Raw genomic sequence first — 144179 nt, 5'->3', positions numbered from 1 at the left:
ACTGACTGGTTACCTCTGAGTTCCAGCAGCCTGTGCTTTGTCACATGGTTTAGGAATTGGCTTATTGCTAATTTGTTTCTTCCCACACACTGTAAACTCATTGAGAACAGCAACATCTTGCTCATCTTCATAGCCCCAGTGCCTCAAGGCATTCAATATGTGTTTGAATGAATTTGGGGGAGTAAATGCTAAGATTGCATACATAGGGGAATAGGGTTTAATGGCCAGGGAGAGGAATTTGGATAATTACAAATAAGGAACCACTGTTGCTTGTGCAAGGGAATGACATGACAAAATGGACTGGGAGAGAGAGAGGCTGGAGGGGGAGAGATTAGATAGTCAGATGTTGGGAGCAATTTGGGTATAAAGAGATGAGGACTAAGATTAGAGCTGTGGCCCTGGGATGGGTAGGGAAAGCCTAAGAGGAAACTGGTTTGGGGAGAAGGAGAGTTTATAGGCAGAAACAGGCAATAATAGTAATAGCTACCATTTGTTGAACATCTGTACCATGTACATGCTAAGTGTTTTACAGGCCTGGGTGGACCTTGAGCTTTTGCTGAGAGTTTAACAATGCCCCTCCCCCAGTGCATCTATTTGCTTTTGGGGTTTGATTGCTGTGGTTGGTGGATTCTGGTGGAATCCCTTGTATCTTTCTGCAGCCATGAATTTATTTAGAAACTAATCCATCCCACGAAACAGAGGGAACAGGAACTCTGACCCCACTGAGATTTAAGGTTACAAAACCATGACTGATGGGGCTTCCCTTGTGGTGCAGTGGTTAAGAACCTGCCTGCCAATGCAGGTGACACAGGTTCGATCCCTGGTTCGGGAAGATCCCACGTGCCGCGGAGAAACTATGCCCATGCACCACAACTACTGAGCCCATGTGCTGCAGCTACTGAAGCCCGCATGCCTAGAGCCTGTGCTCCACAACAAGTGAAGCCACTGCAATAAGAAGCCCGCGCACTGCAACGAAGAGTAGCCGCCGCTCGCCGCAACTAGAGAAAGCCCGCGTGCAGCAACGAAGACCCAAGGCAGCCAAAAAATAAATAAATAAAATTAAAATAAATAAATAAATAAACTTAAACAAACAAAAACAGCATGACTGATTAATGGGGAAGGCCCAGGCAAAGTAAGTTTTCAGGAAAGGACAATCAGATTCCTAACAGGAAAATCCCTACAGGGTAAAATGGACTTGGGCCAGTGACCTAAATTCAATTCAAAGGTCTAAAGGGGAGTCCCTTTGACAGTGTACTGAGTGGTGGTGACTCCGGAGGAGTGTATGAATGTGAATTGAATGAGCTTACCACTTGCAGAGCCAGGCAGTTTTGCCTTGGGTTTAGTTGAAATGGAGTATGTTCCCTCCCATTTCACTAAAGTTGTGCTGTCTGTGGAAACCTAGAGAGGTCTAAACTAAGGCCTTTAGGAGTCAGTAGACTAGGGTTTTATTCCTTCAGGATTTCTGGGGTTTAAGCCAAGAAACTGATAGCAGTGCCGTTGATGGATTTCTAGCTCTACTGAGTGGTGGATCTGTGGTTCCATTATTAGCAGTGGCAGCAGGTGCCTGGCTGCCCACGCTGGGGCAGAGGCCAGAGGGCATGAATGACTTGGTCAGAGTGGTGTCTATGAGGGGTGGTTAGAGACCAGAAATTGGGCCCAGCTCAAAGTGTATTTTAGTCTCCTTTTCACCAATGGGCTGCAGTAACAAGCAGTAACCAGGCCTATTTATGGACATATAGGCATCATGGGCATTCTCAAAAGCAGGAGCAGAAAGTAACCCCTGGAAAAGGCTGTAGCTTCTTATTTGTCAAACAGGTAGAGACTCAGCAATACCTGGAGTGTTGTTAGGAGTACAATTCTCAGACCTACTGAATCAGAAAAACTGTATTTTAACAAGCCCTCCAGGTGATTCAAATAAATATTAAAGTTTGAGAATCACTGATAGAACATCACTGCAAACGTAAAATCATTTAGACTGAGAAAGACAAACACTGTGTTAACTGAAAAAAAAATTGCACAACCTAAAAGTTGAGAATTATGTTTTATTTGGCAGACCTACTGAGGACTTAAACCTGGAATACAGCCTCTCAGATAGCTCTGAGGGACTGTTCCAAGGAGGAAAGAGAGGAGCCAGTATATATAGGAGTTTTTGCTGGAAAAAAAAACCCCATGTATTCAAACATCAAAAGATTACTGACATCTCAAGCAATGATTTTAGTACCTTTCTATGTATAGGAAGATGCAAGAGTCTGGGCTCATTGAAATTATTCTTTTGATATGCATTTTAACTATCTAGGGCCAGTATCCTGTTTTTCTCCATCCTGAATTCCCCTCAGGTTGCACCATCAGGGGCTGCTGCAGTAGCCGATGGCTTTATGGCTGCAACATCCTTTGTTTACTGAAATGGCAGGCGACATTCTTTGTCCACGGTGTGTGATATCACTTATATGTGGAATCAAAAAAATAAAAGAAACTAGTGATTATAACAAAAAAGAAACAGACTCACAGATGTTGAGAACAAACTAGTGGGGAGAGGGAAAGGGGGAGGAGCAAGATAGGGGAAGGGGACTAAGAGGTACCAACTACTATGTATAAAATAAATAAGCTACAAGGATAAATAGTACAACACAGGGAATATAGCCAATACTTTATAATAACTATAAATGGAATATAACATTTAAAAATTGTGAATCACTATGTTGTACACCTGAAACTTATATAATATTGTACATCAACTATACCTCAATTAAAAAAAAGTAAAATCATTTGAACTCAGGCTAATGACATCTTAGATATAGACTTTCTATAATCTATAATCCTCAGAACAACCCATTTTACTGACAGAGAAACTGAAGTCACTATGAGCTCTATGTTGGCAAATCCAAAGAACATCTCCATGCCCCTTCTCACTTAACCTCTCAGCATCGTTGGCCATGGATGACCACTCCTTCTTGGGAACACTCTCTTCACATGGCTTCTATGACAACATACTCTCATAGTCTTCCTCCTATAGCATCAGGCAATCAGTCTCTTTTCCTGGCTCTTTTCTCCAACTTTCAAATGATGGAGCTCCAAAACTGGGACTTGCATCTCCTTCTTTCCTCTATCCTGATTCTCTCCCTAGGGGACCACTTCCCCTTCCATGGCTTTAAATACTGTCTACGGGCTTGTGCCTCCCTAAACTCCAAACTTTCATCTAATTACCTACTTCACATCTCTACTCGGCTCTCTAAAATATATCAAACAAACATAATATATTCAAAGCAGAGCTCTTAATTCCCCACTCCGAAACTTGTTTCTCCTCAGTCTTCCCCACCACAGCAAATGACATACCATCTACTCATCATCTATTTGCTTAGGCCCCAAACCCAGGAGTCATCCCTGATATCCTCTAAGACTAGTATAACTGTTGAGAATATAGACTCTGCCAAAGGCAAAGGTTTCCTGAAGAACTTTGCATCGAAGGTGGAGCCTTTTCCCACAATTAAGAGATCAAGGATTTTTGGTAAAAAGAATGGTAAAAAATTTGCCCCAAGTGTTGGCTGTCAACTTGCATATTAGCTCAAGCAGATTTTTCAACTGTGAGGTAGCCCAGGGCCATCCAAGGCCCCACAAATTGGCATCCAGATAAGTCTTTGCCTATGAAACAAGATAATATTTGTGAAAGTGCCTACTACAGTGCTTCAGGAAGTGTGATGGTGAAGAGGGCTTGGGACTGCTCAGACATACCCCAAGACTGCAGGACACATCTACCAGCAGTTGGTTTTCTAAGCCCTCAGACCCATCCATGTATTGCCAAAGTGTCATGTGAGACAGTGAGCATCAGATGACTTATTCAGTGTTGATGGGGTCTGCTGATTGAATTTGATGGACTGACTGATACATGAAGAGTCTTCTCTTCCCCCATCATCCAGACCTGAACACAGGCTAACTGTGCAAAGAGTAACTGTGCAAAGGCATAAAACAGGCTCTCTTCCTTACATGGGCTTCTGGGAGTCGATTAAGGGTTAATTAATTAATTATTTTTGTTTGTTTGTTTTAAGAACTGCTTGGTATCCCTGGGCACACAGACAATACAACCTAATAGGGCTTAAGATATATAAAAAAGAACCAAACAAAAAATTTTAATTCTCTAATTAATTAAGAGGCTAAGCCTGTTGAGAATAGCATTAAAAAAAATCAACACTGGCCCAAACCCTAGTGAGGTGGCCAGCTGAATGTGTTTATGCTGACCTTTGGCTAACAGAGTGGCTGTAACTAACTGAAGATGAACCATAGCTTGTCAGCTCAGTGGTTCTCAACCTTTTTATGTAACATCCCAACCATCACATTTCAACGAATATTATCAAACCTGCTTTAATCCTGGGAGAAACTATATCTGACAGAAGATACAAGAGACTGCAGAATGAACTCTGTATCAGACTGAATAAGCCAGAACATTTTTTTTTAAATCAAATAACTCAAACATAAAAAATAATAAAGGTGAAGCTTCTGGTTCTTTCCAAGATGGAATAAGACCACTACATCCTCCGTCTCCTATGGATTCAGCTAATAACTCTGGACACAACATGAAAAGCAACTACATGAGGATCTGGAAAGTAAACAAAAGAAGACAAATTGTCAAGAGAAGTCAAAACTTAGAGAAATGAGGCATACAGATGTGAATTTTTTGTTTTTTAAAAAATTTCCTCCTTTTTCTCATAGCTTTGACCGGAGGGCAGGTACCAGTTATAAAACTGTGTGGTGGTGGCAGAAGAGGCTAAACTTGTAGTAGAAACCCCATCTTTCTAAAAAGAAGAAACAGGAAAAGAGGATTGAAGAGAGTATGTGTATGTGATCCTCATTTTTTTCCTCTCTTACCTTTTCTTTGAAATGGGGCCCTAGTTGTGGAAATGGGGCCCAAAGCTGTACTTTGATGGTAATGTAGGCAATTAAAATTCCAGTTAAAACCCTATCTGGTCAGAGGAACTGGAAAAGGTGGCCCTGAGGGCCTGAGAGTGTGAGAGGACTCATGAGGAGGAGAGAACTGGAGAAGGGATCACTTAATTCTGTGTATGAACCTATACATGTCATGGGCTGATGTTGAAGTGTGCTTGCATGGGACAGACTGAAATCAGTACAGCAAAGGCTTTGAGAACTGAACTGAGATTGAAACTACTGCCCACAGAAGGTGAAGCAGAACTAGCAGTCTGACCCTAACTAGGTTGATTGTCTGCTATAATGAAAAAAAATCAACATTCTTAAGAGGATTTTAACTGGACCCAGACCTTATACAGCATAATATTAAAAATGTCTAGCATATAATCTAAAATTACTTTACATAAAAAGAAAAGGTAAGTGTGACCAGTTCTCAAGGGACAATTAACAAATGTCAACCACAAGATGACCCAGATGTTGGAATTATCACACAGACTTTAAAGCAGCTATGGTAACCATGCTTCATGAGCTAAAGGTAAACATACCTGAAGTGAATAGAAAAATAGAAGTTCTTGGAAGAGAAATAAAAACTGTAAAAAAGAACCAAACAGAAAATTTTTTAAACTGAAAAAATATAGCACATGAAATTTAAAAATTCATTTGATGGGCTAACAGCAGAATGGAGATTATAAAAGAGAGAATCAAGGAACCTGAAAATAGATCAATAGAATGTATTCAATCTGGAGAACAAAGAGAAAAACAGTTGGGATGAAAAATGAACAGTATCTCAGGTTTCTGTGGAATAAAAAAAATAAAAAAAATTGTAACATTTATGACATTGGAGTTCCAAAGAAGAGGAAAGACAGATTGATGCAGAAATATGTTAGAAGAAATAATAGGTTAAAACTTCCCAAATTTAATGAAAGATATAAATTTGCAGATTCAAGAAGCTCGGTGAACCCCAAACAGGAAAAACTAAAACAACAACAACAACAAAAAAAACAAAACCCCAAAACCCCTAACCGCACACATGAAGACACATCATAATTAAACTGCTAAAAACAAAATATAAAGAAAATTCTTCAAAGCAGCTAGAGAAAAATGAAATATAGCGGACACAGAGATGAACAACTATTTGAATTACAGCAGATATCTCATCAGAAATGTTACTGAGTCCAACCTTGTACTGCTTGTTGCACAACAGGCCAGTAAATCAAGAGATGATGTGTTGGGGCAAAGAATAACAATTTAATTCAGTAAGCCAGCAGACAAAGAATATGGTGGACTAGTGTCCCAAAGAACCATCTTACCTGAGTTAGAATTCAGGCTTCTTTTATACTAAAAGGGGAGGGAGTGAAGTTGGTTGCTGCAAACTTCTTGGTGCTGGAACCCTTGTTCTTGCAGCTGTCCACGTAAGTCTGGTCAAAATGTTCCTATAAACCTCCAACAAGACAAATGTTATTCTCTGTTCTGCAACTTTTTAAAGGAAAAGTGTTACACCTTTAAAGGTCAGAGCCTTGAGAATGGACTATCCTGTATATTTCAGACTATAGGCAACAGTCTTTTGCAAAAGGTGCAAAGCCAGCATGACTAAGCACAGGCAACAGAGCACAAAGGTTAGAGCATATTGAATAGATACAATATGGAGTCAGGTTTGTTCATCTCTGTTACAGAAACTGTGGAGGCTAGAAAACAGTGGAACAAAATCTTTAAAGTACTAAAATATCTGTCAACCCAGAGTCCTACATTCAACAAAAATATTCTTCAGTAATGAAGGCTAAATAAAGACATTTTTGGGAATTCCCTGATGGTCCAGTGGTTAGGACTTGGTGGTTTCACTGCCATGGCCCAGGTTCAACCCCTGATCAGGGAACTAAGATCCTGCAAGCTGTGCGGCACAGCCAAAAAAAAAAAAAAAAAAGACATTTTCAAATGAAAGAAAACTAAGAAAATTTGTCATCAACGGACTTATTCTAAAAGAACAGGAAGAAAGGAAGTTCTTGAAGCTTAAGGGAAACAATGCTAGAGGGAAACTTGGAAATTTAAGAAGAAAGAAAGACCAACAGGAGTGGTTAATAGCTAGGTAAATATAAAAGTCTATTTTTTGTCTCTCATGTTTCTTTAATATATATGACTGAGTGAAAGCAAAAACTATATCATTGTCTGTTGGAGTTTTCAAATGTTCCTATAATACATATGACAGCTATAGTATAAAGGAGAAAGGGTAAAGAGGCCTATATGGTTAAAAGCTTCTACATATTATTTGAGGTAGTAAAATATTTACTCTGAGTAACTGTGAAAAGTTAGATATATATACTGAATTTCCTAGAGCAACCCCTAGAATAAAAATCCAAAACAATACAGCCAAAAGGCCAATAGATAAAGTAAAATAATAAAAAATATTCAAATAATCAAAAAGAAAGCAGAGCAGTGGGGGACAAAAACAGAAAAAGAAGTAGAAAGGAAAAGCAGAAAACAAATAATAAAATGGTAACCCTAAATCCAATCATATTAATAATTATATTACATGTAAATTGTCTAAATATACCAATTAAAAGGCAGAGATTGTCAGACTGTATTTTAAAAAGACCACATCATGGTTGCACAACATTGTAAATTGTAAATTGTACTAAATATCACTGAATTATTCACTTTAAAAGTGTTAATTTTATATTATTATATTTCATTTCAATAAGTGATTTCTTAAAATTACCACAACATAGGCTACATACAAATACAGTTGACTTTTGAACAATGAGGAGGTTGATCCTTATATAACTTAGAGTTGGCCCTGAGTATCCATGGATTCAACCAACCACAGACCATGTATTTACTATTGAAAATTATCTGCATATAAGTGGACTCATGCAGTTCAAACACACATTGTTCAAGGGTCAACTGTAACCCACTTTAAATATAAAGACACAGATAAGTTGAAAGTAAAAGTACAGAAAGGGATATAATCTGCAAACACTAATCGAAAAGAAAGCTGGTAGGAGAAAAGGAATGGCTCACCCTTACAGATAAATGCCAGTTAATAATTGTAGAGGGAATGAAGGAAATAGAAAATTATCATTATGAGATGACTGTATTAATTGTCACTGACAAGATTCACCAATAGATGCTAAAATTAATGCGAGAAAAATTGAGGAGAAATTAGGTATGAGAATAGTTTCAGTGTATCTTCCCCCAGATATTTATTTATTACAAAGCCGAAAACAGTCAATTTTCAGTGGAGAAATCTTGCAGACACCACCTAAATCAAGTGATCAAGTTAGACATCACCAGTAATAAGACATATTGACATCATGTACCTGCAGATATAATGTACTGAGAAGGGCACATCATGCTGAAAGATGTAAAACCTCAATCTAATGATGAGAAAACATCAAACACAAATCAAGGAATATTTTGCAAAATAACTGACAGGTACTGTTCATTTAAAGTGTCAAAATCATGAAAGACAAGGCAAGAATGATGAACTTCCACAGACTGGAGAAGCCTAAGAAGATATACAATTAAATGTTCTGTGGGATCCTGGAATGGATCCTGGAACAGAAAAAGGACATTGGCCAAAAGCTAATAAAAGTCAAATAAAGTGTACAGCTTAGTCAGTAATATTGTATCAAGGTTAACTTCTCAGTTTTTATCGTCATATCACAGTTATGCAAGATGTTAATATTAGGGAATGTTGGATGAAGGATATGTGGGAAATCTCTGTATTATTTTTGGAATTTTCCTGTAAGTCTAAAATTACTTCAAAATAAAAAGGGTTAAACATTTTTTAAGTGAAAGAAAGGAAAGAAAGAACGAAGGAAGGGTAGAAGGAAGGAAGGAAGGAAGGGGGGTAGGTAGTGGCTATATTAATGTCAGATAAAGTAGACTTCAGAACAAGGAATATTACCAGCAATAAAGAGGGACATTAAATAATGACAAGAGTCAATTCACTAAGAAGACATAACAGGGGCTTCCCTGGTGGTGCGGTGGTTAAGAATCCGCCTGCCAATGCAGGGGACATGGGTTCGAGCCCTGCTCCGGGAAGATCCCACATGCCGCGGAGCAACTAAGCCTGTGCACCACAACTACTGAGCCTGCACTCTAGAACCCTCGAGCCACAACTACTAAGCACACGCACCACAACTACTGAAGCCCTCACACCTAGAGCCTGTGCTCTGCAACAAGAGAAGCCACTGCAATGAGAAGCCTGCGCACCACAACGAAGAGTAGCCCCCACTCGCTGCAACTAGAGAAAGCCTGTGCGCAGTAATGAAGACCCACAGCAGCCAAAAATAAATAAATAAAAATAAATTAAAAAACAAGAAGACATAACAATCCTAAACATGCATGCAACTAACAATAGAGCTTCAAAATACATGAAGACAAAATGGGTAGAACTGAAAGGATAGATAGAGAAATCCACAATTACATTTGAAGATTTCAACACTCTTCTCTGAGTAGTTGATAGAACCAGTAGAAGGAAAATCAATAAGGATATGTATGACCTGAACAACACTATCAACCAATTTGACATAACTGGCATTTTCAGAGCACTCCACTCAGCAGCAGATGAATACGTATTTTTTGTGTGAGAGATTCTGCAAAATTAGAACACACTTAGAGACTTATGTCTTGATCTGAGATTATCAAGAACACATACCTCTTATAGGGAATCAGGGTTAGCCAGCACACCTGTGACAAACCCAAGCTTTTTGTCAGAGATTCTAAGCATCTAAGTGTAAGCTACTCAGGGATTTTTTAATAAATTTAGCCAACTGGAGACCTCCCCTGATGTGTCTGCCTGGTATCTCCCAGGGCATTGGTGGCTCTACGTGGTTGCTTTCTGCTTTGATGTTTGCTGTGACTTCCAGGAAAGGAAGCACCTCCACTAAATTAATACCCTATCTGGTACATAATCTAAATCAGTTTATCAAGAAACCAGCAAATGTGCCAGGCCTAGCAGCCATCTTCCTACTCTCAGTTTTTCTTTTAAAACCCAGATGTGTGTGTATGCCTATGTGTGCACATATCATTTTACTTTTCTGAATCTTATAACAGAGTTTCAGATGCTATCAGCTTCATCTATCATCAGATATGTTAATCTGTTACGTAGTTGTGGTAGACAAAATAATGTCCCTCCCAAAGATGGTCATGTCTCAATCCTTGGTATTTGTGAATATGTTACCCCACGTGGTAAAAAGGACTATGTGATGTGACTAAGTTAATAATTTTCAGATGGGGAAATTATCCTGGATTATCTGAGTGGGCCCAATGTAATCACAAGCGTCCTTATAAGAGGGAGACAAGAGACAAGAGAGGTGAGAATCAGAAAAGGAGGTGTAGGGAATTTCCCAGTGGTCCAGTGGTTAGGCACTTTCACTGCCTGGGCCTGGATTCAATGTCTGGTCGGGGAACTAAGATCCCGCAAGCTGCGTGGCACCGCCAAAAAAAAGGAGATACAACAACAGAAACAGGGTTGGAGTGTGTGCTCTGAAGATGAAGGAAAAAGGCCATGAGCCATGGAATGCAGTCAGTCTCTAGAAGCTGAAAAAGGCAAGGAGCCTCCTGAAGGAATATAGTTCTGCTGATACCTTGATTTTAGTCCTGTGAGACTCATTTCAGACATCTGACTTCCAGAACTGTAATATAATAAATTTATGTTGTTTTAAGCCACTAAGTTTATGGCCTCAGAAAACTAATACAGTAGTCAAATTTATCAGTCTTTCTCTTTATAGCTTTCTAAGTTTGGGTTCATGTTTAGAAAGACCTTTGCCACTCTGAGATTATAAACCTTTTCCCCATGTCTCATTTGAAACTTACATGGTTTTAGATTTTATTACTTTAATAGATTGACTAATTAAAGGAACCAGCCAGAGGTCTGTATCTTGTACTGATATAATAGAAAAAGGAAACATAGATGGAAGAGTCTTTATCTGTTTGACCTTTGGACTAGGCCTGTCTTTCTCTATAGGAATCTACTAGCATAGGTAGGGATGGTCATTTATTGTCTGTCCAGCTGACACTGAAGCCTGCAAAACCTAGGCTTGGGGCATAGAGTGCTGGGGAGAGTGAAGGACTGAGGGAGCCAGAGCTCTCTTTGTGAGAAAGGATGTGTTTCTTGAGGTAAAGAGGTAAAGGATGTAAAGGATGTGTTTCTTGAGGTAAAGGATGTGCTTCTTGAGGTAAAGGAGGTAAAGGATGTGTTTCTTGGGGTAAAGAGACTCAGTACTTTGTTTGGGCGTGGCAAATTATGCTCAGAGACTGAGATTGTTCTTGTTAAATATTTTATTTAACACAGGTTCACTGTGGGAATTACAATGATTTCACAAGCCAATAGCATACAGGAGAGTGTCTCTTAATAAGCCAGTAAAGAAACAACATACTGGGCTTCCCTGGTGGCGCAGTGGTTGAGAGTCTGCCTGCCAATGCAGGGGACACGGGTTCAAGGCCTGGTCTGGGAAGATCCCACATGCCGCAGAGCAACTAGGCCCGTGAGCCACAACTACTGAGCCTGCGCGTCTGGAGCCTGTGCTCCGCAACAAGAGAGGCCGCGATAGTGAGAGGCCCGCGCACCGCGATGAAGAGTGGCCCCCGCTTGCCGCAACTAGAGAAAGCCCTCACACAGAAACAAAGACCCAACACAGCCAAAAATAAATAAATTAATAAAAAAAAAAAAAAAAAGAAAGAAAGAAACAACATACTCCAAACCAATGATAGATTGCTCCAGGCAAGGGGAGATGAAAAAAATAAAGTCCAAATTTAGTTGAGGGAATACCTTTTCTATGAGTTTTGATTTCTTGGAAGAGTTGACATCCGACGCCAGCGCAAAAATAAAAGTCCCTGGTTGCTAAAGCACGTTGCTAGGGAACGATGGTGGTTGTGTTGGCAGGCTGGCTGGTCTCCCAGCAGTTGGTCACCACTGCCAATAAAGAAGTTGCCTTTACCAAAGCAGGGGCCAATGCCCCAAGGTCTTTGGAGAACTAGGTTAATAAAGAGTAGCTCTGCCCAGACAAAAATCTCGGTACTCATAGTCTAAATGTTCCCTGGCCATAGTTCCTTCTCCACATGTTCTATGGAAAAGCCCCCTTCCGGATCCTTCAGCCATTAAGCTACTGACTGCTTATCAACAACAGATGAGATGATGACATCCTGACACAGCTTACTTCATTCTCATATCAAAACAACTTTACTTCTAAAAACAACATTTTTTGTCTTAGTCATAAACAAGTAGATTAAAACAACTTCACTTAGGTCATAAACACCTGGATTTGAAATCATATCAAACCAATACACAACACTGGATTTGAAATCATATCAAACCAATACACAACACTGGGGCAAGCACATAAACTGGAGGACAGGGAAAGAAGGTCCCTGGGAACAGGGCCACATAGATAACTCGTGAGGCCCAATGCAAAATGAAAAAGTGGGACCCCTTATTCAAAAATCAGGAAAAAAAAGTGTTGTCAGAGGTGCTAAAATAGAAAACTTTTTCCTTTCTTCTAGTCCCTTGACTTGTGTTTTTTCACTTACTACTTAATGTCATTCTAAGTAAAGCTTGAATTTTAAATTGTTAACATAATTTTACCATTCAACTTTATATTGTACAAATGCCAGTTTTAAATGTAAACATATCAGCATTTAACTAACTCATCAGTGGAATCACCAAAATTACACAACTTTTATTTTGTAATTTGTACATGCATACACATAGTTGATCCTCACTATTTTTAGATTGTGTGTTTGTGAATTTGCCTACTAGCTAAAATTTATTTGTAACCTCAAAATCAATACTCTCAGCACTTTTGGTCATTCATGGACATGTGCATGCACAGTTTGGGAAAAACTGGAATTGGACAACATGCATATTCCCTCCCAAGGTTTGTTGACCTAAAACAAATAGACTGCCAGATATTTCTCCAGCAAAGATGGGTTTATTCGGAAACAGCAGAGAATTGCAATTCGAGGTCTGTGAACATGGTGTGCCATGTGCAAGTCCCCACATGGCAATGGAAGGGTACTTGACAAGGAGGAAAAGGAAATTGGGAGGGCTGTAGCAAACAAAGAGTCCATGGCTTTTCATTGGCTCCTTGCTGAGAAAGATGAGGAGTCTTCCTTTTTCCTTTTGGGCTCTGCTATCATCCCAGGGGTGAGAGCTTCCCCTTCTCGTCCCCCACTCTATTCAACTGAGGTTTCTGTTTATTTTTTTACAGGTTGAAAGAGGTGAAGTTCTGCTTTCTTGTTTTAGGTCTCAAACTGTAAACAAGTGTCTTTTTTGTGGTCTATTTAGTGCCACATTTTTTGCATTTTTGTGTTTTTTGTTCATGATTTCACTGTTTCAAATGACCCCCAAGTGTAGTGCTGAAGTGCTGTCTAGGGTTCAAAGGGCAAGAAAGCTGTGATGTGCCTTATGGAGAAAATATGTGTGCTAGGTAAGCCTCCTTTAGGCATGAGTTAGTGCAGTTGACTGTGAGTTCAAATGTTAATGAATCAATACTGTATGTTAAATAAAGTGTCTTTAAAGAGAAACACACATAAAAGAAGGTTATGTATTGATCAGTTGACGAAAATGTGATCAGAAGCTTGCAGGAACCGAACTCTGTATTTCCCTTGGGAGCACTGTGGTTCAGTATTCACCAATTCAGTGTTTGTGGTAACTTTCTAGACCATAACTACTGTGAATAACAAGAATCAATTGTATTTTGTTCTTACCAGAGCAGTGGAGACACTGTACAAAACTAACGCAACTGTTTTAACTCCTGTGATATAGTGACCTATAATAAGAAATATATATTTGGTCTTTGTCCCCATTTCTGGTACAGAGATCTTAAAACTCTTAGAATTTCCTAAGTGATGAGAATGACAGATACCTTTTGTTATGTTAATGAGGTGACTACTGGACCCCACCTAAGGAAGGGGGCTGATTGTCAGGAGAACAAACCATGTGATTAGAGGGAAGGAAAGGACAAGGAGGGAAGGGAAGGGAGGGAAAGAGGAGCTAGAGGTTGAATCAATCGCCAGTCATCAATGATTTGATCAATCTGCTTGTGAAACAAAACCTCCATAAAGCCCCAGAAGGACAGAGTTTGGAGAGCTTTCAGGTTGATGAACCAGAGTGCTTCCACCATGATAATAGAAGCTCCTTTGTTTGGGATGGCACCCTGTGTATTGATGTCTGTCAACTGAAAAAAAAATGCACAATGTAAAAGCTGTGAGTTGAGTTTATTCAGTGTCTTACTGACAACTAGAGCCTGGGAGACAGCCTCTCAGATAGCTCTGAGAAACTGTTCAAAAGGTAAGGGGGGAGGTCAGTATGTATGTGATTTTGGCAAAGGGTGTAGGTGATTTTGGCGAAGGGTATAGGTGCAATCAAGCACACATCTCAGTAGAAGGTTGCTGCTAGTCATAAGGAACTTAGATAGCTGAGATAGCTTAGTTAACAGTTTAGTTGCAGGAAGGGGGACCCCCTTCCAGGGCCCCAGAGTGGGCTCTTGTCTAACACTCAGAAACGAATTATTTGAGGAGACACACGTGCTGACAAAGCAAGAGACTTTATTGGGAAGGGGCACCGGGCAGAGAGCAGGAGGGTAAGGGAACCCAGGAGGACTGCTCTGCCATGTTGTTCGCAGTCTCGGGTTTTATGGTGATGGGGTTAGTTTCCAGTTGTCTCTGGCTAATCATTCTGACTCAGGGTCCTTCCTGGTGGTGTGTGCATTGCTCAGCCAAGATGGATTCCAGTGAGAAGGATTCTGGGAGGTTGGTAGGATATCTTCACTTGCGTCTCCTCTCTCCTTTTGACCTTTCTTAAATTCTTCCAGTTGGTGGTAGCTTGTTAGTTCTGCGTTCCTTACCAGGACCTCCTGTTGTAAGATAACTTGTGCAAACAGCTACTATCTTGTCTGGCCAGGGTGGGCGGTTTTGGTCAGTGTTTCCCCTAACAGTTTTAGTGACTTTCTAAGAATGGGAAGATGCAAGACTGCAGATTCATAACAAATTTCTCCTGAAAATATCTAACTATCTGAAGGCCTGTTTTGCCAGTTTTTCCAGAGCACAGAATGCCTAATTCCTGATCTCCACCCTGAATTCCTTACAGGGTGTGTTGAAGGTCAGTGACTGAGAGGCTAATGACTTAATTCTTATAGAACTGATGCTGAAAACTGGGCCTCTGTGCACCAGTGCCATACTGAATCTTGGAGACAGAGTTTTGGGTGACGTAGAAAAGAATAGCTTTATTGTTTTGCCAGGCAAAGGGGGACACAGCAGGCTCATGCCCTCAAAACTATGTGTCCCAACCCAGGGGGGATTTGGTGAGGAGTTTTATAGCAGTGGTTCAAGGGCAGGGTTGCTGATAAGGATCAGGGTGTGTGCAGGGCCTCCATTCCTTTAATCTGGCCTCAGGTGGTCTCCTGATGAGGTCCTGTGATTCTCAAGGTTATCAAACTGTGCCCTTCTCTCTGGAATGAAGAATGCTTCGTCAAGTAGTTAACATCTTCCAACTGTTGGGGGTTTCAGTTCTGCAGAAGAGCTCAAAGATATTGTTATGTGTATCCCTTGAGGCGGAACCAGGACTCTGCCCCAAGGCTGCACTATATTTTCTTGATTCCTCCTTCCTTGTCTCTGCATCCCCTCCCTTCCCTGATTAGCAACTGTTTGAACCTGCCTTTTGGTACTCAGGGAAGTTTATGGAGGCTGAAGGGTATTCCCTACAAACAAGAAATGGGGGACACAGAAAGGCTTCTGTGCCCAGGAGCGCCACAGGGTCCTGCTCGGTTTCAGAACCAGATGGTGAGTAACTTCTTTAGTTGGCATATCTCTTCATCTGGTTATTGAGTCATATCCTTTAATACCCTTTGTAAGAAACTGGTAATCTAGTGAGTTAACTAGTTTCTTGAGTCCTGTGAGCTGCTCTAGCAAACTAATTGAACCCAAGAAGGCAGTTGTGAGAAACTCTGATTTATAACCAGAAGCACGGGTAACAACCAGGACTTGCAGTTGGCATTGGAAATGGAAGGCGGTCTTGTAGGACTGAACCCTTAACCTGTGGGAACTGATGTTATCTCAGGGTAGATAGTGTCAGAAGTGAATTGAACTGTAGGATACCAAGCTCTGTTGGAGAATTGCCTGGTGTGCAGAAACTCCCCACATGCCGTAATTGGTGATTAGAACTGTTAACTCCAGATTTCCCTAGTGGCGCAGTGGTTAAGAATCCGCCTGCCAATTCATGGGACATGCAATCGATCCCTGGTTCGGGAAGATCCCACATGCCACAGAGAAACTAAGCCCATGTGCCATAACTACTGAACCCGTGCTCTAGAGTCTGCAAGCCACAACTACTGAGCCTGTATGCCACAACTACTGAATCCCGTGCGCCTAGAACCCATGCTCCACAACAAGAGAAGCCACCGCAATGAGAAACCCGTGCACCACAACGAAGAGCAGCCCCTGCTCCCTGCAACTAGAGAAAACCCATGCACAGCAACGAAGACCCAATGCAGGGATGTAGAGTCAAGATGGCGTACTAGGAGGATGTGGAATTCGCATCTCTTCACAACTAGGGTATCTACCAGGCACCGGTGGGGGACCATGGACACCTAAGGGGACAGGAGGAACCCCCAGCAACCGGGTAGGACGTGCAGCGTGGGGGGAGTGAAGGGGGAGGAGAAGTGGAGGTGAGATGGGTCTGGCGCCCCTGAGGGGCAGCTGGGGGAGGGGAAGGGATCCCACGCCAAAAGGGGTAAATTGGGGAACCATTGGGAGGGCAGAGGATCAAAAGGGAGCATGGCCAGGGTTCCCCTGCCCACTTGGGCTCCCAGGAACCTGCTGAGATCCCGGGCCTGATCCTCTGCCCACCGAGGAGCCCTCCAGCTATGCTGGTCCTGAGGGAGTGGGAGGGGAGGAAGGGGGAGCAAAAGTAAAGGCCGGACTCCCAGGAATGGCACCCCTGAGGGGTGGCTGGGGGAGGGGAGGTGTTCCTACACCCAGCGGGACCCACAAATGGTTAGGGGTCCACTGGCGATGGGGGAGACCCTGGGGGAGACAGTGGGGGAGGGGCGCAAAGGAACGGAAGGGAACACGGCCAGTGCGTTCCCTGTCCACTTAGGCACTGGGGACCCTGCTGGGCTCCAGGGCCTAATCCTCTGTCCTCGGAGCCTCCCTCCTGCAGTGCAGAACCCAAGCCCCACCCCTACACCCCCACCCAGGGCCCCACCTCTACACTCGGAGACGCCCTCTGAGACCCCCTCTAACGGCACTGGGCCTAAACCCCACCGACACACCCTCACTCAGGGCCCTACCTCCAAACTCCAGAACTCCACACTCCAGACGCCCTCCATTCATCGTGCCGCCTCTCTCCTTCCGCTCAGGTCCTAAGCAGAGGCCCTGCCCCAAGCTTGAACGTTGCCCCGCCTAGGCCCCGCCTCCAGGGCTTTTTCCAGCTACATGGGTCCAGAACCTAGGCCCCGCCCCACGCTCAAACGTCACCCTCACCCACCCGCCTAGGTCCTGGCCCACCCTAAACCCCACCCCTGCCTAAGTTCCACCCCCGCCTAAACTCCGCCCCCCTAGCCAAGGCTTTTTTTTTTTTTTTTTCTTTTTTCCTCTTTTAGATTGGGGTTCTGTTTTACCTTGTTGATTCACTGTTGTTGATTCTTTTATATTTTTATTCTTCCTAACAAATCTTTTATTTTTCTAATTTTATCTTATTCTTTATACTTTGTTATTGTTCTCTCCTTTTGGCTTGTTTCCCCCCCCCCCTTTCTTTTCCTTTTTCTATTGTGGTTTCATTTTACCTGTTGCAGCTGTTTCAATTATAGTTTTATTTTTCCTAATATATTTTTTATCTTTCTAATTTTATTTTGTTTTTTATTCTTTGATATTGTACTGCTCCTTTTTTTCTTTCTTTCTTCCTTTTTTTTTCTTTTTAACCACACGACGAAACTTGTGGGATCTTGGGCCCAGGCCAGAGGTCAGGCCCAAGCTCCTGTGGTGGGAACTCTGAGTCCAAACCGCTGGACTAACAGAGAACCTCAGACCCCAGGGAATATCAATCGAAGTGAGGACTCCCAGAGGTCCTCATCTCAGCACCAAGACCCAGCTCTATCCAACAGCCTGAAAACTCCAGTGCTGGATGTCGCAGGCCAAACAACCAGTGAGAGAGGGATACAGCACCACTCATCTAAAAAATAAATAAATAAACGACAAAAACTATGTTACAGATGAAGGAGCAAGGTAAAAACCTACAAGACCAAATAAATGAAGATGAAATAGGCAACCTACCTGAAAAAGAATTCAGAGTAATGATGGCAAAAATGATCCAAAATCTCAGAAACAGAATGGAGGAAATACAAGAAACATTTAACAAGTATCTAGAAGAACTAAAGAGCAAACAAACAGTGCTGAACAACACAATTACTGAAATTAAAAATACTCTAGAAGGAATCAATAACAGAATAACTGAGGCAGAAGAACAGAAGATAAAATGGTGGAAATAACTGCCAGGGAACAAAATAAAGAAAAAAGAATGAAAAGAATTGAGAACAGTCTCAGAGACCTCTGGGACAATATTAAATGCACCAACATTCGAATTATAGGGGTCCCAGAAGAAGAAGAGAAAAAGAAAGGGTCTGAGAAAATATTTGAAGAAATTATAGTTGAAAACTTCCCTAACATGGGAAAGGAAATAGTCAATCAACTCCAGGAAGTACAGAGAGTACCATACAGGATAAACCCAAAGAGAAACATACCGAGACACATGTTAATCAAACTATCAAAAATTAAATACAAAGAAAAAATATTAAAAGCAGCAAGGGAAAAGCAACAAATAAAATACAAGGGAATCCCCATAAGGTTAAGAGCTGATTTTTCAGCAGAAACTCTGCAAGCCAGAAGGGAGTGGCAGGACATATTTAAAGTGATGAAAGGGGAAAACCTACAACCAAGAGTACTCTACCCAGCAAGGCTCTCATTCAGATTCAATGGAGAAATTAAACCTTTACAGATAAGCAAAAGTTAACAGAATTCAGCACCACCAAACCAGCTTTACAAAAAAATGCTAAAGGAACTTCTCTAGGCAGGAAACAAAAGAGAAGGAAAAGACCTACAAGAACAAAAAAAGACCTACAAAAACAAACCCAAAACAATGTAGAAAATGGTAATAGGAACATACATATCGATAATTACCTTAAATGTAAATGGATTAAATGCTCCAACCAAAAGACATAGACTAGCTGAATGGATACAAGACCCATACATATGCTGTCTACAAGAGACCCACTTGAGACCTAGGGACACATACAGACTGAAAGGAAGGGGATGGAAACAGTTATTCCATGCAAATGGAAATCAAAAGAAAGCTGGAGTAGCAATATTCATATCAGATAAAATAGACTTTAAAATAAAGAATGTTACAAGAGAAAAGGAAGGACACTACATAATGATAAAGGGATCAATCCAAGAAGAAGATATAACATTTTTTTTGAATTTTTGAATTTTATTTTTTTATACAGCAGGTTCTTATTAGTTATCCATTTGAAGATATAACAATTGTAAATATTTATGCACCCAACATAGGAGCACCTCAATACATAAGGCAAATGTTACCAGCCATAAAAGGGGAAATCGACAGTAACACAATCATAGTAGGGGACTTTAACACCCCACTTTCAACAATAGACAGATCATCCAAAATGAAAATAAATAAGGAAACACAAGCTCTAAATGACACATTAAACAAGATGGACTTAATTGATATTTATAGGACATTCCATCCCAAAACAACAGAATACACTTTCAAGTGCTCATGGAACATTCTCTAGGATAGACCATATCTTGGGTCACAAATCAAGCCTTGGTAAATTTAAGAAAATTGAAATCATATCAGATATCTTTTCTGACCACAATGCTATGAGACTAGATATCAATTACAGGAAAAAAACTGTAAAAAATACAAACACATGGAGGCTAAACAATACACTACTAAATAACCAAGAGATCACTGAAGAAATCAAAGAGGAAATCAGAAAATACCCAGAAACAAATAACAATGAAAACACAATGACCCAAAACCTATGGGAGGCAGCAAAAGCAGTTCTAGGAGGGAAGTTTACAGCAATACAATCCTACCTCAAGAAACAAGAAAAATCTCAAATAAACAACCTAACCTTACACCTAAAGCAATTAGAGAAAGAAGAACAAAAAAAACCCCCAAAGTTAGCAGAAGGAAAGAAATCATGAAGATCAGATCAGAAATAAATGAAAAAGAAATGAAAGAAACAACAGCAAAGATCAATAAAACTAAAAGCTAGTTCTTTGAGAAGATAAACAAAATTGATAAACCATTAGCCAGACTCATCAAGAAAAAAAGGGAGAAGACTCAAATCAACAGAATTAGAAATGAAAAAGGAGAAGTAACAACTGACACTGCAGAAATACAAAGGATCATGAGAGATTACTACAAGCAACTCTATGCCAATAAAATGGACAATGTGGAAGAAATGGAAAGATTCTTAGAAAAGCACAACCTTCTGAGCCTGAACCAGGAAGAAATAGAAAATATAAACAGACAAATCAGAAACACTGAAATTGAAACTGTGATTAAAAATCTTCCAACAAATAAAAGCCTTGGACCAGATGGCTTCACATGCGAATTCTATCAAACATTTAGAGAAGAGCTAACATCTATCCTTCACAAAAACTTCCAAAATATAGCAGAGGGAGGAAAACTCCCAAACTCATTCTATGAGGCCACCATCACCCTGATACCAAAACCAGACAAAGATGTCACAAAAAAAGAAAACTACAGGCCAATATCTCTGATGAACATAGATGCAAAAATCTTCAACAAAATACTAGCAAACAGAATCCAACAGCACATTAAAAGGATCATACACCATGATCAAGTGGGGTTTATCTCAGGAATGCAAGGATTCTTCAATATATGCAAATCAATCAATGTGATACACCATATTAACAAACTGAAGGAGAAAAACCATATGATAATCTCAATAGATGCAGAAAAATCTTTCGACAGAATTCAACACTAATTTATGATAAAAACTTTCCAGAAAGTAGGCATGGAGGGAACCTACCTCAACATAATAAAGGCCATATATGACAAACCCACAGCCAACATCGTTCTCAGTGGTGAAAAACTGAAACCATTTCCTGTAAGATCAGGAATAAGACAAGGTTGCCCACTCTCACCACTATTATTCAATATAGTTTTGGAAGTTTTAGCCACAGCAATCAGAGAAGAAAAAGAAATAAAAGGAATCCAAATTGGAAAAGAAGATGTAAAACTGTCACTGTTCGCAGATGACATGATAGTATACCTAGAGAATACTAAAGATTCTACCAGATAACTACTAGAGCTAATCAATGAATTTGGTAGCGTAGCAGGATACAAAATTAATGCACAGAAATCTCTTGCATTCCTATACACTAATGATGAAAAATCTGAAAGTGAAATTAAGGAAACACTCCCATTTACCATTGCAGCAAAAAGAATAAAATACCAAGGAATAAACCTACCTAATGAGACAAAAGACCTGTATGCAGAAAACTATAAGGCACTGATGAAAGAAATTAAAGATGATGCAAACAGATGGAGAGATACACCATGTTCTTGGATTGGAAGAATCAACATTGTGAAAATGAGTATACTAGCCAAAGCAATCTACAGATTCAGTGCAATCCCTATCAAACTACCAATGGCATTTCTCACAGAACTAGAACAAAAAATTTCACAATTTGTATGGAAACACAAAAGACCCTGAATAGCCAAAGCAATCTTGAGAAAGAAAAACGGAGCTGGAGGAATCAGGCTCCCAGATTCAGACTATACTACAAAGCTACAGTAATCAAGACAGTGTGGTACTGGCACAAAAACAGAAATATAGATCAATGGAACAGGATAGAAAGCCCAGAGATAAACCCACACACATATGGTCACCTTATCTTTGATAAAGGAGGCAAGCATATACAGTGGAGAAAAGACAGCCTCCTCAATAAGTGGTGCTGGGAAAACTGGACAGCTACATGTAAAAGAATGAAATTAGAACACTCCCTAATACCTTACACAAAAATGAACTCAAAACGGATTAAAGACCTAAATGTAAGGCCAGACACTATAAAACTCTTAGAGGAAAACATAGGCAGAACACTCTATGACATAAATCACAGCAAGATCCTTTTTGACCCACCTCCTAGAGAAATGGAAATAAAAACAAAAATAAACAAATGGGACCTAATGAAACTTAAAAGCTTTTGCAAAGCAAACGAAACCATAAAAAAAGATGAAAAGACAACCCTCAGAATGGGAGAAAATATTTGCAAACGAAGCAACTGACAAAGGATTAATCTCCAACATATACAAGCAGCTCATGCAGCTCAATATCAAAAAAACAAACAACCCAATCCAAAAATGGGCAGAAGACCTAAATACACATTTCCCCAAAGATTTACAGATTGCCAACAAACACATGAAAAGATGCTCAGCATCACTAATCATTAGAGAAATGCAAATCAAAACTATAATGAGGTATCACCTCACACCAGTCAGAATGGCCATCATCAAAAAATCGACAAACAATAAATGCTGGAGAGGGTGTGGAGAAAAGGAACGCTCTTGCACTGTTGGTGGGAATGTAAATTGATACAGCCACTATGGAGAACAGTATGGAGGTTCTTTAAAAAACTATAAATAGAACTACCATATGACCCAGCAATCCCACTACTAGGCATATACCCTGAGAAAAACATAATTCAAAAACAGGCATGTACCACAGTGTTCATTGCAGCACTATTTACAATAGCCAGAACATGGACGCAATCTAAGTGTCCATTGACAGATGAATGTTTAAAGATGTGGCACATATATACAATGGAATATTACTCAGCCATAAAAAGAAACAAAATTGAGTTATTTGTAGTGAGGTGGATGGACCTAGAGTCTGTCATACAGAGTGAAGTAAGTCAGAAAGAGAAAAACAAATACCGTATGCTAACACATATATATGGAATCTAAAAAAAAAAATGGTTCTGATGAACCTAGGGGCAGGACAGGAATAAAGATGCAGATGTAGAGAATGGACTTGAGGACACGGGTAGGGGGAAGGGTAAGCTGGGACGAAGTGAGAGAGTAATATTGACATATATACACTACCAAATGTAAAATAGATAGCTAGTGGGAAGCAGCTGCATAGCACAGGGAAATCAGCTTGGTGCTTTGTGACCACCTAGAGGGGTGGTAGGGAGACACATAGCTGATTCATTTGTTATACAGCAGAAACTAACACAACAGTGTAAAGCAATTATACTCCAATAAAGACGTTAAAAAAAAAAGACCCAATGCAGCCAAAAATAAATAAATAAATTATATTAAAAAAATTAACTCCACTGCTGGATAGACGTGCATTCTATCAACACTCTCCAATTTTGACTTGATGAGTAAGGGCAGACAGAAGAAAAAAATACGGATTCCCCTATTTTTCCCTTTCTTGATAATGTAATTTTTTCAGTGGGGGCAGGGAGGGAGATTTTCCTTCTCCCCTTCTAAGTTTCTTGGCTGGCCTAACTGACGTAAGACAGATTAACAGAAGAAAAAAATCACAAAAGTTTAATAACATGTATACTTGGGACAGACCTAGGAAAAGTGAGTAACTCTCCAAAATGGTGGAAAAGGGCACCTTAAATACCATCTTCAGCTAAAGACAAAGGACATGGTGATGGGGAGTCAGTTATGGGCGATCACCAGGAAAAGCACAGTAAACAAGGGTAAGGTTGTTATGCAGATTTAAGTTGCTGCCTTCTCCAATGATAAGAGTTTCTAAAGATTTAGTCATCCCCCTCTTCCTGGTACAGTGAGGGAGACACCCTTCCATTGGAGATTTCCCTTATAAATGTCAATGTCTCTTACAATGGGGTAAATTTTTCTCAGTTTTCAGAGCTTCTCCTGTGTCTGCAGTTTCTTTAAAATAACCAGTTTAAAATAATCCTTATGACAAAAGGGCATATTTTGCGGTGGCAAAATTCTGCTCCCCTACAAACATAAGTGGTTAACCAATACAAGGAAATAATGTACATAGATAGGGTAGGGGGTCCCAGGAGGAAAAGAACCAGATATAGCTTTTTGACATAAGAAAAGCCATTTTGGCCAAAGCCATTTTGTGATATAAGCCTGGCCATAATTCTTGTCCTTGAACAAATCTCAGTAATGAATGATCTTAACGGAACACAGGAAAAGCAGCCAAGAAACAATAGTTCAGTGATAAAACAGAGTTATATAAAAACAGTTCCTCCTCATGGAACTGTTTTTATATAACAAATACACATCTTTGAGTTGTTCTACAAGAACTAAGGCTCCCAGCCAGGTGGAGGATGGTAAATCTTGCTAAGACCCCAAAATGGCTGGAACCTAAAGAATGATGATATTGACCTTTTCTGGCCCTCGTGACTTCAATCAACTAAGTCTTGGACTCTAACCTTTTCCCAATTCAAAACTTCCCCTGGGCCTCCCTGGTGGTGCAGTGGTTAAGAATCCACCTGCCAATGCAGGGAACACGGGTTCGAGCCCCGGTCTGGGAAGATCCCACATGCCATGGAGCAACTAAGCCCATGCGCCACTACTACTGAGCCTGTGCTCCAGAGCCCGTGAGCCACAACTACTGAGCCCGTGTGCCACAACTACTGAACCCCTGCACCTAGAGCCCATGCTCCACAACAAGAGAAGCCACCTCAATGAGAAGCCCGCGCACCGCAACAAAGAACAGCCTCCACTCGCCACAGCTAGAGAAAAGCCCGCGCACAGCAACGAAAACCCAATGCAGCCAAAAATAAATAAATAAACAAAATAGATACAACATTAAAGAAATAAAAAATGTTAAAAAAACAAAAACAAAAAAAAAAACTTCCCCACTTTTGCTGTTTGAGGAGACACTGCTTTGGGAAAGATCCCCAGTGTTTTCCTTACTTGCTGTAAGTAATAAATCCTTCCTTCTCCTGCTCCTTGGCTTGGTTGAGTCTTTTGGCTTGACACCCACAAAGAGGTGAAGCCAGTATTTGGGTAATAGTAACAGAAGTAAGAATAGCTATGATAGATTTCCTTGGTTGTTTGTGCTTCCTAGAACACCATTGCCTTCTTTCTGTGACACCAGCTTATTGACTCATTTAAGACTGAGAGTTTCTGGAAGTATTTGCAAGTTCATACAGGCTCTCAGCCCAACGGAAAACCAGAAGTGACGATAAAGCACCGTGACACTAATGGAGTGTTCAGGAAGGAGACATGCCAGAGGGAATGTCCTCTGCTCACCATTAGAGGGTGAATGATAGAGACAGAAGGAGGAGACATAGCCAGCTTCTGTATTTGATACTAAACAGTACTCTGAAGGAAGTCACAATCTATATGCTACAAGTTTGAATAATTAACTTACTATATTTAACTAATTAAGGACTCATAATGAATAAGTTATTTTTATATCTACTTTCTCATCCTGATCTTGAAAAAATTTCTTCATATTTAGCATTATCAGGCATATGAGATGGGACAATTACTGCAGCTGAAACTGCACAACTCAGATGGGACATGAACCCATGTGCCAGGACTCAAGCCCAGCCAGAATTCAGATTGGGGCTTGAAACCACGGTCTTTTAATTGAAATCACACACCTGGTCTCAGGACTTAAGGAAGCTCAGGTTCTTTAAGTTTCATTGCAGAAAGAATTCAGTGAGAGACACAGTGATAGGTAAGAATGGATTTAATTAAAGAGATACACATTCCATAGACAGAATGTGATCCATCTCAAAAGGTGAGAGTGACCTTGGGAGAAATACACTCAACAGACAGAATGTGGGCCATCAGAAGGCAAGAGGCCTCGAAATACGGGGTGGTTAGTTTTTATGGGCTGGGTAATTTCATAGGCTAACGAGTGGGAGGATTATTCCAAATATTTTGGGGGAAGGGGTGGGGATTTCCAGGAATTGGGCCACCACCCACTTTTTGGCCTTTTATGATTAGCTTCAGAACTGTCATGGTGCTGATGGGTGTGTCATTTAGCATGCTAATGTATTACAATAAGTGTATAATGAGGCTCATGATCTACTGGAAGTCGAATCTTCCACCATCTTGGACCTAGTTGGTTCTAACCAGCTTTTGTCATGTCCTATGGCTATGTCATTCTTTTAAAGATTGTGCCCTCCCCCCTTCGCTCCTGTTTCACAACTGGGCATTCAATGTAACTCAAAATTTCCTGGCAACTAATGTGAGAAAATAAAACTGTTGGGGAGGGCTTCCCTGGTGGCGCAGTGGTTGAGAATCCGCCTGCCAATGCAGGGGACACAGGTTCGAGCCCTGGTCCGGGAAGATCCCACATGCTGCGGAGCAACTAAGCCCGCGCACCACAACTACTGAAGCCTGTGCACCTAGAGCCCGTGCTCCACAACAAGAGAAGCCACTACAATGAGAAGCCCGCTTGCTGCAACTAGAGAAAGCCTGTGTGCAGCAATGAAGACCCAACACACCCAAAAATAAAATAAATAAAATAAAATAAACAAAACAAACAAAAAAAACTGTTGGGGAAACACTGACTGAAACCGCCCACCCTGGCCAGCACCACAGTAACCATTTGCATGAGTTATTTTATGATAGGAGATCCTGGTAAGGAACACAGAACTAGCAAGCCACCACCAACCGGAAGAATTTGGGAAAGGTCAAAAGGAGATGCCAGTCCATCCTACCAACCTCCCAGCATCCTTCTCGCTGGAATCCGTCTTGGCTGAGCAATGCACGCGCCACCAGGAAGGATCCTGAGTCAGAATGATTAGCCAGGGACAACCCGGAAACTAATCCCATCACCATAAAACCCGAGACTGTGAGTCAGGTGGCAAAGCAGTCCTTACCCTCCTGCTCTCCTCCCAGGTGCCCCTTCCCAATAAAGTCTCTTGCTCTGTCAGCACGTGTGCCTCCTTGGATAATTCATTTCCGAGTGTTAGACAAGAGCCCACTCTCGGGCCATGGAAGGGGTCCCCCTTCCTGCAACAAAACTGTAAGGGGAAAGAATTATAATAAAGTCTTTCATCCATTCATTTGTAAAAATTCTCAGAACAAGAAATAAACAGAAAGGTTACCTATCTGAGAAAATAATTTATTAATTATTCTCAATTTGGGAGAATGTATATAAGGGTAACTGATATTTAAAAAAACAAAATTCAGCCAAGTAAATTTGAGATCTAATTAGCTTTATTGGGCGATTCAAGAATCAGGCAGCATCCCATCTAGCATTCCAGGAGTGGTACAAAATGGAAAGCTTTTATAGAAAGCAGGGTGGGACAAGAAAGCTATTAGCAAAAGAAAAAGGTTACTTTGGGCCAGGTCCTCTTCTTTTTGAGGGGAAGGGAATAGCAAGGATCTTTATCATGCAGATTACCTCACTTGTACTGATCAGGAAATTTCATATTGTTTTACAGGTCACATTTCTGGGCAGAACTGACACTGCAATTAAGCCGTGGTTTGATGTAGTGGAGGGCAAATGACTCCATTTGGGGCTTGTTTTTTCTTTTTTATTGAGGTGTCCAGCTCATTGGGGTATAAGCATGAGCTGGCTTTCTTTTTTCTGGGACCTGCCACCCAAGTTGTAGGTTGAACCTCCCTTTCTTACTGGGTGGTAGCTCTCTTAACAACTCATTTTGATCCCATAATTTTTCATCTCATAACTGAAACTGAAACAGGAGGGAAGGGGGGCAGGGCACAACCTTTAAAAGAATGACAAAGCCATAGGACATGACATAAACTGGTTAGAACCAACTAGGTCCAAGATGGCAGACAAGACTTCAGCTAGACCTTGAGCCTCAGTATATGCTCATTGTAACACATCAACAAGTTAAATGACACACACACAGGCGCCATGACAGTTCCAAGGCTGACCATAAAAGGTCAACAAGTAGGTGGTGGCCAAGTTCCTGGAAATCCCTGCCCCTTCCCCAAAATAACTAGAATACTCCTCCCACTCATTAGCCTATGAAATTACCCACCCCTATAAAAACTGGCAACCTCATACCCTGGTGCCGCTCTCGCCTTCTGAGATGGTCCACACTCTGTGGAGTGTGTTTCTCTCTAAATAAATCCACTTCTTACCTATCACTTTGTCTCTCACTAAATTCTTTCTGTGATGAGACATTAAGAACCTGAGCTCCGTTAAGTCCTGAGACCAGGTGTGTGATCTCAATTAAAAGACTGTGGGTTCAGACTTCCCTGGTGGCACAGTGGTTAAGAATCCGCCTGCCAATGCAGGGGACATGGGTTTGAGCCCTGGTCCGGGAAGTTCCCACATGCCATGGAGCAACTAAGCCTGTGTGCCACAACTACTGAAGCCTGCATGACTAGAGCCCGTGCTCTGCAACAAGAGAAGCCACCGCAAAGAGAAGTCCGCGCACTGCAACAAAGAGTAGCCCCTACTCTCTGCAACTAGAGAAAGCCTGTGAGCAGTACAAGGACCCAATGCAGCCAAAAATAAACAAACAAACAAACAAATAAATAAATTCATTTATTTAAAAACAGACAAAAAAAAAAAGAGACCCTAGGTTCAAGTCCCATCTAGGTTTTGGCTGGGTTTGAGTCCCCCTAAAACTGAGTTCCTCTGCTGAGTTTATGATTAACCTCTCTATCCAAAACTTTATTCCTTTTCTTGTCCCGCCCCTGTTCCCCTCAAGATTGAGGAGTATCAAAGAAAAGCGAGGATTGACACCGAGCAGGATCCTGTGGGGCCCTCCCAGGTACAAAAGATAACCCCCCACTTCTTGTTTATAGAAGAAGGCTTTAGTAGTCTCCTAGGCCTTCCCTGAGTTCCAAAGAACAGATTCAAATTCAAGCAGTTACTAATTAAAGAATGCAGAAACACAGGAAAAGCAGTCAAGAAACAATAATTCAGTGATAGAAGAGTCCTAGTTCTGCCTCAGGGAATACACATAACAATCTGATACATATTTTCGAGTTGTTCTGCAGGAACTAAGACCCCCATCCGGTTGGAGGATGGTAAATACATGCTGAGACGCCAGACTGGTGAGAACCAGAAGGTTGATGATTGAGATTCCTGGAACACCACCCTGTTTACCTCACCACCAACTAGTCCGAAGAAAGTTGTACACCCTGCAGCCCTCACCCCAAATATTGCCTTTAAAAACTCTTCCTTGGGAATTCCCTGGCGGTCCAGTGGTTAGGACTCAGCGCTTTCACTGCTGTGGCCTAGGTTCAGTCCCTGGTTGGGGAACTAAGATCCTGTAAGCCAAGCGGTGCAGCCAAAACAAAACAAAACAAAACAAAACAACTCTTCCCTGAAAACCACTGGGGAGTTCAGGTCTTCCGAGCATGAACCACCCATTCTCCGTGCATGGCCCTTGCGATAAACCTTTTTCTGCTCCAAACGCTGACATTTCAGTTTGTTTGGCCTCACTGTATGTCGGGCACATGGACTTGGGTTCAACTACATAACTGTCTCTTGGTTATGAGAATCCTTACATGCCAGTGTTTTTCAGTTCTGTCTGAATCTTCATCTCACATCTGACATAAATCTCTCCTTACTTGACTGAGTGAGGTTGCCATCCTCCCTCTGTGGTTATTGTTGCTTCCCAGGCCAACCTTTACTGGCCATCAATATCAGACTGATGTGGTGCCCTCTGTGTGGCAGGAATTTAAATGCTGGTCACATGTAGAGTGAATCTGAGAGCAATGAAGAAATCTACCCAAAATATAGCCACCAGGTATGAGAGAGCTAGCTCCTGTAAAAATCTGTCTTTATCCCACCGTCTTGGTCTGCTTGGGCTGCTATGACAACAATACCATAGACTGGGTGACTTAAACAGCAAACATTTATTTCTCACAGTTCTGGAGGCTGGGAAGTCCAAGATCAAAGTACTCACAGATTTGGTGTCTGGTGAGAGCCTGACACCTGCTTCATAGGCAGCCATCTTCTTGCTGTGTCCTCACAGGGAGGAAGGGGTGAGGGAGCTCCCTTAGGCCTCTTTTACAAGGGCACTAATCCCATTCACGAGAGCTCAACCGTCATGACCTAATCACTTCCAAAGGCCCCACCTTCTACTACTCTCACAATGGGGATTAGGTTTCAACATATGAATTTTGGGGGCACACAAATGTTCAGTCTATAGCACCTACCCAAGTGTTTGTGAAGCCACCTCAGATGGTCTATACCTCACAGATTTATCCTAGAGGCCCCTTGCCTTGGCACCCTGTTGAGGTGGTGCCAACAAAATGACCCAGGTCCAGATACCTTCCTCTGGTGACACTTTTATTGTTGCCATGGCCAACGGTGGGTGGCCAGCTGCTCCACAGCCCTTTCTCTCAATTCTGGCAACACACTGCTCTTTCTCCCTTTCCTGGGGCATCAGGTACTCTGCAGAAGAGATGGTTAGCATCCCTGGGGATGGGGGCAGTGAAGGAGGAAAGAAACTCTTCCTGACCAGCATGTCCTCAAAAGCTAACCGCAGTCACATCTCAGTCCTCTCCTGTGGAGCAGGGATGCGATGTGGTGGAGAGCAGTACATGGTAGGACTAATTTCCTACTCTCAGTAAGCCTTGAGTGGTGTTGGCAGACCCCTAACAGCTGGTGGTGCTCTGAACTCAGAATGTGGGATGTTTTTATACCTTGGGTACTTAGCTTTAAGCCTTAGTCTCCATTCCTGAACCACAGAAAAACCTCACTCAACATTTTATAAAGACATGCACTGAAACCACATCATCAACTGTCACATCGATAACCTGACTTTATCTTGGGCCTTGTGCCAAGAACTAGGGTGAATACAAAGGATTTAATTATATTTTCCTACAGGCAAAGTGATTTCAGTCTGATAGGAGAGACTGAGTACATACATTAACAGAACAATGCAGAAAACAGACAAATATCCAGAACAATTACAGTAGCATATGCTTGATATTATGTCCATTCTGCAGAAAAAGGAACAAAGGCACATTTACTTAAGTGGAATGAGCCTAGATGTCTTCACTTCCAGCTTTGTCCATGTTTTAAAATTATTTTTTGTTTTGACATAACTTACAGGAGAGTTGCAAAGATAGTACAGAGAGTTCCTGTATACCCTTCACCCAGCTTCCCCTAATGTTAATTATATAACCATGGTACATTTATCAAAACTAAGAAATTAACATTGATACAATACTATTAACTAAAATATGGACTTTCTTTTTTTTCATTTCACCATTTTTTCCACTAATGCCCTTTTCCTGTACTATGATCCAATCCAAGGCATCATGTTATATTTTAGTCGTCATGTCTTCTTAGTCTCTGCCAGTCTGACAGTTTCTCCAGTCTTCCCTTGTCTTTCATGACTTTAACACTTTTAAGTTCCAGTCAGGTATTTGTAGAACGTCTTTCAATTTGAGTTTTCTGATGTTTCTCATGATAAGACTGGGGTTGTGGATTTTGGGGAAGAATACCACGGAGGTGAAGTACCCTTCTCCTTGATCATATAGCAATATAACTTATTACTGGTGAGTTGACCTTGATCACATGGTTAAGGTGGTGTCTACCAAGTTTAGAAACCAAGGTCTGAGAGCTAAGTGCATTCACTGCTACTGGACCATGATTGCTTCTAGACACTCCAGTGGACAGTTAGGAAATATATATGTATACTAGCCTATGTATATACACGTCTATATTTCCTTTTCTACTTGCTTATTTGTCACTTCTTTCTCTGACAGTAAGAAACCTGCCTCTCCCTACCTGTAATATATTTACTTATTTGTTCAAGTATGCCCTACAAATTTACCAACTAGACTGCAGTGTTTGTTTTCAGTTCTTTGTGTCTTTATCTTACAGTTTCAAGCAAAACATTGTTTTCCAAAGTTACTTAGGCCCGTTCATTTCTTCCCCCACTCCCTTCAGTCAGATTATGTCATACATTTGTGAAGCAGTTAGATTCATTTTTTACAATCTGAATTTTATTGTGGGTTCCCCTGACAGCCTGGTGAATTTTTTTAAAATTTGCATATAATAAAAGTCACCCTTTGTGCTATACAGCTTTTTTTGTGTGTGTTTTGACAAATGAATACAATCATGTATCCATCACCATAGTACAATACAGAACAATTATCCTAAAAATTCCCTTGTACAGCTCCTTTGTTGTAAACCCCTTCCCTCTCCCCAAACCTGCCAACCACTGATCTGTTTTCCACCCCTATAGTTTTGCCTTTTTCAGAATGTCATATAAATGGAACCATACAATATGTAGATTTTTAGGTCTAGCTTCTATCACTTAGCAAAATACGTTTAATATTTGTCCATGTTATTGCATGAACCTACTTCACTCCTTTTTACTGTTGAGTGTGGATAAACTCATTGTGTGGATATAGGACACTTGTTTATCCATTCACCTGTTGAAAGACATTTGGGTTATTTCTAGGTTTTGGCAATTATGAATAAAGCTGCTATAAACAGTCATGTATGGGTTTTTTTGTGAATACAAATTTCACACTTGGATAAATACCTAATAGTGGAATGACTGGGTTGTATAATAGGTTTATGTTTATAAGAAACTGCCAAACAGTTTTCCAGAGTGAATGTTATGCCTTGCAATCCCTTCAGCAATGAGCGAGAGTTCCTATTGTTCTGCATTTTCTCCAGCGTTTGGTTGTCCACACTCATTTGAGAGCGGCAACTGTCCCCCCACCCCAACCCAACTTCCTCGTTCCTTTTGGCCTCTGCCTGGATTACCAAATAATCTGTATTCCTGCTTTGCAGCCTGCTGGTATTAGTGAAGGTAATGATTTTAGACTACTTCATGTTTCCACTGTCTACTAAAGTACTCTTCCATTTTTAACCTCCTCACAGTCCTATAAGGCAGTTTCAGCATTCTTAAGTTGGTATGAGAGATAACAGCACCCTGCCTGAGAAGAATTTCTTTCTGACTTTTTCAAACCTCTGCTTTTGTGAGCCTCTTAGCTCCTTACTCATTTCAGCTTCTTTTTAGCGTAACCAAATGAATCCACTGAAATACAAGGGTGGTCAAGGGTCTTCACTAGACCCTATAATGGCTATGGATCTGGCAGGATAGACCGCTCCATGTGGCTTTCCAGCTGGGTGGCTGGGTCTTAATTCATCAGGAAGGAGCCATGTGTCAGGCCCCTGCTCAAAGTCCCTACCTCCTACCTTGGCAGCTCACACATTCTTGTAGTCACGAGAGTCTTCATTTGACATCTCTTCTCCATGTTTCATCTGACTGTTCTCACTCTGTGCAGATGACTGATAGGTCACATAATCCTTTAAGGCCAGGAAACTCCCTGACTGCATGACAGGTTGGATGTGGGTTTCGGGACCATCTGTCCTGCCCTCTACATGGTCTGTGTTTGAGGATGTCGCTTCCTTCTCCTCCTGCTGCTGGTTTACACTGGGATCTGGTGGTACATTTTCATAATCTCTGCAGCACTGAAAAGTTCCCCAGGGCTGCTTCCCTTGAATGGTCTCGAGATCCAGCACTGCCATGTTGACATAATCATTTGAGGTCTGAGAAGACCCTTCCCCATCGTTGAGTGGATCACTGCTCTCAGTTCCTGGAGACCCCAAACTGGTGCAGTCACTGGCGTTCCCACAGCCCTCATCTATTTCTTCAGTCAACTCCAGCACCTTAGTACTTGGGAGGATGAAGAGGTTCCCAGGAGGGCTGTTGGTAGAAGCTAAAGTCTCAGCAATCTCCTTTGCTGTGGGGATATTGACATAATCTCTTGAATCCTCTGAAGAAGTGCTTGGGCAATCTCTTGAAGCTCTGACATTGACATAGTGCGCTGAGGGAGTGAGGTTTCCACACATCTGGGGCCCCATGGCATTGTCATAGATGCCCACTGCATACCCCATGGCATGAGTATGGGCTCTGTGCACATGGAGGGCATCACCTGCTTGGGAGGGCTATGAGTAAGAAGAGAAAGCCAGTGACAGGATAGAAGTAGAAACACGGACAAAACCTTTCTTCTTCCCCGCCCAGTACTACTACATCTAATGGTTCTTTCTCTCAGTTCTTCACTTTGGAGAAAAGGTCTGAATCAGGGGTCTCAAACCTCAAGGCTTCAGATGCTAGGTAGGAATAAGTGAAGTAGGCTGAGTTTAAGGAAAGCAGCAGTGTAAATTTGACAATAAATTGCAACTGTTTTTTGGCCACACTGTGGGGTTTCAATGGGGAGTGGGGGAAGTATTATGAATTGGAGAGAGCCTGCCACCCCAGAGCACACTGAGAGGTGCGGCATAGTGGTTAAAGGTAGAGGCTTAGGCTCAGACTGAGGGTGCAAGTCCCAGGCCTCACCACGCTGTGCTGAGTTTGGGAAAGTCACCTAATCTCACTGTGCCTTAGTTTCCTAACTTATAAAATGGGTATAATCATAATAATATCTACACCATGAGGGTTTTGTGAGGAGTAAATGGATTACTGACCGTAAAGTGTTTAGAATAACTCCTGGAACAAGAAAACACTAAAAAATGCTTGTTGTTATGTTAGTATAGGGGCAGCTGACACGAAGATCAGCTGATTATGGCCAATTAGAGATGCTAGTCTGTTGTTTCCAGAACTTCTGATTTTCAAGAAAAGCTGGACATCTGGACTTTAATGTGAAATCATTTGGGTTTTTAAATGTTGCCAACTGGTTCAAAATGTCCTTCAAACGCTACAGAGTACAATCCAAACATGTTTGTGGGCTTAAGCCAGTTTGAGATCTAAACTCTAGATGCAAAATTCCCTCAGGGCCCACCTGAGTCCTAGAAGTAGCTTTAGCAATGGAGTTTCCTCTGCTCTTCCTTTTATCAGCCACTTAGACTTTCTGCCCCAGGAAGTCTTAGAAGCAGGAGCAGAGCCCAAGGATGGGACATGCAAGAGGAAGAGGAAGCAAAGGTGGCGACATGGAGTGGCTGCATGGTAATCAACCTAAGCCCCTGAGTAAAGAAAGGCTGGGTAACAACCGAATTAGCAGCAGCTGCAGCATGGCTGTACTTACCCAAGGACGGTCACAAAACCAAAGGAACTGATTCTTTTCACAAGCTAATGAGAACTTATCTATGGAAATAAGCACCCTGATCTTCAAAACAGTCCCTCTACTGTCCCTGGTGTGACTCCTCCTGGGGAGCTGCCTTCAGAGCCAGACTACAAGACACACGGGATTATTGTTATTAATTGCAATAGTCCCCTTGTAACCTCAAAGGTATCCCCGACGTGCTCAGTGCTTTCTACACCAGTTACAGTGCTGAGTGAACTTACGAGTATTTCTGCTATGGAGGAGGATTGAAACAATTTGACATAGGCTCAGAAGTAATTGCCAAAGTAGGACTTTAAGAGTATTTTGAGCACGAACAGCACTGCTGGAATATTTAGGTACCCTCCCAAGGTGATGACTTTGAAGGGGACAACACTCATTTGGAAAACACATTTCAGCTCTAACATTGTGTCCTTGAATACATGTGCCCTGGTGCCTTTCCTAAAATCCCAAGTGCTTGCTCCTCTCTTTCTAAGTTTTTTGCCTTGGTTGGGAGGGAAGTCCTGAGGCTAGTCGTCCCAATTTATTAATAGGGCCTCGAGGGCGGGGGGCAGGGGGAGAGTGTGTGTGCCAAAGGACATGCTATTTGCAGTGAAACAAGAGCCAAGACCTAGAACTCTTGCACTTCAGCTCTTCTGCCAGAGACATATCATTTCTCCCAAACGGGTTGTCATTTCTCTTGACTCTTACCACATGTTCAGAGGGAGGGCTGTCAGAATTTCTGGAGAGGAGGCTCTCAGTACTGAAAATACGAATACTTCTTGACGGATGTCTTCCTGAAAGGACAGAGAACAAACCCTGAACATAGTCAGCCAGTCCTCCGAGTGCTTCAGCCTGTACAATCCCTGCATCTTGGGTGAAGTGGGTTTGTGTGATGTCTGGTGTTTGGGGCCTGGCGTTCTGTGGGGAGAGGGTCAGGGCTACAGGGATGATGTGCTAGGGGACCCGGAACCCTCCTCAGCTAGCTGAGGACAAAAGGACACTAGCACAGGAATTGAGGAGGCTGGGAAGGAGGCTCCTGGGGCGAACCCTCCCTGCCTTGAGGCTGGAGGCCATTTTCTCCTTCTGTATGTCTTTCCCGATGCTAGACATACCCAGCTGTCGCCTGCTTACGTCTTAACTTACGTCAAGAAAAACCAAAGCTGCTGTCTATGTAATCAAACCATCATGCTGTACTCCATAAACTTATACGGTGATGTATGTCCATTTTTTATCAGTGAAATCGGAAAAAGAAACAAACAAAACCCCCAACCCAGATGACCCCCCGCTCCCTTCTTCGAGCTCTCCAAGCCCCCACTGGAGTTGCATCTTGCAGTCTATCTATCCCATTCTCTCTCATGCTCCCTGAAGGGCAGAAAGGTCTGCAACTTTAGAGAAAGTTGCTTCCAGGTGAGAGGTACATTCCGGGGGTAGAAGTTCTGTAGGTCTGGACTCCAGGGATTAGAAAGAAAAACCTACCCAGCTCTTCTTGTCTTCGGGGCAAGAGGTCATAAATATTTTTGGTTCCTTGTCTGGGTCGAGGCAGAGTCAGCAAGGGCATGACGGTGACTCGGAAGTAAGGAACTTGCCCTGCAAGGCAATGAGAGACATGGAGGTCATGGCTGGGCCCAGCTGCACAGAATGCGGGGCCCCCTGGGGATGAGATGGTCCCTGAAAATATTGCCCACCCTCACCATGTATCATGAAAAATATGTTTTCAGACTTGACCAATTCCCTTTGAGCTAGAAGCATAAGGGACTCAGTGGACAGAAGCAGGGCACAGGGATACCAGGGCAATGACTTTCAAAATGGAACTCCACTCAGCACTGAGCCTTATGGAGCCACAGCTTCGGATCCCAAGGGAGACCATGACCCGTGTGTCAGGTAAGAACAGAGGACTACCCAGCCCAACAGTTTATCTCTGGAGGGTAAACTGGGCTTTAAATACCAGGCTAGTTGATTGATCTTAGTGTGTCTCAACTTTGGACAAACAAGGGACTCACGCTTCTTCCATTTACTCCAGTTCCACAGGATGCAGAAAACTGCGACAACCAGGAGGATGGCAAGGAGTCCTGCAAACCCAGAAAAGATGCTGCTGTAGTGGTCTTCAGCTCTGCGAGGAAAACCAAGTGCCATGACCCAGCCATAGGAGGGTGGGAAGTTGGAGAAGATGCTTCCTTTAGGAGGTAGGGCTCGAGGATTTGGAATGAGAGCCCGGTGAAGGAACGCTGAGGTGGGATGGACTGGGTGGTGGAAGAGAGGGTCATCTTCCCTTGGAGAGAGGGAAATAGGACATGGGAGAAGGAATCTATCCCTTTTGAATGCCTACTGGATGCCAGTGTTTTGCACGTGAACCTTATTTAATCTGTACAACAATCCCATTTCTCTTTGTGACCAAGGAATCCGAGAATTAGACTCAGAAAGGTAGAGTAACATGTCAAAGATCACATAGGTAGGAAAGAGCATGATGGAACGTGAGTCTAGGTCTGTTTGGGCCCAAAGACTGTTCTTTCTATGGCTTCACGCTGTCTTCCAAACTTGTAATGTCAAGTCCACCTGCTCCTGCTTCCCCCATTCCCTGCTCCTGGGCTTTCTGTCTTGCTCGAAGGAGAAGATTACCCAACTTACAAGTAGGGAGCAGCTCTGGGACAAGAGTCCAGGTTGCCTGCACTTGAATAACCCCTGTAGCACCAACTTGTGGAGCTGGTCTCTAAGCAACACTCAGGTGTTCTGCGGAATTTAACCAATGCAAATGCATGGAGCAAGTTCTGGGTTACATGCAATTCCCAGGCAGGCACGGAGTTACTGCTCTGCTTTGCCTATAAGAAGCAGCCAATTGAGGTTACAGAAGGACTCACTAGCAGACCTGCTCCCCCAATTACTAGAAACCAGGTCATCTATCAGGGAAGATTTTTGTCCTCCTGAGTTCTAGGCTTGTTTACTCAACTCTGTATTGGACATTTCCAAAAGGTTGCCTAATAGACATTTCAAACCAAAAATGTCTGAAGCAGAACTCCTGTTCTCCCCCCACAAACCTGCTCCTCTGGTGTTTCCCATCATCTAATGACTCGGCCAAAAACCTTGGAGCCATCCTTGAATGTTTTCTTTCTTTCACACCCCACTTCTAGTTAACCAGCAGATTCTGTCTGCTCTTCCCTGGGCATCTATCCAAACCAGTCACCTCTTGCTCCTCCATTACCACCACCCTGGTCCGAACCACCGTGCATTCCAAGTGGACCTTTGCAAGAACCTCTCTAATGGGTCTCCTTGCTTTCACTCTTGGCCCCAACACACTATCTTCACACACGGGCCAGAGTGATCCTCTAAACGGTAAATCAGATCACGTCCCTCCTCTGCTTGCTATGATACCCTCCATGACTTCCTATCACACTTGGGATAACATCCATAGTCCCTACCCAGTGAAGACTTCATGGCCTCTTCTATTCTGGCCTCTGCCTGCCTCTGACCTCATTTCCTACCACTTTCCCTCTGACCTTGACCGCCAGGACTCCGTGCTGTTCCTGGCAAAGCAGTCTGGTCTCTCAGACCTGCTGCTCCCTCTCCCATAGCTCAGTCCCTCATTTCATTCAGGTCTCTTCTGAAATGTCACCTCCTCAGACAGGTCCTCCCTGGCCACAGCCTCCCTGATACTCTCAATCCCCTTACTCTGCCTTGGTTTTTCCTCATAGCACTTATGACTGACTGACATTATGTTATCCATGCATTTGTTCATCTGTTTCTATCTGACTCTCCCACTTGACTGTAAGCTCCAGGAGGTTATGAACTTGTCTGTCCGGTTCACCTGGTGCCTGGTACTCAGTAGGGGCCTGATGAATATTTGTTAAATTAATGAATGAGTAAATTATCAAACAAATGAATGAATATAGAAATAGGATTTTTTTGCCGGGGGAGCTGCAGGGTTCTGACACTTTACGAATTCATTCTCCATCAAGGCCTCTGTCCACCTGCAAGTGACATGTATTTGTTTGTCATGGTAATGATATTTACCTCCCCAAACTACAGTGATTTAAAATTTATTATTTTGAGCTGTGCTGTTATGATAGCACTGAAATGTATACCTCCCACTGTCAAAGTTTCAACGGCTGATGAATTTTTTATTTAATATAATATTGAAGCTTTTAGCTGTAAAATTCATATCTACGATTAGTTCTGTGGGGTTTTATGTTCTAAGGATATATCTTTATCATATCTATGATTCCATTTTTATTCATGGCAAGTTTTTAGGGCCTAAAACAAATGAAAAAAGTGGGCTTTTTGTTTCCATCAGAGTGGGAACTAGTTTTTGTTTTTGTTTCTTTGAGGAGTGATTGGTGGGACCTGAGACAGAAATGATCGAGGACAGCAATCAGGGCCTCTGAGCGTGAGAAATCCAACCAGGGCAGGCAGACAGCTCTAAGGAAATGCAGTGTTATCATATTTCGTCTCCTCCTATCAACTCCTTTTTCTCCTCAATACCCATTTCTTTCCTCCAAGCAGTTCTGGGTAAACTTCTCTGAGCCTAGAGTTTATTGGTCTCAGGGGACCACTCTGGTGAGGGGTGGCAATACTGCTGGGGTAGAAGCCTCCCAGGGTAGACCAGGGCCCTCTGTCTAAATCAGGGGAGGGGAGAGCTCACCACCCGGGCCACTTACCTGTCTGGGCTGCTGAGGGTTCCCTGCAGAGTGCTGGGCTGTGAGGTCCTCCCTCTGATTTCTGAGCGGGTCGGTATGGTGACATCCATTATCCCAGGACCGTCTCTGGCTTCAGCTCCTCCTTCTAAGCCTTCTCTTAATCGTCATCTGCTTGCCAGCCTGTCTGCCACTTTCCCTGGCTCTTCCTAAATTGCTGACTCCTAGGAGAAAAGGCAGAATTGGTTTGTGTTTTACATATAATCCTGTGTGGTATAACCACTTTTTGTAGTAGATAAGAATGACAGAACTCCTCCTGGTCTCCATGTCTTCCGAACATTCCCTAACATACAACTTTTTACTCTCAAAATTCATCTTCTTAAATCTTTATTTACCAAAGTCCCTCACAAATAAAGTCTATTGGTTTTTATTTCTTTCTTTCTAAAGTTTCCCATCTATCTTTCTAGAACTTTCTACCGCCCAATCAACTCCCTACCTTGCCTCTGTCCCTTAAATGTCAGGCTGACTTGACCCAAAATATGAAACAACAGGTTTGGTTCTACCTGGATGTAGCTGCGATGCCGACTGCAGGAGGGGCAAGCTCGTCTGGGTGTGGTGCTCCACAGAGAGGCTCAGGGGGAAGCCAGGGTCTCTGCCTTGTTGCGGGGATGTGAGGAGCACTGATGGGGAAGCTGCCAAGAAGGCAGAGACAGGATCCGTGAGAAGCTCATCTTCCCCCAACCCCCAAAGCAGAGAGAGGAGAGCAAACACTTTGCCAGAATGGAAACAGAGAGTCAGCTACAGGAAGCAACACCGCCAACGTGCTAATGAAGCACGGGGCCCAGGAAATGCTGCTCAGCTCTTGATAAGGTAGAAGCAATCATGTCTGCACCCCGTTCCCTGGGCTGGCCGGCGCGCTGTGTTCTGGGCGGAGCGTGATTCAAGATGGGGCAATGTGGTGAGGGATCTGTGATTGTTCGCCCTGGGTTTCTGAGACACTGAGTTTTATAAGCCTCCAGATTTACCATGTTTGTTTCAGCAGACCTAAAGAGCACTGGGGAGGTGCTTTTTAGAAACAAATGCAGATCCCTGGCACCCGCTGCTGATCCGTGGGCGGAGGGTGCAGAGGGGGACCGGTGGTTTTCATAAACACTTCCCAGGTGATTTTGACAGAACTGGTCTGTGTTTCACATTTTGAGGACCTCTGCTCTGGGTACGAGCCCCAGAATGAAGCCCCAGAATGAAGCCGGATTGACATGGCCCCGGGGGCCTGGCCCCGGGGGCCTGCCCTCGGGGCCCCCGGCTGCTGGCTAGCTTGCTTACAGGGCTCTTCAAGAGAAGATCCATCCCAGTCTGGCCTGTTGTGCACCTGTCTCAGAAGCTGGAAGATTCACTCCCCGTGTCTACCCAGTGTCCCAAACATCAAAGCTTTTTTAAAATAAATTTATTATTTATTTATTTATTTATTTTTGGCTGCGTTGGGTCTTCGTTGCTGCACGCGGGCTTTCTCTAGTTGTGGCGAGAGGGGGCTGCTCTTCGTTGTGGTGCACGGGCTTCTCATTGCAGTGGCTTCTCTTGTTGCGGGGCACGGGCTCTAGGCGCGTGGGCTTCAGTAGTTGTGGCTCGCGGGCTCTAGAGCGTGGGCTTAGTACTTGTGGCTCACGGGCTTAGTTGCTCTGCGGCACGTGGGATCTTCCCCCACCAGGGATCGAACCTGTGTCCCCTGCATTGGCAGGTGGATTCTTTTTTTTAACATCTTTATTGGAGTATAATTGCTTTACAATGGTGTGTTAGTTTCCGCTTTATAACAAAGTGAATCAGCTATACATATACATATATCCCTATATCTCCTCCCTCTTGCGTCTCCCTCCCACCCTCCCTATCCCACCCCTCTAGGTGGTCACAATGCACTGAGTTGATCTCCCTGTGCTATGCGGCTGCTTCCCACTAGCTATCTATTTTACATTTGGTAGTGTATATACGTGCATGCCACTCTCTCACTTCGTCCCAGCTTACCCTTCCCACTCCCTGTGTCCTCAAGTCCATTCTCTACATCTGCATCTTTATTCCTATCCTGCCCCTAGGTTCTTCAGAACCATTTCTTTTTTTGTTAAGATTGGCAGGCGGATTCTTAACCACTGTGCCACAAGGGAAGTCCCTTCAAAGATTGTTCTAAGCTTTTTTTCTAGCTTTCTCCCCCTCTTCCTTTTACGCATTTCCTGACACTCTTTCGTCTTGGACGTCTTTCGTCTTTCGTCCAAGGAAAAGGGGCCACTAAGACTACTAGTGAAGAAGAGCCTCTGATGTCACTTTCCACAAGGAAATGGATTCCCAGCTGGATGGCAGGGAAGCCAGCCAGTGCCTCATCACATGCTTCTCTCTTATGTCATCCCAGTGGACACTGAGGCCTCAGCTTCCCTGAGGTGTCGGTGCCTGCCCGGTGTCCAGGCTCCCAGAGGGCTCCCAGGGGAAAGGCCTGCAGGTTGGCCCTGGCCAGCTCTCCCCTGGGCTCTGCCAGTGCAGGTCTTCGCTGCCTTCCCTCCAAGTAGCCTTACCTGGCAGGAAGCAGAGATGACTCAGAGGCAGCTGGTTCTGGAGCTGGAACCTGGGTCTCTGTCCACCTCTCCTTTGGATGGGTCTGAGTAAGAACTAGGACTCCTCACAGGGGAAGAAGATCCATTGCTGCATCACACTTGTGGCTGGGACCGAAGGAAGAGAGATGGCTCTACAGGCCTGTCCGGAGCCATTGGTGCCAATAGGGGAATGGTGTGTGAACTGGGAACTTGGAAGATGGTACATGGGAAGTGCAGATAGAACCAAACCTCAGCACACTGACAGCTACTTAAAAAAAAATTTTTTTTTCAAGCACTTCCCCCTGCCTGTGATCATCTCAAGGTCTTATCATGTTATCTTATCTACCCAGTCGGCTTGAGTCAGACTAATCTCTCCGGTCTTATGATTTTCTCCTGCCCCCGCGCTTGAGTGAGACAGCCTCCACATAGAAAGTTCCCAGGCTTCACAGTGAGCTCTGGGTTTCCAGGCCCTGGCTGCGCCACTTTCCCCTGCTCTCCTTTCCCTCCCCATGGTACGTAAACCAATCAAACCCACCACTCAAAACACAAAACAGATACCTGAAGTTATTCATCGTGACAGTGGAAGAAAACTACTCACTCCTGGGTGACAGGTTATGTGTTTTAAACCTGATTGCTCTAGTGGTGGCTTTTAATCACTCTTAATGACTTGAGGGGTTGAATGTGACATATGATTCTAAAGTGTTAAGACTGGTTTTAAATAGACAGAACTTACGTGTCCAAGCAAGCAAAGCCCTTTGAGGGGGCGGGGCTACACGCTAAGCGTTGTTGCTAATACCAAAAATCTTTCAGAATCCTCTCAGGAAAGACAGAGCACTGGGTTAAGAGTATCAGATCTTAAATTACTACCTGGGTGATGTCGGGCAGGTCCTCTAATCTTTTTGGCTGTTTCCTTGGATGCAAAATGACGATAAAAATAGTGTTTAGGTAATGCTGTTGTGAGAATTAATTGGTCGAACAATGAAAAATGCTTGGCTTATGCAACAGCTCATTAAATGGGGCTGCTATTATCATGTCATCTCCTGATGCATGAGACTCATTTCTTTACACTTAATGGACTGCTCTCTCAGGCCTTTCTTCCTCTCTCGATGCTTAGTCTGCCTACCTTCTGCGTGGTCCTTTATTCTTTAAGCACATATCTCTGGGACATCTCCCACCGCACAGTACCAGGCACTGGCTTTGCACATAAAACAGAAGCGGTCCCGGCTCTCCTGCCGTGGTCAGTCTCGGATGGCCACCCCCTTGCAGGCACTCTGCACTCCAAGCAGACCCAGCTCATTGTTACTTTCGGACTCTAGGCCTTTGCACTAGTTCCTTCATTTTACCAGCAGATTCTTTTTGTCTTGTAGAATTCCAATAAAATCTCATTTTAAGAGTTCATACTGGTTATTTCTGGGATGTGGGGCTTGAGGTATTTTGTTATTTTCTTTCTCAGACCCATTGTTTGAATTATTGCAAAGATCAAGTGTCATTTTTATAAAAAACAAAATTGTTATTTTAAAAAATGTGCCCTAAGCATCACCACTTCTGTGAAGCCCTTTGCACCTGGAACTGGATTCTTGGTCTTCTGTGTCCCCGTGGCACCGTGTGTAACAGCACCTCTCAATTGTTGGGATTAGTTGTTTAAATGTGTGTCTCCCCAAGTAGACTTTGAACCCTCTCAGGGCAGAGACTGTGTTTTAATTTATTATATCTCTGGCATTTGGCACGGTGCCTGACTGGAGAAGTTCTCTCAGGCGCTTATCGCTGCTGTGAATTTATGACTTAAGTGTGTAACAGGGTGAGATATTGAGAAAGAAATGAGTGTCCTTGTCTTTTTCCTGCTGTGCACTAATGGGCCAAAGGACAAAGCCATCTCTGCACTGCTCTCCCTGCACCTCACAGGAAGGGCAACCTGAGGTCCTGTGTTGGGTCTCCTTTGTCCTAGGAAGGGGTTAACGGTGGCTTTTGTATTTCTGGGCCCCCCAGAATGCCCAAATTGCCCTGTGTGAAAGACAACTGCAGTCAGGCTTTGTTTTTGAAGGTCTGGGGGCTGGGACAGTGGAGCAGGATGACAGCTGGAGCCTTAATGGCAGCAATCCCACCCCTCTATGCTCATTTGCTCGTGTCCTGGAGGCCTTCTCCAGTCCAGGCATGTCTGAAACAGAACAAAGGCAGAGAATACCTTCCTTTTAAGTTAACGTTGTGAGAAAGCAGGATTAGGACAAAACGATTTAGAAAGTACAGAAATATTTCTTTCACCTCTCTTCTCCCTGCCCCCACTCAACCAAAGGTCCTTGGGAAGAGTGAGGAGAATTTGGAAGCAAGGAGTGTGACCAGACTAGGGGACAGCTTCTGTCCCCTCCGCTAAGCCCCAGTGGAGGAGGTGGGTTGGCACTGCCGACAGGTAAGCGAGCCCTTTCCTTAAGCCTGGTGTCCTGAGAGAAGGCCGACCTCGGCCAGCTTGGTCCTTCTGGAGTTCTTCGTTTGGCAGCCTCCCCCTGAGTCCTGGCAGCTGGAGAGCCACGGAGCATAGATAGCTGTGAGGCTGACAGCCCGGTCTTCCCTCAGCCCCAGAGCTGTGAGAGAGCTGGCCTCCATCCCCTGAGCCCATACAGGCAGAGAGGCTGTGGCAGGAGGGTGATGACTCCTCAGCAGAGGGAGCAGGGTGGGTAGTCACATCAAGAATCAGATTAGAGCACAGCGCAGGTCAGAGGAGGCGCTGAGAGCAGAGGGCCTGCCTGGGGACCAGGCAGCAGCATGACAACAGGACTGGGAAGCTGGAATGGGGAAGGCACAGGTCAAGATGGTTTTCTTTGTTTCCTTCTTGTGTGAGTGAATAAAATATTATTTCAATCATTTCATTAACTAGGACGTCCTGAACAAGCTGGGGTGGCAAGTTTTTCTGAACAAGCATTTTCTTTTCACTATTTTGTGTGTCATAGGACAACAGCATGACAGTGGGGCTTGAATTTACCTGTATCCCTTAGTATTAGCCTAGGCCCATGTGTGGCATGTGTGCTAGCTAAAGCTGCATTACTGTCCTTCCATTTTCCCTTGACTGCAGCCACACAATAGCCAAAGTGATCCCCTTAAACTGTAAGATAGATCATTGGAATCCTCAGTTAAAACCCTCCAATGAATTCCTGTTTCATGAAAGCCAACCTTATACTGGCTTATATGTTCTTGCGTCCACTTCCAGCCCTCCATCTCCGAACTTATCTCTTCACTTTCCCACTTGGTCACTCAGTGCCAATCCCTGGCTTCCCTGCATGTCCTCAAACAAAGCAAGAGCACCTGCCTCAGGGCCTTTGCACTTGCTATGCCCTTTGTTTTGAATCTCTTTCCTCTCCATATTTACCTAGCTCACCCTTTCACTTCCTTCGCTTCTCTTCACAGTCTTCTTTGTCAGAGAGGGCTTCCCTGACCACTCTACAAAAGAGCAACCCTCTTGCCCTGTGCTCCCTATTTTCCTTACACCACTTTACTTTTCTCCTTGGTCCTTGTTACCATTCCACATGCTCTGTATTTACTTGTTTGTTTTGGCTCTCTCCACAAGACTAAATTCAAAAAGGTCAGGGTCTTTGTTTTGTTCCCTGTTGTATCCCCAGTGCATACATTGGTGTCTGGCATAATAAAAACTTGATGAATGAATGAGTGGACCAATATTCAAGTGGAGGAGATGAGACCATAAAAAATGACTAGCAGAGGCCGCTCACAGGCCTTGGCCAGTGCTAGCTAGTTTGGTGCTAGATTTGACTTGATTTAGAAAAGAAGAGAAACAGATTTCTTGTACTTTAGGGGCTATGGAACAATTTGTCTTTGTTGCAGGTGTGAGTGGCTGAGCCCCAAGTGAAGCCTGCAGGTACTGTCCCAGTATGCGGTAGTGCTCAATGCACACACAGTGCCGCATTTCAGGGAAGATAAAGCAATGGAGAAACACCATCTAGACGTTCTCTTATGGTTATTAATAGCAATTTTAGACACCAGAGCAAGAAAGAGTGTCAGAGTTGGAGAGACCCTTAGGTCACACAGCAAATTAGCAGCAGGGTTGGGATTATAACACAGGCCTTCTAATTCCCAGGCCAGCTCTTTCCACCAAAGCTCAAATGAGCCACTTTGCTTCTCTAATTTTATGCCATTCCATTGGGTTAGATCTCTGGATTCCCGAACTACTGTTCTTCTTCACAGCAAATTCCAAAGCAGAACAGCCAGATAACAATCTCTGCAGAATGGACTGTAATCACTAAGTTTTACTCTATATTATTTATGCTTACGTTGATAATTATAATGGGAGACGATGAAGACAGGAACCCAATTACGCTTGCTTGTGTGTTTAATCACACAACTTGTGACATTGTCACCTAAGTTTGGATCATTTCAGCACTGATTATTTGATTTGTTAATTAGAACCTTAGCATTCCAGAGCCGGGGGACCTTAGAGATAACTAGTTCATAGTGCTTTTAAGTCATTTTTTAAAGCTACAGCTGACCTGGAAGCCAAACACTTAAAAAAAAGAAAAAATGAACACCGTGGGCTCTGAATCATTGCTGAGGAATCCCTTTCAGGTCTTCAAAGTATAACTGGAAAATGATTGATGTAGTTCCACTTTCTCATTGTAGAGATGGAAAATCAAGCCAGTCAAGAGCAGACTTCACATCAGGATTTTACTCTATCTAATTTTTCTGTTTAAGCTCCTCCACCAAAGGGTGAGCAGAAGAACATTCCAACCCCTTTTCTCTCCTACCTGATTAGCAGCAGTTTCAATTCAAAGGTTTAATGCAAAAGGTGCAGGAATGCTTGACTCAAATGAAGGGTTTGGATAACCGTGGCTGAAGACAATCACTAGTTTCCAGACCTTCCCTCCTCACCTTCACGTTCTCTTTCAAAAGTTTTCATATATATTTACTTTATTTTTATTTTTTTTTAAACATCTTTATTGAAGTATAATTGCCTTACAATAGTGTGTTAGCTTCTGCTTTATAACAAAGTGAATCAGTTATACATATACAATATGTTCCCATTTCTCTTCCCTCTTGCATCTCCCTCCCTCCCACCCTCCCCATCCCACCCCTCTAGGTGGCCACAAAGCACCGAGCTGATCTCCCTGTGCTATGCGGCTGCTTCCCACTAGCTTTCTATTTTACATTTGGTAGTGTATATATGTCCATGACACTCTCTCACCCTGTCACATCTCACCCCACCCCCTCCCCATATCCTCAAGTCCATTCTCTAGTAGGTCTGTGTCTTTATTCCCGTCTTGCCACTAGGTTCTTCATGGCCTTTTTTTTTTTTTTTTCCCTTAGATTCCGTATATATGTGTTAGCATACTGTATTTGTTTTTCTCTTTCTGACTTACTTCACTCTGTATGACGGACTCTAACTCCATCCACCTCATTACAAATACCTCCATTTCATTTCTTTTTATGGCTGAGTAATATTCCATTGTATATATGTGCCACATCTTCTTTATCCATTCATCCGTCGATGGACATTTAGGTTGCTTCCAGGTCCTGGCTATTGTAAATAGAGCTGCAATGAACATTTTGGTACATGACTCTTTTTGACCTATGGTTTTCTCAGGGTATATGCCCAGTAGTGGGATTGCTGGGTCGTATGGTAGTTCTATTTGTAGTTTTTTAAGGAACCTCCATACTGTTCTCCATAGTGGCTGTATCAATTTACATTCCCACCAACAGTGCAAGAGTGTTCCCTTTCCTCCACACCCTCTCCAGCATTTATTGTTTCTAGATTTTTTGATGATGGCCATTCTGACCGGTGTGAGATGATATCTCATTGTTTTACTTTATTTTTTTAATTTAATTGTTTTGCCCACGCCAAGCGGCTTGTGAGATCTTAGTTCCCCGACCAGGGACTGAACCCATGCCCTCGGCAGTGAAAGCATGGAGTCTTCACCACTAGACTGCCAGGGAATTCCCTATATTTGCTTTAAATAAGGCCAGGATATGAAGATCTGGAATTAAAACAAGAAACTTAACCTAATCAACTGTGCTGTTTGGAGGATGGTCTGCATGGCCATTAGTACAGGGGACATCAGAGAAACCAAGTGGGGCCTGAGCCTGAACTCAGGGGCCAGGTCTAGCCGAGTAGGGACGGTGCAACTGGCTCTGAATGTGATGGCGCCAGCCACTCAGACAGCTCAAGTACTTCATGAGCATCAGTTAAACTTCTGATTCTAATTTGGGCTTCCAAATACGTGGGTCATTTAAATTCTCATTGTAAGTAAGTGTGAAGTGGCATTTTGGTTTTGACACCAGCCTCCCAGGAGGTGACACTGGGAGGACATTCCCAAGAGACCACTCCCTTCTATGTGTGTATTTACTGAGGATTGGGAGGTGTTCTTTGAAATAAATTTCAGAGAAGATTTACAATTAGTTCCAACAAGATATGGGCAAGCCCAGAACCCAGAAGTCACTGCCTAAAAGGCTAAGAGTCAAGGCTAAAAGTATTCTGGTCTATGAATCTAGCTAGTTATTACTTCTCGGGGCTTAGGTGCATGTTGGGGACAACTGGATATTAACAACATAACACAGAGATAGTAATAGGTGTGTTTTATTTACAACAGGGTTTCAAAGTTTGCTGGTAAAGGACATAGCATTTTTATCCTGCTTGCAGTGACATGGACCCAGGTCAGGGGGTTGGTAACCAGCATACTGGTTGGTAACCAGCTTACTCACTCAAATCCAGTGAGTAATCCTTGGATTTGCGCAGAGTTCAAGTCAGGGAGTTCCTAGTAGTGTGTATATACTTGGGGGCGGGGGAAATCAGTCAGTCTTGATGGAGAGTTTCAAACAAACCCGATGGCCACAGGGAGAGGATATGGTAGCTGAGAAAGAGGAGATTCACAAGCCATTATTAAAGATGGAGGGCAAAGAAACTACTTTTTTTAGAAGCAGGGGTAGGGAAAAGATGGAAGGAAAGAGCATGCTTTTTTTCCATATGGTAATATAGGCCTAAGGAGCTGAGCTGGCTTTACACCCCATGAAACCAATGTCTTAGGAAACACTGGTCTCTGCCAGAAAGCTACTTTGTAGCTCTTCTTCATGCCTCACCACACACTGGGGTTAGGAGGTATGGATCCTTAAGATCCTGTCTGGCGGACTTCTCTGGTGGCGCAGTGGTTAAGAATCTGCCTGCCAATGCAGGGGACACGGGTTCGAGCCCTGGCCCGGGAAGATCCCACATGCCGTGGAGCAACTAAGTCCGTGAGCCACAACTACTGAGCCTGCGCTCTAGAGCCCGTGAGCCACAACTACTGAGCCCGCGTGCCAAAACTACTGAAGCCCATGCGCCTAGAGCCCGTGCTGCACAACAAGAGAAGCCACCGCAATGAGAAGCCCGTGCACCGCAATGAAGAGTAGCCCCCGCTCACCACAACTAGAGAAAGCCCGCGCGCAGCAATGAAGACCCAATGCAGCCAAAAAATAAATTAAAAAAAAAAAAATCCTGTTTGGCGTAGCAGAGAGGCACAGTTCTAGAGCCCAACGAAGACAAGGTGAGAGTAAGAGGGGAAATATAGGGCCAAGCTTTAGAAAGGACTCTAGTTTTGTGTGTGTGTGTGTGTGTGTATTTTGCACCCCTTTTAAGCAAGGGTATTTGGGATGGAAGCTACAGTGGAAAGAAAGAGACTTTAGTTCTGTTTTGTGAATGATTTGTTATCAAATAAGTCCCAGCCCGTTTGTTTGGTTGGTTATTAATTATTTTCTCCCCAACATGTTTCAAAGAAACTAAGGCAGTGTGGCTGTGCCTGTGGAGAGCAACCTGGGACAGGCAGGAAAAGTGGGGATAAGGCCTCTCACTACAGAAGACTCTTTCAAGGGCTCGTTCCTCCTTCGGAACCAGCCTGTTCAAACAGCCAGGAGAGTTGGGCTATTCTTCAACATCATACTTTTCCTAAAATACCTTGGGGAGCCAACAAAGTCCTTTCCTTCCTTGCTGTTCTATTTATTTATTTTATTTAAAAAAAATTTATTTATTTTTAAATTTATTTTTGGTTGCGTTGGGTCTTTGTTGCGGCGCGTGGGCTTATTGTGGTAGCTTCTCTTTGTTGCGGAGCACGGGCTCTAGAGTGCAGGCTCAGTAGTTGTGGCACGTGGGCTCAGCAGTTGTGGCTTGCAGGCTCTAGAGCGCAGGCTCAGTAGTTGTGGTGCATGGGCTTAGTTGCTCCGCAGCATGTGGGATCTTCCCGGACCAGGGGTTGAACCCGTGTCCCCTGCACCGGCAGGCGGATTCTTAACCACTGCACCACCAGGGAAATCCTCCTTGCTGTTTTAAAAGAGAGAAGGGGACTTGATTGTGTGCCTGGATGAGAGTTGCTGGAAGGAGTTCTGTCTTCTCAGATATGAGAGCTCAGAACTTAAATGACCTGCCAGGAAGCTGTTTTGACCTGAAACTAAGGCCTACTATTAGTCATGCTAGAGACCCAGTGAATGGAACAGCTAAAACAAACAACAAACAAACTCCCAACCTCTCCAAAAACCTTTGGGAAGGTGGGAACTGGAGAACCCCAGAAGGAAGACAGGGAATAGCTGCTATACGGGAAACTAATTTTCCCGATAGGCGTTTTGTTAAAAACAAAAAAAATAAAACAAAGAAAAGAAAGAAAGGACTGCCAAGCCTGACTCTTTTTCATCCTTCCAAATTCATCCTTTCTTCAAAAGCTTCAGCTTCACAGTTCTCTGACTGCAGATTCTAACCAAGGTGGGCAGAGCAAACCTTGTACTCCAAGGGAATGAAAGTGGCAACCAGGGCTGCGAGTCACCAGAGGCAAGCGTTGGCAGAGAAGCATGTCAGGGTCCAGTGACAGGCTAAGTTCTGGGCTTGCACAGGTAAGCTCTCCATGTAGCCGTGGCAGACCCCTTCTCAACTTTGACAACCACTGACATTACCCAAAAGTGGATACACATTGAGCACAGCACAGTCTCAAGTGGGCATGGGTTTTTATTCTCAGTGCACAACAGTTTGGTTTCTGCTCGTCAGCAACAGCTTTATTGGTTCCAAGAAAATTATCCTTTTTTTCCCCTTCTTTTAAAACTCCCCTTCTATTCTTCCTTTCTCAATGGAACAACATATTTGAATTTCAGATTTGCCAGTTTATAGCATTTTTTTCTAAGAACCCTATAAATAAATGCAAAACATTGTACAGAGAGCTTAAATAATATCAAAATGCAAATACAGATTGGGTGCACAGTTTAGCTGAACTGCAGATTACGGCAACACACACTGGGGTACACGTTGCTTTGATATCACCATTTGTTTGTTTATGTCATGCAGATCACAATAGTCAATCTTTTGTTTTGTTTTTTTTCCTTTTATACAAAAATACCAGTGCCTGTTATACTAGTTACTGAAGAAAAAAAAAAAAAAAAAAAAGAAGAAACTCAAAATTCCTATCTGCTGATTTGAAAAGAACAACACAGATAGATTTGTTGGCACATATATATGGCATATTCACATATGGCATATATACATACGGGGAGAAACATGAACGAAAGGCCAATTCAGCCATGGGGAGCTCACTTCCCTCCATCTCTCCTAATCAGGAGGAAAGGGGACAGCAGGCCCAACAGCAGGGCTGGGAAGGCAAAGGACAGCACTGAGCTAAATGGAAGGGTGTCTGGTCTTTTCTGAGGAAGAGCCTGGAATGGCTTAAGAAGAGCAGACATTTATAAGTGCCCCACCCCCACCACAGTAGTGGGGTGGTCCTCAGATACGGAGAGTGAGGAAGAGTGAGGAAGTACGCACTTCGTGATGGCATCATGGGCTGCTTCAATCACTAGGCAGGGAAAGGAGGAAAGAAAGGAAGTGACGTGTTCAGAGGTTTCAGGGCACATGTGAGCTTGCCACACCCCTCTGGTTTTTGGCAGTAAGGTCATCACTCAGATTTAAGTGTGCAGACTCCCCCCTCTGCAGCTCAACGGGAAGAAGGAACGCAAACTCTAAGGAACTCACAAGTGCTGGCGGGATTTCTCAGTGGTCTCTCTACAACCTTTAGAGTTGGAGAGTCATTTCAGAGGGCAGAGGGCACCTGTGGGAAGGATCTAGTCAAGACTGTCACCCAGGCTAGAACCAGCCTTTATTTTTCCACTTAGAGCTCTACCTCCCAACTAATATATTACGTGAAACTTTTCTAGGGCAGGGAAGGAAGTCTCAAATCAAATCCTTGCACAAAAAGTCGCTAATGGAAAACTCCAGGGGAAACAGGAGGTGAAAAGAACCATAAAAAATGCAAACCCCAAATCAGAGAGAGTATCCTTGCAGCCCAGTGTCTTGGGTACCACTCTGCCAGCTGTTCTTCAAGAAATATAAATCTATCTGAGGTCCCTGATCCTGATCACGAGTTCCTGGTACCCATTTCCATGGGGGTGCACACTCATTTCCTGCTGGCTGTCCCTTCTTCCTGGATGCCTTCCTTCCCATCCGTAATCCACTGCCCATTCTTCTAGGTTTATCAAGAGAGGAATCTAGGAAAATATTTCCCCCTTTTCCCCATCAGACCCTTTTCAAATCCAAAGCACCGTTTTTGGGGAAAGCTTTATTAACTTATGCCATATTTATTCACTGCCAGTTGGATCACTGAAACTGAACAGGAAAAAAAAATTTATATAAAAAATATATGCACATAAACACTTAAACTTAATTCCACATCAACAAATTTATATTAAAAACATTCTAGAACCCAACAAATTTTTTTCCCCTAAGTATAAAGATGGCTGTTTGGAGAAAGGAAGTTTGGTGCACTGGTTTTAAAACCAATTGCAAATATACTATAAGTCACCTGCCATGTCTAACAGCTGGTTATGTGCTCCCTTCCACAGGGTTACATGACAGCACTTTATTTTAAATCCTTTAAACAAAATACATATGGCTGACTCAAAAAATATCAGTTTCTCATCTAAAGAAAACTATATTTTTTTGCATAATATGTCTATATTTTCTCTCCTACTATGGAAACTAGAATACACACAAAATCCCCATTGACTTTAAACAAGTAGACACAAGCCCTCACAAGTAACCTGTCAGGCACCATGAGAGTCTTTTGGGAGCAGGAATGATAAAATAGCCTCCAAAGTTTGTTTTAAAAACTGATCTGAGGTAATAAAAAGACTCGACAGAACTAAATCTTCCACTGTACTTAATAAATATATATGTGAACACCTAACGCCTCGGGTGAGCTATTTTTTCCCCCATTAGTATTGAAGACAGAGAAAAGATCACTGAAACGTGTAACCTTTACAAAACCAAAATCAGATCGGTAGCTGATGTAGTAATAGGGATGTGCAGGGGAAACTGTTTCTTTATTCTTCCTTCCTAGGGCAGCTCAGGTGAAAGGGTGAAGGAGGAGGGATCCAGAAGAAAAGGCCGGAGAGGAGAGGTTCGGGTCACCTGACTCCCAAATGGAAATTTGGCAGTTCCTAACAGCCTCAAGCCCCTTCTCCCTACTCCCATCACTCTAGAAAGAGGGGGTAGGCTTCATTTACCCAGTGGGAGATGGGAATTGGCAGACATGAGCTGACCCCTACACGGAAGAGCTTACAGCAGCATGGTAGGGATAGAAATGGAGATCCTGCAAACGCGGCTCCACCCTGTTGCATTAAGGAACACTTAACAAATCTCCTAGCCAAGTCCCTGGCTCCTGAGAGACTGGTGGGAAGGGGACGCTTTGGGCAGTGTTCAGGGAGAGAAGGCACAGGGCTTAACAGTGCAGCATTGAGCACATTCTGGAGGGGGCTTGAGTGGGGTGTGCAAGAGGGAGGGTGGAAGGAGGCGAGCTTTTCAGGGTGGGTCTTTTGCTCCTTTAAGTCGGCAAAGCGTCACTGAAGCCTCCCACTTTGGATACATGTTTTCAAAATCAGAATATTTGAGAAAGGCTGGGGCCTTTTCAGAGACTGATGTTAGCGGACATGGCAAAGAGTAGAATTAGAAAACTAAAGGGCATGTCAAAGCTGGTCCCCAGCCGTCTAAGCTCAAGGTTTCTGGTTTCTGAGAGGAAGGTTTGCTCAGATGCTGCTGGAATGGCACTTTGGTCTCTCCCAAGGCTGCTCAGTACTCACTCTCCCAACAATCAGGTCCTGCCCTGGAAGAGCCTTGGTGGATGGCTTTGAAAGCAGTAGTGGTCACCCTGAGGAGGACTCCACAGAGTTGACTTTGATGGTCTGTTTTCCAAGTCCAGTTAGGAGGCAAGGTCATTCTTAATTCATTCCTTTGCCACCACTTTAGGAACAGGAGAAAGCTCAGGCTTCAGGTAAAAACTACAAACCGCATATATGCAAGCTTCACATCAATGCTGATCTCCCTGGCACTTAGAAACCACACACACCTGACAAGATGGCAGTTTAGAAGTAGATAACCTGGCAACAACAGGAATATATTTTTACCAGCTCTCAATTGCTTCCAAAGGACCCTGTTAGCAAAGAAACTTATCTGCCTCTAGAACTAAATCAAGGGCTCCACTGGGGCCAGAAGGGAGAATGGTCAAAGTCGACTTAACTCATCCATGTCCTTTCCATTTTCTAATCATCACAACTTAAAAAAAAAAAAATAGTGAAGCTAAGGAAGACAATGGTCACAAAAGACCAAGAGACCATGGGGAGGCTTGACTGGAAGGGCAGAAAGAGGTAAAGGGCTTTAGGTATAAGTTTTCAAAATGGAAAAATTGTTTTAAAACAATCACTCTATAGGCTGATTCTATACCTTCCATTCTTACCTCAACACATTTCATTTGAGGATATTTGTCACTCTGAACTTTTCACTGAGCTTGTAAACAGCACAGACTCATAGGGTAAAAATCCAGAAATGAGGATATGGATGACACAGGTATGAATACTGGTGAGAATTTGGGTTGGGGTAAATGCCAAAAGGATTCTTGTCATTTCTTTAAAAATGACAACTGATACAGGCAAGGAGTAGATCTACCATTCATTACTTGCCTGGGGTCTAACTGGGTCCTGCTACAAACCCCAACTCAGGTTTCAGCTGAAGTCCTTGTAGGTCTGTGCTCTTGCCTCTTCATGGCCAGGTGGGGGTTCACACATACTTGGGAGCAGCTGACATGACAGTGAAAAGTCCCATCATCCCTTTAGTGACGGGGTAGATGAAAAGGGAAATAAGGAAGGCAGGAATGGGAGTCAGAGAATGAAGTTCAAACTGATGTCTCCAGGCTGTGTAGAGGGCTGTCTGAGTGGCAGGCAACAATTTGCACTTGGCAGCAATCCACTGCATTGTTGTTTTTGTTGGCTTGTGGAGTGACCTCACCATCCAACGGAAGCATCCTAGTCCCAGGCTTAGAGACCTTTTCAAAATTTTCCTCTTCTTGCTCATCCAGGAGTGGTGTTCGTGGCCCCTCCTCATCTATGGCAAATTCAGGGTGGGTCATGAAGTTGTGGATGGAGTTTTGGTTCTTGGGTTTCTGAATGCTTTCGTGGAGGGAACTATGGAATGCTTTGACCACTTTGATCTACACCAGGGGAAGGAAAAGGAGGATGAGAAAATACGGAGGCAAGAATTGGTTAGTAGAACAAGGAACTGGGGGGTTTGAGGACAGAAACAAAACCCAAACTACAAAACACTATTGCTCAACAACCAAAACCAAACATATGAGAGGAGATCATGAAACACTAGAAACATCACGTGGCTCAAATTTCAAGCATTGAGGTGGGGTGGGGAGAGTGAGTAATGGCAAACAACTGGAATATTTCAAAAGCTGCATAAAAAAAAAGAAGAAAACCCAAAGCAAAGTTAGCATTCCCAAACAATCCACTCTTAAAATGAAACAGGAAACAAAAAGATTCATTAGTTCTTCTGGATGGAGGGCAAGGACGTTGGAACTAGGTGCAAATTAATAGCCGAACTTAAAAGATAATTCAGACATGTGGATTTTTGTGTTGAAGCCAAACATTTTGTGAATGTGGAATGAAAAATTACACACTGAAGTTTAGTTATCTGTTTAAAACCCTCAAAGAGCCAAACACATATCAATTCACACACAGTACACTTTGGGTGATAAGTGACCATGAATACCATTCAGCAAGGCAGACAAACCAATCTTCATTTGTGTCAGCAGCATGCAAGAAATGAAAACTCTTATACTCTACAATTTAATAATTGCTCTTTCAGTCAGGAAACATGCATATATTTATATTCCACAGCCTCCACCATGTCCTCTTCCCCCAAAGAAAGTAGAACTCCATTCCTTCAGTCCCTCCCCTGGAAGAGGTGAATGAATACAGGCATCAAAAGATGCCTCCCCCTGACGCTGACAGAAGGCCCGCTCTCTCAGCTCAGATGAGGCCGGACACACATGGCCATGTCTCTGACACACAGCAGCTGTGTCCAGTCATGCAGCTTTCTCCAGCTGTTTGTAAGTTATGAAGAGGAATGTGACCTTATGTGGAGAAGGGAAAGGATGGGACCAGGACAGAAAACACCCCATCCAGGAGGCAGTGCTACAAACAAGAGGCTTTTCTGATGGGGTGGACCAAGAGGATGGGGGAAAGGAAACAATTTGCAGTTTGACTGGGCAAAGGGAAATGCACTGCCCTATAAGTGTCAAAGTCTTTGTTCTACTGCACAACAAAGGAAGGGATTCAGTTTAGAGAAGAGGAAAAATCGACAATAATTGATCCCTGGGCCTAGCCTTCACCTTATCCACAGGGAGGGAGCAGCTCCTTTGGCAGCTGCTTTTCTGAACTGGGGGCCTCGCTGAGGGATGCTTTGCAACTTGGGTTGGTAGAATTGGAGGAGGGGAGAAGGTTGGATCCTGAGAGTTTGGAGAGAGAGGCCAGGGGAAAAGAAAGTGGTCCTAGGACAGTTTTAGTTGTTGGGAGGTGGCTGATCCTAGTCTTGTCCCAAAGTTCTTTCCTCAGAAAAGAAATGGAAGTAATGCAGGAGAAATTGTTGAGGTGGGGAGGGGGATAAGGAGAAATGATGAGGGTTGGGGTAGGGCACATCTTTCGTTACTCTGCTCTTTAAGCAAAGAATATGTTCCTGGAAAAGAGGCAAGAATATGGAGACATCAGAGCACCCAAAGAGGCAGGCAAATAAACTGGTTGGATTGCTTGTCTCAATGTTTCCTATCACTGTACAGAACCTTCAAAAGTAATGCACAAAGAAGGTTCATTAAAGTTGTGTCTCCGCCGGCTAAGGTTTTCCTTACCTTGCCTCACTCCACAACAGACTGGCAGACTCACCCAGGATGGAGGGTGCTCAGAGCTCAGAAGGCAAAGGACTCTGTCACTCAATGGAATCCACTCAACGCTTCAGCCAAGAAGAATCAAGGAACCTGGGCACACATTCACCATGCTGCACAGAGAGTTAGGACCTACATTTCCATCTTTAGGTGAGATCAGATGGAATATAGGTTTCATCTGGCTTTCAGGAAATCCCAAGTTTTAATGGATCTATGTCAAACATCTTAGAGCAAGGCAACTTGGATTAAGCGAGTCCAAACCCAGTGCCTTCTCCCCTGGCCCTAGTCAAGAAATGGGCTCAAAGCCATACCACCCCCTGTAGGAGTGATAATATAGCCCATACTTTTCACTCACTCTTCAGATCTCAACATTTCTAACAAGTGCTACAGGAGAACAGGTACCTTTATACCATGAGTTGATCATCTTCAATATCAGTGATTTCCAAACTTCCTGCTTCTATTTTTTTTTTTTTTGAAGCAATTGAATACAGGTACCTTTATACCATGAGTTGATCATCTTCAATATCAGTGATTTCCAAACTTCCTGCTTCTATTTTTTTTTGAAGCAATTGAATACTTTGTTAAAATAATTATATGTGAAGTCCTATCTAGAAAACAGATTTTTAAAAATAGGAGTTGGAATGGGGGTCTGGAGCCCTGTTTGCTGGCTTTTCCTCTCACCTGTTGGGGTGATCAATCACTGTTACAGGTAAACAATAAGGGAGATAAGAGTGAATTGGGGATGGGTAGATGGAAAAGATAGGGACAATTTCTCTTTTGGGGGAGCAAGGAACAGTCATCCAGCTAGATAACAGGACTTCTGGAATCTAAAGGGAAAGCAGCCACCTGTAAGGGAAGCTCAAGAGAAGAGGAGTCAGAGAGCTAGGAAGCACCATCTTGTGGCCTGGCAGGTGGAGAGAAGGGGGGGGCTGCGCCAGAATGCTCCTCAACTCCAACACTGGCCTCAGAGACTATATAGTACGTGCCGATGAACAATCACACAGCTGCATCATCACCAATCCACCCCAAGTGGTGGCATCTTCCTTTCTTGATGCATGGTGCCTCGTGCATGAGCAGTGTATGGGGAATAAGACACAGATAGTGAGGCGGGTGCTGTGAAAGCTTCAGGTCCTCTCCACTCGGTCAATCAACCCTTCCTTCCCCAGTCATCATCTCTCAAAGTCTCTGGGAAATGTCTCTTCTGTGGCCCCTATCCTACAGGTGAAAGTGGATGACTGAAGGACAACCCTTTCTCATGGCTCAGAAGCCCAAACCAGGCTGGACCTTAGGTTAGGTATGAGCACTAAAGACCACTCTCTGGAGCTCAATGAATGGGCAGATGAAGACTCCATTTCCTCAGCTGGTATTCTGTAGGTTTCTGCTCCTTTGTCAGAAACCAGGGGAAGAGAAGGGATTAGGACCTTCTTACAGAGAGAAATCTTAGAGGTTTATCTACCTGAAGGTTAGATAAATAAATGAATTCATTTGGAACTCTGGAATGGGAAATGGGTTTTAAAATGCATGACTATAACTTCTAGGCCCTTCAATAGGAAGGTACAGCTGGAGAAAGAGCAGGTGCGGCCTGACTCTCCTGAGTTTCTAGTCTTTGAGGGTTTGCACCATATCCTCCACCAGCAACTCTACTACATGAGCCCAGTGGGCTCTGTCTTTTCCTTAGTCTCCTTCTACCTTCAAGTTACCAGGGCAGCTGACACTACCCTTCCTAACAGAGAGGCATGATTTAAGAAAGAACAGTAACTAGTTAGAAGGACATGACAAAACTAGAAGAAAAAAGGAAATGAGAGGAATATGGAAGGACTAGAATGAGAGGCTCTTGCATATTTGTAGGGTAAGACTTACTTAGTTCTTTGACTGCCTTTGAGCCTAAAGAATATGCATCTATAGAAATCTCCTCTCCCCCTGCCCCTCATATCTCACACGAGAACACTTAGAGTTGGCTAGAAAGAAAACAGATAAGCTAAGTCTGATCAGCCTACACACTCACAATCAAGTGAACCACAGATAGTGCAATTGTTCTTTCTTTTTTTTTTTTTTTTTTTTTTTTTTTTTTTTTTTTAATTAATTCATTTATTTTTGGCTGTGTTGGGTCTTCGTTTCTGTGCGAGGGCTTTCTCTAGTTGTGGCAAGTGGGGGCCACTCCTCATCGCGGTGCGCGGGCCTCTCACTATCGTGGCCTCTCTTGTTGCGGAGCACAGGCTCCAGACGCGCAGGCTCAGTAATTGTGGCTCACGGGCGGGGCCCGTTACTCCGTGGCATGTGGGATCTTCCCAGACCAGGGCTCAAACCCATGTCCCCTGCATTGGCAGGCAGACTCTCAACCACTGCGCCACCAGGGAAGCCCCGCAATTGTTCTTTCTTTATCCCCCATCCCAGGGTTACGGTGGTGGTGATTGGGAGTGGGGGAGGAAGAAACAGACTAAACACTCAGATATTCGAAGCCCACAATATACTTAACACAGAGAGACTCCTTCCCCACCAAATACCTTAATAGCATTATCAGCAAAGAGCTTTCCATTTCCTCTCTGTGTCCCACTTGGGGAAGGTAAAAAGATCAGGAATAGGAAGGCATAAGCATTAGCAAGAATCCAATAATCTACCAATAATCCACCAGATCTTAGGTTGAGCCTTCACAGCTTTCCGGTTGATAGGCTGGCTGAGAAAGGGGTTCCTAAAACTTTACAAGCAAAATAAGATATGAAGTGCTGGCTATAAGTAAAACAAACTAGAGGAAAGGAGAAGGAAAAAAAAAAAAGTTTGCTCTTCAGAAATTCCTAAAAGAAAACAAAAGACTTCCTGAGTCTTCATTTGGCTTAACCTTACACCTAACCTTGGGAGATAGAGTTGAGACTCAAAGGAGCAGAAGGAGAGAAGAGGAACAACAACATAATCAAACAAAGCAACAAACAAACAAAGTAAAGTAAAACAAACAAACAAAACTCAAGGAAGGACCAGGCAATGCAGAGGAACAATCAGAAAACAGGATTACTGTCTTTAAAATGGTTACGGTTTAATAGCTTTTCAACATTAAAAAAAAATAATAAAATTAAATAAAATGGCACACAGTTCGGTTCTGGAGTGGAATTTTTGCCCCGCTTTTCTTCCCTTAAGTCAAAGATCAAAGGGAAAAACCAAAAGGAAAAGATAACCACAGCTGGTTAAAGTGAATGCCACGTGCTCTCTTGTGGTCATTTTAGCAAATCATGCATCATAATAGACCATCACTCACTGCCCAGAGTAGGAGATGAAACAGCAGCAGCAACAGAAGTGGTGGGGGGAGATTTGACTGGTGCAACTGTTACATAGGATGAGCTAGGAACATGTTTTACATCAAGGTGTTGACCCATGGTCTGGCGCTTTAGGACTCCCTTAAAAGAGGCTCCCGTCTGGAATGTGTTAATTACGTCGATCTGCAAAGAATCAGAAAGTGAGACAGCTTTGCTCCACAGTCAGAAACAAGCGAAGAAAGAGGAAGGGAGGGTCCAAGAGGGTTAGGGAGGGGGATGGAAAGAGCTGGGAAAAGGGGACAGGAGACGGGAGAGCAAGAGAGAGAGTCCCTTACACACAAAACAATGGTGAAGAGAAGGGGGAAAAACATTAATTGCACATCACACTTCATTTAAGGAACAATTTGTCATGGAGTCTAAATACCTAGCCAGAATCCAGTCTTCTCTTCCCTTTTAGCCTATGATGGACATTTTAGGTGTGCTGGTATCCAAAAGTATCTAAAAATTTAAATGGACTTTCCCACTCATGATTCCTGACAGAGAGTGACAGCTTATTCATTGCTCTGACATGTACTGTCTTCTTTTTTTTGACCTGTACTCTTAAGAAAATAAGGCATGCAATTTAAGATAGTAGGCAAAGTGTATATATTACTGAATTTTGAGGTTCAGGAACCTCTAAACCAATTAAATTGACTACCTATTTTTGCAGATTTTCCAGGAAAACAACTCATGTGTTTAAACAGAGGCATGTAGTAGTCCATACACAGGTGCCATGGTGGAAAGGCTCCTGGACCATGAGTTGCTGGGCTCACCCTCTTCTGGGTTCTTCTCTGAGACTCCCTGTCCTTGGGCAGAAGTGGACAAGGCCCCTGAAAGTGGAGCTCAGGAACCCAGTGGCCAGGCTCTGTGGAGAGAATGCCACTAGCAGCATTCGCACACTGGAGACCCTGAGAGGCTGGCACAAGTGCAGATGAGAACTCAGCAGTTAGACGGGGTGGGGGGAGGAAGAGTTGGTTGGCGGTGGTGGCAGTGGTCAGCAGCTGCAAGTCCAGCCCCATACAAGTTGTCTCTGGTTTTCAGTGTCCTACTCCTCAGAGACAGAGGCAATGAATGCCATTTGTTTTCCGACAGCGGTCTTGATCTAGGGCCTCAGTCAAACCTACCATCCTCATCCCTGACCTCTGCCTGACCAAGGGCCAGTTGACCAGGGATGTAGGAAAGGTGCTGATTTCACTCATCTAACTTTACTTCCCCAGGTGAGAAGGTGGGAAAGCAGGTACCTTGTGAGTCAGATAGTTGTTCTTACTTATAAAGCTTCCTGAGAAGCCATGAAATGTTTAGGGCTAGTTTCTGGACTCAGATCAAGTATGAGCTAAAATACCACTCTTCATCACATGATACAGTTTTCAGTTCCAGGGGACCGAGGAGCCTGATGCTATAAGAGGAAAAGGTCTGCATGTGGGGAGGGTTCAGCCACACGGAAGAAGGGGCTGGAGAGTCACCTTCTTCAGTGCTTATTAGGGTCACAAGGTCCCAACCTCCACAATGAAACTGGACCCTAGATTTACCTTCCCAAGATTCTAGACCTCAAGTTTCCCAACCTTCTGCTTTCTAGTGCTTTTAGCTCTCCCAAAGCTAAAGGGACCAGGATGGGACAATAGCCTGGCAACACTTCCCACCCATAAGTGTTGCAAGAATGACAACAAGGAACAACAATCGGATGGCAGGGAATTTCGTTAGAACCCTTTTGAGGTGAAGAGTTGATGCCAGGAGAGAGCTTTAGGATCCAGGATGCAGGTTAGCACCGTCATCTGCTTATGCAGTCAGGTGGGATGGCATAGATATGCTCATCATGGCATCTTTAACAGGTTGCCTTTGCTGCCTAAGTTTAGGCTTTAACGTCATTCTGGTCCAACCGCCTTTTGCTCCAACAGAGAAAGGTAGTATACCTAAAGCTATGTAGACAGCGAAACCAGAGAGGTATACAGTCGAGGGAATGGAAATTGGTAGTGGAGGGGAAGGAAGATCCATGAATCTCAGCCCCGGGAGAGAAGATTGGGAAGGAGCCAGGAGACACTGGAACGAGGGCATTCTGGCTAGGAAAAAAATTACATAGTAGAAGAGGAGGCAGATGATCCTGAAGGGAAGAAAAGCAGACAGGTTATTCTGAAAAGAGCAGACCTACAGGGAAGCACCGAGGCCTTAGAGACATGAGCCAAAGATGCCAAGTTCTCTGGGCACGTGAGGCCCTTGCTCGTGATGGACTTGGCAGCCTGGAGGGTGGAGTGTGTGTGGAAACTCTGCACATGCTGAGGTAGTGTTTGCAGGTCCCATGTGATTTCCCTCTCTGGGAGGGGGAACTCAAGAGAGGGGAAAGGAGCCCCAGTGCTTCCCTCCCTAGCCCTGCTTTCCCATTTCCATCTGTTGTCTTGTCTATAGGAGACAAATTCCCAGCTGCTACAGTAGTCCTCCCTTATCCATGGGGGATATGTTCCGAGACCCGCAGTGGATGCTTGAAACTGCAGATAGTGCTGAACCCTGTATATACTATGTTTTGTCCTAGAGTAATGGGTGGGTAGTGTATACAGCGAGGATGTGATAGGCAATGGGATGACTTATGTCCAGGGCAGGACAGAGTGGGGGGCATGAGATTTCATCAGCTACTCAGACGGCATGCAATTTAAAACTTAAGAGTTATTTATTTCTGGAATTTTTCATTTAATATTTTCAGACTGTGGTTTACCACGGGTAACTAAAACCAAGGAAAGCAAAGCCACGGATAAGTGGGGTACTACTGTATTTAGCTTAGACTATTCATTTCACCTCTTCCCTAGGAAGTGGTGGGCTCCACTAGGGAACTTTTGAAACCATCTGCAAGGCTAATTTTAGAGAGTGAAATTTACTTCTGGGATCTCTAGCCAATTAGCAAAGAGGGATAGGCCTGTTCTCTGGTGAACACCTTTGAGAACTTGGAGATTTACAATTCCTTGAGATGGGAAATCTCAGGACTAACACAATAGAGGTATGTGGGGTAAGAACAGGGAAAGTGATAGGATTATCAATGTCTAGACCAGCCCATTTACCCAGGAGAAGGTAGTTACAGTTGCTGCGCAGGAAGTGGGGAAAAAAAGTTACTGTAGGGCTATAGGAGGGGACTTAATAGCAGCAGGAGCAGCTTCTATCCCATTTTAGAAATTGCAGGAAGGGAAAAGGTTTGAAGAAATTATAGCTTCTTCCTTTCTGGGAAGCAAGTCTGAATCCTGTAAAAGATACTCAGGCACTTAGAGACTATTGTCGTTTATATACACTTAGCTATCAGATTCCCCATCATGGCCTTAAATTTTGAGTGGGGAAGACATAAGAGAGCGAGTTTCTTTTACAAAGATCAATCCAGATAACACCTACATTCCCCTAATAGCAGCTTGAGGATATACAGTAAATGTCTGCTGGGGATGCTGGCATAGAGATATTGTCTAAATCCTTCCCTCTGCAGGGTCAGGAAAGACTCTGAACATTTCCCACCCTGAGGTTAGGCCTAGTGCTTACAAGAGACCTTATGCAGGAAGATGGCCCACCTGACAGAGGGTGGGAAGTGGGCTTCAGACGAACCTAAAGCTAGAGGATGATGCTAGCACTTAGTGTCCCGTGTTTTCGGCCCTCCATGATCACTCTTCTCTCAGAGGAGCCCATACCACTGCCTCTGCCTGTCTGTCCTGAAGCAAGGGAGCTCGGGCCGCCCACCAGTGAGAGGGCCTGAGGAAGGGGAGAGACGTTGGCCAGCAAGAACTGCTGCCCTCCCAACACCTCTCAAGAAAGATGGTGGAGATTCCTTCTCCCAGGGCGAGGATAGGCCACTATCACAGTACCTGAGTCTGGATACGGTTCAGGCCCCGGAACCAGAGGATCTGGCCTCGGCGCAGCTCCATCTCTGCATGGTCAATCTCGTCCAGCCCCTCAGCATCCTTGGTGATCTCCTCTTTGGTGGTGCCATGCCCAGCCTCCTTTAGGAACTTCAGGGATTGGGTAGGTATTGTGGAGATGACCTGAGAACAGGTGCAGCAAAAGGGTAGACACCAGAATCACGGCGAGAAGAGCTGTCACTCAACTTTATGGGTCAGGCCCTTGGGTAGGTCACTCTTTGCCCTATCAACCTTTCCACTGGGAAAGCAGTGGGAAAAGTGCCAACCCATTCAGGCAAGCGTTTGCCAAGTGCCTACCAGCTGTCAGGCCCTCAGGAAGATTTTCTGTATTTGTGGACGTACAAAGGAGAACTTATATTCTAGTATTTGACCAGCCATCTGCCTTGTTATATACTTCATTCTCTTCCTCCTGTCTCAGTTCTTTCTTTGCATTTTGCCATCTGTCTCTTAAAGGAAGTAGAACCATAATGCATGATACACAGTAGGAAGAGACAGAGACAAGGACCTGGGAGAAAACAAGTCTGGAGACAGGATGGTCAAAATGTATGTGTGTGGGCAAGGGGAAAAGAAGGGTGTTGGAGGGGAATGACCCTCTTCTTAGTTACCATATGCTAAGTAATTCCTCTTTTATAAAACTATAGTGAGAGGATACTAAAAGTTTTCTTGGGCTTGGGGTGAGGAACTGGGTGGGATAGCCCATAGAAGAAGGGACATATGAGTATTATCAGAAGACATGGAGCAGTAGGTTGGGACTTGCAATTCAAAATAAATCACTCTATAAGCTGTCAGTCAGTTCTCCTTTACAAATAAGACAAGGGCTCAGCTGGGAAAGGGGGACTGTGTGAGCAGTCCAACATGGAGTCAAGTGTTTGAAATAGAAAGAATGTCCACGTTCTGCTTTTAGATGTTAGAAGGAGCTGTTGTGATACAGAAGGAAGGCTGTTGTTACCTGGCATCAAGGCCACATGGCCACATGTGAGACTAGACCCAGGTGAGAGTTTCAAACAGTACGTGAAATAATCAAGCTCCACCCAAGTGTAGAAGTGCTTTAGGGACCCACTGGTAAATAAACTTCAGCAAACAGAGCAGGGTGGAAGGACCTGTTAGGAACGGGGATAGGGATTAATCAGGGAGGCATCTAGGAGCTATGAAAGAAACAACTAGCAGGTCTATGGGGGAAAGCCTGCAGCTCTAGGGAGGGATCTTTGGGGCCAGTTAGAGCAAAGCCTCCATTACCCAGGTGGCTGGGCACCAATCAGTAGAGACCTGGGGTCTGCAAGCAGAGGTAAAGGCCAGGTCAGAGCTGAGGATGAGAGGGACTCGCAAAGTGGTATGAGGGAAGGAATGAAACTCTTATCAAACCTGATTATATTATTATAATATTAATAGCTAACATTTATTGAGTACTTACAGGGTACTAGACATTGTTCTAAGTCATTTCTGTATTGAAACTGATTTGCTGATTAACAATGATTCACAATGATCCTGTTATCCGGAGTTGAGGAAACTGAGGCAGAGTTGCTAATAAACTTGCTCACTATGATGCAGCTTGTAAAAAGAAGAACCGGGATTCAAAGTCCGTGCTTTGAACCATACGCTATACTGCTTCTCTAGAGACCTTGTGAGTCCGGATTTATCTTAGATGACAGTCAGGCACCCATCCTGGATAAGGCGATGGTGAGAAACAGAAGAGGCAAGGGAGCCCTACATTATGACAGCACAGCAGCTCACGGCCAGACTGTGGCTTCATTGAAGACATATGCTTTGCAAACTCTTCTACTTCTAAGACCCTTAATTTTTTTTTAGCAAAATTCCATTGAAAATTTCCACTTCCATCTCAGAGAAGCTAAGGGATTTGTCTGTCTCCAGGCATGATTAGAGAAGAGATCAGAAGCCTCTGAAGTGGTGGGCACTGATCATTCTGCTTTGGGATCCTACAAGATGGAAAGAACTTGCAAACCTGGTGGTAGAGAGAAGAGGGAAGAAGAATATGAAGGCGAGGAGCTGGGCGTCTCCACAGTTGCTCGTTCCATCTCATCTAGGGGAGGGGGGGTCTGCCGGCCATGTGACTGCACGGGGAGGGTGTGCCCGTACTCACCTGGCCCCACAGCAATTCTCCAATACCGATGAAGAGACACCAGAACCACTGGGACAGGGTGAGGTTCGTACAGCTGAAGGGTTTCCCCCCAAATTCCACAATGATAATCTAGAACAGAGAGAGAGGCAGCCCATCATTGGGAGGTAACAGGTAGCCAGCCCTCCAGTCAAGGTCATCAAAGCCACGTCAGCCCCCTCCCCCAGGATCCCTGTGGTGTAAACCCTGATCTGCTTGTTGGGAAAGGAGAGAGAAGATATCCAGGTGGGGAGAAGGGAAGACAGACACAGTCTTTATAGAGCACTCTGATGGGGAGACAGATACAGCTACTATGAACATTATTAATGCAAAGGCTGGGGGATCAAGGGGAGCTGGAGGCTTCTTGTGACTAAAGCCAGTAGGTGACAAAGAGAAGGCACAGTGATAGAGAAGAGGAATTTAGGAGCGGGCAAATAAGAGTGAGGCAGGAGCTCTTTTGTTACAGGGCAGGCTCATAATCTCTTGTATTGGCAGATGTCTTAGTGTACCTCTGACTGGGGCAAGAAGGAAGGGGCTCAATCCTTTCACCACCAGGGCAGCCATGCCCTTGACCCCACTTCCCACAGAAGGAGCCTACGTCAGGCTTATCTGTCAACTACATATGGCAACATTCCATGTCCTCTCCTTTTCTCTGAATTGCGTACCATTATCTACCATGAGCCCTTTCAGAACAAAGGGGCAAGGAGGGACAGGGAGAGATCCCATATAGCACTTGCATGCACATTTCAAGTATGCTGGCAGGAGGCATGGAAAGGGGTTAGAAGACAGTGATCTTCCTCCTGGTCACTATGTGAAATTGCTGTGTTTTAGAAAGATAAGGAAAGGATTCCACAAATTTTATTTTATTCACTACCAACATGCTGCCTTGCACTGGAGCACTTGACACAGCAGGATCCAATTCTAGAGCAATGAACAAACAGAAGCATTTGGGAACCCCAAAGTGTTCAACCCACAGCCTGAGTCCCCATCACTCCCTCACTCCTTTCCCCGGGCGCTCAGGGAATCCTGGCCCCCAGCTTCTGGCCTTTATCCTCCCAGACCTCCTATCCCAACTCCAGCTAGAATCCCACCTGGCTGACGAATGTGCCCAAGACCACAGAGCAGAAGATGAGGTTGCGGAAGATGCCCGAAAAGACATTCCTCTCTCCATGGATCTTGCGGGAGTTGATTTCATTGAAGAGCTGCATCAGCACGAAGGTGTTGAAAATAATGGTGTAGTGCTGGCTGGGTGGTGAATGCAGAGGTGCTCTCCTCCCACTATCAATGTCAAAGAATTTCTCACCTAGTTGGGAGAAGGGATGCATCGGAGGATAAGTATGCTCTCAAGGAGGGTTCAGGTTGAGTCAGAACACTTGAGTATGACCTCACTGGTTGCTTATGACTGGTGTCCATTCTAACTGGTCAGTATCCGAACCACAACAGTCATCAAATATTTTCAGTGTTAGCCCTGGTCTCAACATTTCTTTTTTTTTTTTTAATAAATTTATTTTATTTATTTATTTATTTTTGGCTGCGTTGGGTCTTTGTTGTTGTGCGTGGGCCTTCTCTAGTTGTGTTGAGCTGGGGCTACGCTTCGTTGTGGTCCGTGGGCTTCTCATTGTGGTGGCTTCTCTTGCTGCGGAGCACACGCTCTAGGCACGCGGGCTTCAGTAGTTGTGGCGCATGGGCTTAGTTGCTCTGCGGCATGGGGGATCTTCCCAGACCAGGGCTCGAACCCGTGTCCCCTGCATTGGCAGGCGGATTCTTAACCACTGTGCCACCAGGGAAGCCCCCCCCCGCCCTTTTTAAAAAATTTTTTTGGCTGTGCCATGTGGCATGTGGGATCCTAGTTCCCCGACCAGGGATCGAACCTGTGCCCCCTGTATTAGAAGGTGGATTCTTACCCACTGGACCACCAGGGAAGTCCCTCAACATTTCTGACCCTCTCTCTCAGTTTGCTCCATCACTATTTGCCTTCTCGTAGTGTGCATTGCGGTAGAACTATGTGCACGAGAGTCTGGAAGACATAGGTCTGAATCTTCGTGCCACTATTTACTCAATATGTGACTTAAGCTTCAGTTTTATGATCTAAAACAAAGGTAACATAAAGCCACCCTTTGGAGATTCTTAAAAGGAGTAATAAAATGGCACAATGCACCACATAGCGGGAACAGAGGATGCACTCAGTAAGCGAAGCTGCTATCATTCCCGTCTTGTGCTCAGCTTGCTCCCTGCTACTTTCTTTCCTTGGGCTGCTGTCTGCCCCCATCTCCCTCTAGCACTCCAAACGCCGCCGCCCACCCACCCCTTGGCTCACCGGCAAAGACAAGGAAAAAGATGACAGTGAGCTGATAGACTGCGTGACCCAAGATGTTCTTCATCATAGTGCGTGAGATCAGAGGCTTATTTCGGCCATAGGGGCGACGCTTCAACAGAGAGTCTGTAGGAGGCTCTGTGGCCAGGGCCAATGAGGCAAAAGTGTCCATGATGAGATTAACCCACAACATCTGCACGGCTTTCAGTGGGGAATCCTGGTGGGAAGAAGAACCACTCCTTTTAGCTTTCCTTGGAGACCACCCCCCACCTCACTCATCAGCCTCATCTTTGCCCTTGAAATGGCCTACCTCCTGCTATCCACCATTTATTAGCTGAGTGACATTGAGAAACTTATTTAACCTCTTTGAGCCTTGGGTTCTTCACCTGTAAAATGGGGACAATACCTACTTTGCAAGGTTGTTTTTGAAGAACAGAGAAACTACATATAAGTGCTCATCACACTGGCTAACATGTAAGTGCTACATTAATGGTAGATAAATTATCATCATCCCACATGAGCAGATGGAGACCTAGTAGAGCTAATTCCTGCCCCAACACCCCTTCAGAAACTCTGGTCCTTACTCCTCAGTCGACATACTGTACCCCGCACCCCCTGTTCCTTAGCCCCAGCCTCATCCCTCCCATCTCAGCTCACCCCACATTCCCTTCACCTGGGTGATACAGGCTCCAGTGAAGGCCACAATCACAGCCACCACGTTGACAGTGAGCTGGAACTGCAGGAACTTGGAGATGCTATCGTAGACGTTTCGTCCCCACATCACTGCCTTCACGATGCTGGTGAAGTTGTCATCTGTTAGGATGATGTCAGAGGCCTCCTTTGCCACATCTGTGCCTGCAATACCCTGAGGTAAGAAGGGGAAGGAAAACAGTGAGGAACTGGACAAAATTCATGTACGTTCTGAACTCATATCTTGACCTCCAAGCTTCAGAACTCAGCATAAACACTAGAGGGCACACTAGCCACACAAATCCTACAGACTAAGCCACCATATTTTGAGCGGTCTTCTCTCCCAAAGAAAATAAAGGGAAAATGTGTCACTGTCACTCTGTGGGAAAGGGGACTGGGCCATGATGCCACCACCTTACTCCTGAACTCAGACTGGAAATTACAGTTATCTCTGATATTCCTTTCTCCCGTCCCTCCTGCTTCCCCATCTTAGAAAATAATTAGAAGATAGGGAAAAAGTCCTATCTGTTCTACCTCTAAATTTTAAAATTTCTTTTGCCACTGCCAATACCTAATTTAAATCCTTATCTCCCCCGCACCTTGAAGTTACTCTACATTTTTTCCCAGGAGGAGCAGTCTGGCAGTACAGTTCAGATGTCCTGTCCTTATTCAAAATCCTGTCACTGGGGAACCACTAAAGGTTTCTAAATAGACAGATCAGTGGTTGAAAGCGGTGTTTTAGAAACAATAAACTTTCTAGTCTGGTAGTCAAAGCCCTCAACAAGTGAACTCTGGTTCATTTCCCAACCTGCTATATCTTTCTGCTCAAAACCTACTGCTTTATTCACAATTCCCTGAATCTCTCATTCACTTCTAGAGTCCAGTCTTCTACTTACACCCTTTTCTCCAAGCCTGGAACATCCTCTTTCCCCATCTATTTAAATCCTATCTGTCCTTAAGGTTCCATTAAATTAATTAAGCCCTGCTTGCTTGGCAAAGCTGTCCCTAACATCCCCAGCCTATTCTTCTATTCCATGTCTTACCACCCCTATAACCTACAGAGGGGCTTGTTTGTGAATCTGACCTGCACTAGTAGATTATTTGTACTGTTTACCTGGTAGTATTATTTTCCTATCCAGATTGCAACAAATGAGTATCTGTCAGATAGACTATACAATTCAATTTCCCCATCAAAAAGTTCTCTAACACAGCCACACAATGCTGTACCATGCACTGTAAAGAGAAAGGACGGAAAGAAAGAAAGAAAAAAAGAAAGAAAGAAAGAGTATCTTTATATATGTACTACTGCAGAATAATCTCTAAGTTAGGTTGTTAAATGAAAAGAAGCAAGGTGGAAAAAAGAGTATATGGTGTGTATATAGATAAATATAGATAAGTATCACTTATCTAAGAGAGTGGGATATAAATAAACTACACATTTGATTGTATTTTAAAGGAGCAAACAGAAAGATAAACCAAAAATCAAAGAAGTAAGTTATCTGTGGGATTAAGAAGGAGGCAACAGGGTAGAGGTGATAGGGATAGAAGCTAGACTTCTATGAATAGACCTTGTTGGTATATTTTACTTTAGAATTATGTAACTACTTTATACAAGTATAAAACAAAATTAAGTTTAAAAGAAGCAATCTCAAAAATGGAAGAAAAAAAAAACCCATGATATAAATGAACTGGTATATAACCAGTTGGTAGCACAACCATACCAAGGGAAAAGTTCCAAATGACTTTTTTTTTTTTTTTTTTTCCAAATGACTTTTTGAAAAACACAGTAACTTGATGTTAGGATACAGTAGGATATACCTACAGGATAAAAAGAACTACAAGAAAAATCTTTAACTGTTTTTAGTAGAGTAATTGTATTATTATTGCTATTTTGAGACTATTACATATATTTTAGGATAAAGCAAATAATAATTATGTTAATGCCGTTAGGAATCAAACTTTTCAGCTTAAGAGATAAATATAAAATCAGGGAAGTAAAATAGGAAGTTAGAGTTCTAGAATTCTAAATTTGAATTGGAAATGCCAATATGAATTCATGAAGTATTTATCTTTAAAACAAAGAAACACAAAAACAAAAAGAGACATAAAAGACATATTTCCTAGCTTTGTCCACTGAAAAGTTCTAGAAACAATAATTTACTCAGAAGTGAGGAACATCCTGACATTCAGATTGTGTTCTCTAAATATCATTTCTCACTGAAATGAAGCAGAACTCCTTTGAGAAGTGGATGATTCTAGATCTAGGACAAGAAATATGCATGATGAATCTGGAACATCTTATCATACAAGAGACCAAGAAAGCTATTAAAGACAGACAGCTGAGGTTGTACCCAAAGTACTTAGCAGTGTTGAAGAGGCTAATGATGGGTCAGTAAAAACATCAAAATAATAATAAGGGCAATGGATCAAAACATATCACATATACTTAAAACCATGAGCTCATAATGATACTTTAAAAAAATAGACAATTAACTTTTAGTAGAGTAGTTTAGTAAATTTAAAAAAGTGAACAATTCATTGGTCACCTTTGGAGGATCCTAAAAAGTCAACTCATTATTTTGAAAACTGGTAAATAAAGGGAAAAAAATCAAGCATTTAACCTGTCTTTCATGTAGGAACTGAACCACACGGTAACCAAATAGTCGACGAGGGCAAATTTCTTTTTACAGAAGTATTCAAGTTAATAAATAAAGAAAATCAGAAAATTGTCATTTTGCAGCCCCTAATGAAAGATGGAATGTAGAATCTGATTGCTCATAGAACTAAGTACTAGTTTATAGGAAATACAAGGGCTAAAAGAACAGGTTAAAGGACACTATAGGGATACAATCAACAAAATCCCTGCCATGGTATATTCTATGTAGAAAAACAACCTTATTCCTTCAAAACTAAGTAGCTAGAAAAAAAGATGGAAAGGGATTGTGCAGAAAAGAGTTAACATAGCAGGCCTGAGACTGCTTTCTTGAGAAAGTCCTGTTTGCAAGGTTGGCCCTCGGCTAGCACCTGGAAACTTGGCCCTCAGTCAACAATTAACTGAAAATTAATTAGTGATTCACTGTGCCTAGACTGTGCCCAAACATATGGTTTCCACTGAAAACCTGCTTCCTTCTGGAAGTCTGGAATCTTAGCACGTGCTAGGCAGAAGGTGCCTATACGACCAACCCCAATAAAAACCTATGACACCAAGTCTCTGGTGGGTTTCTCTGGGCAGAAACATCACATGTATTGCTGCATTTTCATTGCTGGGGGAAGAAGGTGCTCTCTGTGACCCCTCACGGGAAGAAGAGATCGTAAGGGACCTTGTGTGTGGATTCCAGACTCTACCTGTGACTTTCTGCCTTACTAGATTCTTACTGTACCAATGGACTAAATCTTAACCATGAGGACAACTATATGCTGAGTCCCCTGAGTCCTTCCAGTGAATGCACAAATGTAAACGGTGGTCTTGGGGACCCCTAACACATAGATCCTATAGGGTCAGTGGCTGCCGAACTTTAGGATGTGTCAGAATCACCCAGAGGGACTGTTAAAACATGGACTGCTGGGCCCCACACTCCAAGCTTTTCTGATTCAGTAGATCTGGGGTGAGGCCTGAGAATCTGCATTTCTATAGGTTTCCAGGTAGAGTTGGCAGGAAGAGCACATTTCAGGAAATACTGTTATAGATTAACAGATTCAAGAGATATATCAACCAATTGCAATGTATGGATCTTGTTTGCATTCTGATTTAGACAAATCTATAAAAACAACATTTATGAAGCATTTGGGGAAATGTGAACACTGGCTAGGTATCTGATGATAGTAAGGAATCAATTTTGTTGTGAGACAATGGTACTATGATTCGTTTAGATATATTTTATTGATACATATTTATTTTTCAGAGACACATACTGGATGAAATGACATAATATCTTGGATATGCTTCAGAGTAATTCAGGTGGAGATGGGGAAATGTGTATGTGTGGGCCAAGATTGGCCAAGTGTTGATATTTGACGCTGGGTGACAGATACATGAGGATTCAATAAACTATTCTATTTTTGTATATTCTTGAAATTTCCTAGAGTAAAAACTTTTTAAATTTATCTTTTGGTAAAAGAGAGCACCCTAAAGACAGATTTCTTCTTGAATCTTCTTCCCCTGCTTAAAAATCACCAACAGCTCAATGTGTATGGGAAGCTTACAATCATAAGTTACTTGAGTGTGAGAATGTACTTTGCAATCCGGGGACTTCTAAATGTTCCTGAGCATTAGAATCAATAAGTGTGCCTGTTCAGAAAATCCAAACACTTCCGGGACCCAGCTCAGATGCTACTGAATCAAGATAGCCGACTGTGGACCTTGGAGTATATGATTTTAAATGAACTTTCCAAGTGACTCTGATGCTCCGGGACTCACAAGTGAAAAGCAGAGTGACGAACAGTGCTAACTATAGAGTGCACATTTTCCATATAGAATGTGAATTTTCTAGTGTGCCTAGGCAGACAATATCATCATGTTCATGGGCAAGTTTCAGTTGGTCTTGCTTTGCTGGGTAACGATACCTCATGATTTCCCTGCCTTTATACTTGATGGGTCCCTCATTATACATATTATTATTGGCCAGGTAGGTAGGCGAGATGGAGTTAGAGAAAGAGCACAAAGGGGGATGTGAAGGTACAGGAAGCATCAGGTTACCAGGAGCCTGTCCTGGCTTCCCACTGGAGGAGGCAGCTTGCAGCAGAGAGAGACACTACGCTGAGCCGCTTACCATGGCAAAACCAACATCTGCTTTCTTCAGAGCCGGCCCATCATTTGTGCCATCCCCAGTGACAGCCACCACCTGCCGCTGTTCCCCAACAGTGCTGTCGATGATGCCTGGGAAAGACAGACACACTACAGTGAGTTCCACATGTGCCATCTGAGGCCATTTCCCCATGAAAGGCAGTTTTTTGGTCTTGCTCTCCGGTCCCTGCCACCACCTCCTTTTCTACGCTCTTTCCTTCTTTTTTTCCCTATGCTACAGGTTCTATAGTGTCACCCGATGGCAGTAAATTGTTTCACGGGTAGCACTCTAAGCTAAGAAAGTCTGACCTTGTCGAATATCCTGTCCAGTGCCCCAAGGCAGCTATTATGTGGTGGAAAAAGCACTGGATGATTTGAAGGCAGAGACCCAGGGATTGAATGGTAACACTTCGACTTACCAGTTGGGCAATTTGGATAGGTTACTTGTTGTCTCAGCCTCAAACTTCCTTATTTGCAAAATGGGACTAGCTTAACCTGTACTGCTTAATTCACAGTACTATCAACAAACAAGATAGGATAATGTTTAAAAACAACTTTATTATATTATATACCTTATACTCACCAGGGCCTCATATGTTTGCTAAACTGTCCCATGAGCGGGGAAGCTCTCCCAGGACCCCCCTACTCAGGACGGGAGAGTTGCTTTGGTTGATGGCTCTTATCTGTGCTCATCCCGGCCTGCCTTCCTCTATCCTAGGCACCTACTCAGGAACCAACCTCACCTTTCACCAGTGTGTGCTTGTCAGTGGGGGAAGATCGCGCCAGCACCCGGAGCTTAGGCCAGATCTTGTCCAGCTTTTCTTGCTCTACCTGTCAACACCAGACCACACCTGGGTCAGTCAAGCTCAGAACAGCCATCTGGGAAAATCTTACTTCTTTACCCATGCTGAGCTTCTGGGAGAGCTGGTACTCCATGGCCCCCGGGGGAGTGTTATCCTGGCCTCCAGTGGAGGTGAAGCAGCCAACTCAGGCTCCAGGGCGGATTCATGGATGGTGACCATTCAGGCCCTGCTTGTCTTCTTTTTCCTACCAATTCCCTACCTGGGAGCCAATTCCGTATTTCTTAGACCCTTGACAGAGGTGGGCCAGGGTTAGCTGTTGGCTCAGGTGGCTAAAGTAGTGCTTCTGAGGTCTTAGGTTCAATTTCTACATTGACTAGGAAGCTTTGGCCTGCTCCACACCCAGACCATGTCCTCTTACCAACCTGTGCCACTGTCAGTCACAAGGCAGTGACATAGGAGGGGTGAGGTAGAAGGAAATCAGTACAAAATCATCCCACAATTGAAAAAAATGGAAAGACATGAAAAGTTAGTGACACTGTCTCAAAAGATAGCTTGTGAATGAAGATAGAAGAAAAAAATCCAATTTTACTGTCTGAACAGCTTTGGTAAAAGGGACCTCTCACTATGAATAGATTTTAGTTTAAAAACCACCCACTTTCTCCCACCTGTCCCAGATGCCTTACACATGAACCAGCCCTCCGCTAATAAAAGAGGCCCTGATTCCTCCCACCCAAGACCCACCTCGCCCTTCTCGTTTCGGATGAGTCGATTGAATTCTTTGCCTTCTAAGCACAGAAAGTCATCCCCAGGTGTCACAATGCCACATTTGGTGGCGATGGCCCGGGCTGTGTTGATGTTGTCACCTGTCACCATTCTGACAGTAATGCCAGCTCGTTTGCATTTGGCAATAGCTTCCGGTACCTGTGGAGAATGAGGCAAGAGGAATGGAGGAGGTGGGGGTGGTGAGGCCTGGTAAGCTGCTCCTGTTCAGTTGTCCCTTCATTGTGGACAGGGGAGAGGCACCCTGAAAGCAGAACCATGGGGCATGGGCTAAGTCTGGTCATTTTTATATTGCTTGGTGCCACCTCGCTTCTGTCCTATCCATGATACTCACATTTGAATTTGCCTTATTGTACCATGAGTTGAAGGGGAAATTTGCTTCAGGAGCCAGGTGTAAAAGCTTACTCTCCCACTTACAATCTAGATTTCTTAGCAGGGCACGCCTGGCCTTTTGAGATTTTGCTACTGCCTTCCTTTCTAGCAGAAGTTTTAACCACCTTCCACCCCCCTGGCACATACTCCAACAATATCAATTCTTTTAAGTTTCCCAAATGCATGACACACTGTCATGCCTCTGGGTCTTGATGGTTGATAGTCCATTGGTCTGAACTCCTTAGAAGCAGAGACTCTTTCAATGCCCTAGAATTGAGAGTAACGCGCAGCTATTCTAGGGGTGCTCGACAAGAATGTGTTGCTTGAAAGAAGGTGGCTAGAGACAAAGTTGGTGTTCCAGTTAATTCCATCTCCTGATGATTCTTGAGTACCAAACAATAAGCCCAGTAAAACCTATGCTTCTTACCCGTCAGACAGCATGAACTGTAGGAACGCCACTTTCTATTAGTTCAGTACTCTACAGCAGTTCTGTGAAGCAGGAAGCACAGAAACATCTATCCCAGCAAATGAGAAACAGTTAGGTAACTTGCCTAAGTTTCCTAAGTTACAACTAGAAATGGAGCTAGTACCCCAGTTCCTGCGACTCCTGGGTGGCCTCGCATTAGGTCACACTGGGCTGGCGCATGGACCGGGGCCACTGGAAGACTTCCATTCATGTTTCCTAGCCCTTTTTTCAAGTCAAAGCCTCACCTCTGGGCGCACAGGATCCTCAATGCCCACCACTGCGATACAGGTCAGTTCAGTGAGGATTTCGCTCTCGTTGTCCCATGGGGGCTCTCCGTCATTGAAATCCCGGTAAGCTATGCAGATAGTCCGGAGTCCCTCACTGGCCATGGGCTCGATGACGGTGTGGACCATCTCATCTCGGTCCTTATTCTTGAATGGCACTGCTTCCCCTTTCTTGTCCAGGATTCGATTACACCTGGCAGGGCACACAGTCAGAAAGCAGCATCCCCCCTATGTGCTTGCATAGTCATTTACAGACATTCTGGCCACTCTGCATTACTCCTAAAGACACTGTTCTGTGGCCATAAATCTCCACTCATAACCCAAAGCTGAGCCCCTTTTTCCAAGGTGGGGTGGCCAGTAGGTGGGTAATGTCTAGGTGGGCACAGCATTTGATTCTCCCATGTTGTCTGCTCCTACTCATACGTGAATACAATATTAAGGCTCATTTGTGGATCGCCTGCTCTTTTGAGCTTCGCAAAGGTGGAGACACTTCCTCAGTCCTCAGTATCTAGAGTGCTCAGTGCAGAGGGTGTTCTCAACAAGAACGTGTCACTCGAAAGGGGGTGGCGAAAGCCAAGCTGGGGCACTGGTTTTTAGCTACTGGCCCTATATCCATGTAGGTGATCCACGTAGGTCACCTTTTAATGACCTATGGACCATCTAGCCACTTTGATTATGCAACTTCCTGTGATCAGAATTGAGAATAAAAAGGAAAAGGGAACACAGAACTAACATTTCTAGTATCAATACTTGCTATGTGCAAGGCATTTTACATACATTGAATCATTTAATCAGAGTAACCCTGTGAGATGTGTGGGTGTTATTATCTCTTTTCAGAATAGGAAATGGAAGTTTGGATTGCCTAGGTCTGAACCGTGGCTGTGCCACTAAGAGCTGTATCACTTCCAGCAAGTTACTGAACTTCCCAGCACCTCTGAATTCTCATCCGTAAAACAGGGATAATGACAGCATCTACCTCGCTGAGCTGTGAAGAGTAAGTACAGTATCCAAAGTACTTAACAGCGAGGCTTGGCCTGAACCAAGCTCAGATGTTAGTCACGATGTCACCGCCTGGAAGGAGGGTTTGCTCATCATCCAGGTGGATTCAGCGTGAGGCCTGGCACCCTGACCTCCCTGAGGGGAGGATCCTGAAGGGAGGAAGAAGCAGGGGAGGGGCGCTCACTTGCGCAAGATGATCTCAGAAGCACCCTTGCTGTACATGCGGTAGCCACTGCGGGGCTTCTCGATGACGGTGCTCATGGACTTGCGCACCGAGTTGAAGGTGTACACCTTGTAGAGCTTCTCCTCGGGTACCTCACTGCGCACGGCGTGGTAATCCTGCTTCAGGTCCGAGACGAAGCCCAGCAGGGCGCACTCGGTCTTGTTGCCCACCTGCCGCGGCAGGCCGCCCTCCTTCTCTGGAGGCTGAGAGGAAAAACACACGTGGGAGTGTTGGATGAGGTGCCGAAGCTGGGGAGAGAACCTAGGAAGGGAAGGACTCCGCTCGAGGCTTTCACACATGTACCCAGGGCCCGTGGGGGTGCTGACTGTGGTCCCTGACCCACCCAGGGCTTGGGGATTTTTTAGTTGCCCTGGGGCTGGTGCTGGTGTCTCACCCTGTGTGGGTCTTATTCTAACACTCTCTCTTAGTTTCTAGAAACTGAGTCATTTACTCCTGACCAGCATGAGGTCTCTTTTTATTTATTTATTTTTTAAAAGATTTTTTGATGTGGACCATTTTAAAAGTCTTTATTGAATTTGTTACAATATTGATTCTGTTTTTTGTTTTGGTTTTTGGGCCCTGAGGCATGTGGGCGGGATCTTAGCTCCCCAACCAGGGATTGAACACACACCCCCTTCATTGGAAGGCGAAGTCTTGACCAGTGGATCGCCAGAGAAGTCCCAAGATCTTTTTAGAGATACTGCCTTTACCTGGTGATTGGAGGTCATTTCATAGCTATAGATTCCTACCTGCCTCCCCCTTTCCCTCCCATCTCCCAATCTACTCCCACGGATTATTTCCTAGTTTCACCCCAAACATGTTCACTGGGGAGTGGGAAATGGGATGTGGGATGGCAATTCAGGCAGAATAAACAAGAAAAAATTAATGGTTCCCTCCACCTACCCATTTTAAGTGTCCTGGCAAAGGAAACGCTTACCAGAACCTTGGAGGTGTAGGCACTGTTGATAGAAATACCATTGACAATAAGGTCCAGGACCTTGGGCACAAGGACATCAGGGCTTGGGATTTGATGGTAATGGGTTTCTCCGATATAAGCCTGCACCACAGTCATGCGGTTCATGGTCAACGTGCCTGTCTTATCAGAGCAGATGGCTGTGGCATTGCCCATTGTTTCACAAGCATCCAAGTGCCGTACCAGGTTATTGTCTTTCATCATTTTCTACAAAGGAGAAGAGAAAAGACTTCCCAAATACAGGTCAAAGGCCATTTCCTAGCCAGCATCTCTCCACATTTCATTCTCTGGTCCCACACAAAAATGCAGGATACCATTTTTGTAAATACTCTTAAGATTCTACTGGGTTACTTAAACGTTGATGCAACTGATCCAGACGGTCCTTCCAAAGTGCCAGTGGCTTCTGCTCCTGAAGGCATCACCCAGAGTTTATGAAGACAGAGTGGCCCATCCTTTCACCAGAGGCTACACGGTACCCTCCCCTCCGGTCTCTGTTCTGAAAGAAGACACAGTTTCATTCCAGTCTCACCTTCACAGAGTAAGCCAATGAAATGGTGACTGCCAGTGGCAGCCCCTCTGGCACAGCCACCACCAGCACAGTGATGCCAATGATGAAGAACTTGACAAAGTACTGGACGTAGATGGGAGTACACTCAGCCAGCCATGGTCTGCGCTGTATCACAAAGTTGTCGATCACAAAGTACAGAATCAGGATGAGAACTGTGATTGCAGACATGATCAGACCTGTCCAGGAAACAAGTCAAATGAACCCAGGCTTCAGGGTATTCCTAGGGCCCTAGCCAGAGATGGATTGGCATAAATTGTAGCCTTTGCTATCCATTTTTAAAGTGACTATCTAAGTCATACCCAAAGCCCCTATCCATTCTCTGGTGCTTATACATTACAGTGTAGGGGAAAGAGGTGGCTTTGCATTCTAAAGACATGGGTGCTATTCTCAGCACTGCACCAACTTGACTCGTGGCTTTGGACTGGTCTTGACCCTCTCTGGGCCTATTTCCTCATTCATAAATAAGAGGATTGGTCTAGTTTTCTAAAATAGTATTCTATGATTCTATCTCAGACCTACTCTCTTCCTACAAATCATAATGTAGTGACTACAGGTGCCTATTTCCTAGTAGTTTATCAATTTTAACTTCTTCCCTAGTAGCCTGAGGATGTCAGGCAATTCACAACTTGTTCACAGTGTTGCCCCTATGGTGTTAGCACATCACCTACATAACTATCCCTTAGAGTGGTGCTTCCCAACCTTTCTCCTGACATGGCATAGACAGAAGATGACAATAATAACAACTACTAATATAGTGCTTACTATGAGTCAGGCAAGCACTTCACAGGTATTAACTCATTTAATCCTCACAACAATCCTGTGAGATGTTACTATTATCATCCCCTTTTATGTGTCTCTCTAAGGCACAGAGAGGTTTTGGTATGGCACACTGGAGGGGGACCAACCATCCTGGTTTGCCTGAGACTGAGCAGTTTCCTGGGCTGCGGGACTTTCAGTGCTAAAACTGAGAAAGTCTCAAGCAAACTGGGATAGTTGGTCATCCTACATATCCTACAATGGAAGAATCTGCTCAAGATCAGAAAACAACTGGTCTAGGGGCTCCAGCTGCCTTGGGTGCTGCCTGGCTACTCTGAGGGCTGAGGGGATCAGTATTTGGGCATCTGTATCTACCTGTGGCACAATATCTGGGAAAAGTTCCACTTCAAATCATAGTTTGATTTGTGTCTTTGCTTTTCCTGAGGGCCCAGTGATTCAGAGGAATCAGAACAAGGCTAGAGGTGATTGTATCACTGAAAGCATATTCTTTTGTACTTTGCTTCATCAGGGTCAGGCCTAAGAGGTGAGGCAAGCAAGGCACCTAGGCTGCAAAATTTAAGGAGGCATTCACTCTCAGGGTGGTGCAAGGCACCTCACTCGTTTCCCCCTGGTCCTTGGTCTAGATAATATGCGAAATGAATAAACAGAGGAGACCAGTGGCTAGCCCTCAGGTAGCTTGTACTCCCTAAAGAATAAGGTAGGGATTAGGAGCACAACAGTAGGATCTGTTTAATGTTTCAAACCCGTGTGCCAGGCTCAGCAATTTGATTCCACACTTGCAATTTATCTCATCTGTGTATTGTTTTTTAAAAATTAATTAATTTATTTATTTTTGGCTGTGTTAGGTCTTTGTTGCTGCACGTGGGCTTTCTCTAGTTGCGGCGAGTGGGGACTACTCTTTGTTGCGGTGTGCGGGCTTCTCATTGCGGTGGCTTCTCTTGTGGAGCACGGGCTCTAGGCGCGCGGGCTTCAGTAGTTGTGGCACGAGGGCTCTAGAGCGCAGGCTCAGTAGTCGTGGCGCACGGGCTTAGTTGCTCCGCGGCATGTGGGATCTTCCTGGACCAGGGCTTGAACCCATTTCCCCTGCATTTGCAGGCGGATTCTTAACCACTGCGCCACCAGGGAAGTCCCTCATCTGTGTATTGTTTATATGCAAGAGACTTCATGGTGGTCAAAATTAGCTAGGTACTAGAACTGGATGAATAGGCCAGACTGACGCTCTATAAAACTCTCTGTGGTGCTTAAAATGTTCTCTATTTGCACTGTCCAATATGGCAGCCACTAGCCACATGTGGTTATTGACCAACTGAAATAGGTTAATGTGACTGAGGAGCTGAATGTTTAACTATATCTAATTCTCACTAATTTCATTAATTTTCATTAATTTCAATGGAAACAGCCACACATGGTTAGTGGCTGCAGTAGTGGACAGCATAGGTTCTTGCTATTCAATGTGTGTTTAGCGGCACTGGCGTCACCTGGGGGATTGTTAGAAACGCAGACTCTCAGGCCCCACACAGAAATGTACTGGACTAGACTCTGACTGTAGTAAACAGAGAGGTGAGGTCAGCAAATAAACCGTGGGAAAAGACTGTAGTTTAAGGGATATGTACGCTGAAGGAGCAATCTTCCTTTGTTCCCTCCTCCAAATCCCCCGCCCCACCCCACCACTGAAAGAAGGCAGGAGAGAGGAGAGTGCAGAGGCAAGCGATGGAGAAGCTGCTTCCTCTCACGATGCACAGGAGTGCCTTTACTGACCTCTGCTCTGCAAAGCACCTCTTTAATCACTGTCTTCCTTTTCCCTCCAGTCCTTATTCTGAACTGATTGCTCTATGCCTGGCCATTCCTATGTAAGGAGTTTATAAGCCAATACACAAGCAGGTGAGTAGCTATTAAAGTCTTCCTTCTTGCTAATGTAAATCTCCCATTTGTTTGCGCCTTTAACCCTAACACACAGGAAAACGTCTCTCTCTGCAAAAGCTAAACAGTCGCAGAGAGAGACACAGCTACCTGGACTGCACTAGCCACTTGGAATTTTAGCTTCTTTCTGCCAGACCTGGTTGGTGTAGAAAGAAGGCAATCAAAGTAGCCAGGATCCAGAATAGCACTGATAAACAAACCAAGAAGGCTCCACCCTACTCACCAGCTTTCCCAATCTGAACAGCCAAGCGCGTCAGCTTGCCCTGCAGCACCGACTTCTCCTTTTTGGGCAGCTTGGCTGCCTTTTTCTCCTTTTCTTCATTGTCGATCCCCTCCTGGCTGTTGAGTGGCTGGATTTCCAAGGCCACTCCATCCTGAGTCTTTGCTAGGGTGTACACACAAATAGGACAGGTAAGCAGGCAAGGTAGTAGCACTGAGTAGCAGGCAAGTGGAAACTAACAAATCCTTCTGTCTTATTCCTGGAATATACCTTGGACCCCTGACATCAGATCTGACCACCCTCACCCCATGCCAGACAGGGAACTTGACTTTGACCCTCTATTAGGGCTTTTGGAATGATATCTTAACAACTGGAGGTGAAATCTGGTGCTTTTAGGGTATGGATTTCCACTTCAGTGGCAGCTTCCTGGCACTACCTCAGAGCCCCAAGCCATGTTTATTCCAGCAAGAGGATTAGTCATGCCACTAAGTGCTATTACCAACAACCATCCTTCCTGGAATTCAGTGCTTAATATAGTGAATCTTTACTGCAGAAAGGGGCTGAAGGGGAAGGCTGGTAGATATTCCTAGAGCATAAGGGTCCTAGTCAGCTCTTTGAAAGGTTCATCTCTCTCTCACTATATCTATAGCTATATCTATATATATATAGACTGTCAAGGAAGAAACACAGACCTCAGACACAGGGTATTTTCCAGTTCCCTCTCGTATTAGTTGAATGATAAGGGAAGGAAATCTCTTTTCTCCCCTGTCTGATGAAGGTAGGGAGGTACAGAGTGGGACCTAGGGGAAAAGGGAAGAAGCCGGTACGAGGGACTCCCTGGAATAAGAGAAAGCCAGGATAAAGACAGACATATAAATCCACTTTGCTTTAAAAAGAAGAGTTAAAGAAATCTAAAATTAAAGAATTATTTTTGTGGAGCCCTGGTTCTCCGACATGATGCCTTTATTTCTAAAAACTACTATGATGTGGGTTACAAAAGGAAAAAATCTCTAGGAGCCGTCTCAAGAGAGCAGTTCTTGCTGGTTCCTGGCACCCCTCCAGTTTCACCCCTGCAGAGCTCGACCCCTTTGGTTAGATGCCCTTCCTGAGATACTGTCTCTGCTGTCAGACTCACAAACAAGACAGAGACAGGATGTAAACACAGCCACCAAAAAAGCAACACACATCAGATTAGGAGGAAGAAAACAGACTGGGGAGAGAACAAAGAAAGAGGTGGGGAGCGAGGTTATGGAGAAAGGGCTCTCTCCAGCCCCGAGAAGACTAGCTGAGAAGGAATCCAGATCAGAAGAGGACACCGATGAGGAAGCCAACAAGAGGAGGGTGCAGGGACTGCCCATCCCAACTCCTTCCACCATAAGGACCCTGAAGTCTTCCAACCCAGAAACTGATGACCGTTGTTGTTTACATCTGGCCTAGGGCAGTGAAGCAAAGAGTTCAGCACCCTGGGAAGAGCAGATCAATCTCACAGGCTCTCCAAGATTGACATGAGGTTCCTTGAGCCAACAGCAGAGGATGCTGTTGTCCCATCTTAGATTGGGTTTGAGAGCTTGAGACCACCCCCAAATCTCTGCACCTTCCTCAGGATAAGGCATCTGGGCCACAGCAGCAGATAACAAATTTATGGAGAGGAAAAGGGAGGAGGCTGATGGCCTGGGAAGGCCTGGTTTGAGTGTGGGCAGGTAGAGATGGCAAATGAGTGGGTGGAAAGGTTACCTTTGTTGCGATTTTCAGGGACTCCTTGTTTTTTACCTGTTTGAACAAGAAAGAAAAAAATGGGGTGGAGACCCAAAGTGACTATTAAGAGATCAGATATCCAATGTTTCGGTCCTGCTCAGAGCCCAAAAGGGCAACAGCAAAGGGGATGAGTTGCAGGAAAGGGAATGTAAAGGAAGCTCACATCTGTTTACCTCCATCTTCATTAGGGGCTCTCATGACTCCTTGGGGTATGGACCAGGCCACTCATGCAGGTGAGTGCACACCCACTTCTGAGTTGCTTTCTTCTGGAGCACAGTTGCTGTTGGGAGGGTGCTCCCAGCCCGAGTCACACCACTTGGAGAAATGGGGTGGGGGTTAGGAAGCGAGAGGTTTGAACTGTTTCTGCCTGGTGGCAAAGGCCCTGCAAGGTGCCTCCATGTCAGTTTACCAGCGCCAAGCAAGCGGCCTCCTTATTCACTTGCAGGCAGCTGCAGAAACGGATAGTCTAGTTCCTGAGTGAATGTGTTTTGTCTCCTTCTCATTAACTGCCCTTCCCTAAACAGCCCAAGATGGTCCTCCAGCCAACTGGTAGAAATCCTTCTCTCCTCCAAGGGAAGAAGGAATGCTTAGGGAAAGGTGTAGATATGGTTTGGTATCTTTTTTTGCCTTCTGTTTTTCCTTCTTTCAGGAACAAGTGAATGGCAAAGACAGGGCTAACTTCGGGGTAGACATTCCCTCTCTGTTCCCACTCTCTTGGCCGTGTCTCTCTTCCACTGACAGCCCATAGTTTCAGCAGGAATCCAGTTTCTTCTCCTGGACAGTTTTCCCTTAGCCTTGATGATTCATATAATCCCCCATGTCTGAGGCAAAAAGGGGCAAGGGTTGGAGGACTACACAGAGGGGAGTTGAGCACCTCGCCAGCTCATTTGGGGCAGGCTTTCTACCTCATCCCTTTACAATCCACCAATAGACACAGGAATCAATGCAACCTGACTGGGGAGCCTAGAGTCAGGATCTGGTTTTCATTAGAGCACCGTGGGGAGCCAGGGATGATACCCTTAGCTCAACAAGGGGTTTGGATATCTGCACTCATCATCCTGCAGATTCTTCCAACCAGGTACTGCATCCAGATCTGCTCCCTTTCCTAGTTTGTCCATGGGGGTGGGAGGGAAAAGACTCTCATCCCGAAAGCCCTTTACCTTTCTTCTTCTTCTCTTCCTCTTCCCCCTCACTGGCCCCCAAGAGGGTAAAGATGATTCCAGTCTGAGAGTTGATACCCACAGCAGTCACTACCATTCGGCCAGAACCTTCCATGACATGGGTCCCTAAATGAGAAAGAAGACGAGAGATGTGTTGTTTTTTTATACCTGGCCATTCTTTGGTGTGAAACATAAACCTGGAAAAAAGCAATCCCTCTTTCTTCCTCTCCCATGGATAGTGATATACTCAGCAGATAGTAGGAAAAGATCAAGAACAAGCAAACTGGGGGGTAAGGAAAACAATGTGTCTAACTGCTTTAGGGTAAGGCTCCTTTCCCACCACCCATCCCCAGCCAGCAGAGCCCTTCCAAGGTCCCTATAGCACCTGCTTCATAGGCAACCTCTTTTAGGTTGCTTGATATCCTTGTATTCAACCCACTAATATGCTACTGCCTCAGCTGAACCTTGGGGCAGGGCCAGAAGGGAGAGCAAGGTCTGGATATGGTCTCTGTGGCTGACTGTCTTGGGGGGGAGGTAGAATAGGAACTGGTGTAGCCAGAGGCCATACCTGAGAGCAACATGGGGTCTCTTTCCAGGGACTTTTTGACATGGTCCGATTCCCCAGTCAGAGAGCTCTCGTCAATCTTGAGATCATTGCCCTGGATCAGGATTCCGTCTGCAGGCAGCAGGTCACCTAGTACACAGAGGTGAAGGGGCAACAGGGAAAGAGCGTAGGTAAGGACCATCCAACCCCATCTCAGGGCTGCTCCCATGGGCCCTGCCTATAGGGCAAAGGCCCAGGGAGAATCTGGAGAGCCTCTGAAAGACAACTTCAGCTCTGACAACCTGGGATAAGACTCCATTCCGGGTATTATAAATTCAAACAGTTACTGATCCCCAAACACCTTCCCATGGACTGAATATTATATACTTTTAATCTAAGACACACAGGGTACAGTCTAACAGTCTTTGGGAGTTTCAGTTACTGCTTTCTGTGAATTTCTCTCCCATAACCTCCTTAAACTCTAACCTAGAAGCTAACACAATTTGGGGTCTTATCTTTTTGGGTCCTCAGCAATTCCAAGCAGCCCCCTTATGCCAACGGACCTAGCCTTCAAATAGGGAGGGTGGCACAGGTACAAGAAACACAGAGCTCTCACCGTATTTGATTTGGGCAATGTCACCCACCACGATCTCAGCCACAGGGAGCTGAATGATGTGACCATTTCGGATAACGGAGAACTTCTGTTCCTTTTCAATGCGGTTCTGCAGCCCCCGGAATTGCTTCTCTTTGCTCCAATCATTGAAGGCAGTCACTAGCACCACGATGATCACTGAGAATAAGATGGCTGCCCCCTCAATCCAGCCGGCTTCTGCCTCCCCTTCGTCTTCTGGGCTAGTTACAGCTAGACCACACTCTAGCCCAGGGAAAGTAGAGAAAAGAAGGGTCACCTAGGGGCTTTTGTTGACATTAAAAATGGGGGTTGTGCTTCTGCAACCCCCCAGGATAGAAAATCAGGGAAAGAGAATAACAGCTATTCTCTTGGGCAGAATAGCTCTCCTCTGAGGATACTGGAGGACAGCAGGATTGGGCGTCATCTCACCACCAATATAACTATTTATGTTTACCCAAAAGAAGCAAATGACTAAATAGCATGAAACATGTCAATACAAATTACAGGCAAGTCACATATAAAGAACTTGTGACCGCCAACATGGTAGCTCCCACTACTACTTCCTAAGATGCTCACACAACTGGGGGAACTCTGAGATGCAGGGCTTTGTTGGTTGAGTGAGCATAGAGGATTTAAGACATTCTGAATAAGGATTTGATGGGAAAAGGGGGAAAAGACCCTGGAATCAGGATAGGTTGGAAGAATAGCTTACTAGCTACTTGTTAGTTTCCTTTGGAGAACCCACTCTGGATAATGGGGGGGCATTTTTAAGCTATAATCTGTCAATGTGAATAATAAGTGCTTTTCGGTGGTGCTGGAAAGAACCCAGATCAGAGTCATGCTGGTCTGTTCAAGATACTCACGTTCATTTTCTTCCCCAGGGGGGCGATAGAAGGACAGGACCAGGGAGATGATGGCTGCGATCTCCAGGATGATGAGTGTGACATCTTGAAGGGCTTCCCACACTAATTCTAAAAAGGTCTTGGGCTTTTTGGGGGGAATCAAGTTTTGTCCAAATACTTGTTTACGTTTCTCCAGATCTGCAGGGTTTCCAGATAGGCCTGAAAAAGACATAAGAGTGGAGCAAATGAGTGAGAAAAAAGGGGTAGGGATGAATGGCAGAAGAAGGCAGTTAAAAGATCCCTTTAAAAAAGATCCCTTGCTTCCCGATCTGCCCAAGTATGAGATCCAGTTAGGGTGACTGGTCTCTGTGGCTGACAGACTTTTTGCTCAGACTCAGGGGGTGTGAAACTTTCGGTCTAAAAATGGGGGCAAACCAAGACAAGTTGGTCACAAGTTGGTTACCTTCTCTTGGTCTCCAGGGTAAGCTAACCTAGACCTAAAACTTCATCTCTTCCTCATGGAGTTTGCTCCAGGCTCCAGCTCTAAGAGCACAAACATTAAAACGTTTCCTGAGACTCACACAGAACTTTCCTCGCACATTAACATGTAAATGCTGGTCATGATTTAAAAACAGAGCTGGGACTTCCCTGGTGGCGCAGTGGTTAAGAATCCACCTGCCAATGCAGGGGACATGCGTTTGATCCCTGGTCTGGGAAGATCCCACATGCCGTGGAGCAATTAAGCCCGTGTGCCACAACTACTGAGCCTGTGTTCTAGAGCCTGTGAGCCACAAATACTGAGCCCACGTGCCACAACTACAGAAGCCCACGCGCCCTAGAGCCTGCACACCGCAACTACTGAGCCCACGCACCACAACTACTGAAGCCCACGCGCCTAGAGCCCATGCTCTGCAACAAGAGAAGCCACCGCAATGAGAAGCCCATGCACCGCAACGAAGAGTAGCCCCTGCTTGTCGCAACTAGAGAAAGCCCGTGCACAGCAATGAAGACCCAACACAGTCAAAAATTAAAAAATAAAATAAAATAAAATAAAATGTTAAAAAAAATAAAAAAATAAAAACAGAGCTGGCTTCCACCCACTGGCTCATACACAAAAGCCAGAAAGAATAAGCTATCTGCCCAAGGTCATGCTAGGAGGCTAGGAGACAGAGCCCAACCAGTTGTCCTGTCCAAGTTTCAGTGGTTTCAGGAGATCAACAGAATAGAGGCTTCGAGACTTCAACTTTGGGCATCCCTGTTTTGCACACAGCCATCCTTTTCTGTCACACACAGAGGCATACATGCATAGACACACACACATCGCTAAGAGGTACTACTGTTCTGCTAAGTACTATGTACTTAGAGATGTACTAGGTGCTAAGAGAAGTACTACTTAGACAAAGTACTAGGAGAAGCACTATTATTCAGGTTGAATAAAAAGAGAACAATGAAGGTGAAGCCACTGAGTTAGTACTCAGTCCTTGATTATCAGCATGCTCCCCACTAACACACGTGTGCTTACATACCTGTGTGAGTGTGCACACATAGTCCAGGCATGTTGCCAGAGAGAAGAAGAGTGAGGCAGAATTATTCCCAGTGTCTTCCTTATATTTAGGCCCTTCTCCTGGGCCCCAGGGGTGTTACACTTTAAGGGAAGAGGAGACAGCCTCTAACTTTAATTAATGCCAGGTGACATTTATCAAGTTGTTTACACAACTTGATTAGCAAATTAGCCCTGGTTTTGGCACTGGACATTGTTGGCTATACTGTGGGTTCCCCACAGGCAGGGTGAGGCAACCTTTGTCTTGAAAAAAGATCAGCAGCTGAGGAGGGTTAGAATCAAAGGATGGGGACACTTAACACAGCTTCACACAGAGGTGCAAGAAAAGCAGATGACCGGAAGCTGCAAGGAGAAAATGGGGATACTGATGCCAGAGGACTTCTTCACACTTTGGTCAACGTGAAGGGCTACTCCACTGGTGGGGAATGGGGGCTTAGCAGGAGGGCAGACATCTATTCTCCATCTCCACTGAATAGGATGCAAGAGTGTCACTTTAAATGGCAAGGAGAGAGATTTGGGTTAGAACTAAGGAAGACAGAGCAAGATTCTGAAAATGGGAAAATAGGTACCCAAGGGAGTATTGTTTGCAGGGTCCATTTCTCCACCCTAAAAACAAAAACCATCAGGAGAGTTACTTGAAATCTACCTGGGGACCCTGCCTGGAGGTAAAGTGGAGGTGTGCACTGGCACCCACGATTGTGGAGTGGGGACTGCAGACCACTTCCTCTTGCCAGTGCTAGGGAGAGGGAAACAGGGGAAGTGGCACCTGATGCTCTTATCCAGGGCCTCCTGCCTCCTTGGACCCAAAAGCACCACCTTGGCTGGAAATCTGAGAGGCACAGCAGAGCTCTGCAGGGGAGCAGGTTTGGCCAAAGCACTAGAAGCAAGCTGGGCTGCTTGCCAGAGAATCCCTGCCTCCACCACTCTGAGGAGTCAGTTCTCAGCAGGAAAGAAAATCCAGGGCCTGGGAAAGGAGTGTTTCTGGGCAGGGCATCTTGATCCCCAGGCAGGCAGAGGCAGAGGTGCCAGGGGACAGGGCCTTGCTGCTTCTCTCTCTCAGGGACCTGAGATAGCAAGTCTGTGCCAACTTGGAACTGCTGTGCTGGACGGCCAGGCTTGCTGGAGGGAAATAGGAGTTCTGCTAATTTGTTAATCTACCTAGGATGTTTCTCAAGAAAGCAGGATTCACAATGTAAAGGAAGGAGATGTTATTCCCTCCTTAACAAACGTGAGTAGATGACTATGAGGGCAAATCAAGACATCAGATATTAGAGGTTATCATCAAGGGACATCCCAATAAGTCTAATGAAGGCCAAAATGACATCAACAACAACAAGAACAGTCTAGCTAAAAGCACCCCATCTGAGGTAGCCCTGCCTCTCCCTGCTCTCATATTAATGCCTTGTAATCACCCTTGACTCCTCTCTCTCTCTCTCATCCACTATATCCATTTAGTCAGGGAATCTGTCAGCTCTACCTTCAAAATATATCCAAGGTCCCCTCACTTCTCATTTTCCACAGCTCCCATCCTGGTCTAAGCCACGGTTATCCCTCGCCTGGACCACTGCGACTGTTTAACTGGCCTGCTGCTTCCACCCTTGCCTTTCTGTTCTCAGTCTCTTCTCTTTCCAGAATGATCTCTTACAGCCCAACCCATGACACTCATCTACCCAGAATCCTCTGGTGCCTTTTACTTGGAATGAAACTGGGTACAGAAGACCTTACGATGGCCTATAAGCCCCCTTTATGAGCCCCCAGCCCCCCACCCCTTAACTCCTACCATTTTCCCCTTGTTCATTGAGATGCCGTCAAGTTAGCCTTCCTGCCATTCTCTGCATGCACTAGACACGTTTCTATTTCAGGGCCCCTGCACACGTTTCCTTTCTCAGATTCCTCTTCACTAGGTAGGGCTCATCCTTTCACCTCCTTCAGGTCTTTGCACAAATGCCACCTTCCTCATGAGGCCCACCCTGACCACCGTATTTAACACGGACTTTTCTGCCCCTAGCACGTTTGATCCCCTTATCCTGCTTAACTGTTTCCCTCTACAGGTCTTCTCTCAGAACAGATTATATATTTATCCTACATTTGTCTATCCCCCTCCACAAGGGCAGGATTTTTGCCTTTGTTCCTTAGGTCTAGAACAGTGCTTGACACATAGTATGCACACAAATTTATTGACTGAACTGCATGAATGAGTAATAAATAAGATTGTGAACATTTAAGCGATCACAATTGTGCCAGATGCTTCACCAGGCACATTTGTGTCTTCTCACTGAAACACTGCAAAGCCCTATGTAGTAGCTGCTATTAACCCCACCTCACATATAAGCAAACTATGGCCTGGAGAGGTTTTGTAACTACTCAAGTAAGGACGCGGCAGTCTATACCGCTCTACAGGAAGCAGCTGTTTGCCAACCTACACATAGTGGGGCTGGGGTGTGGAGGCAGCTGCACTCAGCTGAGGTTTCATTCTGGTGTGACTAACTTGTCCTGGTTTGTCTAGGGCTTTCCAGGTTTTAGCACTGGAGCTCCTGCCTCCTGGGATGGCCCCTCAGCCCCTGGCAAACAGGGATGGTTGGTCACCCACCCTCCTTTATTTACCTCGGGGCAGGCCCACATGCTGCTTTTCTCTACACCTCTATGCAAATCAGTCCTGTTCCCACTCTTTATTTACAACCGGGGTGAATTAGTCCCATATTTTCCTGTCCTCAGGGATGGTGACACCAGGTCTGTCAGACTCTAACCTATGAATTTTGTATTCAATAAAAGGTTCATTATTGGCCTTTTTTGGACCCAAGCAAATGAAACAAGACAGGTTATGGAAAACAAAAAAGGTCAGGCCTTGCTCTTACCTAGACGCCCTCAAAGTCACACATTTACTTCCCTTTTGCCATTTTCTCTCATCTCTCTGCTCCACCTTAAGTCACCCTGCGCTCTTACAATAGCTACCTTAAGAAGTCAAGTGGCTGCCCAAGTTCCCAGCATGCCGTGTGGCAGGGAGGGGCAGTTTGGGGCTGTCAGCGTAGTAGCCTTGGGAATCCTCTCTGACATGTGGCATGGCACAGGAAAGCCATGTGGGACCGGGAGCTCGGCCAATCCCCAGTTTTGGGCTTTCCATTCCCATTCTTCCTGCCCCCAAGAGGCTCTCAGGCCTTGATCTCAGCAGCTGTGATTTCACATAAATACTTGTCCAGCCGAGGAGGGCGTTTTAGTCCCTTATCTCCACAGTTGCTTCTAAAATATACCGCTTCCCGAAGAGGGGAAGGAAGACTTGGCAGGGAGAAAATGCTGGAAACACTGGAAAAGGGTTTCCCCTAAAAATACATCAAGAAAATGAGAAGAAACCTTGTCCCCAAGAACATAAGAGAGAAAATCCACCCAAATCGGGAGTACATCTGGCCCCAAGAGCCAGACTTAACACATGAGCTAGGAGAGGTGACAAGAATGTCAGTCTGCGAAGTCATCGCCCCCACCCCACGCTGGGGAATTACACAGCCCTGCCCAGGCTGGCGGGAGACGGAATAAGCAGCAGTGGAAAATCTGTGTCTGCTATGAGCCTGTGCGGGGACCCAGGGCTTGGGAAGAGAAGCGGCAGCCCAGCCCTCAGTGGCCTGGCTCCAGCAGGGAAGGACCAGGGCCAGCTTCCCTAGGAGGCCGAGGACTGTCGGCAGAGGCACCCCTTATCAGAGCCAGCTCAGGCCCAGAAAGGGTGGGGCTAGGTTAGACATCATGAGGGACTTCCCAGCTGTCTGAGTTATGATACCTTGCCAATGGGACAGCAGAATCTTCTCCTACAAAAATAGTATAAGGGAGAGGTTTCTCTGGGTTGATTTGAAGGCAATCCTATTTGGTATATAAGAACAGACATCAGAATACCTTTCAAGTCCTACCTTAAAAACCCTGGATTAGGGGGCAAAAGGGAAGAGTAGCCTAAGATCAACATAAGGACTGACAGCTCCTGCTGCTAACCCATTGCCACTCCTCCGAGGATTCAGAGCAGTTTCCCTGCTTCTGCATCTCTAGCTTAACACACCCACAGCTTGGAGATGTGCTCTGTACCTGCTGGCCTTCCAGCCCCCAGAGAGAAGGCAGTCTCCCTAAGGTCACAATGAGAGGATGATGGACTTAGAGAAGAATGCCCCTTTCTCACTCTCAATCCTAAAGCCCTGCCCTAGGTGGACAGCTTCCTCAGGGAATGTCTCCCCTTATCTGGCCCTCTGCTGTATGCCTTTTTTGAACACTCCAACTCCGGCATAGAGAAGAGACAGCTCCCCGGAGTGCCCTCCTCACCCTCTGCTCGGCCGCCTTCTCCCACGCTGCATGCACACACTCCCCTCCGGTGTCACACCCCCCAGTACTCACACCTCAGAGCTAAATAAAAAGAGCGAAAGCTCCACTTCCAAGGGTGGATGCAACATCTGCCTCAGCCAAGGAGGGAATGCTATCCTTCTTCCCTCCCCTGGCTGACGGTTCAGTGCAAGGCAATGACAAGAAGGTTTAAAGCAAAACAAAACTCGCAAGAGTTTCTGCTGAGTTGCCAAAGGAATGTGGCACAAAAGGCTCTAGGCCTGGTGGAAGGGGTGAAAGCAGGGAGGGCTCTCAGGTTCAGGAGATGTAACTATTCTCCCTGCCTCCAGACTTCTCTACCCCCTGCTTGGTAGCATTATGCCAGCTAAGCCAGAAGCCCAACTCTGGGCAAGGAGGAGCTGGATAGAAAAGAATTCACAGAGCCTGGGGTTGGCCTGGGAAAGAGCAGGCCCACAGCTGTCACGCACGATTGGCTTAATTCAGCCCTAGGCATATAACTCAAACCAGACAGGGAACTCCCAGGATGCAACGTGGAATTCCCTGCAGGGGGAGGAGGGACTGAGGGAGGGCGCTTTTTCTCTCCTGTCTTTCTCAATCATCTACCATCCCACTGTTGATGCTGCTTCCCCCAGGTTTTGTGAAAACCTTTCCCACCCCTCTGCCAAGTACTAAATATTTCACAGCTACTCACATCACAGCGTAGCTGCTCTCTGGCTGTTTGAGCTGGCCTGCCCATCTCTACCCCTTCTCCTCCCTCTAAGATATTCTTTTGGCATGAGTCTCTGTCATACCTTAAACTTAATATGTCTGCCCAAAGTGTGATGGGCAGAGAGGACCACAGATTGTTATTCTCAGCAGTCATGCCCACGTGAATTGTTTTTAGAATAATTTATTTGGCATCTTCCAGGTGACGGCTATGGGGCAGAGGGCATGAGGAAAGAGAGGTAGCTTGGCTATGCTTCTAAGTTGAAATTGATGGACTCCTAAAAGTGGATTTTCTAAAACAGACTATAAGCCCTACAGATAGGGAGGAAAATCTCAGAGAAGCCAGTTGCCCATCTTCTTCTCATATCCGTTCCATCCCATATCCACTTGCCCATTTCTTTACATCCCCTGCAACATCAACATTCTCTAAAGCAGTGGTCTCTAAATGGGGGGCATGCATTCATCTGTTAGAGCGTGGGAAAGGTACTGGAACTTTTTGTATTACTTCATCCATTTCTATTTCTTGTAGATCCCATTATGTAAATAATATTAGTGTTAGAAGTACTGTAGGTGAACATTTATTGGGGCTACGTGTGCAATTTTCTTTCAGATTGACAATGCTACTAGAAATTTCAATCTCCCACACTGAGGAAGAGCCCAATCCCAGTATGTCCCAGCTTATGGGAAAATGGATAGTTCTTGGTAGAACATGCCACTGACCTCAAAAGGCATGGCAACAGGAACACAGCTAAACCCCAGAGACCTTAAGATGGCAGGAGATATTAACCTAAATCCTGCAGTTAATGAACCAAAATCAAAGTTTGGGCTGTCTTAAAACAGATTTTTTCCCCCTCCTGCTGTTTACTCCCCAAAGAATCTCAGCTCCCAAAACCTAGTAGGTGCTCAGTAATTAGGCAAGGCAAAGATGCTTGCATCTTATGCCAGGAACATTTAGTAAGTGGTAGCAATTACCACAGAGCATGGCCAGGCCAGAGCTTCCCTAGGCAATCACATGATGGAGGAGTCCTATCTCTGACTCCTAGGCCCCCTTTTCCTTCCCTACAATCCCTTCAGCTTAGGTCCCTGTACTATGTGCTCCCATAATACCATCATAGCACTATGACAATATTTCTGAAATTGCCTTAATTTTTGTGTATCCTCTTATTGCCTGTAAGCTCTATGGAAGGAAGAACTGTCCCTGTCGTGTTCACCATTGTGTGTTCACCTGCTGGACATTAAATATTTGTTTAATGTGGTTGAAAAGAAATTAGAAACCCTCTGTATCCCACTGTCACACCCTCAACTCTGCAGAGGAGAAAAGGAATAGCAGGGTACAGAGGGAACATGAAACAGAAATTCCCACCAACATTATTGTAGATCCAAATTCAACATAAATAGTCTTTAGCTTTCTGAAAGAAGCCCACAGGTAATGATTCATTGTTTAGTCAAGGCTCCCCTTCTCTGCCCTTTCTTATCTGGGCCCAGACCTCCCCCCTAACTGCTGGCCTAGCTCCTCCTCAGAAAACATCATTCTTCCTCCTAAAAAGGGTAACACAGCTGAGGACCAATGTGGAAAAGTTCTATGGGGAAGAAGAATTCATACAACTTTCTATCTAGACCAAAGAATCTCTCAACTAGGATTCTCTCTTCTTCCTGCACACAAAGGGAGACTGAGACTAAGGAAAATACCTCTCCTTTCTTCCCCTTAAGCCATGGGTAATTCTCATTCCAGATTCACAAAGGTTTCTCTTGCTCTTGGAAGCCAGGAGATAGCATGCAAAACTGATCAGAAGATAAAAAGCTATCTTCTAGCGGGTATCATCCAAAATGCTCAGCTCTTTGGGGATTGGAGAGATTGGTTGGGGTTGGGATGTAATGGAGAAAGAAGAGGCAATAGAAAGAGGGGGAATAAAGAAATTGGAATGAGGAAAGAAGCAAGCAAACTAAAAAGATTCCATTGGCGCAAAATGCTCAGGTTTTCCCTACTGATAAACCTCAGGCAACACAACAACCACTTATCCAGGAACTAGAGCCTCACCTCTGCCTCTCTGCTTCTCTTTAACCTGGCCATGAAGGCTGAACTCTTTAGTGGCTTAGATGAAAGCATGTGTCATCTTTCACGTCTCCCCCACCCTTTTTTGTTTCCCCAACTTTCCTTCCCTTTTTTGCTCACACTCAGCCTTGTGTCTGGTCGTTGCTGAATGCCATGGAGGCTGAGCACCTCCACGTCGTCTCGAATGTAACCAACTCTTGGCCACTGGGGCATCTCCTCTTGTTCCAACTAGCCATTGTACTCAAGGAACACAAGCCAACATTAAATTCACATTAGCATTGGGTCACGGTTAGACATTTTATCAGGCATTGGAATACAAAACAAATTGTAAAATTATCTGTGATTCTGAGATTCTCCGTGTTGCTGCTCTAGCCAAAGGGGCAGCAGAACATTAATGGACTGTGAATCAGAAAACATGAATTATTCCATCGAGTTCTACCCTGTGGTAAGACTTTAGGCAAGTCATTTAAACCTTTTGGTCTGTTATGAGCAAGAGAGAGAGAGAGAGACAGAATAAAAAAAACATGTTAGTATTTGAAATGTTATAAACTCCAAGTTCCATAAGACCCCTTAGTAGCTATGGTTTAAAACAATCTACCAATCTATACTAAAGATACTATCAATCCAACAGAAAATTAAGGGGAAGAGTCATATTCTAGGAACCAATCCCCCCTATCTTACTTCACCTTGGTTTCCAATCAGCAGAATTCTAACACCGGGAAAATTTCTTTATTCTTATTATTAGCCTGCAGGGGCCTCCCACAGCTATGCTAGGCTGTCAGGCACCTCAGTGGTCTTCTGTGAACAGGCGGTTTTTTTATGGCACCTGGATATTGATGCTCTTTTCTCAGCCTGTCCAACCAAACTGCTCAGCACCATCCCTGTCTGGGGAGAGACTTCTGTGTCATAGCTCTTCTGTGTCTCCTTTGCCTATCCCTGTACCCTTCTCACATATGAGGGGGTCATTGTTGGCACTGGGGGCTAAAAATTACTCGCAGAAAAGTTATTTTCTGACACCCTGCCTCAGCAGCTCCAGGACCAGCCCTATGGGTAAGAGTCGTAATAGTTGAAATAAATCAGGATACATATTTGTGATCTAAGGAAGCAGGAGAATGGCAGTGGACAACTGTGACAATGGTAGGGGTACTGGGATATAGCATGGCCAGGGTCTGTAGCAACAGAGGCACCTGACATCAGAAGGGTGACTTTCAACTACAGGTCTGAAACCAGGACTGGGAAGAATCTAAGCATTTGATATCTGATGTTGAGATTAAGTACATATATATGCTGGCCTTTGGGAATGAAGCTCTCGGGGAATCAGGAAGTTAACAATAACAGCTATGAGAAAGGGTTTGGAAAATCGGGAGGAAGGTCTGGACCCTGTTCTTAGGAGTTTCTTAGGTTCCAGCTTATTTGGACTTCTGAGTTTCACTTTGTGAGAGAAACAACTGACCCAAGGGATAAGAACAGAAGAGGAAGGGGAAAAGAAAGATCCTGCTTAAATTCTGATGAATGTTTCGAAAGTATTGCAGTATCTCAGTTAAACATAATAGAATACCCTCTCTTTAAGGTCAATGCTACTGTGAAAGTGGCAGAATAAAGAAATCTAGCTGACAAGAAGTAGGCATTATCCAAAGGGCAGTCATTAGATACTAAACAGAAGGCCTTTGCTAAGCCACATGAAAGCAACTAAGCACTGCCATCTTAAACAGCTTTTTGACATCAACAGGTGAATGGAGAAAATGGACAGTGGTTGCAAGTAGACTGCAGCAGCCTCTCCAGATGTAATAACACATTGCACTCCATAGGCACTCATATTCTGGCAAATATCTTCAGACACATGGACTCCATTTTAATGTGAGACGACTAATTTATTGAACACCCATTATAAGCGTAAGCATTGTACATAACATTACATTATTTAATTCCAATAACTCTACAGGCTAGATACTAACATCATTTTCAAAGAAGAAAATGATGTTTACTTAGGCAGGCTGAGCAAACTGCTCAATGCTATTCAGCTAGTAAATGGTAGAGCTAATATTTGAACTTAGAGCCTATGAGATAAGAAACTGAATTCTAGAAGTACAGAGAATGTGTAGGGCAGCTCTCTTTGATTGCAAAAAATAAAATAAAATAAAATAAAATAAGACATGGGCAATGTACAGATATCTAGATAAAAATCTCTTCCTTTTTTTAATCCTAGAGAGTCTGGACTCCAAGTCACTAACTTATAACATTGGCTAGGGGTCAAAACTTCTTAGAATTGGCAAGAAGTATGATGTGGCCTCCAAGGAAGGGTCAGAAATGGTATACCTCAAGAGGCTGAAGGCATCTAAAGGACAAGATCTTTGCTCTATCTCAAGCTACTCAACCGTGGCCTACCTGACTGATAGGACCAAGCAAGGACCTGTAACAGATACTGAAACCAGGCAAAGGAGAAAATAAGATTCCTCTGGTACTCTCTCCATTTCAATGAGGCAAAATTACCATGGCTCACTGGGCAACTGGGCTGAGCCAGGTAAGCATGAAGCTGGATTTTTCATTCTCTTTTAAGAATAGATTAAGAACAACTATACTAAAAGTGCATAGGACAGGGTTGAAAAAGTCATCAATAATTCCCTGAAAGAAAACAGAGTGAGTAATCCAAAGATATGGTGGGTACAACTCTCTACGTTATGACTTACCATCCTGTTTGTAACTGTGTACCATAGAGAAGTGCTACATTAGGTAGATGGACTCACCCACTTTTCTTCAATATACACTGTAGATCAGTGTGGGGAAGAATTATACACTTCAACCCTTTGCAATCAAAGACTGATACAGAATAAGGGACTTGATCACTGATAAAAGCATCTCTAACATAAACATTTATAAAATAGAGATCTTCTGCCTTCTGTACATTGATACAGAAAAAGGAGGAAAGAATGATCTTCAGAGAATACCACAGTCACTCAACATCATCTCTGGGAAAGAAATGACATTTCTCTCCATAGCCGCACCTCCTTTCAGCTCTTCAGATACTATACTTTACCCACCAGACACAGATATACCAGCAAGGTCTCCAGAAATGTTCCTTCTCTATAAGTTGGGAAAATAATATATTTTAACACTAGCCACCTTCCTCCAATTCCCCACCCCTGGTATGGCCTTTACCTTCCACAGGGTTGGTTTTCAGTCTACTGCAGAGATTCATTACTCCTCCATAGTGGACATTGATCTGGTTTATTGCATCAGTTGAACGCAGCTCCATGAGCTTCCTCAGGTCCATTACTGTGCAGCCAAATTCCCCTTCATGGCTCTCAATTATCGAGTTGGCTGGCAAGGCGTGTTCTGTTGGGTTCGTCATTTTGCCTGCTGTTACCAAGCCCCTCAACCAGAGAAAATGTGAAATTTCCCTTCCACTGATCAGGGTCTCTTGCCTCTCTGCCTCACTTCTTCTTACTTTTTGCTTCACTGGGAGCCCAGATGGGAAATAGATCGACTATATCTTGTGCAATAAGCTTCAGAGTAGCAACCCGTAGCCCAGATCCTTTTCTGAGTATGAAGCTTGGCAGTGGGAGGAGGAAGAGGATGGGGGAACTGAGTGGAACCGGACCACGTGTCACGATGATTGGTGTCCCCAGGTGGTGATGGAAGTGGTTGTCCAGGGTAGGTAGGTTCCTAGCTTAGACCAACTTGCCCAGATGGAGGTGTAAACAGGATGTGCATGTTACCATGGAGGCAACCTTAGCAACAACCAGCGACTGCAGTGGTAGAGAGGCGGCAGGAGGAGGAGGAAGAGGAGGGTTCCCTGGATACCGATGACAACGGGATCTCTGGAATAAAGATTCAAAGATAGACAAAAAGAAACAGTTAGAGCAGCATGGAGATCCAGCATCTGCAAGGGCAAGAGGTACTCATTCTAGCACAGGGTTTAGGTGACAGTTGATGTCTGAGCTGAACTGATAGCTGAGGCCTGAGCTGAGGCCCCTTCCTCCCTGGGAGGCCCCAGCAGCCTGTAGACTCCAACAATTTCAGATACACCCCAGTCTTCATACCTCACCTCTTCCAAACCAAGGAACACAAATCCTACAACTTCAGAAACTTGGAAATAAAAGGTTATGACCTCTAATTGTTCTAATGCACTCCCTGTCTATTTGAGGGACCTGCTACAGAATCTTTTAGTCTGACCTTACTTCTAAGAGGTGAGAAGAGGTCAGAAAAGGAGTCCAGACCAGAGTGATCTGGAGGGTGGCCTGCCAGTCTGCCACCCTCCCCCATACCCTGCACCCTCCCCTACTCCTAATACACACATTTACAAACCAGGAGGACAACCTGATAGAAGATGCCCAATCCTCTGCAGCCCCTCAGAATACTCAGCCTGATGCTGTATAGAAATTCTTCAGGATGCCGCAGTTGTCCATAGATCAGGAGCTAAGCCCCCCACTGCTCCAAAAAGCTTTTGGGGGTAAAAGATGAGTAAAATGCTGTCAGTAGGCGATACAGGGTGGAACCTTTTTACATAAAGGGGACAGAAGGACCTCTGAGGAGGAAAGATAGTGAGTTTGAAGCCTATGAGTGTTAAAGTTCCTCTGGGGTGGCAGGAATACGACAGCTACTGATTCAGATAGAGCCTAGGGCCACAACAGGGTGAGTAGGGGAGCAAAGTTAGTCTGCGTGTGAGTGACACCGGAGGGTCTCAAACCAGCATTTCTCCCCAGGAAGGCATGTGTTACCTCTTACACGTGCTCACTAGGGAAAGAGGGTCAGGAGTATGTACAGGTAAGAACAGGGAGGATGAAGGTGAAAAGGCTTATCCTGAGCTCCGTTCTCAGCGTCAGAAAGGGGCTGCTGTGTGGCATGCAGGAGGACTGCCACACATTGGCTATTTAAATGTGAAGGGGCTCTTCCTGAACACAGCACCCAAACACTGGGGGCCCAGCCCCTCTCTAATAAATGGATGACATCCTTGCTTCTAGAAGGTGAACAAAGGAGCACAAGGACCATCAGATAAGGACTTGACTCTTTTATCAATTAATTTTCCAAAAATCACATGTGGCCAAAGTTCCTGCTAATTATAATCAATCCTGTTCCTGGCAGGTTCCACTGGGATGGAGGTGGTTAAACCCCTCCCTCTCCCAGTCTGCCCTCTGCCTCCTCCTTCTACTATAAATTTTTAGAGCTACTCTGACTTACAAAGGGTTACGCAAGCAGGGTTTTGTTTTGTTGTTGTTGCTATTGTTTTTTAAACATCATATTCCCTTTCTTTTTAGATGTCATCAGAGAATCCTGGGGAACAAGGAGGTCTGGAGAGAACCTGAGGCAGAGTGTCAAACTCCCTTCAATCATACTGGCATAGGGATAAAAAGTACCACAGACTTTTCTCTCCAATTCACCTTCTTCTCCAAGTCTGGAAGCAGTGGGAAGGGCTATAGCAGCAAGAAGCCCAGCTGACCCTTAAGTTGAACTCCTTAACCTTTCTAGAGGATGTTGAGGACAGTGCTGATTGAGAGCTTAACTGGAAATCAGAAGATTTTACTTTTTTTTACTCTCTACCCACTGCCATGTTTGTTCTATGAAGGCAGAGATTTTTCATGTGTCTTGTTCACTGCTTTTTCCCCAGTGCCTAGGTGACCACCTGCATGGAGCAGGCATCAGCTAATTTTTTTGGTTGAAAAACCAGTAGTAGATTCAGAACCAGATTCACCATCTTCCAGGTACCCCTCAGGCAAGTCACTTGGCCTTCTTAGTGCTCAGTTTTCTTAGGGCTCAGCTCCTCCATCTTTATCTGGGGGAAGAATCAGCCCTACCTTTTCACACCATCCTAAGAAAGTTGATAAGGAAAGGGATATAAAATAGAAATAGTGCTTGAAATCTTAGATGAAAGATGACCAGTGTCCAGTATAGGACACTCCAGTGATGCGAAAAAGCTTGATTTGATCTTAATGAACTTTTTAAATCTAGCCCTTAAAGCAGAAGAGCAATAATTTCCACGTGCCCCTCCATCTTTCCTTGCCAGGGGGAACTCCCACACCCCCAAAAGAATGGAAAATTCCAAGGCAGCTTCATTAGCAGTAACCATTAGCTAGGTTAGAACCATTAGCTATAACCACTAGGCAATGTGGCCTGGGATCTCTAGAGAAGTAGGGGCAGTCTGAAGAGATCAAAGAGGAGAGATTCTTCCACTCACGTAGACAACCAATGAGAAAAGGTCACTTAAGATTAGAAACACATGGGACAAGTAGAAAGGAATGAGGGTTTGTCCTGCTTCAGGTTGCTCTAGAGACACATATGTAGGTCAAGCACTAAGCTGGCTGGCACAAGTCACAGGGACAGTGCCCATTTGGGACCCTTTCTTAAGTTGGGCTCTCCATGAAAGTTCTTCCGGAATTCAGAGGCATAGCTGGTGCCAATACTTCTCTCTGAGCTCTTAGAATAAGAGCTCTCTGCAACTGCTGGGCTTGCCTAGCCCCTAACCTTATTAGGCAACTGGCAAAGAATAGTATGTAAATGCTCACACAGGCTCAGCCTCAGATGCAATGCTCAGATGCCTAGGAGGTACCACCTCTTGTCAGGTCAGGATTAGTCATTCGGCTCAGTGCCTCCTGGGATAGGTATGTTCTCACTCCCCGTTTCTAGCATTTTGCCAGCTTAATGATGATGGGATGGAAGAGCAAACTCTCATCCCTTCCTGCAGGGGCAAGAAATCATACTAGTTATATGATCATTAAATCATTTTAATTTTTTTCCTCCTAAAGTTCTGTAACATCTGTTCTACAACTTGCAGTGACATGTAAAAGGATTGTCACATCAATTTTAGGTAGGACAGCTGTGACTCCCACCTTACAGATGAAGACACTGAGGTCCAAAGACATAAAAAGTGATTTGTTCTTTGGCAAGTCAGTGGCCTTGACTGCCTGGTCCTCTTTTTGTTATACCTTACTCCTTCCCTCAAGTCTGGACCTCCCCATTTTCTGACAAATATAAGTCCTTTAAAAAGTAGGCATGGGGCTTCCCTGGTGGCGCAGTGGTTGAGAATCTGCCTGCCAATGTACGGGACACGGGTTCGAGCCCTGGTCTGGGAAGATCCCACATGCCGCAGAGCAACTAGGCCCGTGAGCCACAATTACTGAGCCTGCGCGTTTGGAGCCTGTGCTCCGCAGCGGGAGAGGCCGCGATAGTGAGAGGCCCGCGCACCGCGATGAAGAGTGGCCCCCACTTGCCGCAACTAGGGAAAGCCCTCGCACAGAAACGAAGACCCAACACAGCCATAAATAAATAAATAAAATTAAAAAAAAAAAAAAAAGTAGGCATCTTTGGGGTACAGAGAATACACATAACCACGTAGAGGAAATGCTGACTCTTACACTTGCTCTTTCAATTTTAGAATCAACTACATCACATCACAGGCAATGAGGGTGAAAGAGACCCCCTCCTGTTCCTACACATACCTGAGAAGCAGACCACCCTATATTTCCTGATGACTCAATGTGCAGCTGAGCTCCCTAGCAAGTTGCAGTTGCTCCCTAGCAACTGAGGCGCTGCCAGAGACAAAAACCTCATGCCTTAAGTCACCAAACCATAAACAACAGTCAGACACTGTTTCCTCCAATTTTGTCAAGAAATCCCTTACTCTTAACTTTCCTGGGGTGCATCCCCAGGCTATGAGGAAAAAAGGTAACTCCCTATGTAGGGAGTAGGGTATTCTGAGAATCTGAAAGGAACCCACCCCCTGAATCTCCCCTGCCAAAGGCTCCTAATGAATCTGGCATGAGGCATGGGAAATGAAGTATGAATGGAAAGAGGAGAAAGGAAACAGGAGGGGCCAGGGGCCTAGGGCTTCAGGCTGGTGCAGCACTGCAGCCAGACCTGCCTGGAATAATAAGTAGCTATGCTCAACTCTGGCTTCTGGGCTGCAGGCAGGGGCTGATCAGTGGAGCGGACTCTCATGCCCTGCCCCCTTTGCTGGGCTGGGAGCCTCTGCTCAGAAGTGAGTTGGTAGCACTTGGAGATGCTGTGGTTGGAGCGTCAGTGCCAAGAAGGGAAGACCTTGTGCGGGTGGGGAGGGGGGTGGCACAGGAGTAGGCTGGTCCCACCTTAGAATGCACCAAACTGAAATATGAAACCTGCTTCAAGCCCACACTTCCCCGAGAGAAATCATATATGTAAACACACACACATGCGCACACACGTGTGTACTGTATAGACAGCAGCCTAGCATAGCAGCTGATATGTAGTGGCTGGTCCATAAATAGTAGTTATTTATCATTATTCTACATATTGCTTCACTGAATCTTCACTAACAGCCCTATAAGGAGGGCACCCCATTTTATAGCAGGGAAATAGAGATTCAGAGAACCAGGATTTGTGTCCTAGTCTGAATCCAAAGCTACCCTGCATCAAGTACAAGGACAATCCTGTAAGAAAAATGGAAACAAAGCTACAGATTTACTTTCTAAAGCTTGATCAGAAGGCCCGTATAAACCTATCTATCTGTCCCTGACCCACAACCCCTGAAGCCTCTACAACACATCAGGGCAGGCGTAGGGACAGAGCTACAGCTTGTGAGGGGCAGACACTCCCCACTCCATTCCCACCCCCACACATACGTATCCCCCCAGGCAGAATGCCCTTAGCTCTGGATTGGCATGATTCCAAGTATATCCAGTTCCCACCTAGAGACTGAAGGAGTGGGGCTGAGGGCTCCCTCCACTCCTCATCTCACACCCAGGGCCTGGCAGCCTGTAGGGACTGGGGAGAGGCACAGAGAGCCCCGGCTCTAGATTCTCTCCCTCCTTTCTCCAGCAGGGGCCGTTCCTCAGCCATTACCTACAGTGTCTTAAGCTTCACTCCTTTTCTCGGCACTGTCATACCTCTTAGAGGGGCTTTCAAGAAAGCTGGCAAGCACCTGAACATGGCAGGCTGCCCAGCATGAAACATCCCTGGTTGGCCCTTCTCTCTGAAGGTCTAAATTCTACACGAAGGCTGCTCTGCTCCCTCCTCATTACAGGCCCCTTATTCCCATAACCCAGAGTCTAGCCCACCTGTGCTAGTTCCCACCACTTGGGTGTAGCAGCCATCCTCATCGTGGTCCCAGGTTCTCTTTCCCTCCCCATGCCCGCCCTGCCCTAATTGCTCCCCTGATGCCTGCTGACTTGCAGAGCAGACCTGCGCACATACCCTCCTTCAGTCTACTGAGGCCCTTTGGAGGCATATGGGAAGAAGGTCAGAGGCAGAGGATGTTGGCTAAAGTTCAGGTAGTGGGCAGCACCACCTGTCATCCTCAGCAATAGCCATGCCGGTGCCAGGAAGCCAAGTGAGGGCTGAGGCACCAAAACCATGCCTCTGTACTGACTACAGCATGGCACACTGTAGCCTGTGGTTCTGCTCCTGGTCTTGGAACTCGATGCTAATTCTCAGTCAGCCCCTAGGATGTGGGTACTCCCTTCCTAAAGAGAAAACATCACTTGCTGGTTAGGAGGTGGTGTACATGAGGCTCCTTCCCTTACCCTCCCCCTCCCCAAGTCTGCTACCCTGAGAGTGTCTTCTTCAACTCAGCAGCAGAAATGCAGTGCTAGAATCAAAGCATCTATCTGGAGAAAATGTCTTGTCCTCAACCCCTGGGTCTCAGGGATCCAGAAATTCCCCTCCTCCTTGGAGCCACCTCGTACTTGACCGAACTAAGTCTATGCATACCCTGGATGCAGTCATCAAGTGGGTACATCTCCCAAAGAAATTCTCACACAGGTTCAGAAAGGGGCATGTGTAAGGATGTTCACTGGGACATTATTTGTGGTGACAGAGCGTTGAAGGCAACCTGGAATCCCCTCTCCCAGTGATGGACAGGTAAAATATGTGAGCTAGATAAGAGGGGATATTATGCCACAGTTAGAAAGACAGATCAGATATACACACAACAATATTGCTATCTTAAAAACAGTGCTTAGCGGGGGTAAAAAAGGTGCTTTAACAAAAGTTAAAAACACATGCATCTAAAGCAAAACTATACACTTTAAGGGATGTATTTAAACAAAAAGATACATATTAACACATTAGAATGCTGCTCCTAGGCAAGGAAGGGAAAAGACATGGGATACGGGGAAACAGTGAGCACAGGAAGGGCCTTGCATGGACCAGCGATAATACTGGGCCATGAATCCATAGTATGATTGACTCAATAGTCTGTACCTGAGGTCTAAAAAAAATAAAACATACTACGATGCTGAAGCCTGGAGGGGCTGTACTGTCTAAGATATGCTATGACAATGAGGACAAAACTTATCAGTTCTGGCCAGATGCCTTCAGAGGGCAGGGAGAAGGTCAGGCGCATAGATAGCACAGCCTTCTCTAAACAGTGATACCAAGAATTGACCCAAGGCTGATGACAGTCTCTTCCTGATCATCTGGCCTGTTGATCCGGCCCCTCTCAGAGACTCCAGGAACCATCAAGATGAAGACAGGAAGCTTCACAGCATGGGGTGGGAAACGGAAGCTGGCATGTGCCTAGTGGGGCATTGTCACCCCCCTGCATTCATCCTAATAATAGCATCAATAGATCAAGATGAAAACGGGCAGTCCCTTGAGCCTAGAGCCATAGGGAATATACCCTCTTTTCCAAATATTATGAGTCATACTGGCCCGGGTCACCTCCGTGGCCTCCTGTGACTCAGGGGTGTTGAGGGAATGTTCACAGCAAGCCAGAGCTCAAAAAAATGTAGAGGATGGAAGAGCAACCTCCCACTCCTTCAGCTGATTAAGGAGGACAAGAGCTGACTTCAGCTGGGAGCAGCAGTGCCATCCAGAAGGTCTGTTGTCTAATGAAGGGAGTGCCGGCCGGATTGTGGGAGATGCTCAGGATATGCGTTAGAAGGGTACCTGCCTCTAACACTAAGGTGCAGCTGCTCGAAACTGGGACGGTTAGAGGCAGACCCTTGGGCAGCAGCATTCAAATATCCAGTACACACACTCTCCTGGGCAACACAGATTACCTTTCTTGGGGCTACGGCGGTTTTTCCACATTTTCGTCCCAAGGGAAGCAAGGGGCTTTTTAGCAGCTGGATTGGATCCTGTGTTATTTTTAGAAACAAATTTCAGCAGAATCACGCCATGCTCGTGGAGGCGGGGGGAGGGCCAATCTCCCTTGACTACTGGAGTCAGTCAGGATCTCGCTGCTCCCGGGCCGCAGGCTCTGGGGAGGCCTCGGGGTGAGAGGGAAGTTGCCTGGCCTCAGACTGAGGAGGCCACATGGCATCTACCAAAAGAGACTGCCGGGGCAGCTGTCCCAGGGGCTCAGCAGGAGAGGAAGCAAAATAACATTCCTGTGGGACCCAGACACTAGCCAGCGTACCACCCCCTGGACACCATGCCTGCCGGCGTCCCATCGCCTCCCCCGCTCCACGGCAGTCTTGCCGGTACAGCGTACAGAGAGCCAGGCCCCGCCACTGCCTCTTCCAGCCTCTCTCAGCCCAGCTGCTTCCCGGAATTCCCAGGCGAATGGACAAAGGCTCCATGCTGAGAAGATGGAGTTCACCAGGAAAGAGAGCCGGGAGCATTCCCGAATAGCTGTCGGCCTCATCCCCCAGCTTCACTCTTCCTTCTTCACACAGGAGGCGCTAAGTCAGTTGTGGTCTTTAGAAAGTGGGCAGACCATACTCTCTTGCACTTCTGTTGTGCCTTGGAGCAGTGATCCTGAAACTTGAGTGAGCCTCAGGACTCCCAGGAGGGTTCCCAGAGTTGCTGGTTCAGGAAGTCTGGGGTGGGGCCTGGGAATGTGCATTTATAACAAGCTCCCTAACAAGGGGATGCTGATGCTGGTCTGGGTACCACACTTGAGAACGATGCAGAGTTTCCAACGTCGTGAGAATCTCCAGCCAACACCAGGCTAAAGCACTTTGAGAGCCTCGATTGGGGGCCCAGTCCCGACACTGTCCTCAGATCCAGCCTGACAGGGGACGCACAGGAGGCTCTCGTCACATCTCGCCCTCCTTTAGTCCTTCCAGAATGTTGATCTCTGCTTCCATTCATCTTGGGGCAGCCCCCTTTCCCAGAGAGACCCATGATCCTCCCAAGGAAAGCTCCTCTCCTGTGAGTCCTTGAGAAAATTAGACTTGAGAGGACCTCCCTGAACAGGCTGCAACTGAAGCCAAGATTTATTCAGAAAGTTAAAACAAGATACCTGGTGAGAGTCAGAGGAAAACCCAGACCCCTTTCGGGTTCTGGTGCAGCTACACACCCTCGGCACTCCTGTTTCCTACTCGGCAGGAGATGAGAGACGGTGTGGTACCCAGGGGTGGGGAAAAACGGACACAAAAGAGACCCACCACTCACTTCAGGCTCCCCAAATATTACTGCCCCCCAGCACATCTGAACCCCATGCTGCTTTTTTTTTTTTTTTTTTTTTTTTATTTTTGGCTGCGTTGGGTCTCCATTGCTGCACGCGGGCTTTCTCTAGTTCTGGTGAGCGGGGGCTACTCTTTGTTGCAGTGCGCAGGCTTCTCATTGTTGTGGCTTCTCTTGCTGCGGAGCACGGGCTCCAGGTGCGCGGGCTTCAGTAGTTGCGGCATGAAGGCTCAGTAGTTGTGGCATGAAGGCTTAGTAGTTGTGGCTTGTGGGCTCTAGAGTGCAGGCTCAGGAGTTGTGGTGCACGGGCCCAGCTGCTCCGTGGCATGTGGGATCTTCCCGGACCAGGGCTCAAACCTGTGTCCCCTGCACTGGCAGGAGGACTCTTAACCACTGCGCCACCAGGGAAGCCCCCCATGCTGCTTTTGCTCTGTCAGTTCCCACGGCCCCCGCAGAAGGGCTGGCCTGTGGCCCCTGCAACACCTCTCGGGGGGTGCCTGCCTGCTGTGCTGAGGCCAAGGCAGCTGCTGTTTTCCAGTTGGGGCGACAGGCTGCTATAAACACTCGCCGAGGTTGCTATGGCAAAGTGAGTCTGCAGCCTGGCTATGGTGCAGCTATTTATGTGCCTGTAATGGCAGAGTGGTCTGTTTTGTATTATTTTACTTTTAAAGTTTTCCTTTCCCAACCCCCTAAAACAGCTTAAAAAAAAAAAAAAAAAAGAGTCAGCACAACTTTCTCAGGAACAAAAAGAGTATGGCCAGACTATAGAGCATGTGGTTTGAGCCAGCAAGGGGAACACCGAAGTGAGGAGTAGAGTAAGTAAGTTCCTTTAAAGAAGGGGATGTATGGCTTCTTGCCCCTACATGCCTCTGCCTCAGCTCATCAAGGAGAAAGGCCCAAACTCAGGGTTTTCTCACCTCTGCACCACTCACACTGAGAAGAGACAAAGGCGCTTTGTCCTCTTCCTTCCTGTCAAAGGCTGGCTCCAGCCAGCAGCATTCCTCGCAGCCCCTTACTCCCCATCAGGCCCCACTGGCTGCCTGTATCATCAGGATGAAGATACGGAGACCTCCACCAGGGGTCGTGGGAAGAGAGCCTCAAAGCAAGCCCCACCCCCTACAACCTGGGTGCAGTGCCACCCAGCATGGGGCCTGGTCACTCCTGGCTGGAGGGCTGCAGGAAATGACCTCTGAGGTACCTCTGAAGGGACACATGTTTCCGCCACTTGTACAGAGAACTTTCATCCAATTCTTACACCTCAGGGAGCTCTGGGGTGAAGGGATACTCCTGCACAACAAGATTCAAGGTTCTAGTCAGGGTGGTAAGGACCTCTCACCAGCACCAAGGAGTCAGATGCTGAAGGATGACCAAAAGCGAGGTTGATTTATCCTTGGACACATATGTCTCCAGGGCACTAGGCACTTGGGAAAAGATTTTGGTAGAAATAGCGAGTACCTCCTACCTCCAGCTACTGGATGGGGCACTATAGCCTCCTACCTTCTCCACTTGCCCAGTCAAACTTAGAGTAACAAATGAGAACAAAGAAATGGGCCATCAGGTATAGGCAGCTCAAGAGGGGCAAGAGAGTGGAAGATTACCATGTGGTAATCTCACACACACACATATACACACCCACACACATACACAACTGAGCTGAAAGTGTGTGCTGACTGATAAATATGCCAGCCACTAAATGATATCTCAGGAATAGAGAGACACCTTCCAGAAACAGCTGCTTGGAATACAAAAGATGCTGCAGGATTTTTACCATTCTTCTTTCTCCACCTTATTCCAGTTCCTTTTGGGTTGTTATACACTTAGTAGGAGAAAAAACCCCACTGCTGATGGGCATATTAATCAGATTAAAAAATAAAGTTAGGGCAGTGTTAAGAAGAGCAAATCTCACAGACTGTTCAATTCTGTCCATCTCAGATTATAACTGAATGTCTTGCAGATACCACTATGGCTCAGAAAGGCTATCAATGAGAACAGCCCCCAAGGGGAAGAGAGAGGAAGAAGGGGGAAGCTGCTGCTGATTCCACAAGGGAAGCACCCTCTGCTGCCCCAGGAAAGGTCAAAGTCCTAACTGACAGCCGGGTGAGCTGATATCTTGCTGGGAAAATCAGAACTTGGGACACAAATCAGTCTTGGCAGCACCTTGAGGTCAAAAGAGCAGAGCAGGCATGGTTTCTAGGCTTGTCAAACCAACTGTCATCAGCATCCCGTTGTTCCTGTAGGGTAGGAAGGGAGCAGGGAGGAGGTGAGGAAAGGGCCCAATATGGGGCACCGTCCTGGATTGTCGGGAGTAGGCTGATAGCATCATAGACACCAGTGTTTCTGTTCCTAAGTCTCAGGGTATTTACTCAGGCTGAGTGGCCGTTACTTGGGAATACATAAAAGACAAAGAAACAGACATGTCTCCGAACCCCCAAGGTAGAGTAAGCTTCCAAAAATCATGGTTAGAAAGAGCATCTATTCAAAAGGGCTCAGATCCACAGTGATGGACACAGGGCCCATTGTTGAAAGAAACAACGGGCAGGCAGAGAGGTGACTCAGCCCCAGCTGGTGGCTGTTTATGGAAATCTCACGGGAGAGAAAGAGGAAGGTACTGTGTATTCTTCTGAGAGAGCAGAAAGGTTGTATCACCTCTCTCTCCCAGTGTCTGTCCCAGTGTCCAACCTAACATGTGGAGTTCATGAATGAACCACCCTTCTCTGCTCCAGTATGCTTCTGTTTCTAAGGGAAGGAGAAAGATGGAAGGCCCAGAAGGGGACCCAATCTGCACAGAGAATCAGTTGTCTGTAAGTCCCAAGAAACACCCCCTCAGCACAGGCCCCATCTCCCCCTCTTGCCTCTGGGGCTATATCGTGTTGGTGTATTGGAGGCACATCACCCTTGGTCTCCAAGACACAGTCACGGGGCTTTTCTGGTGCAGACAGAAGGGAAACCAGCCATCACTGTAGGAATCATCCGCTCTCTAGGCAGAAGCAAAGGTAAACTATAAAGAATTCAAGTTCTCCTAACACCCATTTGATTCTAAACTCCCACACACAGCATTTTGAACATCACTGCCATACCTCCAAGGAAAAACCTGGGAGAACTATGATGATGGTGGTTGGGGGGAGGTCTGTAGGAAGTGGCAAAAAAGGATGTTTTCTGGATTATTTTTGAAGCACTGAGCTACCAGAAATCATGGGAAAAATACCCAGTACCAATCTCTTTCCACCTCCTCATTTTTCTCTCTATACCTCATTTCCAAGCCTCTCACTTTGTTTTTTCACATCTCTGTATATCCCTTTCCCCATCTCTCCCTCTCTTCTTGCCTCCTTCCTTCTCTCTCTCTCTTCCTCTCACCTCCTCTATCTATCTATCTATCTATCTATCTATCTATCTATCTATCTATCTATCTATCTATCTATCTATCTATCTCAGTCTCAAAATCTCTCTCATTCTCTCTTTTCCACATCTCCGGGGACAACCTAATTGGACCGAATTCCATTCTCCTTACCTGGGTAATTTCTGAAACCAATCAGCCCTGTCAAGTCCACATTGGCTCAAATAGTGAAAGAGTACGGAAGTGCTGAGAGGCAAGCCGGGCACTCATGGGGCTGCCACAGCTAGCGCCAACACAGGGCCGATCTGTGTCATGGGTCATGGATGATGGGCCCAAAGGCACACAGGATGAACTCTATGAACCAATCTGCATTCTCCCAAATCTACCTGGAGCTTGCCTGGATAAGTCAAATATGTAGTATCTAACCATGCTTGAAGCAGAGGCAAACACTGAGGACTCAGAAGTGAGAAGCCCTAACAGAGATGGGGGGAGAGGAAGGATATGAGACTATTCTTATGGATTAAAAAGCAAAGTCAGGATTTAGTATGCTCAGCCAAGTTCCCAATCTAGTATAAATAGGAAGTGGCCTGATGGAGGAAGAGGCTGGGAGATCAGACAGATGTAAAATACAACTTGTGCTACAACTGGACTCTGGCTCCTTTCAGTACTCCCACAGAAGGTGAAAATTCAGAACTGAACATGATAAACTAGTCTTACCCAACCACAAGCTGCAAGGTGGCTCCACTATTCCACCTGAATTCCACTCTGAACCTATAAAACTGGGGCTGGGAATAGACAGATGGAGGCAAACGTTCAGCTCCCTGGTGACATGGCCACCTTCTCCTAGCTCTCCCCACCACCGTGCAAGGATTCAAGGATTTGCAGAGGGGACCAGAGGAGGAGCAGCAGAAGGCGTCCTAACCCAGCAGAGCCAGAAGAACTCTGTAGGCATCTCACACTATTTACCTAACATTTGCTTCTGCAAAGGTTTGTGGGAGCTCCAGTCTCACATGCCCTGGCCAGCTGTTCCAAATCAGTTAAGACCCCTATCTCCAGAGAAAATCCTTTTCAGCATGGGGGGAGGGGTCAGTGCCCTCCCTTCAAGGCTTCAGCCACTAAACCCTCCCATGGCAAGCCTCCAAGTCCAAAGAGAAGCCAAGGACAGGCCAGCCCACTCTCTCCCCTCCCACCTCCAGTGGCCAACTCAAGAAAGAGGACTCCTTCGTGGGGGAAGTCCCTCGGCAGTGAGGCTATGGAAACTTTGCCGTCTAAGGCTGTGGAATTCTTCTACCGGGCTCCTGCAGTTAATCATCACAGCTCCCTGGATTCCCTACTTGGGGCTTTAAAAGGTAGCACCAGAGCAAGAAGTACAAACATGTCAAGAAGAAAAAGAGAAAAAAGTTGGTATAAGCTAAAAGATAAGCACCTCCAACAGAGTTTTCTAAGCAACCGAGTAATTGTGAGAAGGGAAAGGAGAAAAGAGCGTAAGAAAAATAAGTGTGGACCAGACGCTCCAGAATACGCTTCAGGATTCCCAGCTAATGCTGCCTATATTCATACTCTGGATCTCACAGGGAACGTTTCTCCCATTCCTAACCAACTTGTAAAAGGATTATATAGGGGTTGGTTTGTTTGAAACTTTCTTCCTTTAGCAGAACTGAAAATTCAGAGGCTCCTGTCCCACTTTGGAAAAACGTGTTAGAGACCTCGCAGCTGTGAGTACAAGGCTTTGGAGCATTAACTTCCAAGGTGGTAGAAGTGGCCTCTTAGGCCAAGTTGCCATGGTTTCCAAGAGAACAAACAGAATATGGCCCTAAAGAGGGGTAGGAGGGTAAATTGCCTTTTTCTTCCAATGGGAGTAGTTTCAAGAGCCAAGACAGGAGGGGGATATTGTAAAATGAAGAGAAGTTTACAGAAGGTTACAGGGGACAGAAAATGGACTTGATAGTCCCCATTCTTCCTGGGGAGGCTAGGGTGAAGGCCCCATTTTTAGGATGATAAGGCACTATGTAGGGGGTGAAATAAACCTAGGAATTACATAGGAAGATGAGCAACTTCTCTTCTATATCAAATGCCCAGCCAACCTAACCTAGGAGGCAAGGAGAACAGAGGCTGAAACTGAGTTGCTTTGGGAAAGGCAAGGACCTCCAAAGCCTCTGAGTTTTGCCTGCAAGAGGACAGGTGAGACAACTATCCCCAGAAGTGATGCGTAGAGGTGCTGTTCCCCAGAACTGAGGCCCACCCCACTGGCCGCTCCCTACACCAGCATCAGCGTACTGCCTCTCCAGGCCCCCTGGTCAGGACTCTTTACTCTCGTTCCAAAAGGAGCCAGATGGGGCAAAGTGGTGTCAAGTGCCAAAATGCTACCATGTCTTTCCAGCAGGAGCTGGCAGGTGAATGGGGCCACCTGGCCTAGGAATTCCCTTTCATGCTCATGGGCAGCTCTCTGCATTGTACAAGAACCCCCTGGATGCCTCCTCTAGAGCTGCTGCCAGCTTGACTCACACTGGAAAGATGGAAAGGAGACAGACCTGCTCAGGACTCCACTACACCCAGAAGCAGTGATTGCAGCACCTCTGTAGGTTAAGTACCATGTATGCCCCGCTACCTTCTCAAAGCAGAGTGGGGCCAGGGGTTGACTGGCCACAAGCTAGGAGGCAGGCCAGACCTAATCACAACTTCATTATTAGTAACTGCACTCAAGAGTAAGTTCCTCGGCTTTTCAGGGAGCAGATCCTCTGCACTTCCTACCAGCTACAGCAAACACCTCACAGAATCCCAGAATCACAGCCCGGCAGGGAACTTTGGGGAAAGCCTAATACAAATCCCCTCATTTTACACTGAAGCCTCTATGAGTCAAACACTGTGCTGGGCACTAGGACAAAAAGACTATACAATCTAGATGGAGGACTTCCCTAGTGGTCCAGTGGTTAAGACTCTGTGCTCCCAATGCAGGGGGCCTGGGTTCAGGGAACTAGATCCTGCATGCTGCAACTAAGAGCCCACATGCCACAACTAAAACATCCCGCATGCTGCAACGAAGATCCCACGTGCTGCAACTAAGACCCTGCCACAGCCAAATAAGTAAATATTAAAAAAAAAAAAATCTAGGGGCTTCCCCGGTGGTGCAGAGGTTAAGAATCCGCCTGCCAATGCCGGGGACACAGGTTTGAGCCCTGGTCGAGGAAGATCCCACATGCCTCGGAGCAAGAAAGCCCGTGTGCAACAATTACTGAGCCTGTGCTCTAGAGCCCGCGAGCCACAACTACTGAGCCCACGCACCTAGAGCCCGTGCTCCGCAACAAGAGAAGCCACCGCAATGAGAAGCCCGCGCACTGCAACGAAGAGTAGCCCCCGCTCGCTGCAACTAGAGAAAGCCCGCGCGCAGCAACAAAGACCCAACGCAGCCAAAAATAAAATAAATTTTTAAAATAATTAATTAATTAACTTAAAAAAATCTAGATGGGAAAGCGGGGGGCAGATGATGCAAAGAAATCTGTCTTAGGTGTCAAATGAAGGGCGGAAATACCTCACTTACCCATTCACCTGTGTGTATCCAACACCTCCAGGGTCTGCTCTGCAGGCCAGCTTGCAGCCATCACGTGACTGCCAGGGAGCGCTCACTCACAGCACCCCCACCCCCCAGCTCTGGGCTCAGCCCACATCCTGAGCAAAGCAGAGGTTTCTTACAGCTTTCCAGAGCTGCTACATACAGGTGTGCAGAGTGTGCCCTGAATATGATGAGCCATGGTAAGGAGGGGGTTGGGAGATGAGACATGCTAAGTTTTGCCAGGTAGGCTATGCACCCATGTGCTGCGTTCATCTGAAGGGAGCATCTTGCTAACATCTTTATAAAGGTGTCTTACGGGCTGCCAGTTGCGCTTAACCGTCAACCTGGCACATTGCCTTGGGTCAGTAGACCCTAAGAAATATCTAAAGAAGAAAATCAGAAGTGAATCCAGTGTGACCAGAGGATACACCAGAAGCAGCCAGTCCCGTGGGCCCAGGCCCTGATGGAGCTCTGCCTGGGGGCCAGATCTGCCCACTGTTGGCCAGGCTCCTGCCCCTCACAGCCCACAGGCTTTCCCTTAACAGTTCTTCCCAAGTAGCACTAGGCTTGCCTTCCCCTCAGCACACTCTCCTCCAAACCCATTCTGCCTAGGCCTTAATTTCCTCATCTGAAAAAAGGAGATGATGAGAGTAGCTGGCCTCATATGAAGTTGAGAGGGTTATTACTTCTTTTGTATCCAAAGGCCCATTGCCTTTGGATGAAGATCAGTTGCATTAAGAAGGTTTTGCAGAATGGAGGCAACCAAGGCTGCCCCTTTGTCAGAGGCTCACAGTGCCTCTGGCCACCTTGTTCCTATACCTCCCAGTACTGGGTCTGGATCCTGGCTCTGTGTGCCAGGAAGACATTGATACTCTCCATTCATGGACCTCTCCATAATCTCCAACTTTTGCAGCTTTATCTTGGGAATCTGTCTGCCTGAGGTTTTCTGTTAAGTGGTGTCAGGAAAACTGAGGAGAAAGGCAGAAAAGTTCATGAGAGTCAAAGAAGATTGTGGTAAGAACTCACATCCGGGTACTGCCTCGTAGTTTCAAAGCACTTTGATGTGTGATCTGAAAGCAGTCTTTTAAGATAAACAGGACTGATGATATTATTCCTTCTACAGACTTTATAACACATGGTCTTAAAGGTGACATGACTCAGTTAAGGCCACGCAACCACAGGAAGAGCCTAGAAGCTAAGACATACTACATGCTACAAGTTCCTATAAAGAAAGTGGAGAGAAACAGGAATAAGAGATAAGAGAGCAGCCTATATAAAACAGTCAGATGATTTTAGGCCCAACCCAGGATGTTGGGAGATTCCTGTCCTGATGAGCTCAGAGGATTAGTATAGGTTCTCCCACTTCCCCTGAGAAGTAACTGTGAGACATGCTGAGGGTATGTGTGATGACGGTGTGTGTCATCATCTTAGCCACGGACACCTTGAGGGTACAGATTTTGGTCCACATAAAGGCTATGCAGCTCTGGTGCATTGAGGGGGTGTGAAAGGGAGAGAAGCAGAGAAGGGAGAACAAAAAAGGGTGGAGGAAGATTCAGAGAAAGGAAGAGAGCCCTTCCCTTAAGGGAACTCCCAGATACAGAAGTCTAAATAAAGAAGACAGGATACGTCTCTATTAATAAACCCTACGATTATAGTATAGTACACACAGAAATACTGACGTGCCAAGCAGGAGACCAGAAATGACAGAGATTGATGAGAAGAAATATAAAAAACAAAAACATACGAACAAAAACTTAAAAATATAAACAGGAAAACCAAAGTTGCTCTAGAGTCTCTAGACCCTTTGCCTACAGCACTGAAAACAGAGCATCCCTGGGGCAGCAGTAGGCTCTGGACCCAAGAATGCAGGCAAAGGCAAGCTTGTAGCCCCAGATAATCCCTTCTCTCCTTTGCCACTAGCACTTCTGGGTTCAGGTGACGTCAGCACATTATGTACCTGTTGGGAAGAGACCTCTGGAAAGGTGAAACCCCAGAAGAGGCTTCAGAGCAGAGTTTACAAACAGCACACTTGGCTGCACCCTCTCCCACCATCTGGGACAGTGACACCCCTCCGTGTTCTGCTGCAAGAGGCTGTTCTCTCCGTATTATTGCAAATTATGATATGCCCAAAGAAATTCGATTAAAGAAAAGAGAGCAGGGACTTCCCTGGTGGCGTAGTGGTTAAGAATCCGCCTGCCAATGCAGGGGACACGGGTTCGAGCCCTGCTCCGGGAAGATCCCACATGGCGTGGAGCAACTAAGCCCGCGTGCCACAACTACTGAAGCCCGCATACTTAGAGCCAGTGCTCCGCAACAAGAGAAGCCACCACAATGAGAAGCCCGCGCACTGAAACGAAGAGTAGCCCCTGCTCACCGCAACTAGAGAAAGCCCGCGTGCAGCAACGAAGACCCAACGCAGCCAAAAATAAATATAGGCATAGGCATCTGCTTAGAACAGGTACAGCTAAGGCCTTCCTGACCCATGACGGAAATACAGGGTATCCAGTCTTTCTAAGGACCTCATATACGATCTCATTTGATCCAACAAACTAAGTGGATACTACCACCCTTATTTTACAGAGAAGAAAACTGGTTAAATACCTTGTCTAGGGCCACACAGTAAAGCAGAGCCAGAATCCAAACCCGAGTTTGGCAAAGGCCGTACTTTTCCCACATTATTGCCTTGAAGGTGCTTTCCAGACATGAGGGTTCTTTTTCTCAGGGACCAGTCACCTTTTAAGGTATAGTGCAGTGATCAAGAGCACAGGCTCTGTGGGCAGGTGGGCCCAAACCCCAGATCACCATCACTACCTGTTTGACCTTGGGAAAGTTAGTTAATGTCTCTGTTTTTCCATTTTGGCACTGATAAAATGGGGATGATAATAGTAACCCCACTTAAAATATTTCAAAAGATTTTGAGATAACTGAATAATCCATGTAAAGGCACACAGTGCTGCCACACAGTAAGCACTCAAATATAATTATTGTGGTTATTATTTAACACTATCAATCAGCCCATTTCAACTGTTGGGTCTGGAGTCACTAGAGACCTGCTCACCTTCAGAAGGTGAGTGGAGAAGCACTGCAGTATTTCCCTTGCTTCTGCTTAAGGAAGAAATGAACACCTTAAGGTCATCCAGACTAATCTCTTTTCCAGTGTTAGAAACCATTCTCTTCTTACTGCTCCCTAAAGCTCTTACTCTCTCTTATATTAAACTGGGATCTAATTTGTGATCTCCACCATCAAAGTGATTGGCATGCAGTCTCACAATCTTACAACCACCTTTTTTAATAGCTTTTTTTTTTTTATCCCCTTTCAACAGTTGCAGAAGTTGAGGCCCAAAGTCCTATAGTTAACTAAAGTCCTATAGTGGTCAAGCCCGGCCATGAACCCAGGTCTGCCTGAATCCAAAGCTCCTGCTCTCAGCTATTATATGGATACTTCTGCATCAGAGAAGAGAGGGAAAGTCTACTACATGGAAGAGGGGAAAGCAGGTGTGGTTGAATTCCAAATACCTGGATTGGAATCCAAGCTCTGTGACTTTGCACAAGTTCCCTACCAATAGCATCTATCATTTAGTGAGCACTAAGCATTTAATGAGCATTGTCATGTGTCAATCACTGTTTGACTTATTTTCACAGATAAGAAAATTGAGGGGCATTTATGCTGAAAACCACAAAGCTCCTAAGTAGAAGAGCCGCCGAGTTTCATTCTCATGCTGCCTGATGCTTTTCTTTTTATCGTGTTTCTCAGAGACTCAGTTTGTTCATCTTTAGATAGGGATCAATATTCACTCCCATTTAATTCATTTTTCAATAAATGAGTGCTTACTAAGTTCCAGATCTTGTTTTAAGCACAGACATATAGTAATAATAGAAACTGACATTTTAATGCCTACTTTGTGCCTGGTACTCTTTTGTATATTACCTGAAATTATGAAGATTAATGATTCACAATGACTAACATGACATCTACTCAATAAATGGTAACAGTTATTATTTTCTTCCATAGCATAGCCTTAACCTTTTTAAACTGTAACATTTCCTATTGTCTTCATTCTTTTCTTTCTTTCCATTTTCTTCCCCTCCACTAGTTTGGAAGTTATATTATTCCTAGTTTTTTAGTGTTAGCCTAGAAATCTTAAAATCCTAGAATGTATATTTAACTTAAAAACTTCTGATAATCAATATCTTTAACCTCTTCCCAAACAATACTCGGACCTTAGAACACTTAAACTCTACTTATCTTCCAATTTATATGCTATTGTTACTGGCAATTTTAATTACAGCTTCACTTTATTGCTATAAATTAGACACTGTTATCTTTATTTTCTTTGTGAGTAATATTTAGATTTAGCACCATGTTTACAATTTTCTTTGCTTATCATTCTTCCTTGTACCTTCCTTGTGGGTAATTTTTCTTCTTCTTGAACTATTTCCCTTAGAAGTTGCTTTTGTGGAAGGCCTATTGGTAGAAACCTGGTTTTGTTTGTCTACAAAGGGCCTTATTTTGCCCTCATTCTTGGAAGATTTTCACTGATGACAGAATATTGTGTTAGCAGTTTTTTGCTTCAGAACTTTGAAGATATTATTCCACTATCTTCTCGCTTTTACTGTTGAGGTTGAAAAATCTGTTGTCAGTCTAATTGTCATTCCCTTGAAGATAATTTATCTTTTGGGTTACTTTAAAATTATCTCTGGTGTTTTGTAGTTTCATTATTGTGTGTCTAATGGTGAATTTTATTTATCCCTCTTGGGATTCATTAGGCCTCACAAATATAATGATCATACTTCATCAATTCTTGACCACTGCTGCTTTAAACATTGTCATACTCTTATTTTCTCTATTATCTCATTATGGAGCATTAATTAAGTGTATATTGGGATCTTTTTTACTCTATTCCTGGGGTGGGGAAACTATACAACCTGGGCCAAATCTGGCTTGTTGCCTGTTTTTGTAAATAAAGCTTCATTGGCACACAGCCACATCCATTCATTTATATATTGTCTGTGACTGATTTCATGTTACAACAGCAGAGTTGAGTAGTTATGACAGAGACCATATGGGCCACAAAGCCTAAAATATTTACTATGTGGCCAATCTCTGATCTATTTTCTATGCCTCTATACCTCTTCCACATTTTCCATCTTCATCTCTTCCATCTTCCATTGTCTATAGTTACTCAGAAATATCTTATAACTCGTTAATTTTATCTTTAGCTGCGAAATACTACTTTAAGCTATTCATTGAAATTTTAATTTCTTTTGTTGTATTTTTTTCATTTTTAGAAGTTCTCTCTGGATATCTGCCTGGTCAATTGAGTTTCCTGTCCCTGCATCATTCTTTCAATACCCTCCTATTTCTTTTAACATATTAAATATATTTTAAAATTTTCTATATCCAATAACTCCAATGTCTGCAATTTTTGTGGGTCTGATCTGTGAAGTGTTATTTCTGCTGTCCAACTTCATTGGTAATCAGAGCAATGCCAATCAAGACCACTAAGAGACACTATTTACACCATTCAGTTGGCAAAAATTTGAAAGTCTGATGATACCAGGCACTTGAGAGGACATGGACCAACAGCATCTCTTACACTTTACTGGTAGAGGCAGAACCACTACAAACATATTGGGAACAATCTGTCATTATCTTATAAAGCTGAATATTCACATACTAAGACCTAGCAGTTCCCTTCTGAGACTGATACCTAGGAGTGACTTGCAGAGAAAAACATGAACAGGAAAGTTTGTGGTAGCACTTTTCATTATGGTGAAAAAGCGTGATAGCTTCGCTAATGGAATATTACATAACAGTGAAAACGAATGAACTGCAGCTACACTCAACAGGGATGAATCTTAGTATTATAATATTGAATGAAAATAAGCAAGCCCCAGAAGACTGTACACAGTATATATTTTTAATAAAGAATATGAAGATTAAATAATATATTTGTTTAGGCATACGTATGTTTATCCAAAGAATGGTAAACACAAAATTCTGGATAGTGGTTGGGATGGGTGATGAGGTAGGGGGATAGCATAGAAAGGGCTTACAGGTGGATGCAAAATATGGGAGTGATCTCATTTTTGGATTGGGTGGTGAGTTCAGGCGTCTTTAACAGGTTATTAAAATACATTAATAACCTATATAAATAAGTAGCAAAAGAGAGACATGCATAAACCAGTGAAGAAAATGTATCATGAACCATCCATTTTTGTGCACCAGAGAAATAAAAGGAAGAAAAAGAGCTAGAGATCAGAGAGAGAAGAAAGAAAAATGTTTCCAGTATTTCCGCCAGCAACATTTTTTAATCTGCGTGATCAAAGTCATGGATCTACCAAAAGTTAAGTTAGCAAGACTCTTTTAGATAAGATTTTCTGTTGTCGATTTCACGGTCTAAAGTTGCCATTTAACAACACAGTCAATATACTGCATTTGACCATGTTAGCTAGTAACATATCAACCAATTTAGAAATTCTGATTTTGGGCGTGGGGGTGGAGGGTGGGGGGGCGCGGGCGCGGTGTCGGGTAGAGGTGGGAGTAAAGGGAAGCAGGGCAGAGGGCTGATTTGCATTATTCCTCTAGAGACCAGAGAGCCAGAAGGCGGGAGGGGCACAGAAGGAAGGTGGGAGGGAAAGGTCGGCAGTGACCTGGTCCCCCGCTTTGGGTGGGGAGAGGTGGAAGAGAGGCATTTCATTTCACAATGGAGGGAGACAGCAACTGGGGGCAGAGGCCTAAGCGCCAGTCTCCTCTTGGATCCAAAGTAAAATAGCTCGGGGAGAACCCCCACCCCTTCCCGCCGAGACTGACTGGGTCCTCTTGCTGCCACCAACCCCACCCAGACAGGGAGCTCTATGCACGCTCTGGGCGCGGGAGGCCAGCGATGAGCTCCCGAGCCTCCGCCAGCACGAAATCCCCGGCCCAGCCTCCACACGCTGCCGCGCCGGCCTCTGTACGGTAGGCGGGCGGAGCCCCAGGGTAGCAGCTGGGCCGCCGCAGCTGCCCGGGCCTCCCCTTCCGCTCGCTGGGCCGGTCTAGCCCTCGCCCTCGCCCTCGCCCTGGCCCGGGGCGGCCGGGTTCCGACGTGTCGCAGCTCGGCTCCCAACGCGCCCGGGCCCGGCCCCGGCAGCAGCTGGGGCAGCAAATGCCTCGGCCCTTTCCAAGTCTGGCTCTGCACCAAAGCCCGGGAGAAGGCGGGCGCCTCCACCCCTCCGCCCGGGATTGCTCAGAGGAGGCAGTGACTCATCGCGCCGTCAGGCCGGGCAGCCCCCGGTCCTCCCCCAGGACTCTTGTCCTCCCCGTGCCACACCCCGGGGAGGAATCGCCACCCTTCAGCCTCGGGAACCCTTCCAGGTCTCACCCCGCCCTTCACCTAGCCTCCCTAAACACTCGAGAGCTCAACCCTGCGGTTTCAATGGCTCAGCCGGCTGCTCAGCACAGTTTCCTCCAGAGAGCCCTGTCCCGGCGCTGCTGTGACCGCTGGGCGCAGGGCCGAGCTCCCCACTCTGCCCAGCACGCGCGCTTCACGAATGTTGATTTTCAGCGGCTGCATGATGTCAGAGGGCAGGGACAAATACTGGGGTGATTCTAGATGTTAGCATCCCAGTGGAAGGGAAGGCTGTGTTAAATCTGAGAGCCTGTGACACAGGACACTATGGTGCGTATGCAGAGTGCGTGATCTCCAGTGCTCACTCCTCCACGCTGGGATGAGGGAGAGGTCAAACTGGAGGGCACCGCACTCATGTGGGGAACCTGGGCCCTAGAGTAGGGTGTGACCTGGTCAGGGTACAAGTGGGGACTGTGTGGATTCCCTGCACTCAATTTTTCTCGTCTGTAAAATTGAGGGAGTTGAGTGATAGCCCCTTCCAGTTCTGATATAATAGGATTCTAGGATTTGTAGTCTTAAACACTGGTTCATCTTGACATCCTCAGGAACACCTCTGAGCTCTAACAGTGTACTTTCACACATGTATAGTGCTTTTAACTTCTCAGAACACTTCTATTTAGATTCTACACTCTCCCCCTAGATTATCTATTAACGATTCTCATGGTTAGAAACAAATGACAAATGAAGAAACAGAGGTTCAGAGGTTAAGGGGTTTGCTCAAGGTCACGCTGTTAGCTAGTGGCATGGTCGAGTGGAACTCCATTAAGGGGCCCTTTTTAGTGCCTCTAGAGTTCCAGCTTTTTTACCTACTTTGAGCAAACCATTCATACTTGCTGGGTCTCACCCTCCATCTACAGCATGGAGAGAACCCACCCTACCTAAGAAAGAGGGCCCAAATTTTAGATGAGCTGGAGAAAAGGCCTTCCAAACCTCAGAGGAGTCACATGAGTGAGGAGGGGCTTCCCCACTCAAGAATCTTCGTTGTACAAAGTACTTTTACATCCATTGTCTCATATGATTCTTGTAATGATCCTGTAAGGTATTCAGAATTATATTATCTGACACTTTAAGGAGAATGAAAAGGCTGAAGTTTAGCAGTTGGGTGACACCTGCAATGATAACACCCAGTCTGTTATCTTCCTGTGTTATGGCAGGAGGTTCTGGAGTAACTAGTATAATAACAAAGATTCCTCTATTTCATAATGGAAACCAAAGCATCTCCCTCCATCTTCCTCATCTATCTCCCTAAGATGGCCTAGGAAGGAGGAAGGTACAGGGATGAAACCTCCCTAGGAAGGAGGAAAGTGCAAAGGTGAAACCTCCCTGTGGGCCAGGGGACAAAATGGTGGAAGGCTTCCCCAGAGTCACGTAGGGAGGTGGCACCAGCTCGTGGATGAACCCAAGACTTCGTGTCCCAGCCCTTGAGCCTGCACTGAACAAGTGCCAACATTCTTCGGATAAGCCTATATCCATCATGGTGGTCACCAAGACTCTTTGTCACTCTCAAATGTATAATTGCTGGTTTGTGCAACCTCTAAGAGGCTGACATCGTAGGCTTTCATTCCAAAGCATCCTAACTGTTGAGGGGTGTTGAGCTGCCTACCAAAAGCACAGGGACTTTCTGTCTCCATCATATGCACTCGACCTTGTCTTTGTCCCCAGCCCTACGTTTGCTAATTTTGGTGGTGGTGACAGCCTCTTGCTCTTCCTAACTCCTTTCTCTCTGCCCCTCCCTGATCTAGTCCTCGATGATTATTTAAAAGACAAAAACAAAAAAAACCATTTCTTTTCTTTAAAAATACAGCCCAAGATGGGACTTCCCTGGTGGCACAGTGGTTAATAATCTGCCTGCCAATTCAGGGGACACAGGTTGGATCCCTGGTCCAGGAAGCTCCCACATGCCATGGAGCAACTAAGCCCTTGCGCCACAACTACTGAGTCTGTGCTCTAGAGCCCGTGAGCCACAACTACTGAGCCCTCGTGCCACAACTACTGAAGCCTGCACACCCTAGAGCCCACGTGCTGCAACTACTGAGCCCGCGTGCCTAGAGCCCATGCTCCGCAACAAGAGAAGCCACCACAATGAGAAGCCCGCGCACCGCAACTAGAGAAAGCCCGTGCACAGCAATGAAGACCCAACACAGCCAAAAATAAATAAAAATTTTTTAAATAATTGAAAAAATAATAAAAAATATATACAGCCCAATATAAAGTATACTCAGCCTCTTTCACACATACCCATTTAAGAGAAAGAAAGCAGGAAAGCCATGTGGTTCTTTCCAACCAGGGGCTAGTGTGAGAGCAGGAGGAGCCAGCCTCTCTGCCGTTAATGAGTAATTCCACTCACAGGTTTATACGGGGCTTGATTTAGGGTGTTCCACATCTTCTTCCAGAGAGCCCGGCCCTTAACGGAGCCTGCGTAAAAGGCACTTTACATTTTTAACTCTCACTTCAAACACAAGTTGGCCTGGACCCTCATGTGGGATCCAGACACACAAAGGGAAAGAATTTTCAAAGGCAATTCAAGAATTCCAAGCTTTCTCCCCTCTCTGATCTCTTCATCCCAGGTTCAGACCCCTGTGCCCCACCCAGGTTGGCTCCAGACTGTCAACTTTCAAGGCAAAGGGTGCAGGCAACAGTATCTTTATTTCCCTTCCCAAATCACATCAACCTTTTGCCTCAGGTTGCCTGCTATTATTTGATTCCATGGACCATATTTTTAACTGACTTGTGGCCAGTTTCTTAGGATGTAGGAAAATGCTCATGACTTAGTATTGGGTAAGAAAAAATTTGAATCAGAAACTTGATATTCAATGTAGTCCCAATTTTGTTTTAAAAATGTTTAGAGTCACCTACATATATAAAAGAATAAAAGAGAATACACCAAAATGTTAACAATTATCTCTGGACTTATGGAAGTCTTACTTATCCCTTAAGAAAAGCATGCAAACCAGAAAGTACGAAAAACAGATTCTGTGAGTGGGTATGCAGGGGATGTTCTGCCTGCTTAGGGTAAGAGAGAGGCAGAGTTGCCTAGGGCTTAGACAGGATAACTAAGGAACTGAGTGAGAAACAGCCCTGACTTACACTGGGGCACAAGTTAGCTTCCAGTTAGACAAGGGACTTCGGGATTGGCCAGCCCTGGGGAGCTCTGAAGTGCAGCTGTTTACAGCAACAGGTGCATGAGATAAGCTGAGTAAGTTAACAGGAGAACGTGCACTTCACCAATCTGAATACAGCTGGAATCCTGGGTTGCCTCATGTTGTATTTATTCCAATGGTCTGATCTGTTTGTGCCCAAAACACTAGTGGAGGTTGGACAACAGAAAGAAGTGAAAAGGGAATTACCACCATTGCCACGGTTCTAAGATGGAGCCCCAGCCCTCCTCCCCACCTTGTAGTGGCCATGTAAAGTTATACAGAGGCAGCAGCCCCAGGGAGCCTCACAATCTCTCAGCAGGGGTCCGAGGAAAAGGAAACAGGTGAAGTGGGGACAGCTTCCTCAGACAGGCTTAACAATTCTTGGAGGCCAACTCCCTAAGCAAAGTCTCCTGGGGCACTGGCTACTGTTTCTTTTCACAACCCAGTCACCAACCTCCCAGGAAGATCCCCCAGTCTCTGCCACCAAGCCCAGCTGAGCTGTTACCCCCTCCTAGGTGCCCTTGCCTCCACCCTTAGAAGTTTTGCTTTCCCCATTCTAGGTTTGCAAATTCAAATGCCTACACAGACCAGGCAGGCACAGAAATGAGTGAAGCAGGCTGAGCGTTAGGCAGTAGGCAGCAGGGAGAGGAGGAGTCCGTGGCAAACTAGAAAGCATACGCGTGTCTGAATGGGGCGGCAGGTACTCGGTTCCTGCTAACTGTTGCCATGGAAAAAAGGTAGGATTTTTGTCAGACTTCCACTTTTGGAGAAGAGGCAAGAAATTTGGATTTCTATGGGAAATCTTATCTTTAAAATTTGCTAACCAGCTCTAAGTAATCTGCAGGGTTGTTTGGGTATGAGGAGAATTGGGAGTTAAAACATCCCTGCAGTATACTTAGGCCAGACTATTCATTTTGCACCTGAACAAACAGCAGCCCCGATCTATCCCCAAAGTGACAGAGCAACTTAAAGGGTTCAAATTCCACGTCTCGCAACTTCTAATCTAGAACTCGTTCCTCTAGACCACCCTGCTCGTCATTAGGGGTCCTTCGCAATTATTCAGCATGAGATGATGAAGTGTTGAACAGGGATGGTGACCCTGGGAAGAAAAAAGGTAAACTCTGCTGTGATCTTAACTCTAGTTTACAGAAAAATTTCTATTTGTTTATTCAGTCATTCATCCATCCAGCGTTTACTGATGATCATTCCTTGAACCAAGAACTGTGCTAAACACTGGCTAAACAGAGCTAACGAAGGCACCGCTCCCCCCTTCAAGCAGCTCACAGGCTGTGCGTGGGCTAGGCTGATGCTGTAGCCAGAGCCGAAAAAGTTGACACGTCCCGGCAACCACACTGCCATAAGCCTGCTCACACGAACTTGGTTAATACTCACATGCTCACTTCTTCTGAAAGCATCTCCTGTCACTGGATGCCATCCCTGAGAGACTGGGAGGGGGCTAGAGAATCTCCTCCACTCCAAGAGAGCCTGGAGCACTTAAGTAATCCATAGGAAGCAGGAGCAAGAACCCAGCCTCTCACTGCCAAGCCCCTTCCAGCTCAGGGAGGGCAAGTTCTGGTTCATGCATTACCTTGGCCAAGCTGCCACTTCATACCAGCTAAAGTTTGTGTGGGTGCGTAGTGGGCAGAGAGGAGGAGATCCCAGACTGGGACTCTCCGGCCTGTTTAATTTTTAAAATTTATTTATTTATTCATTTATTTTTTGCTGCACTGGGTCTTTGTTGCTGTGCGCGGGCTTTCTCTAGTTGCAGTGAGCGGGGGCTACTCTTTGTTGCGGTGCGTGGGCTTCTCATGGCGGTGGCTTCTCTTGTTGTGGAGCACGGGATGTAGGCTCACGGGCTTCAGTAGTTGTGGCTCACGGGCTTTAAAGCACAGGGTCAGTAGCTGTGGCACACGGGCTTAGTTGCTCTGTGGCATGTGGGATCTTCCCGGACCAGGGCTCGAACCCGTGTCCCCTGCCTTGGCCGGTGGATTCTTAACCACTGCGCCACCAGGGAAGTCTCCTGGCCTGTTTATTAAGTAGCCTGCTTGGCAGCTGGCAGATGATCTGCATGATAGCAATGGCATCCTTGGGCCACAGCTTCTACAACCAAGTAGAGCACTGTCACCCAGTCTGGCTCCCTGCATCAACAAGAGATTTCCCGGCATGGCTTTTACAGTATCTACCTCCCGGGGGAGGAATGCAAGGCAGGAGCAAACAAGGTGAGGTGACTGTAGCTCTCCACCTGCCACTCTGCCTTATTTTGCCAGAACTCTTGCTGTGCAAGGATCAAGCACAATCTTGGAACTGGCACTGAGAGGGTAACCTGCCATGTGGAAATGATGGGAGTCCCCAGTCAGCCCCTAAAGTCCTTTGGTGGAGAGTTGCAGGAAGCTGGGGCCTTCTGGGCCTTTCAGTTACCTGGAGACAATGGGCTATGACCCTTTTATAAAGGTAGTCAGCCCAAAAGTTAGCAGGGAGCAGGTGGGCAGGCTTGTGGGATCCATGGAGAAGGAAGGGAGAACTGGAGGGATGGAAGAGGAAAAACTGAAATTCAACAAGGACCTACTATGGGCCAAGACCTCAGAACATGTAGCACTATTTATTAATATGTTATCCGCTTTTTTCAGAGAAAGTTGAGTCCAGTCACATGGAAAAATTTGTCCGTGGTCACAAGGATGGCAAGGCAGACTTGAACCCAGTTCCGTTTGACTCTCCCAAATCTGGGATTGGGAAGGTTGTCTGGGTGATTGAAGACAGAGAGCATTGCTATAGAGAAGGGCATGGGAAGAGATTCAGGATTTAGTAAACACTGGACCCTGGGGCTGAAAACCCAATGGAAATTAGCATTATTTTCTCTAGGGATAGAGGAGCTTGGCAACCTGTTCCAGGTTGTGAATTTTCCAGTGTTTTGGAAATCCTGTTCCAGTAAGTGAATTTTCCAGTGTTTGGGAAATCTCCTTTCACCTGCTCCCTTCACAGGGCTAAGTGTCTTAGGTCAGATGTACAGGACAGGAGACACAGATGGATATAGGGCCATACTTTCCTTTAGACTCCTCCATGTTGAGGGACTGTTCCTAATGTCTCCCATCAAAGTAGAGTTGAGCAGGGATCAGAGGCACACCCAGAGGGTTACCCCAGTTATTTCAGTGGCCCATCCTCCAACAGTTAGAATATTACCCTTTTCCCTCTGACCACGGGAAGCCCAGGAGTACAGAAGATACTAAAACAAAATCCACTCAACAATTTTTTTAATTGAGCACTTACTATATGCCACATACTATTTTAGGTGGGATACATAAGTGAACAAAAAGAATAAGATCTTTGCCCTCATGGAACATACATTACAGCAGGATCAACATAAAATATCTTTTTTTGGTGAGTCTTGGTTAATAGAAAGGGTCTTAGTGTCAGACAGGCCTGGGTCAAATATCAGCCTAGCCCTAACTTAGCTTGCTGAGTGTTAGCTTTCTTATCTATAAAATGAAACAATGACACATTGTAGGGATGTTGTAAGGATAAAAGATAACGTACATAAAATGCCTGGCATATAGCAGAGTTCAAAAATGGTATTCTTATTTTTCCAGGCCCACCTGAACATGCAGATTCTGGGACAACTCACATGCTCTCCTCTTTAGGGGCTGCATGCAGGGCATCATCTCCATGATGTCCTTAGTGACAGTCCGGTGTGGTAAAGAGCATACTTGGGTTTGCATCTACCTAAGGTCAAGGATTTCCCCTCTAGAAACATCTGCTCCCACCCATAGCCCCTGTTGAAGGGATAGGCCTGGGTGGTCATGATTTGATTAGTCCACACTCTCCTCAAGCAGGCCACGGATAATTAGCAGGGGTGGACATTGGACCTGAGCTGGAAATCAGCATCTCTTGACATTTGGATGGAGAAACTGAGTTAATTTACTTTGGAGAGTTAGGCAGGAAGGTCATATTGGAGAAACTGAGTTAATTTACTTTGGAGAGCTAAGCAGGAAGGTCATATCAATTTGGAGATTGAACCTGTTGCTTGGTGAACCACAATGGGTGCTGCGCATGTGGACCAGGAGGCAGAGAAGAGAGTGCTAGCACTTCCAGAGAAAAGACGCGGTCCACCGGGCGCTGCACTGCCTGATGCTAATCCTGTGATATTTCTCTGTAACCTCCTAAAGCCCCCTTTTACTTGTGCTTCTTTGGGTTGGTTCTGTTCTGCAACCAGATGATGTCTAAGACACATCCAGTATCTGTCTCAGACGGTGGTTATTGTGACATAATTTGAAATCAGCGTATTTAGCCGACATTCAATAAATGCTGTCGAATCTCTCCCTATTCTTGTCAACCACTCAGTCACTCAGCAATGGAAAGAGGAAATTCAGAAATGGGCTACACTTGGGTTGCACCTCAGCCTGTGTTTTATGAACATCTTTACTAATCTGTAAAATGAAGATAATACTAGTATTACTTTACTGTCTGCTAAGAATATTAAGTGATGGGACTTCCCTGGTGGCACAGTGGTTAAGAATCCACCTGCCAATGCAGGGGGCACGGGTTCGAGCCCTGGTCCAGGAAGCTCCCACATGCTGTGGAGCAACTAAGCGCCTGAGCCACAACTACAGAGCCTGCACTCTAGAGCCCATGAGCCACACTACTGAGCCCACGTGCCACAACTACTGAAGCCCACGTGCTTAGAGCCCATGCTCCACAACAAAGAGTAGCCACCACAATGAGAAGCCCGCGTGCCGCAACTAAAGAAAGCCCGTGCACAGCAACGAAGACCCAATGCAGCCAAAATAAATAAATTAATTAATTAATTTAAAAAAAGAATGTTAAATGAGGTAATCCAAATTTAATACCTAGCACATAATTAATGGATGTTAGCTCAGACTATTACTTCTACTGTTGTTATTATTTAAGATGCAACAAGTGTTGTTTTAGATCTTGATCTAGGCAAGGAGAGAAGACACGGTAAGAGCAGAATCTGGAGTGGACAGTGAGAGATCAGAGAAGGATGTGCTGGCAAGTGGCGTCAAACGACTGGGCAGTAGAGGCGACCGAAATGCGAACTGGAAAATGAGACGGGGGGCACTGGAATAATAAGCCTTACATACATCCAGCACTTCAGCGTTTACCCAATGCTGTCATCTACCGTATCTCATTTGTCCATCACAACACTCTACAGGGTAGATAAGGAAAGGTGATATTATATACACGTTATAGATGGGAAAACTGAGGTTCAATAAAGATGTGTATAACATGTATCAACTGAATCTAAATCCACTCTTTTATCCTTCAATATCACACTGCCAAGTAGGGTGGAAGGGCTGAAATGAGAAGTAAGGATTGGAGGAGAAACTGGAGGGTTTCTCTTGAAGCTTATTTTTTCATTCCGAGGTTCCATTCAGATGGAACTCTGCATATCCCTGCAACAGAATGTCTCTGCCCCATCAGATTCTGAGAACATAAGCAGGGGATTACAAAGTCAGATGACACTGGGATGCCAGCCCAAGGACTGGGTATACGAGGCTGGACCAACACCCAGCTCCAGCACCAGGCCCTGGCCCAGAAGGCAAAGGACAAGGGCAAGTCCTTCATCATCAGGCCACAGTCTCATTGGTAACACAGGGGTGCCTCTCCCAGCTCAATCCTTCATGGAATCTAGGCCTTATCTTCCTGAGTTCGGGGGTTAAAGGTATTCTCCAAGAACACAAATGCAAGTTCTCTGGAACACTGCTACAATCAGAGCTTGCTGTGGGCGCCCAGGCTCAGGATACTTGCCCTTGAGCTGAAAGTAGGTGATTTTTAGTCCTTCCCTGACTTCTGGACGCCACTTCTCTCCAAATACTAACATAGCACCTGGCACACAGTTTGTTGAATGAACAAATAAATAAATAAACAAGCAAATGAATGACAGATTGGCTCTGGCAATAAAATCGATCTGTGCTGTCCCATTACAGTGGCTCAATCCTGCTGATTCTTAGCCCCAAAATCAGAGCTCCCAGCCAACCTGGGTTAGTCAGCTCCCAAGGAAGAAGTGAAGGTCAGAGCGCTTCCCCTCCACACTCCTTCCGAGAGGCCACATCCTGAGAAAAGGGCTGGGCTGGGGACACCCAGGCAGAAGGAGGTCCTTTTCCAGGACTTGTGCTTCCCCTCTTCATTATCCTGCCTCTCTCAGCTCAAGGCCCAGCTGCCTGGGAGGGGCTGTGGAAGAAAACCAGGTCCATCAGGAGCTACACAGTGATAAGGGTGGTGCCAAAAGTGCTTCTCCTTTGCATACTCTCTAGTCCTAATGACCTTAATTGTTAATAATAGCAGCAACAATAGCAATCACAGCACAGCACTTTTATGGTTTCTAGCATCTTTCTTCCAAAAAGCTTCTAGCACATGACTTCATTGTGTCACACGTCATCCTAAGAGGGGCTGGAATAATTCTCCCAGTTACACGGGTAGAGAAATTGGGTACCAACTCGGTTTGGTATTGATCTGGCTCACGCAGTGATGCACTGAGGGGCTCAGGGGCCCAGTCACAGACTTGGAGTGGGGAGAACTGGGCTTGGCCTCCAACTAGTCTGGTGTCCTTGGGCAAGTCTCTAGTTTTCAGTTTTCTCACTTGGGATAAAGGGAAATTGGACCATCTCTCCAACTCTATCCATCTCAAATGCCTGGCTCAATAAAATGAGCTACCCCCCCACCCAAAGCCTGGTGACTGACCTCCCCTGTACCAAGGTCAGAAAGTCCCTGGAAGTTTGGATGCCAGCTCTGCCTATCCTAGCATCCTAATAGATGTCCTATGAGTGCTCCCCACAAAGAAGGTTGTAGTACAGACAGTGGGGAGAAAACATCAAAAAATCATCCTAATGGTCCATGAGCACCAGGAGAGCAGGCAGGCAGCAGGCTACTGCTGAGGCCAGATGCCACCCTGCTTGAGACCCAGGTGCGGGCTCAGACAGAGGGCTGGAGGCATTTCAGCAGGAGGGAGCAGACAGCCTCCCTCACCTGCCAGAGCATCTGACTCTCCACGATGCTGAGTGTCCTCAGCCAGATGCAGCAGCACCACCCTTCCTCCCAATCTACCCCCACCCCCATCGTCTCCTTCATTAAAGCTATTTTCTCTCCTCATTCAAATCCTGTTTGGCAATCACCTCCCCCAAGAATAATTTTCAGGTGAGCCCTGCCAAATTCTGGTCCCCACATTCCCACTAATAACCCCTTCAGCTCCTATATCACTGTGCCAGATGAGGCTTCAAGTGTGTGTCCCCGCTGTTGTCTGCCACTAGAGGGGGGAAATATTAGATGGATATTTCCTATTTCTTCCTTTCTTAGTTTCCTCCATTCTCAATCCCCAAGATATGAAGCAGGGCATTCAGGGCACAGGAATAGTGGACTATAGATGGACAGCACTCTCCTCTCTACCCATGGGCAGCTGCCCTGGCCAGTTACCAGAAATGCTAATGCTGAAATCTCAACCAGAGTCTGGACAAGGGCTCGGCCAATGTGTCTACCTCCAGGGCCGAAAGTCTGGATTGAGAGGTAGGATAGGCCGGCCTAGCAACTGGTGGCTTTACCCAAATTTCTCCAAACCCGATCCATTGTTCAGATGAAAATCTCATCTCTCCATCCCACGGCACTGACTGTAGTTCCTGATTTCCAATATCTAATAATATTAATATTATGTTGAATCACATTAAATTGCCTTTTATAGGTTAAAAGCGGTTGCAAACTGGCAATTTCATATGGTTGGACCTAATAACTCTTTGGGGGGATCATGTTCCTTAGGAGATAGTAAACTACCTGAAGGCTTGGATTTCTGTATCTCTAGCTAATCTTTCTTTCTCTAGCTTAGGACGTAGCAGAATCGTGGCCTTAGAAGGTGTTGAGTAGGTACTCAATTGAACTTACAGACAGGTGGAGATGGGGACTCTAAGAACCTGTTCTAGTCCCAAAACTTGAGGGTGTGGTTGTCCACAAGGCAAATCTTTTTAGGTCTCCTTATGTCTGGTCATCCTGGGAAGAAGGATGGAACTTAGCTACAGGCTGTTACATTGTGCTAGACTATGATAAAGAGCTTGGTTTGGGTGTTGAGAGTTTTGCCTCTTTGTAGAAAAAGAGAATCTTGAATCAGAAATGCCTGTTTGGGACTTCCCTGGTGGTGCGGTGGTTAAGAATCCACCTGCCAATGCAGGAGACACGGGTTTGAGCCCTGGTCCGGGAAGATCCCACATGCCTCGGAGCAACTAAGCCTGTGTGCCACAACTACTGAGCCTGCGCTCTAGAGCCCTCGAGCCACAACTACTGAAGCCCACGTGCCTAGAGCCCGTGCTCCACAACAAGAGAAGCCACGGCGATGAGAAGCCCGTGCACCACAACGAAGAGTAGCCCCCACTCACCACAATGAGAGAAAGCACGCATGCAGCAACAAAGACCTAACACAGCCAAAAACATAAAAAATAAGAAATAAATTAATTAAAAAAAAAAAAATGAAATGCCTGTTTGTCCAAGCTTGGTTTCAATTTATAGTGGGGGAGACGAAGGCCCAGAGACATCACCTGCCTCTGTCAAGGTCACACAGTAGTCAAAAGCCCAGATCACCAGTTTTCTTTTTATTTTAAATAAATAAATTTATTTTATTTATTCATTGGCTGCGTTGGGTTTTCATTGCTGCGTGCGGGCTTTCTCTTGTAGCGGGGGCTACTCTTCGTTGCGGTGCATGGGCTTCTCATTGCGGTGGCTTCTCTTGTTGTGGAGCATGGACTCTAGGCGTCTGGGCTTCAGTAGTTGTGGCACGCGGGCTCAGTAGTTGTGGCTTGTGGGCTCTAGAGTGCAGGCTCAGTAGTTGTGGCGCACGGGCTTAGTTGCTCCGTGTCATGTGGGATCTTCCCGGACCAGGGCTCGAACCTGTGTTCCCTGCATTGGCAGGCGGATTCTTAACCACCGCGCCACCAGGGAAGTCCCACGATCACCAGTTTTCTGACTCCCAGTCCCATGTTCTTCTGGCAGGCCTGGCAGCGCATGAGAACAAACTCCTCCCTGTCTGCCCCCTTTCAACTTCCTGGTTTCTGCTCTTTCAGCCTCCCTAAGCAAGACAGAAGGTGAATTGACTAAAGGATCAAGAGCCCTCTCTTACATGAAAAAAACCCTGAGTCACACAGGGCCTTAGTCCCAGGGTTTTCAGGGAGAAAAGAGAGGGGGAGTGAGAGATATGCCTCCTGGAAACCTGATATCTCTCCAGAGCTAGGACCAGGCTGAAAAGGCAGTGGTGAACAGCACAGTAATTTGGGTCAGTGACAGTGCAGCCGCTATGCAGGCTCCAGCAAGGGAGGATCTAGGAGCCCTTGCTTAGTCCACACATGAAGGCTCAGGGCAGGCACAGCTGGCTTCTCTCAGAAGCACCTCATTATAGAATTCAGAAGGGATGTGAAAGGTTGGTCAGAAACAACTTCTGGACTGTTGGTGGATTCCTCCTCTTACAATTGGGGACTCTCCTCAAAAGGCAGGTGGGTGATTCTGGAAGCCCTCAGTCCGCAGACTTCCTCAGCTGGCCCATGACATTGTGGGGAAGTGCCTGCTTCCACCCGTTGCTCCTGGCCCGCCCAGCTGCCCAGCCCATTGTGCCCCAGCTGCTCCCACCCAGAAAGAAAAGCCTGATGTTGACAGCAGTGAGAGTGAAAACAAAGACTCCCCGGGGAGGGTGGCGAGTGGGGGCTAGAGAGCTGAGAAAAGATGCCCCGTTTGGTCCGTTGGTCCATAGTCAGGGCGATGACTGAGGGCAGTCTAGGAATCTGGGAGTCCTTCCTAGCATGTACTTCTCTCCATACCTTGGTATTAGGAAACATTTCAAATTTGAAACGTTGAAAAAAATAGTACAATAAACAACTCCAGACCCTTCACTTAGATTCACCAGTTGTTAGCATCTTGTATGCCCTGTCTTGAGGTATATATATACATTTTTTGCTGAACCATTTGAAAACCACTTGCAGACACTGTGCCCTTGAATACTTTTTCATAAAGATATTCTCCTATAAAACCATTGTCATGACCACTAGCACACCTTTAAAGATTAACAAAAATTACATGTCATCTAATATCTATATTAAAAATTCCCCAATTGTCCCAGAATGTCTTTTATGGTCTTTTTTTTTTTGACCCAAGATCCAATTAAGGTTTCTGCATTGCATTTGGCTATAATATCTCTTTAGTTTCTTTAAATCTAGACTGGTTTCCGCCTCCCCACCCTTCTCCCCAAACACATAATTTTAATGTTTTTTTTTAACGAATTCACTTTTTTGAAGTCTCAGTTGTCATGTAGGATGGCTCTCATTCTACCCCAGCAGATGCTTTTTTTGCTTTTTTTTTGTTTTTTGTTTGATAACATCCAGAGATGCCTATTTTATTTCTTACTAGGTGATTGCGTTTCAGGCTGATGACATCAAATAAGTCTAATTACCAACGAATTTTGTACCTCTGAACACCTATGAGATTAGCTAAAACACTACCCCCCCCCAAAAAAAAAAAAGTGACCATACCTTAAGTGCTTGTAAGGATGTAGAGCAAATGGAATTTTCATACAGTGTTGGTTCAAAATGGTACAGCCACTTTGGAAAAGTTTGGCAGTTTCTTATAAATTATAACCCTAAAGAAGTGAATGATGTTCCCACAAAAACCTGAATCCAAAGTTCATAGCGAATTTATTCACAATCTCCAAAAATCTGGACACAACCCAAATGTCCTTCAACTAGTGAATGGATAAACAAACTGAAACAATGGACCACTACTGAGTAATAAAAAGGAACATACTCCTGAGACACACAAGAACATAGGAAGATCTGAACTGTGTCATGCTGAGTGCAAGTCAGACACAAAAGACCACATCCTGTGCAATTCCATCGATAGGACGTTCAGGAAAGGCAAACACCGTGGTTCAGTATCTCATGGCGGTGGTGATTATATGATGATCACTTTTGTCCAAACTCATAGAACTGGACACCAAAACGTGTGACTTTTACCACACAGGAATGGTTAAAAAGTGAATAAATTTGTTAGAAGGGTATTTAAAGAAAAATATTGTAAGGCTATTACAAATATGTCTTAAAGAATGTGCACACATCTTTTTGTATTTGTGAATGTGCATTTTCTGGATAAATTTCTAGAAATAGGATTGCTGGGTAAATGCATATGTTGTTTTGTTAGATGTTGCTAACTTGCTCTCCATAGGGGTCGTACTAATTTGTACTCCTGACATGGATTTTGCAACCTAGGTGGAAGATCATAGCAAGATGCTAGGAAGTGTTCTGAGCTGAGAGTTACCCTGAACTTACCTGAGAGTCCTTAACCTCCCCACCAATAAACACACTACCCCAAGCTCCCTCTGCCCTAGCGATCCGGCAAGAAGCTAAAAGCAAAGGAATCTCACTGACTTCATTGCAGTCTGTCTCCCTAAGTTATCCCAAAGATTTCTCTACTTAACTTGGGAAAACAGAGCAGAGAGAAATGATGAGGCTGAAGGCTGTAGCCAGAGAAGAACTAGAGTGAGGAGAGTCCAAATAGAGGGAGGGACCCTCGCCCCTTGACACCTATGTTCTCACCTCCCTTTTCTCTCCTTTGGCCTCTCTGCTACCCCCTCTCCCAACACAAATTGCCTCCAAAAGCTCCTCCCCTGACTGGGAGTCCTTGCCTCTGGTTCTAACTAGGTCCTGCCTGGTTTCCCTCCTCAGCCCGCCTTTATGTGGGCTGAACACAGAGGACTGGCTTAAGGTGGAGGCAGAAGTCCCCGTCATTTCTGTTTTAACACGTGCAGAGGAAATAAGTCAGTGGAACAAGAATGGCTCATACAAGGGAAAGAGGAAAGAGGAGACAAAGAGAGATGCTGGGAGAGGAAGCAGAGTACAAAACATTCCACACAAGCCTTTTGGACTCCAGCCCCGGGGCCAGCTTTATTCCTCTGACCCATTCTACAGAAGGGGGAAATGAGTGGGGAAAGGATGTCATCCCAGTTGACTCTGCCCAGGTGTTCTCCTTCCTTGTGACCCAGAGACCTTGCCTTTCTCATCCCTCCCTCCTTCTCACCTCTACCCACCAAATACCAATCAGAGATGACAGAAGTCAATGCATGCATGTCTGAGGAGCAAGGAACTGGCTGGGAAGAGAGCCCTGTCTCAGGGTAGGCTGGGGGGAAGAGGTCAGAGGGCGGGAAGAATTACTCCGGGAAGGCAGCGAGGCCTAGGGTAGGGCATTCCTCTTCAAAGTCAAACCAAATACCTGGGTCAACCTAAGCCAAACATGATTCTTAAGGTCCTGGGACCAAGAATGAACAACCTCCTTTCCTCCCTCCAAGGCTTTGGTGGATCTGGAATGCCCTAGATGGGCAGGCCTTATCCCTCTCTCTGGGTGCTGGGTCCAAGGCCAGGAGAATAGAAAAAAAGAGAAAAGGGGCCACGGGGCTTGCTGAGAGAAGCTAAATTCTTGAATAAGAGGCAGTTTCCTGTGTAATATTTGAATTGCTGGGTCAGTGCTGGGCTGAGTGGCCCAGGATCCCTCTTCTTTTCAAGAGGCTGCAGTCAGAGTGGGAGAGAGTAAGGCTCCCCCTTACCCTTGCTCAGGGACCTCTGCCCCTCCCCCACACCACCTGACTTCTGGCGCTCACACCTCAGGCAAACTGCGCCAGTTCTGCCCCTAACTGCGCCCTCCCATTTTGACTTTCTTCTGACACCAAAAAGCCGTAGAAATCCCACAAATCTGACTCAGCACTCCCTCCCACCATTACTGCGGGAGCAGGCTTTCCACCGTGCAGGGGGTAAACCGAAGACGACAGGGCAAGCTAGGAGTCAGCCCGGATGAAGTTGATCCTCAGATCTGCTGATTCCCAGACTCCCCAAAATGCCACCTCCTTCTTCCAACATTGACCAAGCGCCTAGGTGCTAGGAATCCCAGAGGTAAAAACGAGTTGTGTTCCTTCGAGTTGACCTTGAACCTAGCCAGGGACACGGAGATGGTAACTGGAGGGGAAGGAACCCAGGCTCAGCGCGGCCCCAAAGGCAGGAAACCTCCGCTCCAGCTCCGAGCGCCCGGTGCAAGGAGTACTCAGATTCCCGCAGAGCCCGAGGGTGGAGCGGCGCTGCAGGAGTGGCTGCGACCGGGCGTGGCCGCAGAGCCGCCGAGAGGAGAGGGCCGAGAGTGTGAGGCAGCACCGACCCCGCCCCGCGGCCCCGGCGGGAAGGGAGGGGGCTGTGGGGAGTTCCCCCCCGCCGCCCCACCCACCCACGACTCAAGGCCACGGGACAGGCGCCTCGGTGCGCGCCCTGCTTCTCAAGGAGAAGTCCTCCCGAGCCTACCAGAATCTACCCCTAGTCAGAGCACTGAAAACGGGAAGGTCGGCTGCAGGAACGGTGGGATTATGGGCCCCCAGAATGGGAGGGCGCAAGCAGGGGGGGTGGCGGGCGGTGTGATTTCGGGGTTGTACCTCTGCAAGATGGTGGCAGGGACGATGGGGCTCCCGGGCAGAAGCAAAGAAATGGGTTCTCCTCCCTGGCTTTCTACAGAACCAAGGCATGGATCCTGCCATGGGTCCCCTGCCCACTGGGTAAGGCCTCATTCCTTTCTCCAGCAGAATCTAGGGAGAGAGGAGCTGTCTGTCCTTGGGTGCAGGCAGACCAGTCATCCAAAACCTCAGGATGAAAACTGGTTCCTGTTGCTTCCCGGCCCCCATTTCTGCTATCCTCCAATTCTTTTGCTTCCTTCTTTCCAGTTTCTAACCTCTTGCCTTTACCACTCTTCCAGCCAAACTAGCTGGGGCAGGGGGCAGGTGCTTCTTTTCCACGCACACCCCACCTCCCCAGCTTCGGTACAGGACCCACCTCATAGAGCACCCTTTACCCGCTCCCAGAGTCAGCTTCCCAGGCCACCACCCCTAGCCAACCAGCGAGGGAACCCAGCTCCACAACCCTTCCTGGCCTCCTCCTTCTCTTAAACCTTCCCCCACCCAGCTCCTCCTAACCCCTTAGGTCCCTCTCCGTGGCCTGTCGCAGCCTAGGGTGACCCAGGTCTCTTCCCTTCCCTTCCTTCCTCGTAAAGAGGGCCTGGAGCTGAGGGAGAAGTGGCGGGGGCGGGGGGGTTCCAAATAGGAAGGACCAGAAGGGGCAGCTCTGGGGAGAGGCTCAAGGAGGGAGAAGAGGATCTTGAGACTGCCTGCCAGACACCCCACCCAGAGGAGGAGGTAGCCTGGTAGAGTGGGATTTTACTTCCCCTCCCCCAGCGGTGCCAGTTGAGTGCCCGCCTATTTCTTCAGCTGAACTTCCCCCCTACCAGGCTGGCTGGCACCGACTGCAAGTTATTGTAAGTCCGGCAGGAATGCCCACGAGGGTACTGTCTCTGGCCAGCAGAGTGCCCACTCTCTCCCAGGATGTGGTTAGCCACTCTCGCATCCCCCACACCCAGCAAGAGAAGAGTGGTGGATCCTTCAGTGAGATGGAAGCATGTGCAAGGCTGGACTCGTCTGGAAAGGATGCCAGCCTGCCTCTTCCACACCAAGAGCAAGCCAAGTGTTTCAGTGAGTATGTTTGTGGATGAAAGCAGGAGGGACAATCCCAGCCTTAATTTATAGCTCTTCAGCAAGACAGCGCAGTGGCCCAGGATGCTCAGGGACCCTCCCAAGGATGCCTGTGACCAACCCCCAACCACTCACCAGCCCCACAGTCACCAGCCTTGAAATTGCAAACTTTCCAACTTCACCTCTTCTCCCCTTTGGGAACAGCTATATATGGGGCGGTGCCCTCAGAGACACTCATACAGTTGGTTCTTGACTCTCCGCACACACTCAAACAACAACAAAACAACAACGGTACGAGGGAACTCCCAGCTTTTTCCACGACTAATTATAGACGTGAAAGTCTGAGGATGTTTTGCAAGCGGTAGAGAGAAATTGCGAGGTTTCTCTACAAAGCCAAGGAAATTTAATTTGTACATTCCCCTTCCCTACCCCCAACTTCTCCTAGCTCCTACCTCCAGCCATCCCCCCAGTGAGCCCCTCTCTCAGTCCCCACTGGTGTCCCTCCTTCCTGTTGAAGATTTCATACTCATTTTTTTTTTCCGTTTATCTTTGGTGCTTTCAAGAAAGGGAACAGACCCGGAAAATATTTTTGCAACAGTTTTCCATTCTGCGTCTCATTCCCAAGCCAGGGGGGAGGGGGAGGTCAGGAACGAATGGGGGAAAACAAATGCTTTTTCCAAAAGCTCAATTTGGGTATGAAGAATACAGTCCCTCCACTTCCCTACCCCCACAGCCCAGGAATGACAAAAACCAGGGGGGAAAAAGGAGAAATCACTTGTTTGATTATATGGTTTCTAAGAGCTGAATCTAGGAAGGAAATACAGTATTTGACAAATCTGTGCACACACACACACACACACACACACACACACATACATATACACACCCTAAACCCAGTCGCAAGAAATATGCTAGTCAGAGGAAATTCAGGGAGTTTTAGAAGCCGTTCAGGGAGTTTTAGAGCCATTGAGAGGAAAGAAAGAAACTAAGTTTACAAATCAAGATTCAATTCATTTTCTGCAAGCCTACCTCTCTTTCTAGCAAAGATCCAGGCTTCTCCACGCGGGAATCTCCCTCTGGCTTTCCATGCACAGGGGTAGGGTGGGGGTGACCACCCACCGGTCCAATGTGGCAACCACGCCGGAGGTGCTGGCTGGTCTCTTCGGCCTTTCCAGCCACGACCAGGGAGTGGGCTGGGTCTCCTCCCCCGGCCCTCCCAAAGGGAAGGACCTCTCAGGTTTCTGGAAGGAAAGGGTGCAGGGGAGCTGGGCGGGTGTCTCTGGTCTTACTCTCCTCGGAGGGATGGCTCCCCAGGAAGTTCGTGCCCCCTTTCAACCCCCAGCTTTAGACGGTTTCAACAGCAGAGCTTTCTTGAGAAAATGCTTGTCATGGCAACAGCTCCAGCCAACTCCGGCAGACTCTGGCTCACCAGCCCGGCCGGAGCGGGAGGAGAAAGGGGCGGAGCGAGAAACGGAACGGGGGTGGGACTTGGCGAGAAGCCAGACCATTACTCCACTGTTAAGGTGGCTCGATTGCGAGCTGCGGCTGTTTCCTGGTTTGTTTTAAGGCGGAATGGGGAAAGAAGGGGAGGAATCCTCTTTCCTGTGGAGTTTCCTCCCCGCCCTTTCTCTCCCTTGTTGAAAGCAAAGTAGGGTGTGGGTGGAGCGGGAGTGGATGTGGGTGGCGGTATTCAACTGTTGCTGGGTGGAGGGAAAAAAGGAAGCTTCTGCAGGCGGTTGGCTTCCTGCAGCTCCTCTCAACCTCTTACTCACTTAGACCCAGGACCCAGAAACCCAAGGTGTCTGCGAAAACTTGGACCGTCCCCTGCCACCCTCCTGCCCCTGTCTGAGTAGGGGGCCCACTGGAGAAGGCGAAGGCATTGCTTTGGATGCACACACCTGTACACTGCTTTGCTTATACACACACATTAGTACACAGTCCTCACCCAGATTTCATACACACACTCCCAGGTCACATTTTACTCCCTCTTGCCTCTGTACCCACATCCACCGTGCATGATAATAGCTGCCTACTTTTTTTTTTTAATTTAATATTTATTTATTTGGCTGCTTCAGGTCTTAGTTGCAGCACGTGGGATCTTCGTTGGGGCAGGTGGGCTTCTCTAGTTGTGGCGCGCAGGCCCCAGAGCGCGTGGGCTCAGGAGTTGTGGTGCACGGGCTTAGTTGCTCTGCGGCATGTGGAATCTTAGTTCCCCACAGTTCCCCTGACCAGGGATCAAACCCGCATACCCTGCATTGGAAGGCGGATTCTTAACCACTGGACCACCAGGGAGGTCCCAATAGCTGCCTACTTTTGAGTTCAACTATGTGTGGGCTATGGCGCCAAAAGCTTTGTATATATGGTTTCTAATGATCATGGCAATCTTGAAGGGTCTTACTATCTTCATTTCAGAGTTGAGGAGATTGAGGATCAGTGACTCGCCCAAGATTACACACCTGGTAAAAAACAGAGCAAGGATGCAAGGCCAAGTCAGACTGTCTCCAAAGCCTGTGTACTCTCCTGCACTTGTATCATGTTCCAGCACACATTTCCATTTTAGTTTGCACACACTCAGACATCCATGCACACTTATACATAGACTATAAACTGTTAATCACACCCAGCAGCCTCACACCCACCAGCATTGTGCAACAGTGCCACTCCTAGATTTTGCCTGAAAAATTCTGGCTTTCAGGTGCAAACATGCACCATCAACTGGTTCTCGCTGCATGTCTTCATTGACTGATATATCCCCACACCTACCTCAGCAGGCGCATACACACACACACACACCCCTTCATATGCTAATGAAAGGCAGGTTAACACACACCTCAGAGTGTTGTAAACTATGAGTTTACAAACTAGAGTTGTAAACTATGCTGAGAGGTGACTGGCCACAACTTCAGGGTTTGGGAAGAGACCTCTTTGATCCTCCCATGCTAACTCAACACCTCACACCACACCTGTCCTCCTTTGCCATCCGATCTCCCTACCCTGGGATGAAGAACCATGTGCACATGGAGAAACAGAGTTGTGAATTAGACACAACTGGTTTCCCTCTGCCTATTAACACCCTTCCCCGTGTCCTAACATTGGGGTCCTTTCTTTCCTCTCTTTATTTTTCTATTCTAATATTTCTCAATCACTCATCTATGTCCTATTTCTGAGCCAGGGAAAGTTAAAGAGACAAAAGTAAAGAAACTTTTTAGAGTGGTTGGGCTGGGCTCGGAACTCAGAGTTTCCTAATGTGGTGCTAGAGATTGCCTACTGCCATCTATTTTGGGAGCTGAATCCAAAATAAGCCCCTGCCTATCCTTGTGCCTCTCCTTTCCAGCCCAGCCCAGCAGATGGAAGGTTCCAGGGGTGTGGAGGGGAGTTTAGGGTCACCCTCTTTGAAAGCCATCATGGATTGTTTTCCAAGCAGTCCTTTTTTCCTAGGGATTGAAAGTCTCCTCCTCTTTGGCATTTAGAGGACACCAAAGGTGAGGTGTGCTCTCATTCACTCCCCGCCTCTCTCCCAACTCCTCTGGTCCATCCCACTCCACTCCCCAGGGCATTTCAGTGGAAGAACTG

The 144179-nt window shown here is 45.5% G+C and overlaps 2 protein-coding genes across 7 annotated transcripts; both read right to left on the bottom strand.

The window, feature by feature from the left end:
* Window positions 1-32446: 32446 nt before the first annotated feature.
* On the bottom strand, window positions 32447-39815 carry LAX1 (lymphocyte transmembrane adaptor 1). Its single transcript, XM_036847321.1, has 5 exons — window positions 39577-39815; window positions 36928-37037; window positions 36404-36514; window positions 35636-35721; window positions 32447-33833 (listed from the first exon to the last, which is right to left on the bottom strand). The coding sequence occupies exons 1-5, from the start codon at window positions 39663-39665 to the stop codon at window positions 33090-33092; spliced, it is 1140 nt and encodes a 379-aa protein (XP_036703216.1). The 5' UTR covers window positions 39666-39815; the 3' UTR covers window positions 32447-33089.
* Window positions 39816-51066: 11251 nt separating this feature from the next.
* On the bottom strand, window positions 51067-142050 carry ATP2B4 (ATPase plasma membrane Ca2+ transporting 4). Of its 6 annotated transcripts, none has more exons than XM_036847312.1 (22): window positions 141636-142047; window positions 99500-100161; window positions 87735-87932; window positions 86857-87114; window positions 86265-86390; window positions 85697-85822; window positions 84516-84551; window positions 82785-82946; window positions 79826-80040; window positions 79261-79503; window positions 78285-78526; window positions 77063-77294; window positions 75941-76120; window positions 75140-75227; window positions 74383-74489; window positions 69597-69788; window positions 68927-69140; window positions 67701-67912; window positions 66595-66702; window positions 64443-64619; window positions 60652-60759; window positions 51067-55600 (listed from the first exon to the last, which is right to left on the bottom strand). In XM_036847312.1, the coding sequence occupies exons 2-22, from the start codon at window positions 99690-99692 to the stop codon at window positions 55286-55288; spliced, it is 3732 nt and encodes a 1243-aa protein (XP_036703207.1). In that variant the 5' UTR covers window positions 99693-100161; window positions 141636-142047; the 3' UTR covers window positions 51067-55285. The 6 variants fall into 6 exon arrangements, with proteins under 6 accessions (XP_036703207.1, XP_036703179.1, XP_036703184.1 ...); XM_036847300.1 differs by having other exon boundaries at window positions 55428-55600; window positions 60579-60759; XM_036847284.1 differs by lacking the exon at window positions 60652-60759 and having other exon boundaries at window positions 141636-142050.
* Window positions 142051-144179: the final 2129 nt, after the last annotated feature.

This window comes from Balaenoptera musculus, chromosome 1 (assembly GCF_009873245.2).
Source record: "Balaenoptera musculus isolate JJ_BM4_2016_0621 chromosome 1, mBalMus1.pri.v3, whole genome shotgun sequence".
Lineage (NCBI taxonomy): Eukaryota > Metazoa > Chordata > Mammalia > Artiodactyla > Balaenopteridae > Balaenoptera > Balaenoptera musculus.
Note: the sequence above shows the minus strand (reverse complement) of the source record. Positions and strands in the feature narration are given on the sequence as shown.

Bases quoted from the DNA above. Each gene is read 5' to 3' on its own strand.
- LAX1 (XM_036847321.1), bottom strand. From the start codon at position 39,665: ATGGATGTCACCATACCGACCCGCTCAGAAATCAGAGGGAGGACCTCA. The intron at 35,722-36,403 runs GTAGGTTTTTCT...CTGTCCTTTCAG, and splicing joins CCGAAGACAAGAAGAGCTGG to GAAGACATCCGTCAAGAAGT. The intron at 33,834-35,635 runs GTAAGAGTCAAG...TCTTACTCATAG, and splicing joins GCCCTCCCTCTGAACATGTG to CCCTCCCAAGCAGGTGATGC.
- ATP2B4 (XM_036847312.1), bottom strand. From the start codon at position 99,692: ATGACGAACCCAACAGAACACGCCTTGCCAGCCAACTCGATAATTGAG. The intron at 84,552-85,696 runs GTAAAGGGCTTT...TTGTTCAAACAG, and splicing joins GGAAGAGAAGAAGAAGAAAG to GTAAAAAACAAGGAGTCCCT. The intron at 55,601-60,651 runs GTAACAGTTGCA...CCCCTGGTGTAG, and splicing joins ATGTTCCTAGCTCATCCTAT to ATCAAAGTGGTCAAAGCATT.